This window comes from Cavia porcellus, unplaced genomic scaffold (assembly GCF_034190915.1).
Source record: "Cavia porcellus strain 051 isolate PalLab524CR breed Dunkin Hartley unplaced genomic scaffold, mCavPor4.1 scaffold_17, whole genome shotgun sequence".
Classification (NCBI taxonomy): Eukaryota; Metazoa; Chordata; class Mammalia; order Rodentia; family Caviidae; genus Cavia; species Cavia porcellus.
In genome coordinates, this window is record NW_026947500.1 from 59,463,566 (window position 1) to 59,607,744 (window position 144,179).

General features: G+C 33.8%; 1 protein-coding gene and 7 pseudogenes across 1 annotated transcript; 4 read left to right on the top strand and 4 right to left on the bottom strand.

Annotated features, from left to right (window-relative positions):
• The first annotated feature begins 16,867 nt into the window (after positions 1-16,867).
• LOC100722893 (olfactory receptor 4A15-like) lies at positions 16,868-17,797 on the top strand. The gene has a single exon (XM_003467890.3). It carries the CDS (start codon positions 16,868-16,870, stop codon positions 17,795-17,797), a length of 930 nt encoding a protein of 309 aa, XP_003467938.2.
• A 15,371-nt stretch (positions 17,798-33,168) lies between these two features.
• On the top strand, positions 33,169-41,291 carry LOC134471128 (olfactory receptor 4C5-like; annotated as a pseudogene).
• Positions 41,292-56,619: 15,328 nt separating this feature from the next.
• LOC106027259 (olfactory receptor 4P4-like) lies at positions 56,620-57,510 on the top strand (annotated as a pseudogene).
• Positions 57,511-72,031: 14,521 nt separating this feature from the next.
• Positions 72,032-73,000, bottom strand: LOC134471129 (olfactory receptor 4P4-like; annotated as a pseudogene).
• Positions 73,001-96,180: 23,180 nt separating this feature from the next.
• On the bottom strand, positions 96,181-97,122 carry LOC100719037 (olfactory receptor 5D13-like; annotated as a pseudogene).
• A 20,729-nt stretch (positions 97,123-117,851) lies between these two features.
• Positions 117,852-118,802, bottom strand: LOC100718764 (olfactory receptor 1165-like; annotated as a pseudogene).
• Positions 118,803-125,188: 6,386 nt separating this feature from the next.
• Positions 125,189-128,616, bottom strand: LOC100722623 (olfactory receptor 1165-like; annotated as a pseudogene).
• A 13,422-nt stretch (positions 128,617-142,038) lies between these two features.
• LOC134471130 (olfactory receptor 5D14-like) lies at positions 142,039-143,077 on the top strand (annotated as a pseudogene).
• The last annotated feature ends 1,102 nt before the right edge of the window (positions 143,078-144,179 follow it).

Sequence of the window (144,179 nt, forward strand, 5' to 3'; positions counted from 1 at the left end):
CATTCATCTGTGTGTCCTTGTATCACTGATCAGAATGAATTGATCCACAAGCAGAATTATTACAAGTGAGTCCATGTAATTCTATGATAATGTTTATTCCATAAAGAAGCAGTATTATTCAGTATTTTTCAAAACTCTTTAAGAGAAAATATAAGTTTGAAAAAACATTATGCCTAATTTAATATTTTTACAGAAAAAAAAAGTTAGGAATATGTCCAAAAAGGACCAGTTATGAGAAAAAAAAAAAAAAACTTTGCCATAACTAGTTTTCCATATGGAAAGTAATGAAGTTCTGTATATATTTAACACCAAAAACAACATTAAATATGGATTAAAATTTAATGTAACCCACCAAGAATGTATTTTATATTAGCTTCAAGTTAATAAAAGAGAGCTGACTTTCAATATTCTTGGAAGAGAAGAATCTTCTCAACTAGTAATAGAAATCTTAAATAAAAGCACTTGACAATTTCACAACATTTTAAGCATGTAGGAGAGGATACCGTAAGTAAATACAGAGAAGTTTGAACATGATTTTTAAAGGACATAAAATTTTTACAATATAAAATTGGTGAAGACTTTAAGAATTTTATTTACAAAAGACAAACCTGTTGTGTATGGTGATAAATGAAATAGCCCATGAAAGAAAATGACTAATAAATGTATGATGGGATTCTGAAATTCACCTGCAAACATAAAACATCTAAATACAAAAATAATATCTTGCATATACATGAATTTTAGTGTGATAAATCTTAGAGTTTAGCTGGCAAAAATGGAGAAATATTTCTTTACACATCTAATGAAATGTAAACTCTAATCATTTTGGGAACATAATTTGTCAACTTCTAATAGAAATAAATTATTCATAGCTTCTATCATAGCTGCATTCATTTGACTTCATTCCATGGCAATTAAGTTTCTCATACATAGGATGCATGCACATATGCTTTGGTGACATATCTAATAGCATTAAACAACAGCATATAACAAAGTAAGGGGATGACAATAATTAAGTGGCTAATCAGTAGAATATAAACTCTGTTATGTAGCAAGAAGCACTGTAAGAGAATCAATGACCACTATATCAGTTCTATTAGACAATTTTCCACAACTGATTTGAGAAAAAGAAGTATACACAAAAGTATGTATAAACTATATTATTATGAAACACACACACAAATTATATATATATATATATATATATATATATATATATATACACACACATACACACACTTGTAATCCTTGTATATAGTTACAGTGAGTATGAGGAACACAGAAAGATAGGTTTTTGTTGTAAAGATAGCGACATTTTTGCTCAGTACAAGGAGAAACAAATGGTAATATGAAAAAGATTAAAATGACTTGACAAGGAAAACAGAAAAAAGTAGGATCTTTAGGAAAAAAATAGAAGGAAGAATTGATAGAGACAGAGAGAGAGGCAGAACAGAGAGAGGGAAAGAGAAAGAGACAGATGCAAACACAAAGAGAATAAAGACTGAAAGTAGACAAGACTTCACACCCACAAAAAACAAATATACTATAAATTGAGCCAATAGTCACTAACCCAGTTATTTATTTAAATAATCTTCTTCAGTACAGTTACTCTCTGAATACACATTTAATTTTATAGGAACTTTAATCTAACTTCAAATTCTGCCATATGTTCCTCACAAACCCAAATGTTTTGTTTTCCAGGTGTGGCCTCATCTACTCCTGCAGGGTCCACTACCTTCGTCAATCTTAAAGATACCATTTCTCTTATTTCTGCATCCTCCATTCTCCTGCCTCCATTCTCCTCCATTCTCCTCCTATGCACTCTGTTTGCATAGTTACACAATGTGCCTGCATCTTAGCTTTAAAAGTTCTGTCCTTTAAGGCCAATCTGAACTACATAATGAGATCAAGCTTAGCCTGAACTACATAGAAAAACTCTGTCACAAAAAATAAAATAAAATAAAATAAAATAAAATAATAAAATAAAATAAAATAAAATAAAATCTGCCCTTTTCCTCATATACGCAGTCAAACTCAGTTCCCTACATTCATTTTGCAAACCTCTTCACTTTGTTAAGTTCAAGGTCAACCTGAATCCTCCTCTCACTCTAACTAGTATTCCTAGTAATTAAACTAAAAGCAGGTTTATTCACATAATAATTTATGCTTTCTGAAGTAACTCTTTAATATCTACATATGCTACATCATCCTTTATTTTTTAACATCCTAAAGAATATTTAGAAAACAACTCAGTCAATCCTGATAAGAGATTAAAAATACCTGAATATTAAAATACTTCCCAAACAATTATAATGGAAATTAGTTTAGGAACTCTGAGGTTTGAGGTGTTTATACTAAAATATCCAAAAAGATTAATAAAGTTTGGAAAAAGCATATACATATTTTAGCAATCACATAAGACTCCCAAATATAACTGATCATCAGAATCACATAGAATATTTTTTGTCTTATTGTAATAGGTTTTCTCTATGCAGTTCAGGAGGGCCCTGAACTCACTTTGTAGAACAGTCTGGCTTGAAACTCACAATTCTCCTGCCTTAACCTCCAGAGTGCTGGAATTATAGGTGTGCACCACCATGTCCAGTTTATGAAGAATTTTAAAATATTATGAGTTCCTATATCACTTTTGTACTGTATTCTCGACAATATAAAGCCTAGTAAAGAATCACACACGTAAATACCTCTTCTCAGTCACCTGCATGAGTACATATTTAGTCCAAATTGTAGGATTTGGTGCACTGAGCTGATCTCAGATCATAAAAGCTTCATGTGTACATGCCATCTCCAAAAATATGGGTAGGAAAAAATCGCATGCACCACCACACCTTGAAATGTTTCCACGTGATCATCCATGCTTGCAGGTTCAGGAAGTTTTATTCATCAAACTTTCAGGGAAAAACAGTTACTTTATAAATTGCTGCAATTTTTAAATTAATACCAAGAATATCCTGAAACCTCAAGAATCTGAATGTTGATGAAGAATAAACACACCCCAAAATTACATTATTGACAAAAATATCTCTTAAATCTAAATACTAACTGAGCATTTTGAAGTTAAAAAAGTAAAATATGAGGCAAAAAGCATCACATATTGCTAAGACACATACTTTCAGTTTGTATTTTACAGTAATAATAGTGAAAATTTGAGATAGACTTTAAATACTTTGATTCCCAGTCAGATGTATTGGCATGGCCTTATCGCACAAACTAGAAATTAAGACTCACTAAAAGATGAGCGAATTTTAATCTCTAATTTATCCTGCTTTAAGTTTATCATTTTAATTTCTATGAAAATGAATACTGATATTGACAAACATTCTCTGAGGTAAAAGCAAAAAATCTGTGGACATTTAATCTGCACTTAAATTATTGAACATATTCCTCAATCATTCATTTTATGCCTTTTCAAGGGTATTTTTTCACTTAATTAAATTCACTGGGACCTTAAGTAACATTCAGATGGTTGACAGTGCATCTCCAGAGATGCTGAGAGGATAATAACTATTTAGAAAAAGATTTGCATGGACTTATCCTTTGGGGAAAATAACATAAATGAAGGATTTGAATCCAAATCACCAAAAGAGAAAAATCAAATTCGGATAGAAATGAAAAAATTAAAAATGCTCATTTCATCATGACCTTTATCTGAAAGATATGGTCTGATCAAAATACGTTATATGTATCTATGAAAATATCATTGAAGCCAAAGTTCTGTAAAATTAATATGCATTATTAACAATACATTTTTAAAAATGACTTGTGTTGTACATAGATGTGGAGAAGGCATAGTTTAGCATATGCCTTTGCAATTGACCTCTTAACTCTAAACCAGAAGGACAAAAAATAGTTCTTGGCTTTTCTTACTTGTGAGGTTTTTTATTACCAACTCTAATATGTTATTAATCTGTCTAGGCATCCTATTTCATTTGGATTCAGACGTTTTTAGGTAGTATATCTCTAGTGCTAAGTCTATTTCTTTGATATAACAGATATATTTCTATTTAGGAACATAAAATTGTTCAGAACAATCCCTTATTGTCTTTACATTTCTCATTTTTATATTTTATTGTGTGTTCTTGGTACTTCATTTTTTATTTGAATTTTATTTTCTTTATTAAACTTACATAAATATCTATTGATTTTGTTTTGCCCTTTTAAAAGACCAAATTTGGATTTCTTGATTTTTTTCAGTTGTTTTTGTCTTAATTTCTTGATTTGTCACTGTACTGATCTGTATTTTCTTTTTTATACTACATTTGACATTATTTGTTGTTTTGCTAATTCCTTTTGTGTAAAATTTGGTTATTTATGTGAGATCTTTCCCCTTTTTTATAACGTTTGAATTGTATTACAATATGCTATTCTTTTTCTACACTTTCTCTAATGTTCCATGTGTCTAGCAAAAAGTTAAAGTAAAAAGAAATTCAGAAAATTTATTATAAAGAAAGGAGGAAAGACATGAAAAAGGAAAAAATGAAGAAAATATTCCAGTACACATTTTAAAATGAAAACATAAAAATAGACAAGTACAGCAGACAGTGTTCAAATTAAAAATCACTGCAAAAAATATAAAACAAAAGTACTGAAATGAATCACCTAACAGCTCTTAGAATGGCTACTATTGAACAGGCACAAGATAACAAATGATAGTGAGGACATAGAAAAAATACTACTTTGTGCACTCTTGTTGAAACTCTAAATTAGTACAATTATAGAAAACAGTATGGAGGCTGTTCAAAAGAATATGACTAGCGCTGTGATAAAATTCAACAATTCTATTTGTTTATATTTGAAAGATGAAAGAGCATTTTCTACAGATCTGAATTTTCAAGTTCATAACTATTATTCACAAAAACTAACATATGAAAGGAGCTAAGTGTCCATTATTCAGTGAATGGCTAATCAAAAAGTGACACATATGCAATGTATATTGTCATTAAATTATATTATATATTTTAGAATAAGTTGGCCAGTAATTATATATAATGTTCACCAACTCTTCTGTTAACACACTGTTCAGTTTACATTCAGAAGTATTTGGCAAAATTTTATTCCTTTCACAAACTCCATATCAGTCATGGAACACCATCTTCCCCAGATTGTAGAACCACTTAAGTGTACCAACTGAGATATCATTGACATAGCCTACCACATTAATTAAAAGAATCGTGTAACAGTCATATGATAAAATATTTTATTCTATTTAATTAGTAAAATGCATATAATGGAATATTGCTTAGGCTTGCATAAGAAGATATGCTGTTATTTATAATAATATATGTTAATTTAAAGATTTTTTTACTATAAATATGATTTATAATAAAATGCCTTCTCTGAGTTATATGTGGGAAGTAAAACAGTTTCACAGAGAAGGGCAGAAAATTACGTATAAAAACCTGCAAGTTTTGACAAGAAAGTAAAACAATTTCTACATTTTACATACAGCATAGTAGTTACAGTTAAGAATATTCTGTACACCTGAAATTTGCTAAAAAGACAATATTGCAATCCTAAATTGGCTAAAGTGTTGGACCTTAAATGTTCTGATCACAATAACAAATGAAAAAAATATTGATTCCCTGAGATGATCAATGTGCTTTACACATTACATTATCAATTACATAACTGCCATCACAGTCCAAAAAGATATTATAGGGTGAAAAGCATTGAATATATTAACTGTGAGAGTTCCACTGCAGAAGATACTTGGCAACACCCAGCGCAATCCCTCCTTGGCTTCTTTTGGTTTGTGAAACAAAATATCTAAACGTAATAAAGAACTTCAATCTGATTTCCTCATATACATATATATGTATATATACATATATCAAAACAGTGAATTATATATTAACAGGGTTAGGAAAAGAAATTAAACTGAAACTACTTCTCTAACACTTATTTGCCGTATGTTTTCCAGTACAATATATTCCTTCAGAGATAGATAGATCATTGTCTTTCAAATTAACTTGGCTTGTTTAATAGATATTCAGAGCGTATTTTACATTTATTTTTGTTGTCAACTTATAATTCAGTTTCTTATTGTCAGATACACATTCTGGATGATTTAAGTACTTTGAGATACTAAATGGGATGTTCGCTATGATGCCATTTTTAAATTTTTCATGGTTAATGTTCCATGAATACATATGTAAAGAAATCTCACATCTGTTTTGTACGCCCTTCTGTTCCATATATATTCATTCCAGTAATGGCCTCTTGAAAATCATGTGAAAAGTAGGGCTTAAGTTAGGAGCAAACAAGACCGTATCTGTCCTTAAATAAAGGTTTCCAATGACTTATTCTGAAAGTTAAGGACATCTAGGAAAATTATCAAAGATCTTTAAAACTACAAAACAATGATGAAAGAAGTCAAAGGATATCAAAACCCCAAGACGTTCACCACACAGCTATGAATAGGAAGTATCATCATTAAGATGTCATATCTTCTTTGAATTGTCCATGGGTTCAAAGAAATCTAACAACTCATGGATTCCTTTATAGAAATAGACAAGCTGTTTTGAGAACTTGTATGAAAATACAAAAGTACCATAACTGTCAAAAGGATTTTGGAAAAGAAAAAAAGTTGAATATAACTCATATCGCTGAAGTTCTTATATATAGCATAAAGTTCACTTTTGGAGAAAATTTGCATGTAAACATGTGAATAAAGAATCCATAAATAGATCTACACACAGAATCTGCGATTTTTTAACTGAAGTACAGAGAGATAGGGAAATAGTAATCTTTACAGAAACAGTGCTGAGGTAATTGGATGTCCATTTGCAAAACATATATATTGGTCGATATCATGCAGCATAAATACAAGTTAACTCAAAATGACTCATAAACCTAATGCTAAACCAAAAAAATGTAAACAGTCTAAAGGGGAGAATTACAGAAAATTTTTACGGGTTTGAGTTGCACAAAGATTTCCTAAACATGGCAAAATGATTGATAAAAGAATGAGGTTGTTAATTGTGCTCCATAAAAACTGACTCATTTAATTGTGAATATCCTTTTAAGAGAACAAAAAAAAAAGTCACTCATGGGAGCAAATTATTTCAAATCATAAAGCCAGTGGAGACCTTGTTTCCAACACTACTTCATTAGTAACATTTCAATATCGAATGAGGAAAAAACCATTAAATACAGAAGATATATACAAGAAATATTCATATCTGGAAAGATGACCAACATTATTAGACATTGAAAAATGAAACGATGTACTTATATTCCAATTAAGATTGATAAAGTTTAAAAATATCTTCAGCATCAAGTGCTGACAAGAAGGGAGACAATCTGAAAATATAATTTTTGTTAGCTGGGAAGCAAAAATGAGTACTTTAGAAGACTGTTTGAAAATTACATTCAGTGATTCAAATATACACTTACCATAAAACCCAGAACTTCTATTCCTAGAAATCTGCCTGTGTAATGAAAAATTAAAACTAAGTGAAAATTTATTCACGCATATATATTCTATATTATCATATTAAAATAGTTTCACTCATAGTTTTAAATCTAAGGGAAGACCGTGAATTTTGCTTTTTGAAAAATTGGTTAAAGATGCTAAAATATGATAGGTCTGTAAATAGGAACACTTTCTATCTGTAAAAATGAATGCTCTGTTGATATCTGCAGGAATATTCAATGACGTCAAATGCATGATAGGAAAGAAGACAGTTTCAAAGGAATAAATATTCTGTGGCCTCTTATTTATTAATGTAGCCTTCAAGTAAATGCAAAATTAGGACAGAAATGTATCACTGCTTGCCAGAACCCAATGGAAAGATACACAAGACTGCAAAAGTAAAGGAAGATATTATAGGGTGAAAAGCATTGAATATATTAACTGTGACGGTTCCACTGCAGAAGATACTTGGCAACACCCAGCGCAATCCCTCCTTGGCTTCTTTTGATTTGTGAAACAAGATATTTAAATGTAATAAAGAACTTCAACCTGATTTCCCCATCAACTGAATCTTGTTTTCTTAAAACAAAACTATTCATTAATGACCTATTTAGCTAACCACAAGGTTGTCTTCTGTCGAACAGCCGTAAAATGAAAATGCCTAGATTTGGACTTGAGGAATACAAGTGATTTTAAAGCAAATTTCTAAATCTAGCTAAACGATCTGATATACTGATCAAATAATGAGCATCACACATTCAAAACTTCTCTTTTATGGTTGGGAATTTAGCTCATCAGTGTAAGCATACTGCCTGCCAAATGCAAATTGTGGGTTTGACCCCCCCATTCAAAAAATATTCAAACAAAAAACCTTCTTTTTTAGGTTCCAGAAATTATCAGGGCATTAGACATATTCCATTCTTATGAATAGAGGTCATAGAAAGTTACTGAAAGAAATGTGTCTTTGTTCCTTTAAAAAGTACAATCACTACATTCAAGTTTTAGTTTAATCTAAACTGAGAAAAAGCAAATTAGAATATATGTGTAGCTTAGTTTTATCCTGTCTTTATTTAAAAGATAATAAAAACCGGTGCTTTTGACACATCTTCCATAAATTCTATTACACTTATCACAACATAAAGGATAATTTATTTTCCTTCTTCATGGGTTTTGTGTAAGTAAAGAAATACATCCCTAAATCACCTAGTGAGATGAAAGCAGTATATAGGGCTTACCTCATGTTTCTTACAGTAGAAGGAATAACAGGTTCAGAATGAAGACATTCACTGCATATTTAAATTCTGAAACCAGAATTTTTCCATAGAACCTTTCATCTCTGAATTTCTCAAAGTAAATATTAAAGCATACAGCACATGAGTAACAACCATATATAAATTAAAGACATTAATTTATCACTGGGAGAGTTACATACAGGTCTAACATACATGAAAATACAAGGAAAAAAAGAGCAAAATTACAGTGATGTGTGGGAGCTGCAGGTAGAAAAGGCTGTTGTTTTCCTATCCTCATTGTGAGCTTTAAGAGAGTTTAGGATGAAATCATAAGAGATGAACAGGAGAAAAACTGTCATGCAGATGGCTCCACCATTAGAGATCACAGTGAGGTCAATAAAGTAGGTGTCAGGGCACACCAGGCCCAGAAATGAGTACATGTTGCAAAGAAATAATCCATGACACTGGGGCCATAGAATGGGAGTCTAGACACAAACAAAGGTTGAACCACAGAGTAAAACCCAAGTGATCACCACAGGAGAATGAAAACTTGCCAATTCATGATGGTCAAGTACTGCAGAGGCTTACAGATGGCCACACTATGGTCAAGAGTCATCACCACCAGAAGGAGGACATTAGCTTCTCCAAATAGGTGCCCTAGAAAGAGCTGGACCACGCAGTCGGGAAAGGAGATTGTCTTTCAGTTATCGAGCAGGTCTATAAGCAACTTTGCTGAGAAGGCAGTGGAATAAACAGCACCCATGAGTGTCAGATATACAAATAAGATGTGCACTGGGGAGCCTAAGGAGGAGCTTGCAAGAACAGTCTCAAAGAGGAGCTCATCACTCACTGTTGTTGTAGTGTAAATGAGTAAAAACATGGCAAAGAGTGCTCTTTGTCCTATGGTATCCTGAGTGAGAACCAAGAGGACTAATTCTGTGACGTGGTTACTGTGTGTCAGTCAGTCTTCTAGAAGGCATACTTCACAGAAGAGTGATGAGGGAAACAGAATCTGACAGAAAATTTTGAACAGTAAAACTATCTCATCTATTACAGAGCATATATCCATTGATGTATCTTCCACAATGGTGAACACACAGTAACATTTAGTATACACCAATTGAGATCCTCTTTCACATAGTCCAATAGACCTGTTGATCATTCAAGTTCTTCCTGAATGATTTTGTTGGAGCTACAAATAAGAGGTATATCTGTGGAGAAGAAAGATGAAGCCATCACACTCATTCACACATATTATACTTTGTTTAAAATATGTTACTTCAAGACGCAGTAATCAGAAAGGGTATGAATAATGAAATCTATACTCACATCATGGAATTGAAGTATATCCGTGTTATTTTGGCAGATTGGTTATTAGTTTTCTTTTATCGTGCGTCTGTCTCTGGTTTTGTCATCAAGATAATACTTGCTTCCAGGAGTGACTTTGGGAGTATTGTTCACCTTTCAATCTCATTAAAGAGTTTGATGAGGGATTATATTAAATAGTCTCTAAATTTCTTGGAGAATACAGCAGTGAATTCATAAAGATGAGCTATTCTTTGTTAGCAAGTATTTAATTACATTGTTCATTTCCCTAATATTGTGTTATTTAAAATTTTATGTATTCCTGATTCCATTTTGACATTTCATATGCATCTAGGAATCCATCCATTTCTATGTGATTTTCATGTTATTGGAGGAAACATTCAGAAATAGTTATTGATGATCTTCTGAATCTTTAGGAACAATTGTGATTTCACCCACTTTTTACTAACTGCATGAATTTGAATATTTTCTTTTCTTTTTTTGATAATGTTGGCTAAGAATTGATCAGTTTTATTTAATCTTTTAAAGTACTAACTCTTCAGGTTTTTTGAATGTTTTATTATTTTCTTATTCTCCATTGCATTTATTTCTGCCCTGATCTTTATAATTTTATATCTCATGTGAGTTTTGGTTAACCTGTTCTTTTTCTTCAAGTGTGAGGTTAAATATTATTAGGTTGTTGATTTGTGGTCATTCTGTTTTCCTGATGTGAGAATTTACTTTTCTTCTAAGAACTGCTTTCATTGAGTCCAAAAGTCCTTATATTTTATTGGGATTATCCTTTATTTAAAGGATAATACTGGCACTGTTTAATCTTTGACACACTGTTTGGTCAGTATAGAATAATTTAATTTTCAGTGTTCATGGAGTTTTTGTTGTTTCTTTTGCCATTGATTTCCAATTTCCTTGCACTATGGTCAGATAATATTGATGATATAATTTAAATTTCTTTGCATTATTTAAACATATCGTATGGGTTAGTATGTGTGCTATTTGGGAGAACATCCAAAGTGTCACTGAGAAAAAGTTGAGTAGCTCAGCCATTCCTCATCTACTAAGTCCATTTATTCACACATTTGATTCAGTTTTGAGACTTCTTCACTGATGTTTTTGTCTAGTTAATCTATCTGCTTGTGACTAGGGTCTATTAAGTTCTCCCATTACACTTGTGTTAGTTGTACTGCAATTTTTCTTTCCATTAATATTTGTTTTATAATTTCCTTGCCCCAGTATTTGGTGCATATACATTTAAGATTGTTATCCCTTCTTCTTGGAATTTTCCCTTAACAAGTATAAGTTTTCATCTCTTTGTATAACTGTTAACTTGATGTTCATACTGTTTATAAATAGAATATCTACCCTTGCTTTTTTCTGAGTTCTGGTGACATTGTGTTCCATACATTCACTGTAAGTCTATGAATTCCTTTCTGAGTTACATGTGCTTCTTGAGTGCAGGATATTGTTAGATCTTGTTTCCCAATTCATTCTGGCAGTCTCTTGTTTTGATTGATTAATTAAGTTTTTTTATATTGAAATAAATATATTGTTGTCCTTATAGTACTATTCTCTTGTTGATGTTTCCCTGTCTTTTTCCTCTGTTTAACTTCTTGCCCTGCCCAGTGGCTTCTTTCTGTAGGTATTCCTGGATTTGTGATGTTTGTATGTTTTTATAGAATATTTTCCAGATCATTTTGTAGAGCTATTTGGTGGTCTTAAATTCCAAGGCTTCCCTAGGAAATGTCTATTCTATCAAGATGTCTTCAAAGCATACCTATTTGTCTTTGTATCTTTCCAAGATCCTGTCTTACTATTTTATGATAGATGAGGAGTTGCTCTCTGTTTAGTTCAGCACCCAGTCTTTTGGTACGAGATTATGGGAATTGTGATTATACGAGATTATTACAGTGTTGTTTTACATTGTTGAAAAATGATTACAAATATGACACTCTGTCTGAGGTGCCACAATTAATATGTCCTGCCCAAGGGAGTATAATAACAATATCATCAAAAAAACTCAGTCCTTTGAAATAATATGGTGATCCTGCTCATCTGCTACTGCTCCTCATCATACACATGTCCCCAGCATCACACCATTCATCAACCACTGCCTCTTTTATGCCATTATTTCTATTTTTTTTAGCTTGCTCATATTGGTGCAAACACTTGATATTTTCATTTCGAGTCACTCCTTTTTTATTAACATGAAAGTCTCCTGTTTCATCCATTTTCCTGCAAGGTATGTGAATTCATTCACTTTTGTCACTGTAGAGGATGCCATTACACATATATACATTTCTTGATCAATTCATCTTGACAGCTGTGGCAATAGCAGCCTAGGTTGTTCCATAGCTTACTTATTGTGAATTATGCTGTAAAAATGTGGATATTATGGAGAAACAAAATATGGAAATAAATTTCATTCAGTGAGTCAGGCCGAGTTTGAGTTCCTTTGAATATTATTGAATATTACTACTCTTACATCAAGAGTAAGCTCCTTTGTGCTTTTCAGAGAAATGCTAGCTGTTTTCAGAGGATACTTTCCTCAGCAGAACTCTAATTTAATTTGTTTTCCCTTATATGAAGCAAACATAGAATTTTCCTCTCAGATTTTCTTATTCATAGCTTTTAGAATTATTTTGTATTTTTAAAAATAACCAAACTATAAAACTTTATTGTATTTTCAGAGTTTTAGAGTAAGGACATTTTGACTGGGTTGTGACTTGTTGAGAAATTTATGAGTGTTTTATGCTGGTTTGCATATTCCTTCCCTTAACTAAATATTTCAACCAATTGTTTATTAATCTTATACTTTGGAATTTTTCACATTAAAGGTTTTCATATTGTTTGGAAGTCAATTACTCTTTCCTGGAAAAATGCAAGACTTTATCCTCTAGGGATTGTCATGAGAAGAAAACTAGCTAGGGGAGATTACATCACTTGAATCTGTTCCAAATAGTGATGATGTAGAAGTGCCATCGACTGGATCTGCATGTGTAAATGGAAGAATTATTCTCCTGTGAGAATGACCCAGGAGGTCTCTGAAAATTCAAATTCTACACCAGTTGGAGCATTCATTCAGTTGATAGCAGGTTCTGGACATGCTATGCATTCCTCTTATATCATCATTGTTTTTAAAAGTTGGTGAGCTAACAAAGTTTCTTAGGATGAATTTGGGGGTTATAGGGGGACGTTTTTATTGTGAAATAATACAGATCTTAGGAAAATGTCATGTGAATGACAGATAGATTGAATTATTCTGCTTCTACTTGTGGGAAAATTCCACTGTGAATTTTTATAAAGTTGAATCACAGTCTTTTACTTATTAGGTACAGAACTTGTCAATCAGGTACATGAATGTCACTGGAAACCCTGAAACAGGTTAATTTCCATTGGTTGTAGCATTGAAACTTACTATGTTTGTTTTTGTATAATGAAATGCTTCCAACAGGTGAGAATATTCCAGTACTTTATATACGGTGAATGTTATTATTTAAAAGTCTCTTTATCTTAGGCATCTGTTTTATACAGTTGAAGATTTCTCTGAAACACAGTTATTCAAAGTACTATTTTGAAGTATGGAAACTGTATTCACTTGGAAATGTTTCTAGATGTATTTATCAGCCTCACATTTTTGGGTCTTTTTTGATTACAAAGATCTACATAAAACATCTACAGTTATCTTTATGAAAGAGGCCTTGATTTTACTAGCTCTGGAAAACACACAAAATGCAAGTTAATAAAACAAATGCCAATAGTCATTGTACAAAAGAGAGGAAAAGAAAGTGCTCTAAATGATATAACTGCATGTATATTTAAGTGTATAAGGTAGAAAATGATATCACTGAGTTTTATTGGATCATTGAACAGAACTGTTTGCAGTATCATTGTTGGAATGCCCACTTTACAAGCTTTAATTTTGTGACTTGAACAATTATTTATAAGATGACAATATGTAATCCATTAACTAGTGATTTCCTATTGTTTTTTTTCCCTGTGGATCTGTATGGCTTGTACCCTTTCTCTGCTTTTTTTTTTTTTCTCCTTAAATAAAATTTAAAAAATGCCAAGCATCATAGCTGAAAATTCCTTTGGCATACTGAAATGGAGCAATGCCATTTATTCTCATTGTAGATATCTCAACTGGAAGAATATAGCCAAAAATCATAGACATTAATTAGAGAATGTAAAGTTTATTTGGTTTTACTAGTACACTTGATAGGTGTTTGTTTTGTATTTGGTCAAATAACAAGTGCTAAATATTGCATGCAGAACAAATTAATGAATTTTCCAAAGTTTATATGATATTACATGTTGTTTAATATGCTAACAATGAAGTATAATCTCTTTTAGGCATACATATGAACTGGAAAACATAAGATTACACATTAAATGAAGTATGCTAGAAAATAATGGAATAAGTATGCTCTGGATACTTTTGTACCTTTTTATGGATTAACTTAAAAATTGCTCCAGAAAATATGTCAGTACCTGTACATAGAGGCCTGGATACTGAAGGAGTAACTCACCCACTGTTATTTACAGTTTTATGAGTGTTACTATAAAGTACCCTATAGAGCATTTTTGTTGCTCTGATACTATGTTTTTACAAATACTAAATTTACCTTAACCTATGATAATTTTTTTTCTAGAAACAATTTAAAATTTCAATATGAAAGATGAATTATACAATATCTTTCAGTTTTGTTGATGTCATGTACTACAGAAAAGTGCATGCTTTACATACCTTACTTTTAACATAGATAATAAAACTACCAATAGATACAACTTTTTAAATTTATCCTGATAACTAAGGAGCACAAACATTTCTGAAGTAAGTTTGGAAAATTAGACCATTGGACATATTCTTTTATGCTTTAACAGGTATAGGTTTTTGTTCATAGCTTCAACAGTGGCATATTTACTGAATAGAGGGGAGAAGTTCTGTGAGTGACACATGTGAAAAAGGTTCCTCAAAACTGACTTCTAAAGGCAGCTCAGAATCTTCCGGCACACATCTCCTTCCACTACCTAGTCCATGTGCATGGAGTTCTCTTGCTTCAAGCCACAGTATGTCACAGGCAAATAGTGCTAGTTCTTATGTATAATAGAATATTAAAAATTTTAATATACAATTTTAATATATATTCAAAAAGGGTCTTCTTATGTATAAATATATAATTTATATCCTGGTGTATGTCTATAATCCTGATGAAATTTTCAGACATCAATGCATGCAGTGAAACACAGAAAAAATAATAAAGTTTTAGATTTTATCAGATGGCCACAGTGTTCTACACATGTAATTAAAACAACCTTAACAGATAGAAGGTGCTGCAGATATCAACATCTTCACACAATGGAATGGGAATATAGGGTCATTTACTAAGTTAGTCAATGGCACCTAGCGATTAAGGGAACAGAGCTAGGATAACTCTGGTTACCCTCACAAACACATCAGTCCAACAACCACTGTGTTCAGGACTGTGCTATGCTCTCTCTAGAATCACTTGGGTCCTGTTTAAGAAGATAGTGAATGCAAATCAGAGTCAAAGTTTGATTACTGTCAATGTTATATCTCATTTCTACAGGTTGGCATATTTCATATAATGGTAATAAACTGCAAAATATTATTTGCTGATAAAATATGAAAAGAATACAAATATATAGAGGAAAAATGATAGCCCTGCACTAAAAACTGTGTATAGCAGCAGTAGAAAGAATTCTGACTTCATCTAATTAAAAACATTTGTTTTTTAATTTGCTTAGAAATATTAGTGACTGTGTTTAGAAAACCACTCATGCATCTGCCTTTGCATGTTGAATATCAAGATTTTTTGTGGAATGTTTATGTGAAATATTCACATTAAAATTTTACTTTAAGCATTCTCAATACAGAGGAATTTTTCTGTGTTACACCATGTCACACAATTACCTGCCTCTATTTTCATTTTATATTTTTACATTTTTGTAGTATCTAACTTACTCTAATTGTCCTGAAAATCTAATACAGTGCCAGCAGTCAATACATTGGTTGTTCCTAGTCTTGGATTAGCACAATTAAATATAGTTGCTAAAAATCAGGACAGAGAATATGAATTTGCTAGGAACTAGATGTAGACAAAAATAAGATGGAAAAAGATGTCTTGAAAGTAAAAAAAGTCATATTTAAATAAAGGGATTACCAGAGACATTAATGTGCTAAATTTAAATTTGCAGTTATTTGACACATTACAAAATCTATTATGTTTGAGTTATCAGTACATAAAAAATGATTGAAAATTATTTCATGCATGAAAGACCAATCATCTAATGTGTGGTAGATATAATAGTATTCAGTTGAATATCCCAGCAGAGGGGTTACATTTGGCGTCGCAGACATCAGGTAGTAAAGTTATCCCACAAAATTGCTATATACTAATATGACTGAGTCTGTGTCAGCCTAAAATCTAGAATTTTTTTGTTATTACTAAAGAAAATATTTTTGGCACCAGGAACACTTTCCATGTTCATCACTGTTGACTTCTATGTCAAAGCATGACATAGTTAAAAGAAAGTGTTAATAAATATGTAAAATAGATTTGGTTTTTTACTACACTTCTCTATGTACTGTCATCTATGACAGTATTAATAACAAAGGGACTCATCTCAAAAATAATCATCAGAGGAAACCAGAATCACAAAGAAAGTGTTTATTTGTCTTCTTGAGAATTAGGAATTAGAAAACTATTAACTATTTTCTATGTATTCACTACTGTAAGACACATAGTGATGAACATATGTATCAAGATAGAATGGATTTGTGATTCTATCCCTGATTTCCTGGCAGGTTGTATTCTAATGAGCTCTCATTTCTGAAACAAGCCTTCTAGAAGACTGAATGACACATAGTAACAATGTCACAGAATTTGTTTTCCTGGGCCTCACTCAGGATCCCAATGGACAACGGGCATTATTTGTCATCTTTTTATTCATCTACATGGTGACCATGGTGGGCAACCTGCTAATCATGGTCACTGTCTTTGTCAGCCCTTCCTTGGGCTCCCCAATGTACTTCTTCCTTGCATATCTGTCACTCATGGATGCTGTTTATTCCACTGCAATCTCACCCAAGATGCTTGTAGACCTGCTCAGTGGCCGAAAGATCATTTCCTTCCCAGTCTGCATGGCGCAGCTCTTTGTAGAGCACCTATTTGCAGGTGCTGAAGTCTTTCTTTTGGTGGTGATGGCCCTTGACCGCTATGTGGCCATCTGTAAGCCTCTACACTATTTGACCATCATGAATTGGCGAGTTTGCATCCTCTCACTGGTGATGGCATGGGCTGGAGGTTTTGTACACTCTGCGGTTCAACTTGTTTTTGTGTCTAGTCTCCCCTTCTGTGGGCCCAATGTCATTGATCATTTCATGTGTGATTTGTACCCTCTGTTGGAACTTGCATGCACTGACACTTTCTTTATTGGCCTCACTGTGGTTGATAATGGTGGAGCCATCTGTATGGTGGTCTTTATCCTCCTGCTCATCTCCTATAGTTTCATCTTAAAGTCTCTTAAAACTCACAGTCAGGAAGGGAGGAAAAAAGCCCTTTCTACCTGCAGCTCCCATATCACTGTGGTTTTGCTCTTTTTTGTCCCCTGTATTTTTATGTATGTTAGACCTGTTTCCAACTTTCCCATTGATAAATTTATAAGTGTGGTTTGTACTGTAATTACTCCCATGCTGAATCCTTTAATATATACCCTAAGAAATTCAGAAATGAAAAGTGCTATGAGAAAACTTTGGTGTAGAATGTTAAATGGAGATAGAATATAAATATGAGTCTCATACCAATTCTGTTTGCTACTAACTCCACAAACAGAACATAAACTCTGAAACATGATGTTGCCAACACAGTGGACTCTTTGTGACAACACCTCTTTGTTGTGAAGCCATCAGAAAACACAATGAATTCTCTGAGATTAATATTTTACAGATTAGTCTTTTACAAAATAAGTGAACAGAAATAAAAGATAATACTTCTATTGTAAGAAAAAATAAAGGTCACTTAGAAAAATTATGGTTTTAAATTTTTATTGAAATTGAAATTTTTAAACAATGAAAATAAATCTTTTTGATGACAAAAATTATTCTATTGCTGCATTTATTCATATGATTTAGAGATACATATTGATAAAAGATGCATTATATTAATTAGTGTCATTTTATTATTTTTTTAAAATTCTGTATTTTTTGTATACTTCTTTCTGTTTTGTGTTTTTTAAATAAAAGTTGAACACTAGAAATGTAAAACACAATGTATGCTGATAGGAATTTCTTTTTCTAACTGAAATTCTTTCATGGAAGTAGCATATTCACATAATCTGTTTTACAGGTAATAACATGCTTTTACTATGGCTGTGCTATGAATTGTACTCTACCAATAGAGTGTAGCACATTCACTCTTCACCTATTGGTATAATATCTGATGAATTGCTTAGTACTTTACTCTGAAATGCTTAGTGAGTGTAATTGTGATTTTAATATACATTGTATTTCCTCTGAAGTCGAGCATATTTTTGTATGTTGATTGAAACCATTTTGTAATTTTCTATGAAATATGTATTTATGTTTTGGCTAGGTTTGTTTTCTTATTATCAAATTATTATCACTGTTTATTTATATTTCATACTAATTCATTATTGTGTATATGCCAAAAGAATCTTCTGAACTTATTTTTCACTTGTTACACCATTATTTCACTTAATAAACAGGAATTTATTCTATGATTTCATTTCTTAAATGTTTTATTTCTTAAACTGAGAAAACTAACATATTTATGATGCATAATATATTATTTTGAAATATATACATATTGTAGAATGTCTAATTCATGCTAACTACTATATTATTACTAAAACAGCAATTTCTTTTGTATTGAAAACACTTATAATCTGTATTTAGTCATTCTCAGGAACACATTATTTTCAAGAAAATTTTATATTGCTGTTAACTATATTCACAATGTTGTGCAATAAAGCTCTGAAATTCATTCCTATTAAATGAAGTTTTGCATACACTGACCATTTCTACATATCTTCATTGATTAGCTAATTGCTAGCAGCTGATATTGTATTGTTTAATATGAGCTTACTGTTTTATAATTCACACATAAGTGAAACATTACAGTATTTGTCTATGACGTCTGGTTTCATTTAACATACTCATTCATTTTAGTATAAATGGTAGAACTGAATTTTCTTCTGTTGCTGAACCATATCAAACTGTACTGCCAGAGGCAAAGTACTCTTGGTGGTAAGTTGATTTTCAACCAGGAGACCAAGGAAAATACCTAGAAAGAGTCTTTATAAGAGATAATACAAGTAACTGGCCCTCATAGAGAAACTGTTAATTGCAACTCGAGTAGGGAGGATCCAGAGGAAGTGAGAATGGTGTCCATCACCATTTCCTCGTACTACCTGGAAATACCACCTTGTCACAATTCCACAGGAGATGGATTGAGTTCAAAAGACTTTCCATTTACTACAGTAGAGGAGGACAAGTCAAGGGTCCCACAGGGTTAAATTCTCATGGGAGGAGCATACAGGTGAACACCTTGGCCTGGTCCAATCTATGAAAGTCACAGACCAGTCAGCAGCCTTTGTAGCACAGCAGGCAGAAGATTGGATGAAATGACCAGCAACTGCTCCCCTCTAGGTCACTGAAGGGAGAAGTTTTATGGATTACTCTGCATCACAGCAACATCATTAGCTCTCTGGCACAAATGAGTTCTGCAGCTATCATATGAAATGTTCTATTGTCTGTTAGATTGCTTTGGTGCATACTCTCATTTACCTCTAATATTTCTTTGCTGATTTTCTATTCTTTGGTGAAAGTGAGATATTAATGTCCTTACCCATGGTTATTTTGGAATCTGTATTTGTCCTTTATCCCTAACATTTTTTTTTCTATCCTAGTATTTTTTCACAAGAAGACAAACACTCTTGCATTTCTTCATCTTGGCTAGAATCTTGGCTAGTTTAATGATGATTGAATATTTAGAATTTTATTTATGCATAATATTAGTTGATCTTATACCATTTTAGCAAAATGCATTGCTTTATTAGAAAAAATAGACAAAATTTACAGACATAAGGGAAAATTAAAAATCTTAAGCTCAAAATCAATATCATACTTAATGGTGAATTCCAAAGACTTATTTTTATGTGTAGCTCTCATTTACACGCAGAATATTCCTACCAGAGTATTATCCAGGTTTTTATGCCAAAACTGAAAAACACGAGACATAACTAGAATCTCTATGTTTAGGATGCTTCCTACTATCTTGATGGCATTTGAAATAAAGGAAAGGCAAAGGCTTGTTTTGCTCTGTGAATTCAATGTCATTTTTGTTATCTTTAAACCTCCAGTCTTTCTTAATCCAACAAACTCTGCTGTCTGCTACTTCAGCATTCACAACACCTGCATTAGAACAAATCTTCATTTTTTGTTATTTCTTTTAAGAGAAGAGCATTTAGGGGCTGGTAATTTAGCTTACTTGCATAAGCACCTGCCTTGTAAGCAGCCAGTCATGAGTTCGATCTCCAGTACCAATAAAAAGATAAGAAAAAAAAAAGAGAGAGAGAGAGAGAAGAGCATTTAAAATGTTTGGAGTAAATATTCACTGAAATATAGAGAAACATAAAACCTGAACTATGTAAATACTGATAACATGTGGAACCTTAAAGGAAGTATGGTTCAGACTTTTTGAATACATTCGAATGTACTTATTGTTCTCTCTTTGATTCCTTAGAAAATATCCAAAACAAGAACAATCATCAACGAACCCAGAATAATTAAAAATGCCTAAGGCTTTGACAAACCTGGACATAATTTCTTCAATAACATAGCTCCAAAGTTGATTTTCAAGAAATGCCTCCAGAATCTACAGAAGGTGAGCCTTGAAACTTGCTTTTTAAGTACAGGAATACACAAAAGATGTTCTCCCTCCAAATGATGGTATTCCCCCCCACAAACTGAGAAGTCATTCAGATAGAACAATATAGCACCTTCTGCAAAAGAAAAGGTAACCCATGAGGAGGCATGATGATTGCTAACGGATGAACAAAATAATTTTAAATCTTCTTGGAAAATACTCAGAAAGAGAATAACGGAACCTCTAATCATACTTTTTTAGGAATCTTCACATCAATTACCATAGTGGTTATACCAGTCTATACTCAAAACAATAATGGAGAATGTTTTTTTCTCCCCACAGTTCCTCCAGCATTTGCTATTTGTTGATTTATTGATGTTAGGCATTTTGTCTGGAGTGAGATGCTATCTCATTGTTTCTTAATTTGCATTTCTCAAGTTACCAATCATATTGAACTTCTTTTATATGTTTATAGTTCTTTGTAATTCTTCATCTGAGAATTTTGTATTCATCTCCGATGCCCAGTTTTGCTTTGGATCTTTAAAAATTGTGGTCATATTTTTTCAGTTCTTTATACATTCTAGATAAAAGTTCTTTGCCTGAGGACATTTGTCAAATTTTTTTCCCCATCCATGAACTTTCTTTTCACTCTGTAATTTCTTTTGATGTGCAAATTTTTTTTATAAGATGAGACCCTAGCTGCTGATTCTTTGAAGTACTTTCCATGCAGTTTGGTATTTTATTCATGAATTTCTTGCTTACCTCTATGTCCTCAAGATTTTTACCTGCTATGTTTTCCAGTAAATTTAGTGTTTCTGTCTTTATATTAATTCATTTTGACTTTGTTTTATTGCATGATGATAGGCATGAGTCTAGTTTAAATATTCAGCATCTAGAACCAGTTTTTTAAGCACCACTGGCACAGCTATGCATGTGCAATCATGTTTATAGCAGTCAAAATTCATGTAATAAATAAAAAAAGGTGAAACTATTACAAATCTTGTGGAAATTCAGAAGGGCATCAATATGTACTTTGAAGATCTGTACTCTCATGGAAAGAAAACACAGAAAAATGACACATTCCTAGAAACATAAGAATCACTAAAACTGGATCAAGAAGATATAAAAATCCTGTATAATACAATATGAATTAATGAAATTGAAAATACAATTAAAAACTTACCAACAAACACAAACTCAATTCCTAATTGATTTATAGCTGAATTCTGCAGCAAATTTAGACAAAATTTAATACCAATGCTTCTCAAACGCTTTCATAAAATTGAAAGGATAAGAATTCTCCTTAACTTATTCCTGGGGCCAAGCATTACTCTGGTACCAAAACCAGAGAAAGACCTAAGCAAATAAATAAATAAATAAATAAATAAATAAATAAATATTAAAAAAATTAAAAAAAAAGAATTACACGTCAGTCTCTCAAAAAAACATAGATGTTGGAATCCTCAATAAAATACTAGCAAACATAATGCAACAAATTATAAAGATGAATAAATGCCATCACCAAGTGGGATTCTTCCCAGGAATGCCAATCAAGCAAGCCTTGCAGAAAAAGTATGATCACACATTATTTCGGAAGCTAGACAATGGGTTAGAAAATAATGAAGCAGTGTTTAAGGAAATATTTGAAATTGTTTTCTGGGTTTGAGGGATGAGATTAGTTTTTTTTGTCATAGGAGTTCTCCCCAGACATTTAGAAAGAGAGAAAAAAAAAAGGGAAAAAAAAGAAACAAGAAAGAAAAGTAAAAGAGGAAGAGGAAAAAGGAAATAAAATAGAAGAAAAAAAGTTGAGAGAAAAAGGGCTTGGATTCTTTCTGAATAGGTTGTAAATCCCCACAAAGGCTTCAGTCTCCTGTTGGCTTGTTTTGCTAATATTACTTTGCACTTTTCACACCATCAGACTCACCCGTCCATCCTGTGTGCCTTAGCTGGGAGCCTACTGTGTCACTTGTGTTCCTTCTGATCTCGAGATCTTCTGAAGGGGTGCACATCAGTAGTGGTAGTAGCAAAGGGAGGTGTTGCCCTCTTCTCCTGTGGCTGACCTATGTTCTTGCAGTGGGTCTATCTCCTTCTCGTGGCTCATTTGGGTTCCCAGCTGAGCTTTTTCCCCTCAGCTTTCTCTTTCCCCCCAGCTTTGCTTTATTTCCCCTCACCTTTGCTTTTTACAAGGTAAGACTTTTTCCGTACTTACCGAAGCAGGGTATAGTTCAGCAGTGAGGCACCTGCCTGACAAGCATGACATCCTAAGTTCAATTCCCAGTCCCTCCCCAACAAAGTATTAAATATTTTCACACTTTTATTTTCAACTTACTTGTGTCTTTCAATCTAAAGTATTTATCTTGCAGAAAGCATATTGGATCATATTTCTGCATTCATTCTCTATGTCTTTGCACTTTAATTGAAATGTAATTGACACGTAATAGGAACAAATTTGGGCTAATTCAAAATTTCATAATGTAAAAGGAAATTGTCCTTATTACTTTTCTTGTTTGTTTATTGCTATTCAAATTACACATTTGTACATTATAGTCTCATTAACATATTCATAATTACTGCCTTATGTAATTACTTTTTAAGTCAAATAAAAAGAAACCTGAGTTATAAAATAAAATATGCACAAATATTGTCCTTTACCTATGAAGTTACCTCTGCTAGAGCTTTTGATAGCTTGAATTTCCCAACTCTGACAGTGTGCCCTATGGTGTGTTGTTTTCTGTCCCCCTGGATCCATCTGCACCACAGCTAACATTCCTTGTTCAGCAAGGCAATCCTCACGTGCCACCTTCACTCCAAGCAGGGAGGCTCCCAGTGTGCCTGCACTAGATGGAGTTCCTTTATGCCAGCTTCTATCCAGCTACTACAACTTGGATCCAGCCCAAGAAAAATAATGGACTTTATCATTCAAAGGTCAACAACTGCAACTTTCCAAGTATTAGAATCTCAGGCTCAGGGACAAACCTATACTCAAAACACAGACCTCCATTAGGTACCCATTTTTCAATCCCAGTCAGTATCTACCCCATTGTCACTAATCCCCTGATATCATTAGTGTTTGTTAATAAAACTTCTCTGTTCAAATCAGGAAAGTTGTGTGCTTCTGCTTGAATCTTGACCCGTACAATATGAAATACAAGGTTACCTTTATATGCATTAGATTAATAATATCTCTTGTTGTATAACTCAGTACTTGATAAAAAAAATTCCTAAATTAAAGAATTTATGCGAAGGTCAGAGTACAAAATAAAAGCATGTCATTAATCATGGTAATATTAATCATAAGTAGTAACCAATTACTCAGCATTACATTATTTTAATACTAATGCAATACTTTAGATTCAAAATTTGAGTTTATGGGAATGTCTCAGACATTCAGTTCATTTATCAATATTTATTGATTCAAAAGCAGTAGCTGTCATAACCAGAGTATGAGATGGGAGACAGTGATCTTTATTACACTTCAGTACTTAGAGTTAACATGTATACAACCAGAAGGATCACAAACACTACTTTCTTCATTCTGAGATTCTCTGTGAGACCAATTAGAATGAATTCAGTAACATTCCTGTTATTCTTCATGCACTCATTGTGGGTGATAGGAATTCCTGAAACAAATGTTTAACCCTTAGGAAAAGAAAGAGAAAAAAATAATAAATAATCAATTACATCAAAGTTCTGCTTTTCCATTATCCTACCATTTCATGGGACATTGTTTTTGTTCCCAAATCTCTTCATAAATAGAAGTCTCAGATCTTCTCTTTATTGATTTAGTTTCCGAACTTTGCAAGGGGTGAGACAGGAAGAGAACCAGTTAGCATCTGCTGAGTCCAGTCATCTTTGAACTTAGGGCACTGAGCAAGAAACAACATGCCCTTCTTCCTGGTAAGCCCTGGAAAGTGCGAGCGAGCAGTGGGTGAGCCAGTAAGAGAACCAGTCAGCATCTCTTGTGAGCCTACCTGCGCACAGGCTGAGAATCAAACATTACATCCCCCACCCTCCTCCTGTTAGCAACTGTGGCCCAGAGGTCTGAGCATCTCTTGGGAGGATGATAGTATGCAATATAGCAAATATGAAGGATTTCCATCTATCTTCTCTTTGAAAGCAAATATTTTCACTGTTTTTGCTTTTTTTTTTTGATTAACTGTTTTGCTCTATTCAATATTCTGTTTTGATAGGTTTTATACTGTTTTGTTTTTGGTTTGATTTTGCTATACCTGATTGAATAGAAAACTATTATGAAGATAATGAGATATATTTTGGTACCTATTACTGTTATCCTGGTATTCTTCTGTGAAGTTCTGAACCAATTTCACTGTATTGCATCAATTGGCTTTGTTCTTTCTTGTTCTGTTATATTTTACCATCTTCAAAATAAAAACAAACAAATAAAACCCAAAGTATCAAGACCTAGGACACCCTGAACAAATTAATTCCTCCTAGGATCAGTAGGGTATTTTGGAAACTTCACTTGAAAATTTTATAAGTTGGTCATTACAAGTAATAACTTTGGAGAACAAAAATTTAAAATGTATATATGAAATAGCATCACTTAAAACCATGAAATGCATAACACAATCCTGATCTTGTAAGCACACCAGAGTTAAAGCACCAGTGATAGCAGGTACAGCATTAGTGTTTGAATATGATAGGTCTCATATGTATATTTTGAGAATAAAGATCAAATTTTTCCCATAAAATTTTCTGTATTTTTTTTACCTATGATAGGACCCATGTATGAAAGTTTGTTTTCCTCATCCTAAAAAAAAAACATAGAATAGATGCTCCAAAATGCAAAACAACGAACTGCAAAGGAGAGGGGGCTGCTCATTACTATGACTAGATAAGTACATCTTATAAGTATGTTTTAAAATATCACATTTTCCTGTATTCATAGGTACAATTATTACATGGTAATAAAAAACAAAATTAAAATATGTCCATACTATATACCCATTAAAAATGTGTATTTAAGAAATAATTCATTAGTAAATTAACAAATTTTGAACATTTATTTCAAGATGTGAGATTGGGGAGGATCTTTTTATTTATATATCTTTTTCTAATTTTTAGAGTTGGCATTAATAATTCTAATAAAAGATAAATATATAACTTTTGCTTTTTCCTGGAGGATTATATTGAAGTCATGAATGTTCAAATGCAGTGGAATATTTGAGATACAATTATGGACTAGCGTACATTGACACATTGTGGAAACTCAGAAAGAGTATCTTAATATAACTAAAGTAGTCCTGTAATCTGTTTAGGATGCTGTTGTTAATAATTTACCAAATGAGCATAGAATCACACTGCTATGACAGTTCCACAGATCATCCTACATCACATTTTTAGTCTGCCAGCTAAAGGTGATGGTTTTCTGGTTTCAATATGCTACTAGTCATTAATTTAAATGGGTAAATAATTAAATTTTCAATGAGAATCCACTTAATTCAAAACCTATTTTCATTTACTTGAACACATATAATTCAATGAAAACATAATAGCATTGAAAAACTAAAATTTGTCATTACCAATTCTTACATTGGCAAGGACATAAGTTCCCTTTTACTCTTGGTTTTAAAATACAAATGTTCTGAAAGATAGCATGAACTGTCTCTGTATGTGTGGACACGACACAATGAGCAACACAGAAAAGAAACCTATTCCAGATGATCCCACAAAGACTTCACTGTGTAGATTGTCTTAGTGCTTGCAGCCTAGAGTCAATATTCTCAATTGCCCAGTGCACTAGACAATCCTTCCAAGCACAAGAACCTCTGATAATAAAATGGAATGCACTGTTAATTCTCAATTCATTTCTAAATGAGATAGCTTTTTGGAGAACCAACATTGGACTGATATATTTCTTCAACTTTCTGAAGATATGAAGATCCTAAAGTCATGGTCATTTTAGTTTCAACTTACAGTTTCATTTCTTACAAGCCTTGACTTTATTTGTGTATATTTCAGGAACACTGCACTTTTGTAATTTTTATGTTAATCCTTTTTCTACACACCACATGAACAAAAGTACACAGACAATTCAATTTTATATCAAATTTAATGGAGTTGGTGTTAAATGGTTATGTAAGCACAAATTCAGCTTACCTTTATGTCCAGTCAAAAGACCAAGAATGCACCCATTAGAAAACAAATTCTCTAAAATTCATATTTTTGCAGTAAAAAGTACTCTGATATTCCTTAAAAGTGTTCTCATGTTTTAATTGGGAGACAAGAATTTAAACAAATTTATTTCCAGAGAAAACGTTTGTACTCCTTTAAGTTTCACATACTCAAGCACTTTCAAAGTAAGCCTTGCCTGTAACCTCTTTTGCCCATTCCTGATAATAAATACAAATTAATTTTTCCATCAATTCCTTCTTATGTGAGATTTATTATTTATTATGTGGTATAAGCTCAGTTTATAATAAATAATCCATATGTGTTATTCTATCTAATCCTCACAATAATGGTAGGCATTTGGTACAATTTTATTGTATTTTAAAGAAAAATGAATCGTGTTTAGGAAAAGAAAATAACTTGCCTAAGGTTCATGATGATAATAAAAAATAGATGACTTTGTATTCAAATCCAGGATGTCTCCACCTCCATTATACACTCAAAATATCCCCAGTATAGCTCTTGCTTTGTTTTGGAGGTCAGCAGTGCCACTGTTTAAACAAGTGGACTAGTGCTTAAACCCACTACCTGTGATCCCAAGAGACCCAAGGTAGATTTTTTGATAGGCTATGAAATATAGAGTCTGAGGCAAATGTAAACTTCTGTTGGATAAGTGTGTAGAAATGTAATACCTTAGCCATCTTCAGATATCTTGCATTTCATTAACTCATATGATATAAAGAGAAAGACACTGAAGACCAGACAAAATATCTGTCAAAACAACCTTACTGATTAATGGCAGAGAACAAGATAATCAAAGTCTTATAACACATACCACTATGAGGGTTATCCCACCACAGTACTAGTTTTCCATCATAAAATGGGAAGTCATCCCTTGTTAATGGACAGGAAGAACAAATATTGTGAAAATGGCCATTCTCCCAAAACTGTTATACAGATTTAATGTAATACCGATCAAAATACCACTAGCATAACTCACAGTTCTAGATAAATCATTCCTAAAATTCATCCTGAACTAGAAGCGATCTAGCATAGCAAAGGCAATTCTAAGCAACAAAGATAAGGCAGGAGATATCAAAAGCCCTGACATGAAATTATATTACAAAGCTACTGTAGTAAAATCAATAGTAAAACCACTGGAATAGAAACAGACCTGAAGATCAATGGAGCAGATAAGAAGAGACAACCACAAATACGAACAACTCAACCACCTTATCTTTGATAAAGGACCAAAAACCTCCAATGGAAGAAAGATAGACTGTTTACTACATGGTGCTACACAAACTGGCTCTCCATATGCAGAAAAGTAAAACTTGATCCATGCCTATCACCAGGAACTAAACTAAAGTATAAATGAATCAAAGATTTAAATATTAAAACAGAAAAAGTAAATAAATCTTCTGAGTGACAAAATAGGTAGAAATCATGAAGACATAGGTGTGCATAGAGAATTCATGAAAAAATCAAATTTCATGGGACATACTTTCCAGAATCAATAACTGATATCATGTCTTATTAAAATGTTTTTGCATGTAAAGAGAAATCTCCATCATAGTGAAAAGAAAACCCACAAATTGGGAAAAAATCTTAGTGAACTCTCCCTCAGATGAAGGACTTTGGTCTAAAACATATAAAGAATTTAAAAAAAAATCAAACCCCCAAAATGCAAAGATCCAATCCAAAAATGGGCAAGGGAGATGAATACACAATTATCAGATGAATAAATACAAATGGCAAATAAATACATTAAAACAATGTTCATCATCATTACTCATTAGAGAAAACTGAAACCACACTGAGATTGCATCGCACTCCTGAAAGAATGTCCAAGTTCAAGAAAAGTACCAAGAACAAACGCTGGAGAGGCTGTGGAGAAAATGAACCCTCCTACACTGTTGGTGGGAATGTAGATTGGTGTAATCATTGTGGAGATCAGTCTTGAGATTTCTCAAAAACCTGGAATTGGAAGTCCCATTTGTTCTAGCTATTTTATTTCTACACGTATTTCCAGAAAATCTGAAAACATCATACCACAGTGATATATGTGCACCTGTGTTTATAACAGCACAGTTAGATTCCATCTCACTCCAGAAAGAATAACCATGATAAAGAAAACTAAGGACAACAAATTCTATAGAGGCTGTGGAGATAAAGGAACCCTTCTGCACAGTTGTTGGGAGGGTACGCTGGTGCAACCACTATGGAGGTCAGCCTGGAGGTTCCTTAAAGAGCTGGCATTGGAAATCCCATTTGACCCAGCAACTCCTCTTCTGGGAATATTCTCAGAAGAATGAAAAACATCGTATCTCAGTGATATATGTGCACTCATGTTTATAGCAGCACAATTTGTAATAGCCAGATCTTGAGAACAACCTAAATTCTCATCAACCAAGGAATGGTTAAAAAGATGATTTATTTTTGGAGTATTACTCAGCTATAAAGAATGATCACATTGAGTATTTATAATTAATGGATTTAACTTGAGACCATTTTCATAAGTGAAATAAATCAAACTCACTTATGTAAATATTATATTGTCACTCTAGTGTAAAAAATGGTACGAAAACATAATATACAAAATCCCTAATTAATACAGTGAGGGGATATGAATCAATGCAAAGGAGGAAAAATGAAAAGGAGGAAAAAGAAAAAGGAAGGGAAAAGAAAAATGTCTATAATTGTATAAATACACTTAGGATAGGTAAGATTATTGTTCTACAAATTCTATAAGTTCTTCAAAGAAAACAGTTAACATTCATAGGATTGCAACAATTTTGCATGTTAATGTCTAGTAACCTGAGGAACTCTTGAAGATAAATATATAAAATAACAACCTTAGTCATGTTCCTACCACCTTCCTTTTAAGACCTATATTATCATTGTTTTGGGCTTTTTGCTATGGTTATTTGTCTGTTGTATTTTCTGTTTTTCTCATAATCTATTTTGTTATATTTTGTTTTTCCCTCTAATACATAAAGTATATATATATATATATATATATATATATAGAGAGAGAGAGAGAGAGAGAGAGAGGCTTATATATGTCTAGAACTTCTGCTAAATGGTTTATGAGAATAGATTATATTATACCTGATGAAATGAAATGCTATTTTAAAGAAAAAGAGGCATTGTGATATCCATTGCTGATTCCATATTGTCATCCTGTGAAATATAGCAATGCTTTTATTGTTTGTTCAGGATGGTTTTAATCTGTTTTGCATTGTTTAATTACATCATACACGAAGGTATTTTGAAGAGAACAAGAGACATTATGGTAGCTATTGTTTATTTTGCTATTGTCTGACTTTGAAGGCCTGTAATGCCTTCATTTCTCAGTTCTGATCAATTTTGTACTATTTCGTTTTGTATGAATTCATTTTGTGTAAAGATATGAACAGCTATTTGAAAGAAAATAATAGTATGGTAGCCATTGTAGATTTCCTGTTGTCTTGCTTTGAAATCCGTGTCACTTAAAGTTTCCTTGTGATCTGCTTTGTTCTGTTATGTATAGTTGTACATTATTTAAAATAAAATGAAAAAATTTTGTCTTCCATAGGAAGACTTAAAGTAAGTATATACAATGAAAAATAATCCCAAGAAAACAGAAAATTAATACTTATATTTATCATTGTCTGTCGTGATGTCCTGAAAAAGATGGCTGAAACTGAATGGAAATACGGAGTAACTGAGGCATCACTAGACCCAAATTCCTCATAGAAGAAACAAGTTATTGCTGGTTAAGAGCAATATCTGAGCAAATCTGATAAATGTAAAGGACATTGTCTTCATGATCCTGGACTTGAGTAAGACTCTCAATCATTACAGAATATGCTCTTTCCTTATAGATCTTATATTTTTAATAATTTTCCTCTTGGAGCTCAGCTTTAGAGTTGAAGGAGTTCTCTGTAAAACATAGTTAGACTTGTTCTTCTCCCTCCTGAGCTGACTGGTCTTGATTGCAGTGAATTTCAAGTACCTCACCTCAGCCCTTCTGCCAATTTGCCTTTTATTCTCAGTTGCATCTCATATTTCCTCCTACCAGTACAAGTTGATATTTTTGCCTCTTTTTCATCCCTGAAAATTATAAAAGTCAGAGGTTCACTTAAAGAACATGAATGGAAGACATCTGATCCTCTATGCCACCTTCCTTGAGAGCCTAGCCCTGTCTGACTGCCTGTAATATCTCTATATAACTCAGGTTCTTATAAAACCAGTACCAAAGGAAAAAAAAAGAAAATGGAGAAACCAGGAATGATTCTAAATAAACCAATTTCCAAACACCCAAACCACTGTATTATATGTTGCATTGTGGAGGACACTGTCAGCAATCAATCAAAGTATCACACTCTCTACAAGAAGAAAAGCCTGGAAATTAACTCTGAATTCCACAACCTGTACACCCTTTCCTCTGAAATTGTAAATATATTTATACTGAAACTTTGAGAACAAGTTTTTCTTCAAAATATCCTAAAACATCTAAATTTAATCACTGACAATGTATAGAAATTAAAGCTCAAATGCAATAATCCCCTGATGGAGACTTCAGCTTTCATCAGGAACCAATACAGTGGCCTAGACTCAAGTGAGAGACAGTAGGAGAGTGTCAAGATCTGACATATTTAGGTATTCCTCTAATGTTTGATTCTTTTTAAAATAGGAAGAAAAGGTAAACAGAATCTAAATACTACTTGAATTACATTCATCTTTATACCTGTGTACTCATAAAATATAGTTATCAATATTTTTCTGAAAAAAGGCCCCACAAAGTCAAAAGTACTAAGAGCCTCATACAGTTATACCACTATTTCTTTCCTGGGTATAAAAGAGGTTAACAACATATTCTAGACTACTTTTCCACTCTGTGCTATAGCCAGAATAAAGTTATGTTTTAAAAAATAAAATACAACTGTATATGAAAGAAATGTCCTATTATAGGAAATATCCTCAAGAAATATGTTCATTAAAATGTTTTAATTTTATCTTCCTTGTCTGACAGGTTTACAAATGTTCTTCTAATGTGCAATAGAAAATCTTTAGTCGTTCCAAAAGAATTGCTTCTCAACCCCAATAGCTATACAATTATTTACAAAAGGAACTGGAAAAAAATTTAATGGAGCAAAAGAAATACAATCAATATGCCTTATGGAGTTAATAGTGAAAATATCTGAACATTAAAGCTCCATGTGAGACATGGACAAAGGAACAGAAGGATCTGATGATAAATCAGTGACTGTAGGAAATTACCATCAATGGAAGCATAATTTAGATAGTCCCCACTTTTTATCTTATTTCCAGCAAATTTCCATTATAAATGTAAACCATTTGTATCACCTCTCTCCCTGATTTCTCATCACACAAGGACATGACATCACATACTTCCTTAAATAAAGGTGCATTACTTAAACCAAAACCACATATTATCTGAAAAGTTGGGAATAATGTTTCAACACTCACTAGTCCAGAGATGAGAGAGATGTGAGGGTCAATAGATTATAACAGAAAAATATAAAGGCACCTTTACTGTTTTTCACTAACTATGATAGAGGAGAATGAGACCTAAATTCCAAACTCTCTTCATTACAAAATATGTCTGAAATGACATCCACTGATTAATAGTGACCCCGTAATAGTTCCTTAGTATTTCAATAAAGGTGCTTAATCGGGGATTAACATGCATATCGGTATCTCTGTAGTAACAAATGGTGAGAATGACTGTGAAATCCATGAGAAGCACTAACTTCAAAGCTTCCAAAAATTATGAATCCTCTACCATCTGATGTGCTGGAAAAGGGGAAAGAACACAGCATTCCCCAGACTCAAAAGATTCCCTCTCTCATGACCCTATTTTTCTGTGGGTTAGGTCAGAACTATGCCCACCTCAGGGATCCCAGGAGCACCTGAGCCTGACATTTCCTGTCTTCCCTGACCTTACACAAAGCCAGGTCTCATGTACTGTGCTTACAATGGAAAAACAGATATTACCTATTATTATATAGAAATATCATCCTCAAATTATAGACAACAGTTTTTAAAAATTTAAAAACAACTTTCAAAGATCTAGTTCCCAAGTGAAACAGAATGAGAAAGAAAATCATGTAAAATTAAGAATGTGATATTGATGACAAATGAGGATGATGATGACAATGACAACGATGATGGTGGTGGTGATGATAACAGTAATGATGGTAATCGTGATAATAGTGAAAATTTACCAAGCCTTACCTACACATTCATTTGTGTTCTGGAGAGTGAATTTCTTTTCAAATTCTCTATTTTATTTTGTACAGATTCACAACTTTTTCTGTAAAGGGAAGGAAATCAAAATTCTTCAGGCTCCTATCACTAGTCAGCTACTATTTTCTTTTCATGTATAGTCTTTTGTTACTGGGACATAAATTAAGGAATAAAACATTCATTTTTAGAACAGGAAATTGAGGGTCAAAAAAGGCTTATTTGCTGTGAAAATGTGGTACTGTGAACAAATAAATAATATCTCCTCAGAGTTTAGTTTCTACCTTTTAAGTTGCAGATGCTTAACCACGGTTATAGAAGAAGTTAATTGTACAGTGCAGAAGGAATAAATGTGGTGCTCCGGGAGCCCAGGGATGATGTGATGGGAGAGGTTTATGGGAGTCCTGGAAAGAGGAGCCTGGAATTGAGGATGAGTCACTTTGAGCACCGCTGTCACAAGTATGCAGGGACACAGAGCTGGTGGGACCAAGAGAGAAGCAGCATCAGAATTCCTTTGTTTTAAAAGAAAGAAATCAGTAAGAAATTATTCTAAAATGTGATGTATCTGATCTTGTCTTCCATTTTTATAATAGAAATATATGTGAATTTAACATTCATTTTAAATGCAGATATTAAAAAATATTTCTCTGCTCTTCTATTTCTGCTCAACAAAAAACCTATTATAAATTTGATTGCATTATTTCAATGTCTTTTAAGAAATAGTAGTCACATGCACAAATATACATGTGTACATACATAGAAATAAAATAATATTGTCTTTTAGTGATTTTCCTACTATTGTCGTCATATTATAAAGATCATTCTTCAATTTACCTTTTCATACAACATTACTATTGTAGGCTATTCTCTATTGGTACATAGAATTTCAATTTAATTTAAACTACTGCACACAAAATCAATATAATTCACGCATATTTTTGAAGCATTCATGTCGTTGGCTATTTCTGTTTTATTACAAAGATTCTATGGTAAATATCATTGTACATTATTACGTGTGCACATACATCAGAATTTTTCTGAGTTAATACATATACATGAATATGTATAATGTACACATATAAATATATATGTGTATATATGCATATTTTGGGGAGTTACTATGTCAGGAGCTACATTAAATCAATAGAGATCACTTAATTTGCACTCACAATAATAATTTGAAACCCAGATAATCTTTATAACTTTTCTTTTAACTTTCTGGATTGTGTGCCTTAAAAATGGGGGGGGGGGACCCTGCCATCTGACATATAATAGATGGACCTGGAGGACATTAGGCTCAAACATCTAAGCCAGTCACATAAATACATTATCCCACTTATATGTGTAATCTAAAATATCTACCCCTTTAGCATCTGAGCATCAAAAGTTCATTGTGGTAGGTTCAATTATTCAAGGTCATCAGCACAGAATGAGAATCAGAAAATGAGAGTCACACTCAATTCACTTGTCCCCAAGCCTGGCTCCTCACTCGCCTGCTGTAGCTATTGCTCTGCTGATATCACAGAGGGAGAGAGAAATAAAAGCCAGGTCTGTATGCATGGGACCTATGATGCAGGCTGTGTGTGAAAGTGTGGAGCTGGGCTTCTTGGTGTTCTACAGCACAATGAATGGTCACACAGCCTCATGTGGTGTTGTGGTTTGCTATATTCAGATGATGGTAGTGGAGTGACTTTGAGCTTGGTTAATCAATTCACCATATTAGAAAATATATTTTCCACTTTTCTAAAATAGAAATAATAATTCAGGAGATACAGAAACATCCTAAACCTTTATTGTCTACAATATTTAGGCAAGTCAATTGAGTACTCTAAGAAAACTATTATAGCTGATTAACATTGAAAGATGAATTACATGATCTTTATATGGTAATTCCAAAAAGAGTTTTGGTTGTTTCAATCAGAGAAATAAAGTTTCTTTATGCCCCCCATCGTGGCACTTATTATTCACCTGCAATTTCTTATCATGTCGAGAACTCTCTAATGCCAATTTTTTACGTCTTCATTTCTCAAGGTATAAAGGAGTGAATTTAGCATAGTTGTCAGAATGCCAAACAACACCACTATGTTCTTGTTTATAAGTAAAATGTTGATGGGTACATATAACTTAATATGCAAGACGATCACTGTGAAGTGGGCCCCACGGGTAGAGAGAAAGTTGTGTCTTCTCTGCAAACCATGGAACATTAAAGAGTGAATAATGATAACATAAGATGCAGCAACACGACGAAGTTCATTGTTTTTGGCCACAGCCCAGTGACGTAAGTGCTGGTGCAGGCAGGCTCCAGCAAAGGGTACAAACCACAGACAAGTGATCAATTATATTGGACCCACAGAAGGGTAACTGAAGAACTAGGAAGAACTGAACCCGCAAATACAAGAAGCCCTCTCCCAACCAAAGCACCTCACCATCATGACACAGAAGTTCCTGGTCATTGTGATAAGGTAGTTCAGGGAGTTGTAGATAGTCACATAGCAGTCATTGGCCATCGTTGTGAACAAAATGATTTTGATTGTAACACCTTCCAAAAAATGGGCTCAAATTATCTGAGCTATAAATCCCTCATAATATATAGTTGTGCCCTTATACAGTGAGTAAGCAATGATAGAGAAAGAATAACAGTTGTCAATAAAGGGTAAGTTGTCCAGGAAAAAATACACAGTGGAATAATATCATTGCCCCAAGAGAGAAAAGAGGCTAAATTGATTTGTTTGCTATCTTGGCAAGAGCTGCTCATTTTAGTCCCCTGTGAACTGAGAATTTAGAGCATGCTCACCTCTTTGAATCTGCCTAACATCCACTAAAGACTTTCCAGAAACTACACATGTGAATGTCTATAATGACAGACTCAGGACTTCTGACCACCAGCATAAGCAGCCACAGGGTGTTGTTTCTACTGGGTGCTGAGTTTCCATATTATTTGGATCCAGACTTCTATGTATGAAAGTGTTACTTTTAGCTAAGCCTATTTAGCTGAAAAATGGTTTAAAATAGCTGAATTCAGGTTCCTGCCAAGCCAAAGCAATTTTCATTTGTTACAGATTTCATGGTTATATTTCTTCTGTATTCACATAGTTTGCCATTTTGGGGATTTTGAATATGATTATATCTCAGATGAGACTGTTTTTTACAATATACTTTACTGGTCATTCCTTCTGTCAAAAGTGTAATAAAATGCCTTAGAAAAAGATTTCACCCAATTATTCGTTTATTTTTTCTCTACAGATATGTTTTGATATCTAATGTTTTGATGTTGCTTTTTAAATTTTCATTTTCTGAGCTGGAATGTTAGAGCCTACAATGAAAGAATTATTTGACTTAGAGAGAAAAAGCCTATAAATTCATCTTTATTTAGGTGATCTCTTTTCATAACCACTTTCAAATCACTAAATGGAGCAAATAAATATTATACTTAAGCTGTACATAGATTCTCATGTAAAACAGCAGCTAGTGATGGTCAGGAAATGCTGGCTCCATTTCAACTCTTCAAAAATGTAGGTACAATGTAGTGCATATGAATTACAAAAAGCACAGGGTGTCTTTTGTCATATTGATGAAAATATATTATATACTTTATTACTTCCACCCTTCAGTTACCCTTATCTTTGTCTTTCTTCTTCCCTCATTTCTCGAGAACATAGAAGGTTTTTGGTTTACATATGTGTTACATTTATAATGTGTTGCTGCTTTCATGGATTTTTATGAATTATGAGCACAATACTTTGGCCTCAAGAAATTATGTATCCAGGTCCAATAACAATGAGTTGGATGGTCTTTCGTGGGCTTAGTTATTTCCTATAGTTCTATAGCATTTTGGACAATTTAGTTCATTATCTATAAGCGACTTTTTGTTTCATTGTTCCACTCATATTATATTGAAAATTCTTTTCACCTCGGTAGCTTTTTTTCCTCGATAACTTTGATCTCTACTTGACATTTCACATCTATATAAACCACTTAACAGTTTTGTTTAGTACATAGATATTGGGAATGTTCTTACTACTTCCTATCCTGAATATGTATGCTGTATTTATAATGTGCGTATTGTGACATAGACTAGATTTCTAAGAATAAGGAATAATGGACCAAAGAAAATGACTAGTTATAAAATCCTTTTTATATAACATTAGACTTCAGAATATTTTGTATTAACACACACTCAGAGCACTAAGTTACAAAACTATTATATTTCTTAGTAAAACAGTTAGTTAAAAGTATTTAACTGGTTGTAATTTGAATTTTTGCATGACTTATGAAATATAGACCTTTTAGATAGTTTGTGGAATTCATTTTATTAATTTCCCTAATTTTATAATAATGTGGAAGTAACCATTTTGATTTCAAAATTGCAATAGCTCTAATTGCTGAAATATTTTATAGACAGTCCCAGGTTTTTATATATTTGAATGTGTCATGTTTATCTCCTGTTTCCTACATCACTGTATTTTCACATAAAATGTCCATCACAACACAAAAAACCAGATATAATTTTTGAAAATTTCTATGTTTTATCTGGTCTTTATTATATGTTTTTTTTTTCTTTTGGTGATTAAAAGATAATCAATTTTGGAAAAATGCTTATCTAGTTCTTGAACTATTTTATGAGATATATACATTATTTTAAATATCTCTGAAAGCTAATATCCTTTTATGTATATTCATCAATTTTATTTGTATTTTTAAATGTCAAGAATCTGGGCTGGAAGTTTAGCTAAGCAGCTCAAGAGCTTACCTGGTAAGTGTGAGGTCATGAGTTAAATTTCTGGTATAAATAAATAGATATCAAAAATCTTTTGAGTTTATCAAGAATAATCTATTGTCTAATGCATTTAGATCTATATTTAAGTTTTTTTCTGAATATAATTTGGTTTTCACATTTCAGTTGAATTTTATTTCATTTTTCTCACTTAGTGTTAAAACAATTAAATGTTTCAAGGATAAAAGTGTTGATTTTTTATTCATTTGCCAGAATATGGAGCCTACAACAAAAGATTTATTGACAATAGGATTTCCACTTGATACATGTGATGATGATATTCCTCATTTCTGTTAATGTTATTTTTATCTATTTAGGAGCTGCAAGACCAACATCTGAATGAATACCATGTAGCTAAAAAGTGATAAAAGTACTCCATTAGACTCTAAAGAACACACTCTATTTAACATATTATAATGGCTTTATTTCTTCATTTAAAAATATTGTTCTGTAATGAATAGAGGGCATTATTCATCATCTTTCTAAATCTAGATTTTTTAAAAATTTTAAAAACAAACAAAAATGATACAGAATTTAAAAATTAGGAAATTAGCATGTGTTAATATGTTGCATACTTTTATCTTCAAAGTTGTTCAGATTACAAAATTTAGGCATTTAAATGAAACACAATGCAAACACAAGCAGGTTTTTTGATGAACTAACAAGAATTCATAATATAGTTAGTTATGTATCATATATATATATATATATATATATATATATATATATATATATAATGTTTTCCCTTCTTTAAAGCTCATGATAACTAAACATGGCTGAAATTGTCCAAATAGTGAATGAGAATGTTTCTAATAAATTTGGAGGCTACTACCTGGCATCACACAGTGTATGGCAACATCTCCAGGACTCGCTTCTTCCACTGGTCTCAGGGTATAATCTTGATCATGTCTACTTCGATGTTTTCCATGCAGCATGATCTCATTTTAAGCTGGATACTTTTTACTTCAGCCTCCAACATTCGGTTAACTTCATACTAGAATGTGGCTACATCACTCCTAACTTTAAATTAAACTCAGGTAGTGCTTATTATTCACCCTGAAACAAGAAAAAATAATGAGCAAAACAAATTCTGCAGTGTAGCCTCATCCAGACAAGGGCCTGGAGAAGAGAGATGAGGGTATATACCACCATGAATTCATACCTCTGCTTCTCTTGTGGTCCTCTGTTTATTCCTGATTTTTCCATAGGAAAATATATGCTGGGAATTTCTGGGAGATATCTATTCGCATACCATTCCAGGAAAGGTCTGAAATGAGGCAACATAAAATCATTCTTGGGGGTGTGAGAGAGAGAGAGAGAGAGAGAGAGAGAGAGAGAGAGAGAGAGAGAGAGAGAGAAAAGAGAGAGAGACAGACAGACAGACAGAGATTGAGAGAACTACAGAGACAGAGAGTTAGAGAGACAAAAAGAGACAGAGGGAAAAAGAGACAGTCAGAGACAGAAAAATAGAGACAGAGACAGAGTGACAGAGAGGGAAGAAGAGAGAGGGAGAGACAGACACAAATAAAAACAAACAGAGAAAGAGACAGACAGAGACAGAGAGAGACAGAGAGACAGAGAGAGATGGATAAACAGAGAGACAGAGAGAGAGAGACAGAGAGAGACAGACAGATGTCTATCTATCTTTATATGCCTAGTAAAGTGACTAAACATTTAAGTCAAGTTTTCTCCTTGGAGCGTCATCTGTCTTGTAGAAAATCTTGATAGAAGTTGTGTTTGTTCCAAGAGACATTGTTGATAACCATTGTTGATAACCTTGTACTCTGTTTTACATCATGTGCTATGTCTATCCTTGGTTTTGACTGACAGCTTTGTTTTGCCATATTTGACGTTATTCTCTTCCCCCAAAAAAGTAATAAGAACTAAGGAGTAATAAAACCCAAAATGTGTAAATTTTGTTGTAAAAAAGAGAGGGGAAAAAAGAGCTCTAAAGGATACAACAGCAAGTGTGTTTAGGGGTGTTAAATAGCTGACCATATTAATGTTTTTGGTTGGATCATTGAACAAAACTGTTTGCAGTCTCACTGTTTGAATGTCCACTTTGTATGTTTTGATACTGTGATTTGAGCAACTATCTCTAAGATGATAATATGTAATCTATTAACTGGTGATTTCTTACTGTTTTTTTTTTTATTTTTCTTTGTAGTTCTGTATTCCTTGTACCCTTACACAGCTTTGTTTTGTTTTGTTTTTTCTCTTTTTCCTTTTAAATAAAAATTAAAAAAAAGAAGTTGTGTTTATTTGTTTGTTCATAACTTATCTGGCACAATTTTAATGCCTTTGTTATTCCCAGCTCCATTATTTATCTACCAAACTAGAGTCATGGAACAATTGAACAACATGATATCCTGCTTGGCCGCACACAGAATCCAGAGTTGCACAAACTCTTTTGTTTGTCATATTTGCCATCATCTACTGACTCACCCTGGAAGGTAACTTACTCATTGTTGTGACTGTCACCAGTAGCCTGTCCCTGTGTTCCCCCAGGTACTTCTTTCTGTATTTCATTGTCTTTCACTGATGGCTGCTGCTTTTCTACCCTGGCCCCCAAAATGATATTTGACTTACAGGCTGAAGAGAAAACCATTTCCTTCAGTGGGTGCATGACTCAGTTCTTTGCAGAAAATGTCTTTGGAGAAGTGGATATCCTGTCCATGGAGATGAACTATCACTGCCACATGGCCACCTTAGGCCTCTGAATTACATGATCACAATGAACAGGCATGTGTGTGGTCTCCTAGTGTCCCTGGCATGGGCCAGGGCATTGCTTTATTCTCTCATACAAATTCTTTTCATGATCTGGTTGCCATTCTGTGACCCAAATGTCATCAACAATTTTATCTGTGACCTTTTCCCTCTCTTAAAATTCTCCTGTGCTGACAACCACTTTTTCAGGTTCTTTGTTGGATCAATGATGGGCTGATGTGTGTGCTTCTTTTGGCTATTCTCATCCCCTTTTATGTCCTCATCCTCTACTGCCTAAAGAAGACTCTGTCTACCTGTGGCACCCAAATCACCATGATCACCTTATACTTCATGCCCTGTACATGTGCCTTTGGCCCATGGTCACTTTTCCCATTTATAAGGCAATGTATGTGTTTTATACTGTGGTGACCCCGATGTTGAACCCTTTTATCTATACTCTCAGAAACATAGAGATGAAAAATGCCATGAAGAAACTTTGGAGCCAAAGAATAAACTCAACAATAATGTAACCAATAGAAAAAAAAATGCCACTGAAGTCAGAAAACGTTAGTTTGGGTATATTTTTTCCCTGTTTCCCAGAATTTATTCATTCTTTTTTCATGAAAGATGAAAATTTGAGTGAATGATAATTAATGTTTCTTCCAGTTTTAATATTCTGTTTTTAAATTTTTAAATTTTATTTAAAAGGCGAAAGAGAAAAAACAAAACAAAAGAAAGCAGTGTAAGGGTAGAAGTAATACAGAACTACATAAAAAAGTAAGAAATCACCAGTTAATAGATTACACATTATCATCTTAGAGATAGTTGCTCAAGTCACAGTATCAAAGCATACAAAGTGGACATTCAAACAGTAAGACTGCAAACAGTTGTGTTCAATGATCCAACCAAAAACATTAATATGGTCATCTATTTAACACTCTTAAACACACTTGCAGTTGTATCCGTTAGAGCACTTTTTTTCCTTTCTTTTCTACAACAAAATTTACGCATTTTGGGTTTTATTTCTCCTTAGTTCTTATTACTTTTTTTTGGAAGTTAATAAAGTCAAATATGGCAAAACAAAGCTGTCAGTCAAAACCAAGGATAGACATAGCACATGATGTAAAAACAGAGTACAAGGTTATCAACAATGGTTACCTTGCTTCCTTAAAAAGAATTGTCTATCTCATTAGGTATTATAAAGTTGAGCAAAACAGTAGAGAACAAAACTAATAAAACCTAAACCTTGTAAACATTACAGGACTTCCAAAGAAGATAATAGTCAAACCAGAATTGGCATCATAGTGAATCTTATTGCCTTCAAAGTTCGTTGCCTATACCCTCAAAATTGATACCATCATACAGAACGGAACAGAGTCTAATCAGTCAACACAAGACAGTGGGAGTAATACAGGACTTCAAATCAAGTTAATAGGAAATGAAAAAAGCTACTATAATATACCCTGCTAATTTTTTTTTTATTTTTTCGCCTTAATTAAAAAAATCATAAAAAATAACCAAATAATTGTTTTAATGAATAAGGGAGAGGTTGAGATAAAAGAAGACATAACAACATAACAATACAGGTCAAAGCATGACAGTTTCAGCAACCTAGTGCTTCACTACCAAGTAACCTGACTTAATAGCAGTTACCATAGTGATTTTTCCTTGAAATGTTTGAATATAACTTCATATAGTATAGCTTCAAACATATCAACTTAGTGTAAAATCATTCAAGTGGATGAAAGCATTGTAGGTTATTTAGAACCAGCTAACAGAAAATGAACAATGGTTTCTATATTATCTCTTTGCCTATAACAATTTTTGTTTATACTATCACATATAATAAAATCCAGCAAGATACATCATGATAAAACCAGTGGAGACAGAGAGCCATAATTTGGTGGGACTTCAAAACAAGATGATAGTAAATCAGCACTAGCTATTATGATGACTTATTTTCTTCAAAATAGCTGTTCATTTCATCGCAGGCAATAATATCAAGCAACCCACGATAAAGCCACTCCAATTAATAAGTGAAAACTTTATAAGGCTTCAAGGCCACATAATGGGGAACCATGATTACAACATACTTTTATGTATTTGGATCATTACTTACATTTGGGAAACTATTCGGTATCCACACATGCAAGATTGATTTATTTCACTTATGAGTATGGTCTCAAGTGTGCCCATTTATTGATAAATATCTCAATGTTAGCCTTCTTTATAGCTGAGTATACTCCATTGTATAGAAATACCACAACTTTTTTATCCATTCCTCAGTTGATGGACACTTGTATTGTTTCAAAGATCTGGCAATTACAAATTGTGCTGCTATAAACATAGATGCACATATATCACTGTGGTATGATGCTTTCAGTTCTTCTGGGAATATGCCTAGAAGTGCAATAGCTGGATCAAATGGGACTTCCAATCCCAGATTTTTGAGAAATCTCCAGACTGACCTTCACAAAGGTCGCACCAGTATCCACTCCCACCAAGAGTGTAGGAAAGTTCCTTATTCCCCACAGCTTCTCCAGCATTTGTTTTTTTTTTTTTGTTGTTGTTGTTTTTTTTTTTGTCTTTTTCATTTTTATCGGTACCGGGGATCGAACTCATGACCGCCTGCTTGCAAGGCAGGTGCTTATGCCACTGAGCTAAACCTCCAGCCCCTATTGTTGTTGGTTTTCTTGATCCTGGCCATTTTTACAGGAGTGAGATGGAATCTCATTGTGGTTTTAATTTGCATTTCTCTAATGACCAATGATGATGAACATTTTTTCATGTATTTATTTGCCATTTGTATTTCTTCATCGGACAAGTGCGTATTCATCTCAGATGTCCATTTTTCGATTGGCTCTTTGAATTTTGGTGGTCTTCATATGTTTTAGACAAAAGTCCCTCCTCTTAGGGTGAGTTCACTAAGATCTTTTCCCAGTTTAGGGTTTTTTTTTTTTTTTCAATGTGCTGGAGATTTCTTTTGACATGCAGAAACTTTTAATAAGAGGTGGTCCCAGTTATTGATTCTGGGAAGTATTTCCCATGCGGTTTGAGTCCTGTTCATGAATTCTCTACTTACCCCTATGTCTTCACGGTTTCTACCCAATTTGTCTTCCAATAGATTTCGTGTTTCTGTTTTAATATTCAGATCTTTGATCCATTTAGATTTTAATTTAGTACATGGTGATAGGCATGGGTTTAGCTTTAGTTTTTGGCAAATGGAGAGCCAGGTTTTCCAACACAACTTATTAAAGAGACTGTCATTCTTCCAGTGAACCTGCTTGGCTCCTTTATCAAAGATAATGAGGTTGAGTGTGTTTGTAGTTGTTGTTGTATCTTCTAATCTATTTCATTGATCTTCGGCTCTGTTCTGATTCCAATACCATGTTGATTTTACTGTTGTTGCTTTGTAGTATAATTTCAAGTCAGGGATTGTGATGCCTCCTGCCTTGCCTTTGCTGCTTAGAATTGCCTTTGCTATTCTAGGTCTCTTCTGGTTCTAGAAGAGATTTAGGAGTGATTTCTCTAGATTTATAACATATGTTGATGGTATTTTTATTGGGATTGCATTGAATCTCTATAACAGTTTTGGGAGAATGGCCATTTTCACAATGTTTGTTCTTCCTATGCACGGGATGTCTTTCCATTTTCTGAGATCATCTTCAATTTCTTTTTTCAGTGTATTATAATTTTCCCTGTATAGGTCTTTCACTTCTTTCATAAGAGTAATTCCTAAATATTTCTTTATTTTTTGGTTTACTAGTGTGAAGAATGTGATATCTCTTATTTCCCTTTCTGTGATTTTGTTGTTAGTGTATAGGAATACTATTGATTTCTGAGTATTGATTTTGTATCCAGCCAAATTACTGAATATATTTATTATATCTAAGAGTCTTTCAATGGAGTTTAGGGGGTCTTCTATGTAGAGTATCATGTCATCTGCAAACAATGCTAATTTAACTTCTTATTTTCCTATCTTTAACCCTTTTATTTCTCTCTCTTGTCTAATTGCTGTGGCTAGTACTCCCAGTACTATATTAAATAGGAGTGGTGATAAATGACATCCTTGTCTTGTGCCTGATTTTAAAGTAACGGCTTTCAATTTTTGGTCATTTAGTATGATGCTGGCTGTTGGTTTGTTATAAATGTCCTTTATTATATTGAGGTAAAGACCATCTATTCCAATTTTCTGTAAAGTTCATAACATGAATGAATGTTGGACCTTATTGAAGGATTTTTCTGCATCTATAGATATGATCATGCAATTCTTACTTTTGGCTTTATTGATACAGTGGATTACATTCATTGACTTACATATGTTGAACCATCCCTAAATTCCTGGGATGAATCACACTTGGTCATGGTGTATAATCTTCTTGATGATTTGCTGCATTTTATATGCCAATATTTTGAGGATTTTTGCCTCTGTGTTCATTAGGGAGATGGTCTATAATTCTCTTTTTTAGTTGGGGTTTCTCAGCTTTTGGTACTAGAGTAATATTTGCTTTCACAAATGACTTAGGAAGGATTACTTCCCTTTCAATTTCATTGAATAGTTTCAGGAATGTTAGCATTAGGTCTTTTTTGTATTTATTGTAGAATTGAGTCCATCTGAGCCTGGACTCTTCTTTTTAGGTAAGGATTAATTTCACTTTCAACTTCATTAATATGGGTTATTCAGCAGTTTTATACCCTCTTGATCTAGCTTTGGTACTTCATATGTTTCTCGGAATCTGTCTATTTCTTCTGTGTTATCAAACCTTTGAGAGAGAGGTTTTCGAAATAGGGGTTGATGATCTTCTGTATTTCTGTAGTCTGTAGTTATTTCACCTTTTTTATTTCTTATTGTATGAATTTGAGCTTTTTCTTCCCTTTTTAAAATAAGGTTGGCTAGGTGCTTATCGATTTTATTTATTCTTTCAAAGAACCAACTCTTTGATTTGTTGATTCTTTGGATTGTTTTCTTAGTCTCTATTGTGTTGATTTCTGCTCTGATTTTTATAATTTCCTCCCTTCTTTTTGCCTTTGGCTTGACTTGCTCTTCTTATTCTACCTGTTTGAGGTGTAGCATCAAGTTATTTATTTGTATTCGTTCTGTTTTTCTGATGTGGGAACTCAGTGCAATAAATTTTCCTTTGAGGACGGCTTTCATTGCATCCCACAATGCATCCGGGTAAGTTGCACCTGTATTTTCATTTTCTTGTAGGTATTGTTTAATTTCTTCTTTAATTTCCTCTGTGACCCACTGATTACTCAATAGTGTGTTATTCAGTTTTCATGTGTTTGTGGGATTTTTGCAGCATCTTTTATCATTAATTTCTAATTTCAAAGCACTATGATCTGATAACATGAAAGGGATGATTACAACTCTTTTGTATTTGTTTAAGTATGTTCTGTGAGCTAATATATGGTCTATTTTAGAGAATGATCCATGTACTGCTGAGAAGAATGTGTAGTCTGATGTTGTTGGGTGGAACTTTCTGTATGTGTCTATCAAGTCCATTTGTTCACAGGTGTGGTTCAATTTAGTTATTTCTTTGCTCATTTTCTGTCTGGTTGATCTGTCCCTTGGGGTCAATGGCGTGTTAAGGTCTCCTGTTACAGTTGTGTTACTGATAATTTGAGTTTTCATTTCTGTTAATAGTTGTTTTATATAACTGGGTGCTCTGGAGTTTGGTGCATATGTATTTAAGATAGTTATCTCTTCCTCTTGGAGTTTTCCCCTACCGAGTATTTAGTGACCTTTTTTGTCCTTTATAATCATTGTTGGTTAAAAGTTCACATTGTCTAGAAACAGAATGGCTACTCCTGCTTTTTTTTTTTTTTTTTTTTTTTTTTTTTTTTTTTTTTTTTTTTTTTGGATTCCTGTTGCATGAAGCATTGTTTTCCATCCTTTGACTTTCAGTCTGTGAGAATCCTTCTGTGTTAGATGGGTTTCCTGTAAACAGCATATGGTTGGATTTTGCTTCTTTATCCATTCTGCTAGTTTGTTTCTTTTGATTGGTGCATTGAGACCATTCACATTAATGGTTATAACTGTTATATGCTGGTTTATTGTTGACATGTTATCTCTCTGCTATTGTGTTTTTACCTTTCTGTTCTGTTTAATTATCTACTTTGCTCAGTGGTGTTTTCCTTTGTGTATCTAAATTGTCTATCAATATTTTTTTTCAGGTTTGGCTTGGTGTTCATGAAGTTATTCAGCTGTTCTGTGTCATGGATGTATCGTATTTCACCATCGATTTTGAATGATAGTTTTTCAGGGTACATCAGTCTAGGTTGGAAATCATTTTACTTTAGGATCTGGAATACTTCACTCCATGTTCTTCTTGACTTTATTGTTTGTGCTGAGAAGTCTGCTGTGATTCTGATAGGTTTTCCTTTATAAGTGATCTGTCTTTTCTCTCTGACAGCTTTTAATATTCTATTCTTATTTTGCATTTCTGTGATGGTGATTTTTATATGTCTTGTAGTTTTATTCTGGTTATGACTATTGGGAGTTCTATATTCTTTACTTATCTGGAGTCAGTTTCTGATCTCATGTTTGGGAAAAAATCAGCTATTACTTCTCTAAATAACCTCTTGACATTCTTTACATTGTCCCCTTCTTTTTTATTAATCCCTATCATTTTTATGTTGTTTTTTGCATCATATTGCAGGTGTTTGTTATTTCCTGATACGTTCTTATTTTGAAAAGATCTTTCCTTTCCTGTTCACAAGCTGCAATCTTGTGCTCGAGGTCTGAAATTCCGTCTTCACTTTCACTGTGGCAGTTTTTACAGTTTTAATGGAATTTTTGATTTCCTGTATATCTCTGTGCTCTTTTATGTATTCTGTTTGTTTCTTATATTGCTCATCCAGGAATTCTACTTTTTGTTTAGTTCCTCCAATTTTTTTAACTCTGTCTTCTTTAGATATGTTCAGCATCTCCTTCATTTCTTTTATCATTTCTTCTTTTACCTGGGAGATTATTTCTATTTTGAATTCTGCAAACTGCCCAGAGTTGCCTCTTTATTTCAGTTGCTGTTATGTCTGATATTTTAGATGTATGGCATATATTTTCTTTTATATACATCACTCCTAAAAATTCTTTGGATGGGCTGGGGGTTTGAGATTGTAATTTGGTCTTTTGCTTTGTCATTGTCCTATATTTCTGTGTTTCAAGTGTTTCAAGTGTTATTCAAAGGCTTCCCCAGGTTTTGGTGGAGATCTTCTATGCCTTCAGCTGCTGGGACTCTGGCCACCCAACTCCTGGATTGAGAGAGGGTCTCGGGGTTGGGCAGGCTTGCCTAAGCCCAGCCCCTGGAACTGATGGTTCCTGATCACCCAGAACTCCAGAGTCCTCCAAGCACAGCTGGGAGTGGGGAGGCCACCTTAGATCCACCCAGGATCTGCCATGCTTCTCCAGTCAACCAGGAAACCACAAAGTTCCCTCTCCGGGCTGAGTGATGGTCCCTAACTAGCTGGGGTTGGGGGAAAGTGCACAGGCACTTATACCAGGCCGCCCAGCCTCTGGAATCCCATTACACGTCTTTTTGGAAACATATATTTTCATTTCTTTTAAATACCTATGAATGGAATGTCTAAGTAAACACATATGTGTATTTGTCTTCCTGATAATTGTCCAATATATGTTTTCCAAAATATTTGCACTCTCCTAACTCTAACAAGAAGTACATTACACTTGCTAATTTGTACCTGCATCTTCTATCCTTTATTAGTTGTGGTCTTTCCTAAGGGTTTGAACTTTAATGTAGATTTTAATATGCATGTGTATAAATCACTGTGATAATTTTTCACGTTATTTATTTTTAATGTACTTTCTTGACACTCAGCTTCATTTTTAACGTGTGTTTTTTCAAAACTTTTTGTGATTTAAAACATTCATCAAAAAATTAAGTTGAATTTTTGCATAGCTTATAGTTTTGTCTTACTGGTATTTTCATAGCTACAGAATGTGTGGTGCCAGCTACTCTTATCCTTGACACTGGTAATTTCTCAGTTTTTCTTGTATTTTTTCTATAAATATGGCTGGCAGTACATCAATTTTTAGTACCTTTCTTAATTTTATTTTCACTTTTTTGATATTCTTTCCTTCCTTTATTATTTTCCTTTTTTAAAATTCTGGTTTAGCATATTTGTAACCTTAAAGTGGCAGTTGAACATCTTAGTTTGAGATCTGACTTTTTATTCAATATCAATGTTTATATTTATGAATTTCTAATAAATACTTCATTATTGGCAGCATTCAGTGAATGTATATTTTAAGTTTTTTACATGCAAAATAGAATTGCCTTTTATTTCTTCTTAATTCATGAACTTATTTAAAATTTGTTGTATAATTTCTATATATTTGCTGATTTCCTAGATTCCTTTCTAGTATTCTCAGTTCCAATATAGTCTGAGTATTTACTTTGAAACACTGCTGTTCATATAAATATATATCTTATTTCATGGATCAGAATATGTTCTTGGTAGTTGTTTTGAGGCCTCTTGGCAAGCATTCAGTGTTCTGCTAAATTGGATGAAGTGTTATACCAAGGCAGCTAAGCCAATTAGCTGGTAACACTGATCAAGTCAACTGCATTCTTGATAATTTTGGGTTGGTTTTTTCTACAAATTATTGACATTTAGGGACTGAAATCTCCAATTACTGTGAATTGTCTCTTTTCCTTATGGTTCTGCAGTTGATTTATGCATGTCAAGGCACCCTTAGTAAAGCTGTAATCTTTTCATTGTAGAGATTCGTATTTGTCATCACTGAAGTCCAGGAAAGTTAAATCTTTAATCTTAAAAATGTAACAAATTTTTACAAATCTTTACAAATTTAACAAATTAATCACAATCTATCCTTTCCTATGTAGACCATGGCAAAAGTAAAGACACTAACACATATTTATAATTTGGGGGGACCCAATTAGTACAGCACAGTGAAATTGCTGCAATCCAGACCCTAACTCAAACTTTATTAATTTATGAATAATGTGGTCACTTACAGATAAGTGACTATGAGAATGTTAGGAAAAATATGAATACTGTTAGCTGGACTAGATAGAAGACGTGAAAGCACCTCCACAAAATACAGAGAGAAGGCTGTGCAGAAAGACCAGTCTGCATAACACAAATGAGATAGTACGTAATGTTTGGGGGCCAGTCCATCAGTCATATGTAAACTTTTCTACTCTGGAAAGTCATAGCTTGTTATCTCAAGGCTGAAATTCACTTGACAGCCCTGAAGCCACAGCTCTTCTTCCTACCTAGATCAACCAAGTTTTGGGAATCAGGAGCATGGAAATCAAGCTTCCAAGATTACATTAGCACCTCAGCAAACCTTACTTGTATTATTTAGACCCAATTGAAAGGAAAGCCAGCTATGTACACATCAGTACATGGAGACAGGGCTAAGTTTAGTCAAAGTGGAGATAATTGCTCCTTATACAAGGACAGTTGACCAGGTGGTTAATTTTGAGTTGATTTGTTCTATTGACTATTTACATTCAGGTATTGAAATTTCCAAATGTGATGAACTCTCTCTTTTTCCTATGGTTCAGGAATTGATTTAGGTATTTTGAAGAACTATTACTAAGGCTGTAATCTATTCACCATGCTAACTCTCTTTGCTTCTTTGAGATGTTTATTATTATGAAACTAATTTTGCTTTCCTTGGTAGTATGTTTGGAACTGAAATGGCATAATCATTGTAGTTTCTCCATTTTTCTCTTCATTAGTCTTAGCATTGTATTTCTCTTTGCATCCTTTTATGTTATGTCATGTTTCTTATTTAACAATCTTTGCTTTTTAATTTAATGTTAACACCATTTTAATTATAATTATTGATAATAATGAGTTTACAATTTGAAATTCACCTTCATATTTATTTATCGTTTTAATTTCTTTTTTGTTGAATGTGCTTTTTTCCTTATGTTAGCTATCTCTTTTGGTTTTGTTATGAAAATGGTTGTTTGAGTGTTTATAGTAAACAACTTTCACTTATTTCACTACTTTCCTCTTGATATTATACTAATTTGTGAGTAATATATTATCATTTCCCTATCTTTCGTTTCTGCAGTCAAATGCTCTACCCCTGAGCTATCCCCCTGATCTTTCATTTCTGACTCCCCTTTTTACCTATAGTTTGATTCTACCACTTCCTAGTTCTACATACTGTTGCCAGTCGTTTCACACCTTCATGTGTAAAAAATATGAAATACATCAATTTTATTTTGAAATGAACTCTATCATCTTGAGCAAGTTGATCAATTTCTTGACATTTTCTTTTTATCTTATTATGAATAACAATAGAAGTAATTCCATAAAATTTTAAAACATTAGTTTAAATATTATTTTAAAAATTGATGGAGTTATTAAAATTATTAAAAATAAAATTATTAAAATATTGTAAAATTATTAAAAACAATTTATAATTTTGATGGAATGTTTTAAATGTATTTTAATATCATTAAAATACTTAAAACAGAAAATCCCCTTAAAATGTCTAAAATAATGCCTTATGTATATTAAAATTCTTATTTACTATACATACATTGAGGATTGTTTTAGTGACCTCAACTAATTTACATGAAATACTAGGAAATACTGTTGCCTGTGGTAAAATACTACATGATTACTTCTAGTTGGCTTTTTGCCACGGTAATAAAATATCAATCGTGGGATGTATTTGAACAAGATTTACTTAGCTCACACTTTGGAAGCTGAATTTCCAAACAGCTGAGAGCCAGCTCAGCCCTGTCTTCCCCTGCAGTGTATCACCTCCTGGCCTGGATAGCAAAGGTGGGACTGCAGCAGGAGAATGTGAGAGCATTGCAAACCAGCAGAGAGAACAAGAGTGGCCAGCCTTGCTCCTCCCATAATGAACCCTCGCTGGAGCTTGAGGAGTTACATGAGACCCATTGTCCAAGACCACACTACCACTATCTGGAGGCCCTCTCTTCAGTTTGCACCCTGGTACAAAGACTCCAGTATTTCAACTGCTGGGGTGATAAATTAAACTGTATCCAAGCCATAGCCACCTTGTGTGGTATACAGACATTTCATTCTATAGAAAGGAAATCAGCTGCACTTCAGTAAATATGATGCATTGCACATGAGTAATTTTCATTCTTGTCTTTGCTAAAAATCTTCAGCCACAAACTTGGGTCCTCTACCATTCTATAAGTAAGAGTGGAATATTTGTTCCAATTTTACTTTATTCTGGTTATCATTTAGTTTCCTTTATATCTTACACTTCAGACTCTGCAGCACAGAGATAATATTTTATTACTACTATATGTTCCTATACCAGGAAACTAATATGTTAGTAGATCACTGATTTATTAACTGAATCTCAAGCATGTGTGTTTATTTTAATCATGCTTTTCTTGGAATTCTGACTCTCTCTTTCTGTCTTTATCTCTGTCTCTATCTCTCTGTCTCTCTGTCTTTCTGTCTCTCTGTCTCTCTCTCTGTCTCTCTCTGTCTGTCTCTGTCTCTGTCTCTGTCTCTGTCTCTGTCTCTCTCTCTCTCTCTCTCTCTCTGTCTCTCTCTCTCTCTCTGCACTTCTTTTCCTTCTTATTTGTAGAAGTACAGACTTCCTTCAAAGGAAGCAGAAGTGCTCCTGTACATCTATCCAAGTGTTTCTCCTGCACTTCAAAGGAGTACTATGGTCAGAAGTAGAGAAATTTCTTCAATGTTCGGAGCTTCTCTGGGTTCTAAATCACTGTATTGGCCTCAAGAGACAAAGTGGTCAGAGAGCAATTGATACTAAAAATAGACATTATATTTATATTCTGGAAATTTCTTGGAGCTTGGAGCAATGTAAGTTTAGACAATTTAGTAATGTTACTTTAAGGAACACTTTATGAAATGCTTCTGGTAAAATAGTTTCGCTTTACTTTCAAAATAAAGAACAGTTATGATCCCTTCTTTGTGCTCATATGGTTGTTTCAGGGAAATATTTTTAGGTATAATAGAAAAGTGTTAAATACTAGAGCAAATGTAATATGCTGTTTTAACAGATATTTCCAAATATCTGTTTTTGTTTGCTTTAAGTACAAGCAGGTTCCCAGAAGTGGTATCAACAGTTGAAATTCTAGGTCTTTTTTTATATAATGAACAGATATTTTACTATGAATCAGCATAGTTTGAAGAAGCTTTTAAATTTCACCCTCTTTAGAAAATTGTGGAATAATCTTCTTGGAAATTAAAGGAACATGATTATGGAGATATTTGTGAGAAATGACACAGATTTTGACTCATTATGTACAATTTTTATTTTGTGTGTGAATGCTAGGACAAAATTGGCAGTTTTAAAACTGAACATCATAAATGAGGAAACAAGACATTTTCCTAAGTGACATAAAATTCACATGAAGATCCTGCACAGTTGATGTGCAGTCAATCATTCCAAAGAGCCTTGCTTAAGAAATGTTAGATCTTCTTGGTGTTTACTGTGTTGCTTAGTGGCGCACGTTCAGATTGTTATCATTAGAATTTGAACAAGAATAAAGATATTTTGGCAGTGATTGGTTTCATCATGTATTGCTGCAAGCAGCATTTGAGTTTTGGATAACATTGAAAACTGACAAAATATTCGGTGTCACTAGTATTCCAGGTTCCAATCTTTGGAGACATCCCTGTGTTTCAAATATCATTCTTGTAAAATGATTAGATTTACTGGAGTCAGAAAAAAAGAACTTTGTGATATAGCATCATGCTAATGTCACCAATAGAAGAGCATACTTATCAGGAAATTGCTTAACCCACAGGAGAAATGTTGTCAATACTTTGTAATGAGTGATTAGAACTATTCAGTGATATTAACAAGTTGAAAATTGATTTTAATGTAGTTTTGATAACACGGGGTTACTCATTTAAAATTAAATATTTAGAAATTTTGTAAGGTTGATTTTTATCTTTTGCTTCCTTTCTCTATCATTTTCTTTGTTTTCTGCTTTCCTTTTCTTCTTATTTTCTTTTTCTTTAGTTTCCCTTTTCCTTCTTCTCTTCTTTCATTAATTCATTCTTTGCTTCTCAGCACTAAAACTCATTTTACATCTAGCCTGTTTAGATTTTCCTTCTAAAACCTAGGTTATGTAAATTTGTGCTTGTTTTTGTTTATCACAAAATATTTTGTTTAAGGTGTGTTTTTATTTGACAGACAATAGGAAAATTATTAACGCATTTATTAAAAAAGAGAATAAGAAAAAGACAAATAATTCTTACTGATGTGCCTTTTCTTCTCCAAAGAGATTGCATATCATAATCTCATGCTTAAGCCAACATTTACAGCCATAGTTCAATTTAATTAACACTGAAATTCAATTTTAGAAAAGTTAAACTAACCTACATGAAGAAAATAGCTTTATGATTGAAGAAATTTACTACAGTTTGACTTATGTTTTCTAAAATATTTCATGAATTATAACATAAAATAAAATATGTGAAACAGTTGTTGACAATAATTATCTCACACAATTGTTGGGGGTGTAAGCTGTCTCTATCATAAAAATCTCTGCTAGATGATTATCCATATGATTATCCTGTTTATCCAGAAAGATTGTAAAGATTTGTAATCAATTACAATATAAAATTTAAATCAAATGTTAAAACAAGTATATGTATCTAAATTTTAACTTATATATTTCACCTAATGGCAAATATATAGACTTGTAGGCATCTACAAATCACTGATATTCTTTGTATAGCCTCAAAAGTTTGCTGATGCATAGACAATCCTTGCATAAATATCGCTGTTTATTACGGTTTATTATTTAATTTTAAATTTTTCTTCATTGATCTAATAACATTTTTCTACTTAAAAGTGTATTATTTTACCTCCTTATTTATGATGACATAAAAGTTTCAAAAATATCCCTTCATTTTCTAATTATGATTCCTATCATCTTAAGTTGTGCATAGTGCTACACTAATAATACTCCAAGGAGTGACAGGGGCTTAGCAGCATAAATACACAGGTTTAAATATTTAAAGTTATGGCTTGGGGATTTAGCTCAGCGGCATAAGCATTTGCCTTGCAAGCAGGCTGTAGTGAGTTCAATCCCCGGTACCGATAAAAAACAAAAAAGGAAAAAGACAATAAATAAATAAATAAATAAATAAATAAATAAATAAAATAAAGTTATATGACTGCAATTCCAAGTCTGAAATTATGTAAAGGCTTCAAACAGAACACTAATCCTTAGAATAATGGATGTGTATTCGTCAGGTATCTCACAATGTATCACCTTTAATGACATGATAATTTCAGTGGCAATATATTGAATTGTCCCCCAAAGTTTACAGCAAACACCTTAAGAAGCATTAGAGCATCTACTTTTTAAACTCAGTAAATCATTAAATTGCTTCTCTGAAAAATTCTTTCAGAGCTATAATTGGTTCCTTTTATACAGGAAAGAATATGTTTAAGATAGATGGACATTGTAATTCTTATGTCATTCTAATAACTAGATTTTCCTTATTATTTAAAATATTTTAAATTCACCTCTGTTTTATGTGCATCTACATAAAGGAATTCAAAACATCAAATTCATAAATGAGGAATCATCTGTAATCATAATTGTGTCCATAAATTTAAATGAATTAGAAAAGATTGTTAAGTTTTATGTAGTTCCTGTTGCTTATGCACAGTTTTGAAGTTGTAATATCTTCACAGAGAGCAGAAAGTATGAGGGATATAGTGGCATAAAATAACCAAGTTGAGATTATCCCCTCTTGGAAAAAGCTAAGCTTACAGGTCTATGCATATTGTTGCAGTAGAATTTCTATAATATTGTTAAATATAGGACCATATGTAGCTGTGGCATATAATCTGAGAGTAAAAAGAAAAGGTCATCCCCACACTGTTTAAATTGTCACCAATGAGGAGAAATACTATCAGAAGTGCACTCTTCCTTTATCTTTTTGTGGATTCTGCCATAATCTTACAAAGAATTTTTTATGCATGCCATTATTAATCATGCAACAGACAAGAACCAAAGGATTCCTGAGCATAGTTTACTTACAGAGCATAACATCATTCATTAAATTTTGATATACATAATGTATTTTGCCAAACATATTAATTGTGCAGGTTTTTAATTACCTGTTCATTTCAAATACTTTTAAGTTTCTATATTAATACAATAGATTCTAGAATTTTCCTGAAGATATATTTTTCATACTAAAATTTAAATAATAAATATATGCAGATTGTCTTGTTATTTTTCAAGATGTATTTTAAAAACTTCAAGTCTTTTTTCCTATATTTTTCTTTTTTGTTTCACAATGCAAACATCAATATTGTGTTCTTTGGGTTTTGAGGTAGATTATCCGTGAAACACACAGCTAATGATTATGGAAATTTAAAAATTGTAAGTACATTACTTGATTATACATTTTTAAGTAATCAGGTACCTACTCTCTCACTCCCTGAGAGAAAGTACCATCAACTAATATTAAAACCCTATGAACAAAGAATAAAATTTAAAATAGATAAATGTCCTGCACTATGTTAAGAATTCTTACTTGTAGATCAATGTTAAATATTAATACTGGAACTTCTTTAAACTTCAAATGACAATTTTCAGTCGTTATATATTCACAATTATATATATATATATATTCAAAATATTGCAAATATGATAGATGGCTTAGAAAAAATTTCATGCACTACTGGTAGAGAAATAGGAACAAAACCCAATATTATTAATGTGTTCATTCATATATTAGTTGCTGTGATTTGTCTGAGTAGCTTCTGTGAGTTTTTTGGTGATCTTCATGTGGTTGTAATCTTATTACAAGTGCTTTGATCTAAATTCATTTTTCCTAAGATAATTATGTTTGCATTCTGTACTATAGATGGAAATTCAGACAAACATATCAGAAATCATTTCCTAGGCCTTTTTTCTGACGAGAACACACAAATATTTTGCTTCATCTTCTTTTTGTTTTGTTATTTGGCCATCTTGGTGGGAAACCTTCTGATCCTTAACTCTGTCTGCTGCAGTTCCCTTTTTAATCAACCAGGGTACTATTTTCTCAGTCATTTATCCTCTATGAACATCTGCCATACTTACGGTGTAACACCCAAATTGATTGGTGATCTCTTACTACAAAAAAGACTATCTTGTATAGGAAGATTTACATACATTTCTTTGGAATGATTGAAACCTTTGTCCTCACAGTTATGGTCTTTGATCACTGCATTGCCTCCTGCAACCCTCTTCACTACATAGTCATCATGAACAGAACTAGGTTGAACATCCTTATTGTGGCTGCATGGGCTGGTGGGTCTGCCCAATCCTTTTCCCAGGTTTCTATAACCTCGCTGCTGTTCTGTGGCCCCAATGAAATTGCCAACTACTATTGTGATATTTTTCCTTTGCTGAAAGTTGCATGTCCTGATATCTACATCTCATGTGTACTCATATTTGCCAACTCAGGAATGGTTGCTTTAATAACCTCTTTCCTCTTGTTTGGAACTTACATCATCACACTGTCTACATTAACATACTACTCAACTGAGGGAAAACTCAAAGCCATATATATCTCCCTGCAGGTTTCACATCACTGCTGTTATCTTGTTTTTCAGACCTTCCATTTTTGCTTACCTGAGACCCTCTACCACTTACTCTGACGACAAAATTTTTTCTCACCTTTACACCATTATTCAATCCCCTAATCTATACACTGAGAAATTCAGAGATGAAAAGGACTATAAGAAAAGTTTGGTGTCAAAGTATGTTTTGAGAAGATAAACATTTGATTTTGCAAATAATATTATGTTTTTGCAAAACAACAGCTCAATCTTATTTGACAGTATCAAGAAACATAATTAGTTTTTAAAATTTTAATTCTAATTTTAATCATATTAGTATATATTTTCAGCATAATATTTGCATTGGTCTTGGCAAGTATATACATGTATATTTGGGTTTTTTTAATCCAAAATTTCATCCTCCACTCCCCCTCTATATCTAATTTGCTTTATTCTTGTCATTATTTTCCTCAGCTCATGTAATGACTAAGATGCTTATGTTCATTGTGGGTAATCAGTACTTGAAGATGGCATATTGTATCCAAATCACTGAATGCAAATCATTCTTTTATAAATGTCCAAGATCAGGAATTGAAAGATTATTAATGAAATGAAAATTTCAGTAGTAAGGCTGAGAATGAGTAGAAAAGCACATCTACACTAAAAAGATTATATACTAAGAATGATACCTTTGTTAAATATAATAATCAATTATGATGGTGATGCAGAATTTTAATACTACTTTTCTTTAAATTTGTATAGCAGGTTAACCAATATTTTAGCATTGTTTAGAAACAGTGCCAACAGGTCATTTACCAAACTGAAAATTATCTTTTATATTTAGTGATTTATTTTCTTTATTATATAAGATATTCAACTAAAATTATAACACTATAAAATTAATTAAGTAATGACAACATTTATGTGAATGGTTTTGTTTAAAATGTTGACAAAAGAAGGTGATCATACTTGTGCCATGAAGGTGATGCATTCCACAAACCTCCTTGGTAGATCCTATCACCAAACCAGATGTATACACAACAGATATTATTTCAGTCACAATTTTGTGGAAGAATTAGTACCAAGGAAAATGATCCAACATACAAATTTCTAGAGTACTTTTTTTTTTTTGCATGTGCTATTCTTTCCTTTATCTTTGGAAAAAGTTGGAGAAACAAACAACAACAACAACAAAACACAGAAATATGTAGACATTAAAAATCATACCAATACATGTATGATGTGAATATATTAATTGTAGGTACTATGAAGAGGAGAAGAATACTCCAAGACATTTTTCAAAAGGAAACCGTGCACCTGAAAAATGGATATTTTATATCAAATAAATAATATATCTGTGTAAGCATAGAGAACGCATATGAAAAATAACATCAACAAGAGCTCAACAGTAAAACATTCAAAACTTAAAATGACAAATCCTTAAAAGGTAATTTCAACAGTAACACATTATGACAGGTAAGCAGAACAAAATATTGATATGAAATTCAAGTTATACAGTTTTTTTCAGGTAAGTATTGAACACATTGTAGTATTGACAAGTTACTAATAAAAATGGTATGGTAGGATCTAGCTTTCACTTCTCACACTGCCCAAGCAACATCTGCTGGTGTATATATGGTTGATTACTTGATGAAAATGCTGAATCAAATCAAACAATATGAAGCTATATGAAGAAATAATGTATGATGCAAAAATCTGATGATAAATGAAGTTCTGATAGAAGAAATTGAAATCTTCAATTGAAATTGTATATTTTATACAATATGCATATATAGTCTATATATCCTCTCTATATAAATATATATGTATAAAATCTGGTGGAATTAAGGAATTAGTTATGTGGTAATAAATCAGTCTGTTAAAATTCATTATAAAGCGATCAACCCTTGGACTTTCTATGGAAAACACATTAACTCATGGAAAGGAAGAATGAATAATTCATAATACTGAAAATATTACTGCAGATTAAGCAAATCATTCTATATGTATAAGAAGAAGACATTTTAAAGCGTTTTCATAGAGCAATCAGAAGAAAATTTAATAAAAGATGTATTTGTTTACAAAAGAGTTCTCAGTAAATACGACTTTAGAAATGTTGTTCAGTGTTATTTCGGAGAGTAGATAAGAGGCCTGTACACTGAAAGAGTTTTGACCTAGAATACACTACACTATATTATGGCAATGGGAGGCAGAATCAGAGGATATTTGCCTTGAGATAACCTCCTCCTTCCTTATTACAACATCCTTTTTCCTTGCCTAGTGCATTCAAATAAAGTTCCAGTTCCTCATGCATCATCAATGCCCACCCCAAACACCACCTCCAGTCAGAGGTTATATGTATACCCCATACTCCACTTTCCGGTCAGAGGAAGCTAGACCACCAATGGTCATGGACTCCTCTCTATGTCCTTGGAATAAAAGCCACTTTTTACTTTCATACTTTGATCTTTTATTGCACTGAAAATTCTTTCATAATGGTGCAGGCATTGGATGGCAGAGTGCCTTAGCTCCTGGGAGCCACTCCCAGTTGGAGCTACTCTGCCTATGACTTACCTATATTTTTCTCCAGGACTGTTTACCTACTGCTGCTATTCTACATGCAACAGTGACCTTCCTCACTTATCACAGGTGAGCTGCCCTCCAAGGTTTTCTGTTTTCATTCCTAAAATTTGCAAGCTTGCTTCAGCGAACTTATCTTTCCTGTCCCTGGACAGAGATAGCAGTTTTTATACTTCTTAGGTCACACAGCCTGAGGCAAAACTGTTATTTTTGTTCCCTGGGACCTTGCCACATACCCTTAAGTGATAGCCAAGGAGAACAAGTGTTTGTACTTTCCGTGTCACACTTTCAAAATAGGTGATGAATATGATAGATGTGACTCAGGACAGCTTCCACTTTCCTTGGGGGAGAGCTAAAGCTCTTATGTCACAAGGGAAGTTGTTCTCTCAGGTCAGTTATAATTCAGTCATGGGGACCACTTCCTACCCCTCAAAAACACCTCTGGGGTTCCTGATTCATAAGGTGCTCTTGGCCTCAAGAAGGCTATGAAAACCAAAAAGCTGATGCTTTTGTCACAGGGGTGGCAAGTTGGCAGAAACCCCTCATTTTTAAGCCTTTTTCACTTTCAGGCCATATTCTTCTTTCACTCTGTCTTGTATGATCACACAAATACTTCTGGTTCACTCTACTCCACCAGTAAATGTCCCTCCCTCCCCATCAGACCTCTTAGAAGACAGTGTGCCACCATCTTGTAGTCCCTCATAATGGGACCATCAGCGGCCGTTTAGTTGTGGGTCTCCAAGTAATCAGTTACCATCTTGTTTTTCCCTGTCACATGGTGATGAGCAGCCATTTTATAGTCAATCAACCAGTAATTGCCCACAGACAGACATGCCTACTCAGCAATTGGCTGCTTGGTGGCCATCTATAACTCCCACTGCACAGCTTTCTAAACCTCAGTCCCTATTCCTGTTTCAGGAACAGGCTGGTCCCAAAAGATTAGTTCATATTCATGTTCTTTATTCTCTTTGCCAACCTATCTCAGAGTCATCATAAATTAGGTTCCTTTTCTGCCATTCTTATTTCATTAATTTTTTTTTTCATTTTCTATTTTATCAGTACCAGGGATTGAACTTACCACCACCTGCTTGCAAAGAAAGCAGGTGCTTATGCCACCGAGCTGAATCCGCAGATCCTCTTATTTCATTAATTATTTTAATCTACAAAAAGGTTCATACTAGTCTATTTATTATAGTTCAAATTGTACAAATATATTTGAGTGCACTCTGAGTTTGTAACATGTCTGTCACTCTACATATCAGTTGTCTGTCCAGTCTGTTTATACTGTACAGATTGTCCATTTGCCTGCTCTGTAAAGGCTGTTCTTTTTTTATTTGAGCTCAACAATCATTTTCCTTTTTCTTTTTCATTTTCAGACCATTTAATGAAGGCTTATTTGGGTTATAGATTTAAAACAGTATGCTTCCACCTAGGTTGCCAGCTGGTCAAAATGATGCTAGAATTGGTCAGACAAAATCCCTTGGCGTGAGGAGACATTGGACAAGACTTCAGTTGATGAATATCTGGTAACTTTAACCAGCTCTTTTCATCAATTGGAGGGAACAATAATCGGCATAGCCTTATGGGAGGCACCCCAACAAAAGTTCATATGACTAAGACAATTCATTGTTACTGATCTGGTGGTATATTCATGCCTTCCAATATAAAAATGGGATTGTTTATGACGATAAATATTTTCTTTCAGATCTAGACATCTGCCTTTTTCTCGTGCTGCAGCCAACAGATTCAAATCAAATCAACATGAAGTTATCAAATAAAACAAAAAATTATATAATGTCCATCAACAAAAAGACCTAAAAGCCAATGAATTACAGTTTCTATAACCTAACAGCTGTTTCTGAACTTAACTGTCAGCCCTACTGCTCATGCTTTGATTATAAATGTTTTATAGTTGATTATGCATGCTTTGTATGTGCCTGCTTTGATTAAACACTATTCTTGCCAAACAGTTGCCAAAACCCGAGGCATCATAACAAATAACTATTTTTTTTAAAATTCATTTTACTGGGATCCACCAGACATTTTCCAGAAAAAGGTTTTATGATGCATATTGGACAATACCTAACTATATTCAACTGGCCTCGAGTGACACCACAGCTGATGTCTCCTAAATAAAAAGGAAAAATTGATAAAACAGACCATTCTACAAAAATCAGATAACACTAGACATTCTAACATCACAGGTGGTACTTATAAAACTGTAAAACCTAAATGTGTTTATGACAAATGAAGTGAATGTCCTGTCAGTTTCTAAAATTTCCTGGACATTATCCTTATCTTTTTATCCTTATCTTCCTTCCAGTGTACTCAGAAATACACTGCTGATTCTATTATTTGAATCCTGCATACTTAATTGATTATTTGCCTTTGTCTCCTTTAGACTTAAAGCTGTACAGGTACCCAAGATGAAAATGCCTGCTGACTACTGAGGGCCACTAGTTAATAGCTCTGCAGAATATCCCTTCCTGACATTCCACAGCTTCAATATCCTGCAGCCTGAAGAAGTCAGATTGGTCTCTTGGATTACTTCTTCAGAGAAAAAGTACTACAGGTAGCTAAATGAGTTTAAAATATTATAGGCAGTTACTCAGGGCTAGGATCTCATTATAGCCAGCATAGAAACTCAGATGTCTTGTGACTGTGAAGAAGACAGACACTGCGGGCCTGATCCCAAGACAAAAGGCTAAACTTGGACTCAAACCCCACAAGGAGACTTTCTTATTATGTTTTTTTTTTCTTTTTTTCAATAATGGAGATAGAAATCAAAAGGAAAAATAATAATCTGATCTTTTAGCAATAACATTTGGAGCTCTGAGCTAGGTAAACTGAGACAAGGTGGAGCTGTCTGAGCCCCTCTCAGGCCATGCTTCAAGTACAACAACAACAACAACAACAAAAAGACATTGGGCAAGAGAGTGCCCCAACTCACGTTGGTCTTGGGCCTTGGCTCTATTGGAATCTCAGGGGTCATAGGAAGAGAAACTGGCCAGAGAATGGATAAGCTATCCTCTAACTCCTGGCCCTCACAGGAGATCTCATCAACACTGGATTCATTGCTGACTGATTTATTTGGACATGCTACTGAAGATTGACAGGGGTTGGGGCCCAGAGCCCCCATTAAGGTGTCTTTCTCACAGCCCCAATTCCCACTGGAGGTCTCAGGTACTCTTTGTACTTATGTACTCTCAGGTACTCTTTGTACTTATGAACATAGAGGCCATGTATAGTGTTTTTCTTGAGCTTTTAGGCATTATATTAAATCCTCAGTCTCTGTGGTGAGTGTTGATGGCCACCTTATGCAACCTTTGCAGACAGGGTCCATTACATGCAGGTTCTAGATTCTCTTCATTACTCTTAGTTTACTAGCAATTCCAACATGCCCCACACTCCTTTTAGGAAGAGATCTCCTTAGAAAGCTTAACTTCTCCTTTACCTTCTTCTCCCCACAGCTCTTATCCTCCACCCACACTCCCAGTGCACTGCAAAGGAATCCTCTCCCCTCCCTTCTTCTTTGGTCAATCCCATAGTTTGGGATACCTCCAATCCCATCTTCACTACCCACGCCATGCCTACCTATAATCAAGCACCTTTTAGACAACGGTTTTCTTAAACCTACCCATTCATCCTATAATACTCCCATTCTCCTGGTACTCAAGCCTGATATGTCTTATCGTTAAGGAGGCATAGAAGAGCTGATATATGGAATACCAGAGAATTCTGTAGCTATGGGTGCAGAACAAGGATTTCATAATTAATTTCTCTAAGAAACTAAACATACAAATCAGAACACATGTGAAAGGTTCTCAGTAAACATTTAGGAGGAAACCAATAGACGTCACCTTTGGTAGAAAAAGGACATAAGCATTTGGAGCACTATGTATTTTTAGGTTGATAGAAATGCTAAAATGAATTTATAGATATTAAAATGGGGCTGATTGTTAAATGGTCAGACGGGCTGTAACCAGTTATGTTTAGATGGATGTAAACAGGTTTTTCCAGTTATTCCTATAGCTTAGCTCTCCTGTCTACACAATTATAAATCATCTTTGATTAGGTAAGGAAAATGTGAGTAGCCTCAATGGAAAGCTCAAACTTGCACCATTTTTCCCTAGTTTTTAGTCTGACTTAGTGATCTAACTCAGAGAGGGAAACTGAGGAGAAAATGCCTCTGGAAGGTGAAAAGGAGTAAAGTGATGTAAAGTAGAAAACTTCTTGCTATGGATTGGTTTTTCCAATGATTTGGCTCTATCCATTTTAATCCAGATTTAAGACAGTTTTTATGAGTAAAATACAATGTTTTATTCATTATGAAATTTTATCTTCAGCAATATCAAAGATGCACCTTCTTACACTGAGGCCCAATCAATTGGAGGCTCTGCTGCCTTCTTCCCTCACACCCTCACCCTGTCTGAGTGACAGAAAGAGACGGAACAATTGTACAGTGGCGCTGTTCTCCCACATGTGTGCTACCAAAGCCCCAATCAGAAGTACCCGGATAATTGTCAAAAATTAGGTCAAGAATACCAGGAAATGCATTTGAAGACATTTAAAAACAATTTTTACATTGCAACATATTCAGTTTTAATTGTTGAGTAGTTTAAACAGATTTACAGCCCCATGCTACATCTTTTTGCAGGTTCCATCTACCATAACTTGGAACAAATACTTATTTAACAGTTGTTCATTGCTAGACTGAAAATAAATTATTTTATAGTACATTTCATGTTAATGGAGTTTCCTGAAAGCTTTGAGATCTTTCACAATCCAAAGCAACTACCCAGTGGGGTGATTTTGATCTCAGCCATTTCTTCTATTAGATGAATTTGTCAGCAAATTTTTCTTTTCAGTTTTATAATACTAAAAACAAAAACAAATCTCAATGTAATGTAACTGATATTTTTTTTGCTTACCCCCAGGAAAATAAAATTAACATGTCCTCTAGCAGGATCTTGACATTAACGTGAATGCTCCTTCATATTTTTTCCCTGCCATGAAAGCCATCATCTGAATGGTCTTTTTCTGATCCTAGCAAGACATGTGGCCACAGAATGCTTGTATGAATTCTTTTGTGCCCTAGGCAGCATATTAGGCCTTGATATGTAACTGTCGATAACTGTGCTGTTACTGTAACTTCATGGTACAAGAAATACAGGGAGAACAGTCCTACCTGACTGAGGAATTATTGAGCAATTCTGCGTCCAGAGGTCAGATTCTCAACCAACACCTTATAGGGTGCTGTGCTACCATTAGCTAGAGAGTTGTAATTGATGAATACATGAACAGAGCTGGAATCAAGGTGTTACAGAAAGAAGAGGGGGTTACTATGAGCTTGCAAAACAGAGTTGGACTTGGAGATGCAAGAAACTCAAGAATGCTACTGATTATTCTCTGAGCTTAAGGTGACAATGGAAAGGAGCATGACTGTGGTCCCTTAAGCACAGTTTTTATAAGAAATTCTGATGTAAGTACAGATTGGAGTGGTTTTGCAGTTATTCTGGGAGCCTGGGGCTGATGAACAGAACATGGGCACATACAATAGTGAGCCGCAGAGGTCCTCACTATTCACAACAACAGAACACTCTGTGTGGAGTGTGCTGATGAACAGAAAACTGAACTGCCTAGCCATCAGGTAGTGGGGCCCAGGAGATAGGAGCAGGAAAGTGGAAACAGAAGATAAGAGTGAAGAAGCTGGAAAGATACAACAGAAATGTATATCATATTCAGTCAGGGTCCTACACATACACTATTTTTTAAAAATTTTATTTAAAAGGAAAAAGAGAAAAAACAAAACAAAACAAGCGTAAGGGTACAAGTAATACAGAACTACAAAAAAAAAAAAAAAAAAAAAAAAAAACAAAACAGAAAGAAACACAGTAAGAAATCACCAGTTAATAGATTACATATTATCATCTTAGAGATAGTTGCTCAAATCACAGTATCAAAGCATACAAAGTGGACACTCAAACAGTGAGACTGCAAACAGTTGTGTTCAATGATCCAACCAAAAACATTAATATGGTCAGCTATTTAACACCCCTAAACACTCTTGCTGTTGTATCATTTAGAACTCTTTTTTCCCTCTTTTTTACAACAAAATTTACACATTTTGGGTTTTATTACTCCTTAGTTCTTATCACTTTTTTTTGGGGGGGGGATAAAGTCAAATATGGCAAAACAAAGCTGTCAGTCAAACCAAGGATAGACATAGCACATGATGTAAAACACAGTACAAGGTTATCAACAATGGTTATCAACAATGTCTCTTGTTTCCTTAAAAAGAATTGTCTATCTCATTATATATTATAAAGTTGAACAAAACAGTAGAGAACAAGACCAATAAAACTTAAGCATTGTAAGCATTAGAGGACTTCCAAAGGAGACAATAGTCAAACCAGAATGGGCAACTTAGTGAATCTTATTGCCTTCAAAGTAGTTGCCTATACCCTCAAACTTGATACTATCGAACAGAATGGAAGAGTCTAATAAGTCAAAACAAGATAGTGGGAATATTACAGGACTTCAAAACAAGTTAATAGGAAATCAAAAAAGTTACTATTATATACCCTGCTATTTTTTCTAATTTTTCCGCTTAATTAAAAAAACCATAAAAAATAACTAAATAATTTATTAATGAATAAGGCAGATATTGAGATAAAACAGGACATAACAATATAACAATACAGGTCAAAGCAGACTGTTTCAGCAACCTGTGCTTCACCACCAAATAACCCGACTTAATAGTAGTTACCATAGCGTCTGTCTTTTTCCTTGAAATATTTGCATAAAACTTCATATACTATAGCTTCAAGTATTTCCATATCAAGAATCCCAGAATAAATCCTTTCCAATTAATAAGTGAAAACTGTATAAGGCTTCAAGGCCACATAATGGGGAATCGTGATTACCACATATTTTTATATATTTGAATCATTACTTACATTAGAGAAACTATTTGGTATTCATACATGCGAGATTAATTTTTCTCACTTATGAGTATGGTCTCAAGCTGCGCCCATTTATTGATAAATATCTCAATATGATCCTTCTTTATAGCTGAATAATACTCCATTGTATAGAAATACCACAAAGTTTTTATCCATTCCTCAGTTGATGGACACTTGGGTTGTTTCCAAGATCTGGCGATTTCAAATTGTGCTGCTATAAACATAGGTGCACATATATCACTGTGGTATGATGCTTTCAGTTCTACTGGGAATATGCCTAGAAGTGGAATAGTTGGAATAAATGGGACTTCCAATCCCAGCTTTTTGAGAAATCTCCAGACTGACCTCCACAAACCCTGCACCAGTCTACACTCCCACCAACAGTGTAGGAGAGTTCCTTTTTCCCCACAGCCTTTCCAGCATGTGTTGTTGGTTTTCTTGATCCTGGCCATTCTTTCAGGAGTGAGATGGTATCTCAGTGTGGTTTTAATTTGCATTTCTCTAATGACTAATGATGATGAACATTTTTTCTTGTATTTATTTGCCATTTGCATTTCTTCATCTGAGAAGTGCGTATTCATCTCAGATGCACATGTTTGGATTGGATCTTAGAGTTTTAGGGGTCTGAGTTTTATTAATTCTTTATATGTTTTAGACAAGAGTCCCTTGTCTGAGAGAGAGTTCACTAAAATCTTTTCCCGGTTTGTGGGTTTTCTTTTCACTATGCTGGAGATTTGTTTTGACATGCAGAAACTTTTTAATAAGAAGTGGTCCCAGTTATTGATTCTGGGAAGTATTTCCCATGCAGTTTGAGTCCTGTTCATGAATTCTGTACCTACTCCTATGTCTTCAAGGTTTCTACCCAATTTGTCTTCCAATAGATTTAGTGTTTCTGTTTTAATATTCAGATCTTTGACCCATTTAGATTTTAATTTAGTACATGGTGATAGACATGGGTCTAGCTTTAGTTTTCGGCAAATGGAGAGCCAGTTTTTCCAGCACCATTTATTAAAGACTGTCGTTCTTCCAATGAACCTGCTTGGCTCCTTTATCAAAGATAAGGTGGTTGAGTGTGTTTGTAGTTGTGGTTGTATCTTCTAATCTATTCCATTGATCTTCGGCTCTGTTTTGATTCCAATACCATGTTGATTTTACTACTGTTGCTTTGTAGTATAACTGCAAGTCAGGGATTGTGATGCCTCCTGCTTTGTCTTTGCTGCTTAGAATTGCCTTTGCTATTCTAGGTCTCTTCTGGTTCCAGATGAAATTTAGGAGTGATTTCTCTAGATCTAAAAGGTATGTTGATGGTATTTTTACTGGGATTGCATTGAATCTGTATAACAGTTTTGGGAGAATGGCCATTTTCACAATGTTTATTCTTCCCACCCATGAGCAAGGGATGTCTTTCCATTTTCTGAGATCATCTTCAATTTCCTTTTTCAGTGTATTATAATTTTCACTGTATCAATCTTTCACTTCTTTTGTAAGAGTAATTCCTAAATATTTCTTTCTTTTTTTTTTTGCTTGCTAACATGAAGAGTGTAGTTTCTCTTATTTCCCTCTCTGTAATTTTGGTGTTCGTGTTTAGGAATGCTATTGATTTCTGAGTATTGATTTTGTATCCAGCCACATTGCTGAATTCATTTATTGTATCTAAGACTCTTTCAATGGCGTTTAGGGGGTCTTCTATGTAGAGTATCATGTCATCTGCAAACAATGATAATTTAACTTCTTCTTTTACTATCTTTACCCCTTTTATTTCTCTCTCTTGCCTAATTGCTCTGGCTAGTACTTCCAGTACAATAATAAATAGGAGTGGGGATAAAGGACATCCTTGTCTTGTGCCTGATTTTAAAGTAAATGCTTTCGATTTTTGGCCATTTAGTATGATGCTGGCTGTTGGTTTGTCATAAATGGCATTTATTATATTGAGGTAAAGACCATCTATTCCAATTTTCTGTAAAGTTCTTATCATGAATAAATGTTGGACCTTATTGAAGGCTTTTTCCACATCTATAGAAATGATCATGTGATTCTTAATTTTGGCTTTAATGATATGGTGGATTACATTTATTGATTTACGTATGTTGAACCATCCTTGCATTCCTGGGATGAATCCCACTTGGTCATGGTGTATAATCTTCTTGATGATTTGCTGCATCCTATTTGCCAATATTTTATTGAGGATTTTTTGCATCTGTATTCACTACGGAGATCGGTCTATAGTTTTCTTTTTTTAGTTGGGTCTTTCTCAGGTTTTGGTACTAGAGTAATATTTGCTTTCAGGAATGACTTAGGAAGGATTGCTTTCCTTTCAATTTCATTGAATAGTTTGAGGAGTGTCGGCATTAGGTCTTCTTTGTATCTCTTGTAGAATTCTGCACTGAATCCATCTAGGCCTGGGCTCTTCTTTGTAGGTAAGGACTTAATTACATTTTCAATTTCATTAACAGAGATTGGGTTATTCAACAGTTTTACATCCTCCTGATCTAGCTTTGGTACTTCATATGTTTCTAAGACTCTGTCTATTTCTTCTGTGTTATCAAACTTTTGAGAGTAGAGGTTTTCAAAATAGGTGTTGATGATCTTCTGTATTTCTATTGGGTCTGTAGTGATTTCAGTGTTTTCATTTCTTATTGAATGAGTTTGAGCTTTTTCTTCCCTTTTTAAAATAAGGTTGGCTAGGGGCTTATCGATTTTATTTATTCTTTCAAAGATCCAACTCTTTGATTCATTGATTCTTTGGATTGTTTTCTTAGTCTCTATTGCATTGATTTCTGCTCTGATTTTTATAATTTCATCCCTTCTTTTGGCTTTGGGCTTGACTTGCTCTTCTTTTTCTAGATGTTTGAGGTGTAGCATCAAGTTATTTATTTGTATTCGTTTTGTTTTCCTGATGTGGGAACTCAGTGCAATACATTTTCCTCTGAGGACGGCTTTCATTGCATCCCACAAATTCTGGTAAGTTGTATCTGCATTTTCATTTTCTTTTAGGTATTGCTTAATTTCTTCTTTAATTTCTTCTGTGTCCCACTGATTACTCAAGAGTGTGTTATTCAGTTTCCATGTGTTTGCGAGATTTTTGCTGTATCTTTTATCATTAATTTCTAATTTCAGAGCGCTATGATCCAATAACATGCAAGGGATGATTTCAACACTTTTGCATTTGTTTAAATATGTTTTGTGGGGGCTGGGGATTTAGCTCAGCGGCACAAGCACCTGCCTTGCAAGCAGGCAGTCATGAGTTCGATCCCCGGTACTGATAAAAAGGAAAATAAATATGTTCTGTGAGCTAATATATGGTCTATTTTAGAGAATGATCCATGTACTGCTGAGAAGAATGTGTATTCTGATGTTGTTGGGTGGAACAATCTGTATATGTCTATCAAATCCATTTGTTTGCAGGTGTGATTCAGTTCTGTTATTTCTTTGCTCATTTTCTGTCTGGTTGATCTGTCCCTTGGTGTCAATGGCATATTGAGGTCCCCTGTTACAATTGTGTTACTGATAATTTGAGTTTTCATTTCTGTTAATAGTTGTTTTATATAACTGGGTGCCCTGGAGTTTGGTGCATATATATTTAAGATAGTTATCTCTTTCTCTTGGAGTTTTCCCTTTACGAGGATGTAGTGACCTTCTTTGTCCTCTATGGTAATTGTTGGTTTAAAGTTCACATTATCTGCAAACAGAATGGCTACTCACGCCCTTTTTTGGATTCCTGTTGCATGAAGTATTGTTTTCATTCCTTTGACTTTCAGTCTGTGAGTATCCTTCTGGGTTAGATGGGTTTCCTGTAAACAGCAAATGGTTGGATTTTGTTTCTTGATCCATTCTGCTAGTCTGTTTCTTTTGATTGGTGCATTGAGACCATTTACATTAATGGTTTTTACTGTTAAATGCTGGTTTATTGTTGACATGTTATCTCTCTGCTGTTGCATCTTTATCTTTCTGTTCTGTTTAATTATCTGCTTTGCTTAGTGGTTTTTTCCTTTGTGTATCTAAACTGTCTTTCAATATTTTTTGCAGGGTTGGTTTGTTGTTCATGAAGTTCTTCAACTGTTCTTTGTTATGGAAGTATCGTATTTCCCCATGAATTTTGAATGATAGTTTTGCAGGATACATCAGTCTAGGTTGGAAATCATTTTGCTTTAGGATCTGGAATACTTCACTCCATGCTCTTCGTGAGTTTACTGTTTGTGCTGAGAAGTCTGCTGTGATTCTGATAGGTTTTCCTTTATAAGTGATCTGTCTTTTCTCTCTGACAGCTTTTAATAATCGATTCTTGTGCTGGATTTCTTGGATGGTGATTATTGTATGTCCGGGTGTAGTTTTATTTTGGTTATGACTATTTGGAGTTCTATGTGCTTCACTGATCCTGATGTCAGTTTCTGATCTCATGCTTGGGAAGTTTTCAGCTATTACTTCTCTAAATATCCTCTTGACATCCTTTATGTTGTCTCCTTCTTTTTCATTAATCCCTATCATTCTTATGTTATTTTTCTTTGCATCGTCTTGCAGTTGTTGAATTGTTGTTTCCTGATTCCTTGTTATTTTTAAAATATCTTTCCTTTCCATTTCACTAGCTGCAATCCTGTCTTCAAGGTCTGAAATTCTATCTTCACTTTCATTAAGGCGGCTTTTACAACTTTCAGTGGAGTTTTTTATTTCCTGTATATCTCTGTGCATCTGCATTATGTATTCTGTTTGTTTCTTACATTGCTCATCTAGGGATTCTATCTTTTTGTTTCATTCCTCCAAATTTTTATCTGTGTTTTCTTTAGATATATTCAAAATCTCTTTCATTTCTTTTATCATTTCATCTTTTACCTGGGAGATTATTTCGAGTTTGAATTTCTTTAAAGCTTCCTGGAGTTGCTTGTTAATTTCAGTAGCTATTATGCCCGATATGTGAGGTGAATGGCATATATTTTCTTCTATATGCATTGCTCCTAGGGTTTTTTGAGATGGGCTGGAGGTTTGAGGTTGTAATTTGGTCTTTCGTTTTGTCATTTTCCTATATTTCTGTGTTTGAAGTGTTATTTGAAAGCTTCCTCATGGTCTGTTTGAAATCCCCTTCTATGTTTGCAGCTCCTGTGACTCTGGCACCCCGTTACCCCAAGCCTCTGGGCCTGCAGAACCTACACATACACTTACTAGGTAGGAGTCACATGAGAAGTATTTACGAATTTTAAAGTTTTTGCAGTAGAAGTGATATCCTCAAGGAGCTGGGTGGTGAAAGGCAGGCAAATCTTTCAGTCTGTCTCTTAGTTCCTGCTATGGGACACCATAGCTTTGTGACATTCTTTGACTCCGTGTTCCTTAGTGTGTAAATCAGGGGGTAAGTATGGGGGCAATGATGATGTAAAAGAAAGTGAACACCTTATCCTCTGGAAAAGTAGTTGCTGGTCAAATGTAAATAAACAATATAGAAGTAAAACAGAGGATCACAATGGTGACATGTGAGCTGCATGTGGAAACGGCTTTGCGGTGAGTCTCTGCAGAGTAAGACTTGGCAGCGTATAAGATCACTGCATACGATATGAGCAAGACCACAACTGTCACTAGGCACATCAGCCCAGAATTTGCAATGATGAAAAATACAATTATGCTGTGCTCACACGAGCCTGTTTCAGCAGAGGATATACATCACAGAAGTAGTGATCGATTTAATTGGGCCCACAGTAGGGTAGGGAAAAGGCCAGGAAAAACAGACCAAAGCCATGCAGGAATCCACCCACACAAGAAGCCACCATCAGGAGCTCACACCGCTGCCTGTTCATGGTTATAGCATACTTCAGGGGCTTGCAGATGGCCACGTATAAGTCACAGGCCATCCCTGTGAGAACGAAGACCTCGATGCCCCAAAGAAATGCATGGTGAAGAACTGTGTCATGCAGCCACTGAAGGAGATGAACTTTTTAGTGGCCAGCAAATCAGTGATTAGCTTGAGGGTCACCATGAAAGTGTAGCAGAGATCCACCAGTGAAAGGAACCTTAGGAAAAAGTACATGGGGTATTCAGTAAGAGAAGTGCAAGAGATGGAAACCATGATGTCCAGGCTTCCAATTAAAATTGCAATGAAACAAAGTTCAAACAGAAAAAAAAAAAATCAAAGGGCTTCTATTTCTTTTTTTTTTTTCTGAGAAAGTCCTAAAAGAATAAATTTGTAATATTATTTCTATATTCTATGATCTGGAGCAGCTTAAAATCACTAGAAATGAGAAGAATTATTCTTTATTGTAAGATATATTTAAATATGGTGAAGACATAATCCAGTCACTTTAAACAAATTATACCAAGAGCCAGAAGAGAATAAAAATTTCCTTTCTACTTAGGAAAGCTGTAGGGCAGGGTTTGGGTCATTTTAAAAAAAAATATTAATTATTAGTAAATACCTTTGTTCCCAGAGGTGAAGATTCACATTCTGAGAATAATTGCGCATGTGCATAAAGTAAAGATTCACATTCTGAGAATAATTGCGCATGTGCATAAGTGTGGGTGTGAATGTAGACATTCTATCAGCTTTGATTAGGAAACATAACTCGATATGGGCAGTAGAACTATAGAATGAATACTTTCATCAGGAAAAAAATTAGATCTTTTGTTCTATTTATAATTTTATAACTACACAGAAAATATATATTAAGATGAAGATACTAAAAACACAAATACATGAAGCTTAATATGTGGGTAGCAGAAGAAAGGTTTTGTCATAAGTCTTATTTGTAAATGTTATATATAGAAATCTTCAATGCATTTGGAATCATGTGGTGTACATATATGGCCTCCCCTGTGCTTCTTTATTGTAAGTTTACTTGATTAGTAATCAGTGTGTTACATATCACAGTCAACCAAAGGAATAAGAATGTTAAATCCATTTTTCTAGCATTATCAGCTCAGATGTGAAAAATATTTATGTATTTGATATTTAGGAAACATTTCAGGATAATGATAATTGATTTATTTTAGATTGTATTCTCAGTCAATGCATTACCTACTTGTATAAATTGATTTATTTAAACTGGTGTAAGCAAATTGTTCAACGTTTCCTAATTAAACATTCTGAAAATGTACCATATTTCAGTTTCCACATGTTTTATTCTTTTGGGTGATTGTTCTCAAGTTCACGTCCATTATTTTTACACTCCCTCTTTTCTGTCACTGTGATAAATGATATAATATGATGCATGTTAACATTCCTGTAATAATAATTGTTAACCAACTGGAAAAACACAGATGTTTTATATAATTGCAAACTTCACCAGCAAACTTCAAACTTCCATGTACCAAATAATAGAACTTGAAAATATATTACTAAAATCAGAGCTATAAAAAAGTAGACAATTTTTCATCAGCATTGGGAAACTATAATGTCTCTCATGCAGTGATAACTCAAACTAACAATATAGTCTTAGGGCATCAGGATTTAAACAGCATAATTAACATATTTGTCCCAGTTAATTTTCGAGGAGTATGTCACTCAACATAAAGAGCACATGGATGTTTTCCTGTTGAAATAGAAAATTTTCCAGGTATGTTGGCATACATATGTGTTCCCAACCTGTGGGAAACTGAGACAGAAAGTTTGCATGCCTTCAAGGCCAGGAGGGACTACACAATGAATTCAAGTCCACCTTGGACCAAATAGCAAGACCATATTAAAAAAAAAAGAAAAAAAAAAAGAAAAAAAAAAAACGAATCAACAAATAAATAGATAAATAAATAAATAAATAAATACCCTTATCAATCATTTGAGTTATCTCACAAGAAGTCATAAACAGGTTTTGCACACACAAGTAATGAACCTGGTTAATTATTTTCAGGAATAGTAGTGAAATAAATTAGGAATCACTAACTTATTCTTTAGTTTTAACTCTACTTAATTTTTATTTATGAGTTCTTCATGAATAGAGCATACTATTTCATTTGACTCTCTATGAAATATAGACATAAATTTAGTATGTGATCTTTCAGTGCTGTATAATTTTATCCTACAGATGGTTATTTTATTTCATACACATGTGTAGGTATTATAACCCCGACACACAGCATATATGTCTAGTAAATGAATAAGATTACATCTATGTGTTTTTTTGTTTACCCCTTGCTTTTAGAAGATTTATATGCTCACATGGAATTTTAACTTCAACTAATATTTTTATATCTATTACACTTTTTGTCTATATTGTAAATATGCAAAATGGTATAGATTGTAATTATGTTCTTAGAAGTATTTGTAGTTATTTTTGACACGAAAATTTGTGTTTTCTTTTTTATTATTGGTGATAGTAGAAATACCTATGACCTAAGAGATTGCTAATAGTCAAAATTCATGTGTAAAGAAAACAAAAAAATAAAAATTAACACATAAGTATTCAAAACTGTTCATTTGACATCTTTGGATATTTGATCCATTATCCACAAAGCAAAATAGTATGGAATGTATAATCCTTTATGTAATTAATATAAGTGAGAGTTTCATTTTTGTTTGTAACTTTCTAAAATAGTAATTTTAATATTCTTCATTTAAATCATGGTATCACACTGTCATCTAGTGGATATTCTACTTTTACCATTTAGAAGCCAAAAAAATGTGTGCTCTCAGCTAGTAGTTTGAAGATTTCAAAATACTGATTATATGAAAACAAATTCTTCTAATCACCTTGTTATTTGGCTACAAAAATTGCAGTATACTTAGGAATATGTTTTGACCACAGAATCAACATTTGGTTTTCATTGTGTCAAGCAAAGATACGCTTTGAAAACAAACCACTTATGTTTTCATTTGAAACCAGACAAAAAAGTAGATTAAACAGATATGGGTTGTATTGGTTGATTTCTAATATAAAATATATTTACCAGGCAATTAATTAAAACATTAAAATTTTAATTTATTTATTTGCAATGTTTTTCAGGTCCTTAGTATATTTTAAATTCTTGAAGAATTAAAAATATGACACCTTATCAATGACTTGTAAATACACCATTTTGCAAAGTTTAATACATAAGATATATGCAGAGTGTGACATATATATCTGTGTAAATATGCATGTAGTTTTGGTGTACCTATATCTCTATATTTCTATAATTATCAGTCTGCTGATTTCATTTCTCTTTTGACAGCAGGTAAAAAGAAGCCACCAAGAGTCACTCCACATAATATAAGCACTGTAAAACTTCCATTAATTGCAGGGATACTGAGGTTATCACTCAGTTTTTAAAGTAAAAAAAAGATTCCAAAATTATGCATATATTTCTAGGACTTCAATGAGTTTGCCAATCATATATTGTGTAATTATTTCCCCTTTGTGCATAAGTTAAAATTATTTCATATTTTGTCAGCAATTCCTATTGTTAGATTTAAAATTTTTAATCATTTATGACTGTTAAGCAGTGGTATCTCATTGAACATTTTATTTTCATTTTCTTAGTGATCATAATTCAGAGAATATTTCATAATTTGGACCTACTATGCATCCCAAGTGTGTTAAAATTGTTTATTTTACATAACTTTCCTAAATATTGAAGTTAATGTTTTGATAAATTAAAAGTGCAATTTTAAAATGTTCATGAAATTCACCATTTCCACCCTTGAGTAGATACGAACAATAACCATATTCACATTCACATTGTTTTGCAGCCATAATTGCAATCTTAAGAACTTTTTCAACATCCCAAACTTGAAGCATTTCCAAGTGGCACGTTCCAAAATGTGAACGTGCCATTTGTCACCCCACCTTGATTCTAGTAAGCTGATCTACGTTTGGTGTCCACAAAGCTGATCTAAACATTACGTGCTATACAGTACCTGTGTTCCACTTGCTCCACTGAAGCTCATGTCGCAGTGATCTGGCCAAGCTGAAGTTCACCCATCTCTTGATGCACAATCGTGTTATTTCCTCTCTTTGTTCATTGCAAATTATACTGCTGGGAAATATGCAGTCTTCCATGAACATGATATGTCTTTGTACGATATGTCCATTTTAGTCTTTGTAAGGAGCAACTCGTAGTTTTTCATGTACCATTCCAGTACCTGTTTATTGCTAATATTTGTGCTGCTACTGTTTTCACATAGAACTTGAATCCTTGAATTCTACTTGAACTAGTTAATTAGTTGTGCGAGTTTGCATGTGTGTGTCTGTGTGTGTGTACTTGTGTGTGTGGGCACAGTCACATGTGTTTGAAATCTTCAGTGTCTTTTATATAAAGTTATACCATTTGTGAAAAAAATAAATTAACTTCTTTTTTTAATTCGAATAAATTCATTTTTTCTTGCCTAAATAATTGCTGAGGCTAAACCATCCACACTATCCTGAGTGGAAATCAAATGCAAGTATCCTTGTCTGGTTCATGATCTTTGGAGGAACACATCATTTTTGGTTATTGAATATGATGTTTGATGTAAGATTTTTAATAGATGACTTTTATTGTTTAAAGAAAATTTCATACACATTTAAATTTTGATTATCATGAAAGTATGCTAGCTTTTGTCAAATTTTCATTCTGCACCAATTGAGAAGGTCATGTAAGGTTTGCTTTATTCTGTTACATTGAATTTTATGCCTTTGATGTCAATTGTTCTTTATAGACAAACTGTCACTTTATAGTTGAAAGTGGGCTTGAATTAACTATGTAGCACACACTTAAAGGCACAGTTATTCTCCTGCCTCTTCCAATACTGAGTAATCGATTTATTTTTCATGGTGAATATACTTGCATTTCAGAAACAAATTCCACCTGCTATAGTATTTAGTATCATTTAAATTTCTGTTGATAATAGTCACTAATATATTTCAAGAAGTTTTTGAACATATGTTTATAATGAAGTCTTCTTAATGAGAGTCTTCTTAATGAGACTTGAGTCCACTGAAATACATAGCCTATCAAGGAAAATAATGGTACAATTCTTACTAAGAGAAAATTAAGCAGTTTGTTACAGATGTTAAATGACCATTTAATGGATAAGAAGATGCTTAAGTACAATGTTTAAAGAGAATAAATATGCAGTTATATTAATTTTGAATAAGCATTAAATTCACACTCATACTGATCTATACATGCCCTGATAGGAGTGGGAAAAACACAGAAGTGCAAAAAAGATTGAGTATTAATGTCTAAATTGTTGCTCAGTAGATTTATTTTATATCCTTTTTATCTCATAGATATTTAAAGTCAAAATGTATTAAATCTGATAAGCAGATTTAGAACCAGGTCATGGAATTAAAGTTGCCTATGAAAATTTCCCCAATTTTAGAAATTACAGTGAAATAAAAATATCACATGGGAGCTTTGTTTAATGTAACTGATCAATTTGTGGGTTCCCAGGCAGCCCAACAATGACATTCTCTAGGGTTAATATCCCTAAGGTCTTGGTAACACACATATGCGCCACTCTTTGGTGCTAGGAGACCACTTTTAATTATCCTTTTTCTCTGTGATCAGAGACCTGATTTTGAAAAGGTTAGGGGAAAGGGTAATCTTACTGTCTTACTCAAATATTCATTGAAAATGAAGTAGATTCCTGTCACTTTATTCTGATTTGCTCTTATAATTTAAGTTTGAATTCACTGCAGGAGATTTCCTGGAGTCCATTCATGATGTAAGGAAACATCAACAAATGGAGGAGTCAAAGCATTCTGCACTGAGGTGAGTTGTGGATTTTTAATGAGTGTAAAATTCTGTCCCATAATCTTTCCATAGGTTTTGCAAATCCATGTGCAAATCTCACTGCCATGATAAACAGGTAATTCTGCAAGGTAAAAGTTTTTGTTTCATTGTCTTTTAACAGATTTACTATTAACTGGCTGTATCACCAGAAAATATTTTCTTCCATCTTGATCACAGCCTTCTTCTTTTTGAGGCACATGCACTTGAATTTTAATATACTACAAGGGTTATATGTTTTACTGAGTCATTTGCAATATTAGGCACTGTGCCTTCAGTGAACTCTCAAGAGAGTAAACAGAACAAGGCTTATACCTTGCTGTGGCTTGCTTTCTAAAATGCATATTACATACGTAGAGGACACCTACTGAGGAAGGAAAGAAGGAAGGAAGGAAGGAAAGAAGGAAGGAAGAAAGAAAGACAGGAAGAAAGAAAAAGGAAGGAAGGAAGGAAAGAAAAAAGGAAGGCAGGCAAGGAAGATTATACAGTACTTTGGACCTTTGGTCAGGTGTCCAAGTGTGACCCTTCTGTGGACTAAGTGGTAGATTGAAAATTTTAGTTCAAATCCTATAAATATGAAAATAGAACAGAGGACGTACATGAAAAGCTGCACATATAGTAAAAAAGGCAAGGGTAAGAAATGGCTAAATATGTATCAGAAAACTTATTTGCCTTTGATATCAATGACTTCCTTTGCACCTCAGGCTTCTCAAAACATGCTAGGTAAATTTAAAAAAAAGTACAAAGTTCTAAAAAGTAAAATAGTATGTTATTCTGGGAATTTAGACTCAGTACATTTTGGGTTATATTTTTTTAAAAAAATATAATATAGAAATTAAAGGTATAGGAGGAGATCAAATTGCAGTTATCAAATCAAAGGAATCTAAAGTTGCAATTGAAGAAGAAAAGTTGCAGAAATATGTGAATAATACCGTCATCTGCAAGAAACAGAAGTGATGTATGTGGTCTTGAATATAAACTAATAAAAACCCAGTGAACACTATCATATATTCACTGTTCACAAGCATATATTTTTTTGAGTGCACTTGGTGGAACAGTACTCCCTCAATGCCCTGTGTCACTGGTGGTTTCATTTAGCCATCATGATGTGGTTCTGAGAATAACTGCATGAAATAATGAAAAGTTTCCATGGGACATGAAACTTTGGACATGCTAAGTCATAGAAAAATAGTGTACCATATCTTGTTTTTGTACCTGGTTTTCTTTACAGTAAATGAAGATGATCTTTTCCTTTTAAGTTTTCATGGCAGTTACATGTTTGTAAGACTCAAGATGTGTCTATGCATTTTAATTTTTCAGAGAAAATCTGATGGAATAGTGAGTTTTAACAATTTCTTTTTGTACTGGCTTTTATTCCATGAAAATTCAGTGTGGCCTAGAATACATTCATTTACATATGCACATGTTCCCTTACCCAATGTGTGCTACTGAATCCCTGTGTCCTAGTTGTATATATCTGTCCTTGTTGATTTTAGTTTACTGCTACACAGAAAATGACAAAATCATAAATGATAAAAAATAAGTACAGTGCATATTATGTTGCAGAAATTATATGAAAAGGGTATTTTTTAAGATTACCAGATATGTATAATGACATCATTTATGATAATGTCAGGGTAAAGAGAATAAGTTAAATGGAGATCTGAGGTCAAAGAGACAATCAGGAAATTAGTCAGGTCCAATTTACTATGTCAAATCTTACGAAGTCTGAAGGATTTGTTTGTATTTTCAAGAAAAATTGTGCAAACTTGCCACAGTTTTCAAGAACTTCATTGTATATATATGATGTAATTCTTCGTCAGTTGATTATTCAACAGTGATTCAATTTGAATTTTAGCACATCAGTTCTTACTCCAAAATAAAAGAAAATAACAGTTTCATCTCTGATCATTTAAATTTCTAAAACCAAAGTTTCTTATAATAGAATCAAACATTTAGCATATATTATCATTTGAATGCTAGCATAAAACTTTCTTCTTTTTGTCATAACAGATACATGGGCTTATAGTTGATTTTTGTTTGTTGGTTTGCTTGTTTCTCTTTCTTTTTGGTACTGGGGATTGAACTCATCATCTCACCTTTGCCAGCCAGGCACGTGTGCTGCTGAGCTAAATCTTTAGCCCTCTAATTTGTTCTTATACCACATCACAAAGATCATATGTCAAATGCATTACAGTAACCTGATAGCTGGTCAAAAGTCAGACAGAAGCCAGGAACTTAGCTCATCAGATCAAGGACTTGCCTGGTAAACGTCAGGTTGTGAATTACATGTCTAGTACCAAAACAAAATAAAACAAATCATAAAAACAAAAAATCAGACAGAATATTAAAAAAAAAAACATTCATTTTCTTTTGCGTAGGGAACTTGGTTTACTCTAAGTATTTAAAGTATATCTTTGTTCCGTGAAAGCTATGTTATTATTGTATTCAGTAATGTTTTGGCATAAATTGTATTTGGTCATTGTATATGAGGCATTAAAAATTAAAAAGTAAAAAAAAACAGATAAATTTAATTTTATACTTCTCATTTATTTCATTGGATTCTATCAAGTTATAAATTAATGTATAACAAAATGTTGTGAAATTTTAGCATTTCATAACCTTAGATAATATGTTTTTACTTTTGACTTATTGGATACATAGCCCCACTGATAATTAGTCGGAATGTCTTGAAAATTAAACTTATTTGGCCTTCTTTTACAAGTAAACTCATCTCTATTCTGTAGTTCAAAGTGGTTTGATAGCTTTTCTATCTGTGTCTATGTCCTTTTTCAATCAGTAAATCAGAAAAATATTTTTGATTAAAAGGGCTTAATCACAAGTAATGCAAAATCAAAAGCTAACTCAAGCCTATTTCTATGTCATGGTTAACATTCTATTGCCCAGTGCACCCCATGTATCTGACCCAAAATTCACTGATTCATGAATTCTATTGCAGAGAGCATAAAAGAGACAGAGAGACACAAGAAATTATAGTAGAAGTTTTTAATAAATCTAAGTGAATGTTCCCTTGTATGTGCATGGATACATGCATGTCTGTTGGTTCAATCAATAGTTTTAGGAGTATGTTTCACAGCACCATTGTTTGAAGATAACTTTTCATCGTATTTTTATATTCCTTGTAGAAAATTCTTTGGGTGCACTCATGTTGATACCCAATATTTAGAAAAGTAGTAGTATCAGTGCTACTCTTTCATCATGACACTGTTTTTATTACGTGCATTTTTAAAGATATAATGAGTTGAGTTACCACATTTAATAACCATGAAATTTGTTCCATACAATGATATTTTTCACAAGAATTTCAACACAAACATAATTCCATTTTCCTGTTGCTGTAATAAATACCAACATTTGAAGATCACTTAGCCATATTTGAAAGGCAAGTACAAATTGTTTTTCTGAAACAAATCCAGTACTTAAAATGGAAAACAAACTCTACAACACATCCCAAATTAACAAAAGGGAGTATAATGAAACTTATTGTTTAGTCAGGGAAACATTTTGAAATATAGTAAAATAAATGCACCTTCAAAAAGAGAAGAAAGAACAAAATAAGAATGAGCTAAGGTGGGGCTGGGGATTTAGCTCAGCGGCATAAGCGCCTGCTTTGGAAGTAGGCAGTCGTGAGTTCGATCCTCGGTACTGATAAAAAGGAAAAAGACCAAAAAAAAAAAAAAAAAAAAAAAAAAAAAAGAATGAGCTAAGGTATGAATACCTGCACTATTTTTAATATGTTATGTTTTCCTTCTTCATAGCTATGTTCTGCATATTTGAGATTAAAATGTGTTAATTGGGAAGATTGAGAAACGCTGATCACATAGATTCTCCAGGGCTTTAGAAAAATGATAAACAAGACACAGGTCACATGGGGACTTCTGTATATCTAACTGCTCAAATTGTATCCTCAAGGCAGCACCTTAAAGACAGTTTTGAGCTTCCAACTCCTCAGGCCTCCTTGTCATTATTTACGGCAAAGCTTGGTGCCAGGATTTAGGTTTTAGGTGTAATCTCATGCTTGTCCTTTGTCAATTTTCTCAGCAGGATTAAAAAAAATGTAACGACATAGTTGATGAAGTATACCATGGATGCTGGTAGACATATCTATTACTCTCAATAAAATATTAACCCAGAACCTTTCTTGATTTTATTAAATTTAGCAAAGAAATTCTTCCATAAATGTATCAGTCAAGTTCTTCTATATTTAGGTGAGTTTATTGAATTTTTTATTAAAATTTAGATGAAAAATTTTGAATTCTAGTGATGTTCATATGATCCAGGCATATGTGTAAAACTTAGTAGACAAAATTCTATTTATTTTGACTGCAAGAGAATTGTGGTTTTATCTCTTTATTTCATCCTAGTTTTTTCATTGAGATTTCTCTATCTTCTCTAAAGTCAAATCAATACTTTAGCAATCTAAAATAATTAACGTAACCCTGCCTATTATCTTTTAGGAGGTAAGTGATAAAAGCAATATTTTATAAATAATAGAAAACAGTTAGTGATTGTGACATATATATATATATATATATATATATATATATATATATACATTACTCTGTGAATATGTAGAGGAGAAAAATAATGAGTAATATTAATAATAGCAGGCAACAAAATAATTCATAAAGAATAAGAGTATGGTAGGAAATTAACAACAATTCACATAATAGTTTAATGAATAAATCATGACTGGAGAAGAATACATCATGGCCAATATAAATTGGATATCTAAGTCAGGCACGTATGGTGAAAGCCAAGCTGAAAAATGAAGATTGTATATATTAATTAATAAATAGCATTTGGAATCTATAGTGTCCCTAGTTTCCAACATAAACAACTATGGAAATTTATATTGCTGCAAGAAATATTTAAATTTGACAGGAGTGTGACTGAGAAATAGTAGCACATATTTGTATTGTACTGACCATAGTTTATACATAATTTCTGCAGAGAAGATACTATGGAATTGATCTTACTGGGAGATTCATTTCCTACAGGCATGAGGCTGGGGTAATTAGCAGCAGATGTAATGTATTAAAGAAAACTTGCAGAAGAATGGGAAAATATAGTTGCAGGCTTGAACTAGCAATGTAAAATGAAGTTCTACAGCATTATTATCATGCCAGCAAAAAAGATTCCCAAAATGCTTCTCTTTAGATAGATGTCTCTGCTAGGTCCTAATCTTCTCAGTTTCATGAACTTCTCAAATTAACAACACTTATTATAAGCATAAAGTTTTTTTCACTACCACTCATCATATCATTTATTTTAACCAAATTCATTAACAACTTTTCTATACCCATTCTTCTGATTTAAATATTATACCACCACCACTTTTATTTTCCCTTTTCAAACTATGTAATGTCATCAGGAAATAAGCAAGAAATGTTATGATATCCCTTTAATGTTACCCTCTAGTCTGTTACGCTTTCCACAACTTTAAACTATTCAAAACTATAAGTAACAGACATTTTACTATGGTCTTAGATTTATATTTACATTGTCTGTTATTTTTATCATTATTATCTTTGACACATCAACCTTCGAGAGTTTGTACTATGAAATGTGAGGAGCTTTTAGTACTTGAAATATTTTATAATTGCAGATGCCACATAATTTTCTGTGATAAGCATTTTCAGAATAATGAAATACCCCACTAACAATGCCATATCACCATTGCCAAAAAATTTTAATATGAGTAAAATTGCTCCGTGTATTGTTAAAGCATCACGGCAAAATGTATTGAACATTAAATTACTAGAAATAGAAAAACATAAAAAGGAAAAACAAAACAACCAATATAATATTGCAGTCACCATTTGGTAAAGGCTATAACATTATACAACTTTTGAATAGTTTAAATCAATTCTCACAGATTAAAAATGAATAAAAAGAAATGTAGAAATTAATGTATGTTATTAAGGCCTTTTGCTTCCATATTTACTGGGGAGGTTGATCTGCACTTTTCTTTTTCAGTTTCATTATTCTTTGATTTTGGAACCAGGGAAATACTTGATTCCAGGAATGATTTTGCTTTCCTTTCAATTAATTTAATGATTTTCATTATTAATAACATTACATCTTCACTAAATTTTGTGCAGCATTCAACAGTGAATTAATCTGGGCCTGGACCTTTCTTTGTTGTTAGTTTTTAAATTAATTGTCGATATCATCAGTTAGTATTCATTTACTAAGAATTTTTACATCTTCTTGACTTAGTTTTGGCCATTTGATTATGTCTAGGAATCTGCCATTTCTCCTGTGTTTTCCATCTTATTGTAATGTCAATACTCATAGTAAGTATAGATGATTTCCTGGATTTCGGTGAGTTCCATTGTGATTTCAATTTTCATTCTTGACTGGTTGAATTTATGTTTCTTCTTTCCTCTTTTTGATGAGGGTGGCTAATGGTTTGACAATTTAATTTATTTCAAAGACAATTTTTTGAATCAGTGGTTCTCTATTGATTGTTTTGTCTTTGTTGCATTAATTTATTGTGTTTTCTTTAAAATTTACTCCCTTATAGGTGCTGGAGCTTAATTTGTGCTCTTTTCTTAGAAGCTTGCAGTTCAACATTAGTCAGTTTATTTCAGTTCATTCTATTTTCCTGATGTGTGAGTTCATTGCTATAAATCTCTCTGCTAGGACTGCTTTCATTGCATCCCCTAAATTTCAGTATGTTGCACTGTTACTATCATTTAATTGTATGTACTGTTCAATTTCAACATTAATTTTTTCTGTAACTCATTGGATGTTCAGGATGATATTGTTTAATTTCCATGTGATAATGCAGATTTTGTGATATCCTTTGTCATTTATTTTAAGTTTTATTGCATCAGATTGTATGCATGGGATGATTTCAGTTCACCTACATTTGTATAATCATGTTTTGTCAGTTAATATATGGTGTATTTTGGAGACTGTCCCATGTGCAACTGAAATGAACATGTATTTTGACTTTTGGGGGTGGAACACTCTGCGGATATTTACCGAGTCCATTTGTTCATAGTTTTGTCTTTTGGTCTTATTGTTTTTTAAATTTTTATCGGGACCAGGGAATGAACTCATGATCGCCTGCTTGCAAGGCAGGTGCTTATGCCGCTGAGCTAAATCCCCAACCCAAATAGTTTTGTTTTTACTCTAATATTTCTATATTGATTTTTTTTTCTCTAACTTATCTATTTGTGACAGTGGGATTTAAGTGTACCAAAGTGTTCTGGAAACATTAGCCTAAACAATTAGACTGGAGGAAAAAAAAAATGAATAAAGACAGGAAAAGAGGTTAAATTATCATTGTTTGCCAATAACATGATACACTGTACAGATGACCTCAAAAACTCCACCAACAAAATTGTACATTTAATATACAAATTCAGTATTGTGGCAAAATACAAAGTCAACACTCAAAAATCAACAGCATTTCTGCCCATAGCCAGCAAACTCACAGACAGAAATATCAGGGAAAGCACACCCTGCACAATAGCTTCTAAAAAATGAAAGACTTTGGAATAAGTCTAATGGATATAAAACATCTGTAGAGCAAAAATTACAGGATATCAAAGAGGATATCAGCAACTGGAAAGATATTTCTCACTCTCGGGTATCAAAAACCAACATAGTGAAAATGGCCATCCTCCCAAAGTTCTGTACAGATTGAATGCAATCCAAATGAAAAGACCATTAGCATATCACATAGGTGAAGAGAATACATTCCTGAAATTAATTAGCAACCAGAATAAATCTAGAATAGCAAAAATAATTTTGGGCAATGAAGGCAAATTAGGGGCCATCACAATTCCTGAAGTACTACAAAGTCTCCCTGATAAAATCAAGAGGTTACTGGGAAAAGAATAAAACAGGTTGTGGATCAGTGGAACAGAAGTATAGATGCACCTTCAAACGTTCACTGTAAGAAAGATAACCTCCTTAATAAGTGCTGCTGGGAAAACTGGCTTTCAGAGTGTGCTGAAGACTGAAACTAGACTCATGTTTATCATCATGCACAAATATCAAAATGGGTCAAGGATATAAATATTAAAACTGAAACATTAAATGTACTGGAAGAAAAAAGAGGTAGATACGTTGTCAAAATAGGGGTAGGCAGAGATTTCATAAATAAAACCCAGACTGTAAGGGAAATTTTACAAAGAACCAACAAATTGTATCTTTTCTTACTAAAAATCCTTTGAACAATGAAATAAGTCACCAATGGAATGAAAAGACAATGAATAGAGTTGGAAAAAAATTATAACCAGATGTGCCTGTGATCAATAACTTGTATCTAGAACTCATAAACAATGCAAAAAATAAGTCCCGTCAAATTCAAAGACTGAATCCAAAAAGGAACATCTGACATGAATACACACTTCTCAAATGAACCAAAACAATAAATAAATAAATAAATAAATAAATAAGTAAATACATGAAAAATGTTCAGCTTCACTGATCACTGGTGAAATGCAAATTAAAACATTAGTGAAATTTCATTGCACTTCAGAAATAATGACCATCATTGAAAAAAAATCAACTAATTACAAATACTGAGGGAGCTTGGGGCAAAAACAACCCTGCTCCACTGCTGGGGAAATGTGTACAGGTGCATTTACTCTGGGAATAGCATGAAAATTCCTAAAAAAAAAAAAAAAAAAAAAAAAAAAAAAACAAAAAAACTAGAATTAGAGGTCTCATTCATTCAACTCAGCACTTTTGTTTCTGGCTATCTTCCCAAAAGAATTGAAAACATCAGTGATATGTGTGCATCCATGTTTACAGCAACACAATTTGTAATAACTAGATATTTGAACAACCCAAATGCCTATCACCTGAGACATGAATTAAAATGATGTAATCTATTTATAATGGAGTATTACTCAGTCATAATTAAGGATAAACTAGTGACTTTCAAAGGACGTGGATGCAACTCAACACTATGTTCAAAAGTTAAATAAACCAGACCCATATGTGTAAACACAGTATTGTCTCAATGGTGTGAGAAATTGATTGAATAAACAAATTCCAAAAGTACAAGATAAATTGCAACTTGAGAAGAAAGCATTCAAAAGATAAGACAAACTGTGATGGGAAAAGGGCAAAGGAAGAAAGGGAAAAAGAAAAATTATATTTATATGCAAGATGATTAGATAGTTACACAGTTAGTTTCTCTTTGCTCATTGCAAAGAAAGGTTTGTGCTAATACTTTTTTGATGAAATATTATGTCTATATTTTCTACTCTGAATAACTACTAAGAAGATAGCAATATGCAATATATTACTAATTATAACTCTCATACTAAACTGTTTTGAAGTTATATTTTATCTTAAAACCTCATTACATATATTTTCTCTAGTAAAAGTATTTTCACTGCCCTGGTACTTGCCCACCCATGAAGTCAGTTGAACATGATGATATAGAGTCCCATAATTTCAAATATGGCATGCTGCATAATGCTTATGCTTTTTTATTTTAAAGAGATTAAGACAAAAAAGGGCAGAACAAAGCAGACAGAACAGAAAAATGTAAGCAACCCAACACTTCCAACAAGTCAACCAGGTATTAACAGTAGCTAACATAATGTCTCTTTCTTTGAAATAGTTGAGCATGCCTTCATATACAATAGTATCAAACAAAACAAAATAGTATAAAACCATTCAAGAGAATGAAAGTATTATAGGGCATTTAGAAACCAAATAACAGAAAATGAACATTGACTACTATATTATCTCATTCTCAGGAAATTTGTTTCATAGGACATTTTATATAAAACTGTGTGACACATATTAAAATCCAATAAGACAAAAATGATACAGCAAATGGAAATAGGAGACCAAAGCATGGTAGGACTTCAAAGCAAGATGATATAAAATCGTCAATGGCTGCCATAATGTCTTGTTTTCTTCAAAATAGCTGTTCATATAATCACACATAAAAAAATCAAACAAAACAGAATAAAACCATTACAACAAATGAAAGAAAACATTATAAGGTTTCAAAGCAATATAATGGGGTATCATAATTACCATAAAATCTTATGTACTCTTACCACTTCTTACACTAGGGAAAATATATGGTATTTATGCATGTAAGTTTGATGTATTTTGCTTATGAGAATGGTTTCAAGTTGCATCCATTTGTTTACAAATTTCTCAGTGTGATCATTTTTTATAGCTAAGTAGTACTCCATTGTATAAACTATCAGAGCTTTTTTTTTTTTACATTTCTCAGTTGATGGATTCATAGCTTGTTTCCAACATCTGGCTATTACAAATTGTGCTGCTATAAACATGGGTGCACATATATCACTGTGGTATGATGCTTTCAGTTCTTCTGGGAATATGCCTAGAAGTGGAATAGCTGGAAAAATTGGACTTCCAATGCCAGTTTTTGAAGGAATCTTCAGACTGACCTCCACAAAGGTTGCAGTCTACACTCTGACTAGCAGTGCAGGATAGTTCCTTTATCCCCATAACTTTTCCAGCATTTCCTGTTGGTAGTTTTCTTGATCCTGACCAATCTTTCTAGAGTGAGATGGAATCACAGTGTTGTTTTAATTTGCATTTCACTAATGACAATTGGTGATGAACATTTTTTTGTATTTATTTGCCATATGTATTTCTTCATCTGTGAACTGTGTATTCATCTTGGATGACCATTTTTGGATTGGGTCTCTGAATTTCGGGTGTCTGATTTTTATAATTCTTTATATGTTTTAGACAGAAGTCCTTTGTCTGAGGGACAGTTCACTAAGATTTTTTCCCAGTTTGTGGGTTTTCTTTTCACTATGATGGAGATTTCTTTTGGCATGCAGAAACTCTTTAATAAGATGTGTTCCCGGGTATTAATTGTGGGAAATATTTCCGGTGCAGTTTGATTCCTGTTCTCTACCTACCCTTATATCTTCAAGAATTTTACCTACTTTGTCTTCTAGCAGATTTAGTGTATCTGTTTTAATATTTACATTTTTTATCCATTTAGATTTTAGTTTAATTCATGGTGATAGGCACGGGTCTAGTTTTAGTATTTGGCATATAGAGAGCCAGGTTTTCCAGTACCATTTATTAAAGAGACTATTGTTCTTCCAGTGAATATGTTCGGCTTTTTATCAAAGATAAGGTATTTGAGTGTGTTTGTGGTTGTGGTTGTATCTTCTAATCCATTCCATTGTTGTGCAGATCTGCTTTTCTTCCAGTACCATTTTGATTTTATTAAAGTTGCTTTGTAGTATAACTTCAGTTCAGGGATTGTGAAGCTTCTTGTCTTGATTTGCTGCTTAGAATTGTCTTTGCTATTCTAGGTCAATTCTGGTTCCAGATGAATTTTAGGAGTGATTTCTCTAGATCTGTGAGTTATATTGCTAGTATTTTCATTGGGATTGCATTGAATATGTATGACAGTTTTTGGAAAATGTCCATTTTCACAATATTTATTCTTCCTATCCGTGAACATGGGATGTCTTTCCATTTTCTAAGATTCTCTTCAATTACTTTTTCAGGGTTTTGTAATTTTCCATGTATAGATCTTTTATTAGCACAGAATAGTGAGATAATTATGGTTGTTGGCACACTTTGGGCTTTAATTGCTTGTATTTTAACTCACCAATTTTTTTTATATTCTAAGTAAATCTGAATACAACTTACTCTACTCCTTTAATGAAACTCTATATCTTACCTGAGAACATACCATTATTTAGGAATATACAATTTACTCAACCCTCATGACAAGCCCAAGAATAATAAAGATTTTCTTTACTTTGTATAGCTATAGATATTTTTTTAATTAAATGAACATATTGATCTAAATCATACTTGAAAACTTAGATATTATGAACATCAATGAAATATTAAGAGATGTTTCAATTCCCATATTCTTTGTATAGTTAAGTTAAACAAACACCTCATTTTCCACTTGTTTATAGTGACTGCATTCAAAATATTTTTTCTCAGTTTTGAGAAATTAGTACAGAAACACTATTTATTGTCATCCAATTGTGCAATATCACACTAGATATTTCTACTCATGTAGAAATGTAACAGCATCTGTATATCAAAATTTTCACAATCTTTCCTACGCTCTGACATCTAGCAGTTAGTAGCCACTGCTCCTCTCTGGATTACAGTGAGACACAGACTTTTGTATTTTACATATGACTGTGATAATGTGATACTTGCTTATTTGCGCCTGATTAATTTCTTTTAACTGAATGGCAAATGACAGAGTTCCCTAGGGTGAGATTGCTGGTTAATGTGGTAATTATAATTTGCATGCATTGAGGAATCTTTATACTGATGTCTATAATGCCTCTAAGAATTCAGATTAGTTCCAACCATGTTCGAAAGTTTTCATTTCTTTATATTCTTGGACCACATGATGTATGTTTTTATTATGCCATTGTGCTTGTGATTTCCATTTCTCTGGGGGTTAATAATTGAAATGTTTCATGTATCTCTTGTCCATTTTGATATTTCAGTGGAGAGAGTTGCTTGCCCAGACTTCTCTAATTTAGAGTTTTGGAGAATGGAAAAACAGGAGTTCCAGGGATCTGTTGCTTACTGACATTAAAAAACTCACTTCTTTACCTAAAGGTTCTTCTCTTCTTTTGGAAGAAAATCTCGTGGATAAGCTGCTTGATGTTCGAGATGGTGAAGCTTAACTGTCTCAGCTTGATTGGCTTGGGAGCTGCCAGGAGATTGGTTGCACTGACTTCCCAGTAAATCTGAGTGGGTCGTGGAAGCCTAACCTGTGTGTTAAATCTGCTCCCTGGACCTTTTCTCTTGGATACTGTTCCTGTGGTCTGCTTTCTGGGAACCACAACACTCATGCATCTGGACTAGTTAGTCAGTCATGGACTTAATTCCCGTAATCATGAGCTAACTTAAATTTCTTCCCCGTTAAATCATGGTGTCTATTATTGTGTCCCAGCAATGCAAGAGCTGACTCACACATTAAACTAAAAGTGATGTTTTAAATTTTGACACTAGAAGCTCAAGTAACAAAAGAAAAAATAAGCTGGTTGGATTAATTTGATCTAAAAATTTTTTGATTGCAAAGGAAACCATAAAAGTGGAAAGGCATTCTGTAGAATAGAAGAAAATAATTGTGATCTTATATGAGTAGTTAATAAGTTGATTATTAATACATGAATAACTGGACTTATACAACTGGAATCAAGAAAAAAATTAAATGAATGAAATACCTGAATAAACACTTTTCAAAGGAAGATACCCACATAGTTACCTGTTACATAAAATATGTACTTAATGTCCTTAATCATCAGAGAAATTGCAATTCAAATTTAGAGTGAGACAGCATGTTACCAATGCCAGTGTGCCATTATAAAAAATCAAAGAAGGTAGTGTTGGCAAAGTGGCGGGGAAATGGAAACCCTTGTATGCTTCTGATGGAAATGTAAATTTCTGCAATTACTATGGAAAACAATATGATGTTTTATAAAAAACTAAACACAGAACTATCTAAATTTCTACTTTCAGGTACACAAAGGTATTTAATAATCCAGAATATTTGCTCTCCCACATTCACTGCAGCATTATTCATAACCTCCTAAGTGTCCATGGCAGATAAATGGGTAAAGAAAATTGTGTACCTAAATACAAGGTGTACTGGAAAATACAATTAAATTTAAAATTTAAAACTACTTCATTACAGAAAACTTTAAATTTAAAATTACTTCTTTACAGAAAACTACATATTGCCATTAATTCTCTGAACTACCTGCCTTATTTCATCATTCTTTCCAGTCTCTCTAGCAGTTCTAGGAGTCTTTTATTTTGTGTCTTTAGTGCAACTGTGAGGGGAAACCTGATTTCCTGAATGTACTCAAAATCCTTCTCTTGAATGGTCATTCTGACTTTGTGGGAGACCCAAAAGTTGCATAGTAGCAGATCTGATGAATAAGGTGGGTAAGGACACAGTACAGTGTGTTTGTGAGGGTGCCTGCTTTTCCATTTAATGGCACTTGGCATCAGCATTCACCATATGGTTATTGTACTTTATAAAGACACTCATGAAAGAAGACTTTCAGAAGTCCTTCAGAAAGTCAGTAAAGAGTAGGAGAAGATATTGATAAAACAAAAAGAACTAATATTTGGCAGTAAGATGCGTAAGTTCCAGCCACCAGGTGTAAAAGTGGTGACTATAATTATTGTGATACACTGTGTTCTTGAAATTTGGTTCAAGTAGATCTCAGTGATTTTAGGAGGAAAAAAATAATATCTATGTGAGGTGATGGACATATAATTTATTCTGATAGTGATATTTATTTTGACCGGCATAGCCCCCCAATGAGACAGAGGACGCTCTTGTGGGTAACAGGTAACTGCCAACTTTATTGTTGCGGGTTCTGGCTTATATATCTGACTGTGGCCAATCAGGTTGCCACGAGGGCTGCCACGAGGAGGAAGGGCTGGAATGAGACGCAGGCTCTGGCTAATATACCCAGCTGTGGTCAATCAGGGGTTGCCACAGAGTCAGCACTGGGCGAATACGAAGTGAGCACGGGGTGGCTAATTTGGAGAGGGACGTAGCGCATTGCAGAAGCTGGCGTGGTCCTTAGTCCCAGGTGGGGTATGGTATGTTGAGCGCCTGCGCCCAACATATTTGATATCATACATATACAGTATATAAAAACTTAATGTTGTGGTTCTAAAAACATGCACATTTTGTCAGCCATACATCCCTAAATTGGAAAACATAATAGAAACACAAGACATGTGGCCATTTCCCTTAGAGGACATGTATGAATTCTGACATAATAAGAGGCTGGGATGCAGAGTAGGAGTGCAAACTGACTTCCTGCTCACAAGTCTTACAGCACCTAGAAGATCAAATCTAACTAGAGAATCTGGACTTTCTATGAAAGTGGATTACATTTCCTTACACTATTTGTCCTCTAAACTGCATTAGGTAAAAGATGAAGAGCTAAAGACAAGTACCAGAAGTGTAGAGCTCAACAGGCATCAGCTTTTCTGATCTACAGAAGACAAGTGCTTATGAGAGGTCAGTCAAAGCCTCAGGAGGACCACTCACTTCAATGTGCAAATAAGTTACACGTCAGTTGAATTTTATAGAATATGCTTGAGAAGTAATGACAATTTTACTAATGAATGGATGGAATAAATGTGCTCCAGGATGAGTCATTATTCTAAATACCTTCTGTTAAAAACTAAAAGGAGTGATTTTCTTTACCTGGCAGATATTGGATGAAGCAGAGAAAATTTACCTTAGCTGAATTATAGCAGTGTGAAAAACATTCCTTCATGAACAAGCTACACACCACTGTGATTTCCAAGAAGACAACCTTATGGGAGGAAAATTACACTTGGTCAGTTAATTTTCCAAGGCATAAAATTGTAGATATTATAGCTGGATTCTTCATAGCACCACCTGGGTGAATATCTATATCTATATCTATCTATCTATATCTATATCTATATCTATATCTATATCTATATCTATCTATCTATCTATCTATCTATCTATCTATCTATCTATATATATATATATATTAATAGGTATATGTGTATTGTTCCACTTAAAGATTATTTGACAGACTTTGTATAGATTACATACTTTATAATGTGATTACATATATGTGATTATGCTATGTATATTAGATATATACTTTCACCATATATTAAATTGTTTCTCATGTATGTAGATATAAAATGGTTTCTCTGTTAGAACAGCAGTGTTTTCTTTCTTTCTTTCTTTTTTTTTTTTTTTTTTGGTACTGGGGATCAAACTCAAGAACTTGCACTTGTCAAGCAGGCATTTATGGGAAAGGAGCTAGATTCCCAGCCTACTAGCTGTTTGCTTTCTTCCTTTATCTGTCTTTCACTGGTATTTCAAAACCTCTTCATGGAACAATATGCACCTTTTAGGAAATCTCTTAATTTTTTGAGACAGGGTGTTGGTATGTAGTTTAGAATGGCCTTTAACTTACTACGTAGCTCAAGCTCGAGTTAAAATCAGGGGAATCCTTCTGCCTCATTCTTGGAAAGGTGCAATTGCAAGTGTCCACTAAAGGCAAAAAATTACCTTTAAAAAAATAAAATCAAAAGCCCCCCAGTTTCTCCCCATACATTTTTCTCTATATTTTTTCCCCTTCCCTATATTTACCATGCATTCTATGGAGAAGAATTTACTTGTAAAATATTTGGTTTTCTTCCTCAAGAGTAAATATGTAAAAATAAGAATTGTTGTGTTCTATAGAAAATCTGAATCTTCATGAGATGTTTAACTGTTTTAAGAATTCTTATACTTTTTACCCTCTTTTGAAAATGATGAGCATTCAATGTGCTGTCACTAATACATTGTATTTCTTTTTGCATTTATTTTTATTATTAAACTAGTTGGTACTTAGCTATGCAAGTGCGATGACATGATAGTTTTGATATGAATTTTATTAATACTTAGCATTTTAATGCTCTTATCAATCATTTATATACATTCTCTTGTTGAGCATTTGCTTATATATTTCATCTATTCTTTAAATAACTCAATGGCTCAACTTCTTATTTTAAGTATAAAGATTCTTACATGTTCTGCCCACACACACACACATCCTTTTTCAAGACAATGGCTTTTCAAATATTTATTAATAAAGTATGGCTTAAATTTTCCTTTCAAACAGGTACCACCAATTTTTAATGTTCATTAAATTTATTTTGTAGATTTTTGGTGACCTATTATTCGGTGTTATATAGAGAATATGCTTATTCAACATCTGGAAAGATTCTTCCTATTATTTGCAGTACACATTTGTACCTTTAATATTCATGGCTATATATATATATATATATATATATATATATAATTAGATTTCATTTAATCCAAAATAAAAATGCACTTACTGTGCAATTATAGTGAATATTCTTTTTATTAAAAAAACAAAAAAATGTAGAAATTATACAGAATTTCAAAAAATAACATTAAGAAATCATCACTAGCTGATACATTATATACTGTTGTCTTAGAAGTTGTTCGTGTTACAAAACCAAAGCATATAAAAGATTCTTTTATTTATGCAGATATGAAGTTTTCCATTATTGCTAATTTATAAATCATCCTTGTCAAATGAAATATTTTGGAAAGTTTGCTAAAAATTATCTCATAAGTGACACTATTCCAGAAATCTATATTCTTTAATATTTCACTTCATTGTCTACCCATTTTTGAAGTAAAATATGGCATGCATTCATGAAAAATAAAACAATATTTTTTTGCTAGTTAACAGACTAAACTTTCATAACCAATCATAAACTGCGAGGTTCAGCACAAGAAAACTGAAGCATTAATAATTGTATAAACAGAATAAGCACTCAGAAGTATGGACTTACTGACTATAAAGATAGGAATCCACACATATTAGAAAATATTTAAATTAATCTGCAGAGATGACAACAATTCAAAATCTAAGTCTCAAAATTTCTGTTTTATATGTGTTTTAAAGTTCTTTTCCTAAAATAATGTATGCAAAACTCAACTAGCATAAAATGTGCTCCCATGTATGTCTTAACAAGATGCCTACTGATTAAATTATTTGAATCACAAGTTGTACTGTGACAGTTAATTAAGATGTATGTAGCAGAATAAATGATTTTTCTTCAGAGATAAGATAATAATACGATATCAGGTCACATGAAAGACTTTGTGAAAACTAATTTTATGAATATGTCCTTAATTTCCTTGTTACTCAGACTGTAGACCAATGTGTTCAGCACAGGAGTCACCACTGTGAAAAACACTGAAGCCACTTTAAACATGAGCCAAGAAGCCACAGCACCAGGAGGACACTAGAGGATCAGGATGGTGCCATGGAAGATGCTGACTGCACTCAGGAGAGAGGCACAGGTGGAGAAGGTTGTCTAATGCCCTTTTGCTGAAGCAATCTGCATAACAGTGATTAAAGTGAGTCCATAATTCATGAGAACAAACCCCAGGATGCTGGCCTCTTTAAATACAGCATTGATAAAACACAGCACCCGCTGATATAAGGGTCTGATCAGGAGACAGTAATGATTACTGAGTGCTCTCAGATGAAGTTATTTATGCTACTAGAATCACAATAGATAGTGAGAGAAGAAGAGAGGTCAGTGTCAGAGAGCATTCTGTGCCCCACATACAGGGCCCAGCCACCAGAAGATTGCACAGCTTCATAGACATTGTAACGGTGTAGGGCAGAGGATTGCAGATGGCCATGAAATAGTCATAAGCCATTGCAGTTAACATAAACATTTCTGTCACACCAAAAATACAAGCAAAAGAAAACTGCATAATACAAGCAGTGAAAGAAATGGATCTATCTTCCACAAGCAAGTTCTCCAACAGTTTTCGTGTTACTACACTGGAAATACAGAAATCTACAAAGGACAAGTGACCAAGGAAAAAGTACACAACAGTGCAGAATTTTGGATTTATCTTAATGATTATAATCATGCCCAAATTTTCTACTACTGTGGGAACTGTGTAAATGCACACACAAAAAAGAAAAAAATGGAACCCCGAGCTCTGGATATTCTGAAAAATCACAGGAGAATAAAAGTGGACATTGTGCTTTGATTTCTTACAGGTGACATGATGATTCCTTATGAATTAAAAAAAAAATTCTGAAGAGCAGACCACATTGAAAGGAAAACAGAAAGAAGTGTCATGCATTTGTGTAGAGAGTAATATAAAGTTATGTTTTCTCCAAGTGTCATCCTCATCCAATGGCGATTGCTTCCCTCTTGAATTTCTCAGCATTACAAGATCGCTAGCTGGGTCTTTAATATCTGAATGAAAATTTCTGGGATGACAACCACAATTTGTATTTTACCAAATCTCCACGGTGTTTTGCTAAAATATAAAAACTATCAATGTAAAAATAGATATTAATCATTCTTTTAATAGTCATCTTTTGTTAGAACAATTAACATAGGATTTAAGTGTAATTTTAAGTCAGAAAATATTTTTTTTTAAATGGCAGAGAAAATCAGAGGAGATGCACAGAATACTTTACTTTGATCTAACAAATTATACATGGATCATAGAGATGAATTCACATTGCATCTGGTGAAATGTAAATAATATTATTAATACTTTTGCATTTTTCAATTTTTTTAGGCATGATACAGAATTAAATGACCATAGAACTTGAGAGGTTAAAAAAAAAGTGTTAAAGTGCATCTAATATGTCTTTCAACTTACACTTTTAGCATTTGCTGCAGAATGTCATTTGAGATATTCATATAAGTTTATCTGTATCTGCATCAATTCCCACACTGCCTCTTGGGGTATTTTATAGGTCTTTATTAACATTTTCTTCAACTGTTATTAATTTGTTATATTCTTTCAATTAAGTTTTCATAACCAAGTGAAATAATCTCTCTTTTATGATGAAACTGTTTGAATTAGATATGGAAGTAAAATCAGTAAGGATATATAAGAAGGGGCCTTGAAATAAGAGAAGAATGAAAAAATATATAGACATTAGGCTACAGGAGAAATGTGTCTCTAAGTTTTTGGTTGTTCATCTTTACCAGAACAAGTATATTCAGTCCCATGAGTTCCTGCCTTTACATGAACCGCAGATAAATTCAGGCACATAGCATTCAATGGAGCACATCCTTTCTAAAGTGCCTTGGTGGAAAATTTGAAACATCTATTATTTATCACACTATTTTAATAAACATTTTGATGTACAAGAAAAGTGTAGTGCTGGTGTTGTGTCTATTTGGCACAATTACTAGGTCAATAGAAAAAGTGAATCTGAATAAAACTTGATAAGCTTTACCAACTTCCAAAGAATTTTATAAACACAAATGAGCTAGAAAGAAATCCTTACTCAGATAAACCTAGGTCTAAAAGAGTTTAGAAATCACCAAAACCCCATAGATTTACTCTGACTTTTGTCCCTTGCCTCTTGGTGGTGAAACACACAAAATCATGCACTTTTTCCTGTTACTGACAATTGAGGTTTTCCTGATCAGAAAAAGACCTATTTCATCTTCAGATTAGTTTCCAAATTAATGGAGAACAAAGATAATGAAAGATAAATGAACTGACCTGAAATCAGAAGCTATTGGTTAACTGATGGAGAAGGTGTTCTTAAGGTTGTCAAATTTCAGGTCTTATGATTCATGGAAACCTAACATTATTTATGACAGTGGTATGCTTAAGATTTACAGCCAAGTAGAAGTGAATTCAATGTATGTACCGCTAATTTGACATTTTAATTCCCGTACTGAAGAAATCTTAAGGATTATGAATAAAGTTCTAAAAGCTGAATCTACAGTGTTACAATCAAACTCTGGGCATGAATATATTCACCACAGCTATGGAGACAGAGACACCAGAGGATTATGCTTGCAGTTTTCTCAGAGGACTGAAAAATGTATAATTAGTTGTTATGCAGTCTCTTGTGTTATTGATAGGTGTTTTATCTCCTGAAGCAGTAAAAATAATGACATCATCATGCCCAGACAATGAATTACTTTTATGTATTGAATTATTGAAATAATACATTTAACCCACCAAAGAAAAAAGTAGACTTTAGCTGTTTGAAGAATGAGAAAAAATAAAGAATTGAGAGATAGTTTAAAATTTTACATTCAAATGTGCAGTGGAGAATACTGATAGATGCTACAATCGGCAAAGAGTGAATGTTGCTATCACTACTACAGAATTGGGCTGTCAAACACACTTTTATTTGATGCAGTAAGAAGATTATTTTCTTCTCTGATACTCTTTTCTCAACTCCCTTAATCCCAGAAGAGTGAGTTAATGGCACTTAGCACATCTCCATGGGGGAACCTTGTCAGGTACATAGCCTGAATTCCTTAGGGCTACCTCATACAGGGCCAGCAAGCAAAGGTTGAAAGACTGTCAGGTCAGGGCTGTTGGTGCAGAGTCAAAGGTGCTAGGAACGTGATATATTGATTGGGCCCCCGAAAGAAAACCCAAACAAATTTCCAATTTTGGTGAGAATACTCTACCAATGCTTCTTGTGTTTGCCTGTCTGCCTTTCTGCTGTCTTTTCTACTTTTTTATTTCTTTTTTTAGTTTCTTTTCTTGTTTTCTTTCAAAAAGAGAAAAGTCAGAAAAGAGAAACAAAAACCAAAAGACATAAAATAGCAAGCTCAAAACAATAATAATATAGATTTTGAAAACAGAATGAAAGAAATTTAACAATGGTTCTTTTCTTTCTTTCTGTGAGAGCATTTTTTAATTTTTAAACATTTTTATCAGTACGTATCTGCAGTACACAATGGTGACAGTGGTCTCGGAGAGTTGATGCATGTAAATAAACTTTACTTTTTCAGACTATTTTTATTTATTTAAAGAGAAAGAAACAAAAATACATGGAGAAAAAAAGAATAGAAATAACACAAAATTACAGAAAAATAAATGGTCAGAAATCACCAGCTGATAAGTCACATATTGTCATCTTAGAAATAGTTGTTCAGGTTACAAAATTAAAGTATGTAAAGTGACATTCAAATAGCGACACTGCCAATGGTTCTGCTCAGTGATCTAACAAAATCTTAGTAGTATGCTTATCAGTTCTGCACACTTCCTTTTTTTTATCTTAAATAGGGTAAGATTAAACATATCAAAACAGAACAAAACAGTTCATAAAAAAATTTAAAGAAATACAGATTTCAAGTTAAGTACACTGAAGATCTTCACTGTCTATCTTTTGTTTCTAGTTTTCTTCCAAATAGTTGTCCCCATCTTCACACATTAAATACATACTAAATATTATAGGTCTAATCAAATTATTACAGGATGATGAAGGCTTTTTCAGTCTTCAAGATCTGACATTGGGGAAGACAATAATGACTACCATAGTGTCTCTCATTCTCTTCATAGTAGCTGTCCTTATCTTTACATATGCTGAAATTGAACTTAACAGACTAGACTAATATCACTTTGAACAGTGAATAAAGTATTGCTAGATTTTATATCATAATGCTACAGAATTAACATTGGATTTCTTAGTGTTTCTTCTTCAGAATATCTGTTCATTTCATCTTGCATTATATAATCTGTTCCCATAAATATTTTATGAAATTCTTCCCATGTGTGAATTTCTACATGTATATCTATCCTCTCTGTATTATAGAGAAAAAGAAAACAAAACAAGACAGAAAAACAAATTCCTAGAAAAACATGCAATGAAAAAGATACATAAGATCACAATATTAGATTATCTACCATATTTACTATGCTTCCTCTTGTTATTTTCAATAGACCTGTCCACATCATCAGGCTTAATATAGTTAAGTATAGTATTACATAGCTATTTTTATAAAAACACAACTTTGAAAACATTGTAGGAATTGAGAGCTTTAATATTCAAAACCAGCATGGATATCTTTTATATCTTGTGATCTTCAGAGCAGTTGCCTCTACTTTTAGAGTTGATACTGTCAAGCTTACCAAATTCAAATAAAATCAGCCAAGGCAAAACCATGGTCTAACGAATCAGATTCAAATAAGATCAGTCATACTATGACAATGTAAGTAATACAGTGTTTCATTTTAAGTTAATAGAAAATTAAGGATAGTTACCATGGTATAACCTGCCATTTTTGGGTCAGATTTCTGTACCCTCAAATCTGATATGAGTGGACATACCAGAACAAAATAAATTCACACTAAATGGAGCGACAAGACTACTGTGACTTTTAAATCCTGATACACTATTAGCAATGACCTCTGCCTTTTTTATAGTGTATCAAAGCTATCTATTCTAAAGATTATAGCTTCCCATCTCTGCCTCATGTCTGCTACTCCACTTTACTGCTATAATTTGTCCACCTTACTCCCTAATTCCACTGTCTGCCCTGTTCATGGAGGTCTCTCTGCCACTGTAGCTGGAATCCTGATATCTCTCTCTCTCTCTCTCTCTCTCTCTCTCTCTCTCTCTCTCTCTCTCTCTCTGTCTCTCTCTCTCTCTCTCTGCAATGTCCTTCAGCAATCTCTGTAGGGTTGCTTTGGTGGCCATAAACTGCCACAGTTCCTCCTTGTCTTGGAAACATCCTATTTTTCCATTAATTTTGAGAGAGAGAGTTTTTCTGGGTATATCAGCCTTGGTTGCAAATTACTTTCTTTCAGGTCTTGGATTATTTCCCCCCAGGCCCTTCTCGATTTGAGAGTATGTGATGATAAGTCTGTTGTTATTTTGATAATTTTCCTGTCGTAGGTTATCTGCCTCCCTTCCTTGGCTGTTTTAGTATTCTGTTCTTTTGGTGGATTTCTGGAATCTTGATTATTATATGTCTGGATGTAGAACTGTTTTGGTTGTAGGTGGCTGGAGTTCTGTATGCCTCATTTATCTGGATATCATTTCTTTTTCCTATGCTTGGGAAGTTTTCTTTTAATATATCTGTGAACATTCCGTGTATTTCATTTTTGGTTACTTATGCTTCATTGCTCACATGCTTTATTCTTAAGCTGTGTATCCTTTTGTCGTCTTCTAGCCTTTAAATTGTTTCTTTCTGGTTCCATGTTATTTTTAAGAGGTCTTTTCTTTCACGAAGATATATCATAAATCTCTCTTCAAGTTTCAAAAGGCTAACTTTAGTTTCTGTCAAGGCATTTTGCCAGTTTTAAATGGAGTTTTTAGTTTCTTGGTAATCTCTTTGGATCCGTTTCATGTATCCTAGGTTATGTTTAAATTCTTCCTCAGAGATTTCTCTTTCTTTTCTGATTTCCTCTGTTCTTCCATCTGTGTCTCTTGGGTGGGGCTTATCATTTCTTTAATTAATCTGTTCATATCTTGCCTCACTTGGATCAGAAGTACAGTTTTAAATTTGTCTATGAGGTCATGAAGTTATTTCTTTCATTTGGCTGATGCTGTGTCTAGTATTGGATGGTTGTGCTGGTTCTCTTCTGTGTTTACTTCTCCTAGGCTGATTTCCCCAGGTTCAGCAACAGGAGATTTTTTTCATTTCTATCTCTTGTCATGTTTCTGGTTTCTTTCAGACTGGTGTGTCCTGGGGTCTCTGGCCCTCTCCGTATTGTTTAGGGTCTTTCTGAAGCGTTCTGAATGGGGTTTTGCCGCCCTCCTCAGTTTGATGTTATCTGAGGTATAGGCAGGGATCCAGGATGGTGCAGGCTAGCCTTCAGCCTCTGTGCCATTCAATCCTCAAGTTAGGCACCCTTGTGGGTGTCACAGAGTCACTACTATTTTGTATCTGCTTATAGGGTCCCAACTAGAGGTGTGGTTCAGGCCCAGCAGACTCTGCCAGTTGTCTCTGTACCAGAAGTGGCTGACTGATGTCATCGCAGTGTAGGGCTCTTCCCAAATCCCAGCTATCCTCTACCAGACCTCCTTGTGCCGGGGGTGACTGATGTCACTGTGGTGCTGGGGTCTACCCAATTCCAAGATGTGCTCCACCAGTCCTCTCTGTGTCACTGACATTGTCATGGTGCCAGATTCTGCCTAATTTCAAGATGTCCTCCACGAGACCTCTCTGCACCAGGGGTGACTATCTGCTGTCACTGCCGTGTTGGCTCTACCCAACTCCAAGATGTCCTCCACCAGTCATCTCTGTGTCACTGATACCACCATGATGCCAGGCTCTGCTCAATTCCAAGATGCCTTCAAGCCAGCAACAGCAACCACAGGACTCAGTCCCTAGTACTCACTGGGATTCAATGTAGATCTTCCTCTTGGGTCCACTACACACTGCACCATTTATCTTCACTGTGTTGCCAGCAGAGCACAGATCAGTCAGGAAACTGCACCGTGTCTGGCTTCAGAGCTCTGAAGCATCTTGCACTCTCCTCTGGTGCAGCCTGGTGGCTTTGGCTGCTTCATGGGGTCCCAAGTCTCAATTTCCAGCAGTCACCAAGAGCCAATATAGCTTTTCCCCTTGGATTCACTGCTCACTGTGCTGCATTAAGGGTCCAGGATTTGCAGAATCCCATTATTGGCCACGGGTTCAGCATGACCTTAGATCCTCCAGTCGTGCCTAGTACAGCATGGAACGGGGCTCAGTGAGTACATCAGGCTTCATCTCTCCATCCGTGCTTTTCTTTCCTCTTCCTAGTTTTATTTTTCCCTTCGGTTACTGCCTTGGTTAATAAGAATCATTGTCCATTCATCTGGCCCTCTCCATGCTGTCATATTCTAGCATCTAATCTCATTTCACTGCAGAAGCTCTGCACCCAGCCCCCTAGCAAGCCAGCATTTTTTACTCCCCTAAATAATACACTTTAATCCTTTGTAAGATTTTTTTTCCCTATTGGCTCTTTATCCTCTTTCTATCTGAAAGTTTTATTTGCTAAAGATCTATCTCTCTATTTCTTATTTTGGATCTTTAATGAGCTTTCTGTTTATACTTTGAGTATCTCATATTAGAAAAACCGTGAAACACTGAAGCTCATGTGTCTGATACGTTTTCCTAAAAGTTATTGTTTTAAGGTACATCAGTTTTTTTACAAATAAATTTATCCTTCTTTATAACTACGTGATAATCTATTGTTTATAGACCACATGTAGAATATTCTATTCTCTTGCAATCTCATAATCTGTTATTTTTGACATGATTTTCATTCTTTCTGGAGTAAAATAAAAAAGTCACTGTTATTTCAAATTTGTGTTTCTCTAATTGCCACAGAGTTTGAACTTTTAAAATGAATTTATTGACTATTTGTACTAGTTGTTCTCAGAAATATCTGTTCATTTCATTCAATTATTTGGGTTTTTTCTCCTTTTGTGGCTGATTATTTTAGTTTATGTGAGGAATCTGATTTTTTTGCATTTCTTATACATTCTGGTTGCCAATCCTCTGTTTGAGGCAAGACATGCTGAAAAGAACCTTAACTGCACAATGTATAACATATATGAAATTATCATGTTAAAACATTCTGCACAAGGGAATGGGCTATGTGGCTCAGTTGTAGCACTCTTGCTTTACATACACAAAGCCCTGGGTTTGATCTCCAGCACCATAAATAAATAAATAAATAAATAAATAAATAAATAAATAAAATGATTTTCTACACAGCAAAAGTGATAAACAACAGACTGAACAAAATGACTCACAGAACAGGAAAAAGATTACAACTACATCTTAGTTGGAAAGTAGTTCTTGAAAAGTTTTTCAATAACATTCTATTTTGGAGGAACAAGAAAAGATAAAATATAGATAAAATGAAAAGACCGCAAACTTTTTAAGAACTATGTATTATGGTTGTTTTTCAACATAATATAATTTATTATTCAAAATTTATTAACAGGCTGTCATGGTTTCTATTTGTAGCCCTTAGGCCTCATGTTTTGCATTGTGCATTTGTAATTGGTTCACAGTCTACGCTTGGATTGATGGTGTCAGTTCTACACACACTTAAGGGTGGCACCAGCATGCAATTTAATAGCAGGAAAAATGTGTGTGTGTGTGTGTGTGTGTGTGTGTGTGTGTGTGTGTCTCACTCTCTTGCCAGTTTCCAGTTTGCTGTTTGCAGTTGCTGTGAACTGCCACCAAGACACTCTGCTTTGGAACCAACTGAATATGGACTGAAACCTCTAAAAACTGTAAGAAATAAACCTTTCCTTTCCCAATTTTGGGCATCAGGTATTTTGTTTCAGTGACCAGTAAAAAATAACTAAGACAGGGGCGTTTAGAATCAATAATCTTTTGTTACAAGTACTACTTTAAAAGTATCTAATACATTTTGTTTACCATCTTTTAAAAAATAAACTAGAGTGGATTCTCATTGCTGATCTGAGTCATGAAGTACATTTTGTTAGGAGAAAGATAATCAAAGTGTTTTCTAAAGCAATTCAGCTACCAGTAAAGTGTGAGAGTGCATGAGGATACATATCAAGTTTATCCTTCAGGAAACCTTTGTTCTCCAACCTATCAATATGTTCAGGTTTGGCTTCAGCTACATAGAGTCACCACATCTACTTGATTGACCAGGCATGTATATAGAGATATGATTGGTGGGGATTGATTTAAACATGAAGCATAGGTACCAAACGTTCCCTTAGAGTGTGTCAGGTTCATGAGTCTGAACTGGAAGTCATCTCTGTTCTTTCCTTTCTTCTCTCAGCTGTTTATTGCTAAAAGCCTCTCTGGGTATTCCAATAGCTCAGACTGTGAATGGAGCTTTTTGTCCAGATCATCCAAGCATAGCAGTTAGGAAATAAAATGTAGATCAAATGCTATCAAAAAATCTAATATTTTCAAATTCTTTTTTATTGTTTTAATTCAAGTATAATTTAAATCCAATGTTGTGAATAATTAAGAGATCAATTCAACGAATAAACATGAACAAAACTGTAAAGGAGATACACACACAGAAGAGAGATTACATGAATATACATTTTGGGCAATTACATTCAGTGAGCAATCAGTTGTACACTAATTTTTCAGTGGTCTCTTTTTATGATGTCAGAACGACAATTGGACAGTTGCAAAAGAATATCTGTGAAAATTAAGATGAAAACTATATCTGCAGATAATTCAACTACCAGGAGAGCCCAAAAGTTATGAGACAGAGCAAATACGCAAAGCCAGGGGTTACAAACAGGCACAGAGCAGTCCTGAGTTCTACAACTCAGTTTGGAGACAGAAATTAAGAATAGCTAGGACACACTTTGCTTAAGAGAAACAGATGCTTTCTACAGCTCAAACTGTACATGACACACTTTATTTATTTCCTTATTTATCTATTCGTTGTGTCAGGGATTGAACCTAGGGCATTATTCATGCAAGGAAAGAGCACTACCAGTGAGCCATATCCCCTGTTCTTCACACACTTTAAAAGAGAGTGTTACAGATTGTTTTGCCATGCATTTTATTCAATCTTCATTAGCAATATTTCTACTATTCATTCCTTGAATTAAAGCTTTCATCTGCACATCCAATAATCTGTCAGTAAAGCTGCTGATAGAAGCCAAGAAAATGATCAGCATGGTGTGTTCTGTATTCCAACTTTATTTTAGAATGTACCCACTAAAATGTTTATTTAAAAAAACATTTATGTTCTAGTAGATATGTTTCTAGTTCAGCAATTTAAAGAAAAAAAAGCCTATTTATTTATTTATTTATTTATTTATTTATTTATTTATTGGTACCAGGGATCAAACTGATAATGTAGCACTTGTCAGGTAGGCTCTTATGCCACTGTGCTAAGTCCCTGGGAATAGAAGACTATTTACCCTCACAAACACTTTGAAATATTTCTAAAACTTTGATCCATTGCTTCTTTGTGGGTAAACATTTTAAGCAGTTTGTCCATTTCCTTTTTATTTACTTTTTAGTCTGGTTTAATGTTATGGTTTGATAACTAGTAGTCAACTTAACGCCAGCTGGATTACATCAGCATGCATTGAGAGAAGATGCTCCACCTGAGAAGGGTTGCTAGGATAAATAGGTGGAGAAGAAGAGAGGTGTGGAGAGGGATTGAGGCGTTATGGAGGCATTGTTGGTTCTCCTACAAGTTTCTGTCTGAGCTGTTGGTTCTCCTGGAGAAGATTTGGTCTTCACATCGAGCATTGCTTCCTGGCTCCGGAGGGGAAGACATGTGCTGCCTGGTCTCCAGGGTGAACTCGTCACGCTGCTTCCTGGCACATTCCTGACTGTGCTTGTCATTGGAGGAGCTCGGGGCCTCTGTGTCGCTGAGGACAGCTGTGGTTCCTTTCAGGACAGTCCCGCTCTTTGTTGTGAGTGTGACTTCTCAGCTCCAGTGTAGAACCCTCATCCCACTAGCACAGCTCCTTCATCTTGCTGGCATGGACTTTCTGGCTTCCACCACTGACCCTTGGGTCTTCCCGGCATGAATCCGTAAAAGAGACTGGCGTGAGTCCTTGTGGGCCCTGGACTTCCAGTTGGACTCGTGGAGGCATTGTCCTGAGCTCTGGGTTTTTATCTGGACTCATGTGGGACATTGCCGTGGGGTTTAGGCTCCTGACTTAAATAATCTATGTCGTTGGTGTTGTGGATAGATTTCCTGCATTTTCCTGTGTTAACTTCCAGTGACCATTATAAAAATATTATAAACCCCATGTCCTGACCTGAATTGTTCTCTGTGTACAACCCCAGACTACGACATTTAAATACCTCTCATGGTTTCTTCGCAAAATATTTCATATATTATCTAGCTCCCTGAGCAAGTGACAGCAGTAAGACCTAGAACTTCCATCCAAGTCTCTTCTAACACCAGTTAAGGATAACGCCTCAGAGACAGAAACATTTTAGACAGATAAGGTAGTTATGAATATTACAGCCACTTAGATCAAGCTGAGCTCGCAACACAAAACAAAACATAAGGCCAAGGACACATTTACTAAAATGAGGCTGCAAGAGAAAGAGCGTGTCTATCTCTTTAAAAATTGAATAAACAAAAAGGGGGAGTACAGTTGCGCCACATAAACATCATTACCCCTTAGTACTTTTACTTAAAATTTTGCAAATCAGTTTGCCAAAAGTAAAGATACACCATCAGAAATTTGTTGGCAAAAAGATATATTGACAAGAACATATAGGCCTCAAGTCCTGTCAAAGGACATCCAAACAGGAAAACAGGTGACCTGCCACAGGTAGTAATGTGGGAATAACGCTGTGCTTGTGCATTAACAGACCATGAAATGCCATTGTGAGGGCAAGGGAGAGAGATCTCCAGACCCAAGGTGAAAACTGTTTCCCCCAGACTCAGTAACACACTGGATTGATTATATTAACATGATTGTTTTCTTTATTTCTATTCCTAGTCTGCTATAGGGGCACTGAATCCAACAATGACTACACCTAGCAACTTCAAGTCATAATGTTTCAACTTCTGGGATTACAAAACAAAAAGGAGGCATTGTTGGGGACCAGGCTGTGCAAGGCTGGCTTTGAAAGGACCTCTGGATGTATGGAAAACACATGTTTACTGATGCTGCTTTATGCTGCTGAATCTCATTCAAAGGATTAAAATGAAATAAAACTTACAATTTTAGAAACCAAAAGTTCTAACTGGCAAGGTTTACTGCCTTTTTTTCAAAGCCTGTAACTTTTTCTAGGCTTTTGTCTCAGATGTGCACTCCACTTCCTATACCTGTTGAATTTTTGGAAACCCACTAAATAAAGGCATTTCATAAAAGTCTTTATCTTAGCTCTCAAAGAGTTTTGATCTTCCTGAGTCCCTCAAAAACCTACTACATTGCCTGTTTTATTTAAGTCTTCACTGTAACTTGTTTAAGAGACTAGGGAGTAGGCCATGTTCTCAACAGAGAATTTTCTCTTCCTTTTCACCTACAGGTAGTTATAAAAGAAGAGTGACATATAATCATAGAAGTACATATACAATTTAACAAATTTTGATTTAAGTTTGTAGCACTTTTGAATAAAAATCTTCCAGTTTTAAACCTATGCAGCATATATTTTAAAATAACCAAGAAGCTGTGTGTCAATATATTTGAGCACATTGTGTGTGAAAAACATCCTATGTAGATCAATTTCATGATGGTCTCCTTCAGATCTTTATTTCTGACAAAGTAAATGGGGAGTTTAGTAAAGAGATCACAATGAGGTAAAACGCAGTGATTATTTTAAAAAGAGAATTACTAATTTATATTTGAGCACACAATAGTGAAGACCGACATGGGTACTAGGAGAAAGCACTAGTGAAAATGCTTTTCCAAGACTGCCCTTTGAAGGAATCTTCAAGGTAGTGCCACCTGTCATGACTAGGGGGAAAGGGTGTTCAGGAGGCTATAAACCCATTGAATATAGAAATGACTGAAAATACCAACCTGCTCAAAAAAGTATTTGATTACAGCATGGAGAGGATGGCAGAACACTCACAGCAATAGTGATTTATGATCTTAGATCCACAATAGGAATTTTGCAGAAGAAAATAGGACAGTATAGAGAAAAGAGCTCATCCCACACAGAAGTTCCACCTACTTGAAATGCACAGAGCTGCACTCAACTGTGCACACAAAGTGTCACAGAGAGCCACAAGTTGGTTGTAACCATCACTGTTATCACAAACATCCGTGTAGTCTCGAAATCCCATTCATAAAAGTATTGTATCATTTATTCTTTCAAGGAGGTGTTTCCACCACACTTACCTGTAAGACTTTTGATGCAAATGCAGAGGAACTGTTTTAGGATTTCAGAGATAGAAGAGACCAACATAGAAAACAGTTTTAGATGTACCCTGGCTTAGCTGAAAAATCCAAAACAACTGAGCAAAGCAGAATGGACAGATTCCTACTTTCAGACATTTGGAGAAGGGGATTGGTCTTTGGCAGGAGACTAAGTATTGGGGTTGGCAGAAGGAGAACAAAGGCAGTGCTGAGGTACGTTTGCATGTTGGCTCTGCTTGGACATTACAGGATGTTATGGGAAGGGGTGGTTATAAAATTTCACTAAATAGGCACAAAAGTTACTACTTCAGAATAACAAAAATTGAGAAAAAATAAGTGACTGAAGAAAAGTCATATGGGAACATGGAGTTTGGATGTTAATCCTGATGATCAGATTCATCCCTAGGTTTCCCAAGGAAGAGAGACTGTGGGTGGACAGGAAACTCAGTAAGAGGGCTGCCGGAGGTGCGGGTATTCTGTGAAGCCCAAGAGGAGAAAAAAGACACCAGCGCTGTGATTTCTTTCATTATGTTGGAGAAAAAAGACCAAATATGGAAATAAATAGCCACAATAACTTTAAGAAGTAGTTTATTTTGCAGTGGATTTGACTGGGATCTGTCCCAAAGAGTTAGTACTGCCTGGAAGGGTTTTGTGTCTTTTATAGAGAGAGCAAGTGGAGAGGTTCAGAGGCAGATTTGTTGCATTACAATTGGAAGGTTGCATGAAATCTTGAATTGCTAAGGGAGTTTAAACATTTTAGGTTATATTCCAAGGCCATCAGTTATACAGAGTATCGATTATGAAAAGAAGAAATGTCCTGCGGCATTTTAAGTTACACTGAAAGACCATCAATGATACAAATGCAGTAAAGACAGGAGCTACATAAATGAAGCAATGCCCCATTATCAGGCCTGTCCAGATGTGTCCACCTGGCTTGGAAGGGCATTTCTGTCAGACTTCATTTATATTTTTAATTTTACTATCAGTTCCACACCAGGCTCCTGGTAGAACATATCAGATATCTCTTCTTCAGCTGCTGTATTTAGCAGAGGATATCAGGGCATGGAAATAAGCTCCCCATGACAAAATATTGAGGTTGAGAAAATAAAAGCACATTCATGTTTTCTGTTTTGGCTTTGACTGTGTAATCTGAATCATCTTCCGCTTCAGAAGTGATAGAATGTAGAATATTCTTTTGTCCATTAGTGACTCACTTAACTGATCTATGAAACAAACAAACAAATGAGAAACTGTAGTCGTTGTATCATTAATTTCTTCTACAAATCATACACATACACATGTATAGTGAAAGTGCACATGTGTTTGACTATTGATCAAAGTTCAACACTTATACATTAAAATGCACATTCAAATTTTAGCCAAATACGTGGGGAGGACAAATGAAAGAACAACAACAAAAAAAAGGAACACTCCTTAGTGCATGAGTTAGGGGGGAGTAACAAGGAAGCCTCAACACAACCCACCATTAATGAAATTAAGAATTGTGCATCTCCTTGAGTATTTTTTAAGTCAGAGTAACAGAAATGTATTTTCTCAGTAAATGGGGTACTGAGCAGTCATTGCTAATGATGTGCAAATATTTTAATGCTCTAACGGATATAACTGAGTGTATATTTAAGTGTATAAGCTAGATAACCATATTACTGAGCTTTGTTGTATCATTGAACAAAACTGTTTGCAGTCTCACTGTTTGAAAGTCCCCTCTATATGCTTTAATTTTGTAACTTGAACAACTATTTCTAAGATGACAATATGTAATTAATTAGTGATTTCCTACTGTTTATTTTTTCTGAAATTCTGTATAACTTGTACCCTTTTTCTGTTTTTTTTTCTTTTTTCTCCTTAAATAAAAAATAAAAATATTTTAATGTTATGTTTTCTAGAAATATTCTGTGTTTCATAGAATTCTCCATTTGAACAAGTCACATTTTAAACTGTCTTGTCAAATTATATTGATTCAGGACCGTTCTTACTATAGTAGTATGATTAAATGCTCTAAAACCCCAATGAGTTGCCTCTAGATATTTGGACTAAGAGCTGTCTTAATTTTTTAATTATTTTAATCTGATTTGAGATAGAGCATATATATTCTCTTTGTTTCTGTGTCTCTGTGTCTATATCTCTGTCTCCATCTCTCTGTCTATCTATATATCTCTATCTATCTATCTATCTATCTATCTATCTATCTATCTATCTATCTATCGGTTGGATTTTCCAGCAATTATACACCACAAAATGTGCAGTAACGTGAAACTATTCAAAAAAATTATACCATGAAAAATTAACTCCGTGTTTGTTTGGAGTCATAATTCATGAGATAAACTGGAAGATGCAACCATAGATTTAGGAAGAAGTAATGAACTTAAATGCAAGCTTATAAAACACTCAACTATGATCTTATGTTCACACATTGAAAACTCCAATTTTTGACCTGATCTGAAATTAAATAAAAGAGAAAGATTCTAGGAATCTGCTCAGAGCCCACCCTGGTCACACGCATACATTTACTGCATGCCACACTCCCAGGATCCCTCATTGCTCACCCGGCTAACAACCTCATCTTGTTAGATGCAGGAACATGAGCTACCTTATTTGACACAATCATGGTCACCGGGAACCTTGAAGTATAAGTCATTAATGGAACCATGAGATGAACTGCAATTTCATAAACCTTTCTGTGTTTCATAGAGTTTAATAACACAAGTCAAACAGTGAAAGTGTGTGAAGAAAAAATAAGAGAAACCTGAGCAAAGGTGAAAAGCACAGGGATACATGTGTTTCAATGAGACACTTCTAAGTTCAACAGTATTTCTCCTTCTTGTTTTCATCCATGTACTTAGAGGAAAGCTCAGTCTTTCAGAGTTCTACCTTGCCTTGTTCCTTTGCCTTAACTTTACATCAAAAGATGTCCATTGCTGCAAATGATAATTCAGCACATATTTCAATGTTTTATTATTAATCATTTCCAGTTTAAGTTTTGCTAGATTTCTTATAGTTTCCTCAATATCAAGCCCTCATCTTTACACAGCTTACTCTTTTGAACTGCCTTCTACTCTTAATATCTATCATGTAATCCAATCTGTTTGAACTAGAAAATGCTATTCAGACCTAAGTATATTCCTCATTAAAACATACTTGTAATCAATGTGACAGTTTAATCATATTTAGTTGACTGATATCCTGAACACTGATCCTCTATTACTGGTAAGAAAAACTTCAAGTAATATACATTCCATGTCTAACAAAATTCTATCTGAGATTTGTCTCAGATTTTAGAATTTTGTATTTATTTACACTGTGTTTGCATCCCTGTTTAAACTTTCTTTTCTGTTTTAATTATTGTCTTTCATTCTATATTAATGTGTCCCACAATTTTGTCATTCCAGTGTTGCATAATGAGACAAATCTTGTCCTATATATTGATATTGATTTGGTAAGCTAGATATACTTTGTCAGTAAGTTATTTTTTTCAAAATATTTATGACACTTTATAGACATTTTAGACTGGAATCTGTCAACCTTAGTGTAAATCATGTGTTATGTACCTATTCATATGTGAATCTGGTGAGTTTTTATATTTCTCTGAATCCCCTGTACACTTCTACAGAATTTCAGCAATCCTGCATGTATTAAGTCATCTTCTTTATGACTGTTTTGACTACCATTGTTACTACTAAAAGCTGAGTTTAAAAGACAGCACACATAATAATTTTCAAGCATCTAAGTCTGTATTTTTTTACTGTAGTAGATATTCAAAAATATCTTTTTTTCTCCTATTTTTGACACATATTTAATAAGTTTAAAAATGTTGAAAAGTATAAGTCACTCATAATTTTTGAAAGGTGCAGATAGAAAATAAGATGTCAAAACAAATTGGTAGAATCATACTAGAAGCTACACTTTTCTATATTCCATTCTAACTGTTCTGTGAGTCTTAAAAATTTCTTTCAATATGTCAACCTAAAGGATGTCATATTTATTTTCTTCTTCTTCTTTTAGAATTCTGATCCTTATCTGACTACCTTTGCCTCCATTTTCAAGTGTGTGAGATTCAGGCTGTGGAAAAGGTATTTTAAGACAAAACCAAAGCACTCTTCCAATTGTGCTTCCTCCTGGAATCCTACTGCACAAACCACTGCCAGCTGTACAAAACTGGGGGATATTCAACTGACTGTCTACTCCTACTTGCCTTATTAAGATTCTTTGAATTTTATTTTAGAGTTGTGCTCAAATTCCTACATATTTTTATGTGGCTTTCCTTACAAAGCACTAAAATTCAGGCCCTTCCTGCTGGATTTCCACAGCCTGTCACATGTCTGCACAGCAAGCTTTTATTGTTGTTCGCTCCATTGAGTCCCTCAATGTCTCCAATTCCTCAAGCAGAAAACGTTCCATTTTCTTGAGTATATTCATTCAGTCATCTTTTCCAAAAATGATTACTTATATTTTCTTCAAATTTTAAGTACAATCCCTGGCCACCAACCTTAAATCAATTTTGGTGATTATATAGACTTCAAATTTATGCTTTAACCTGCACAGCTTTAAAATAAAATTTATTATTAAGCTTCATTGCACTCACCTATGGTTATAAGTTTTAAAATAAACTTTTTCTGAAGTGATTTCTTAAAAATGAGAATTAATCACTCATGAAGTTGATATTTGCCAAAACCATTAAACACATTCACAGTACTCAAATGAATATCAAGGTTAAAATCTTGGCAAGACTCAATGATTTATTAAAGAGTCCAATATTTGTATATTTATTCTCAGGCAGTGAGATATCACTGCCTCCACGTTCCCAAAAGAGGTCCTCTATGAGTTGCTGCATTTCAGACTTTTCCATATGAAAATGATAATAAAATACCTAACCATACATCAGACATTATTCATATCCTTACTTATTGAACACTTCTTTGATTTAATAAAGATATTTTAATTATATCTAAAACTATGACATTGTTTGCAAATTATTTTAGTTTCTAATTAGGGAATGAAAATTTCATTCAAAATATATACTAAGTAAGCTCTAAGAAGATAAACATTTTCTGTTAAGAAGGACAAGTATGTGTAGTTTAGAGAGTCTCTCAAGACTGGATCAGACTCAGGGAATAAGATTATGTTGTGAATTTAACAAGTTAAATTGAGCTTAGAAAATCACACCTTAGAAAATTGTGAGTGGGTGTTTTCTGACAGCTGAACACCAGAGTAGTGAGAGAAAATTCCTTCTTGTTAATTCATAAAATAATTACCTTAAATCATTAAGCCATATGGGAAATTGGAGAGTGTTAATTTTCTGTTCCTTCAAAAGCATGATCAACTCATCATAATCAATCCATGTATTTCAATACATTTTGAACTCATTATTAAAAATATAAAATTTTTACACTTTAAAAAGTACTTATATTCTACATCAGGGGGTTTATTTTGTTTGTTTCTTAAATTGATTCACCAAATTGCGTACATATCTTATATTGTGTCTTTTCTGTTTTACTTTTATTTGAATGTTTCCACATTGATTAAAATTTATAATGCACATATATTTTCAGTGAGATAATTATAGTATTTTTGAGTATATGATGCATTTTTATTATAGAAGCTCTGTAGTAATATTGGAAGGAAATACCCTCTTCTATATGAAAACTTTGTTTATTGTCAAATGGCCTACTGTACTGTGTTTTTGTAATGGTTAGGGCTAATAACTGTCTCTTTGGTATACAAATATGATCATACAGGTCTCCATAGGAAACAGTTAAAATCAAATCTTGAAACAGTCACTGTGGAAATTTTTGGAAACAAGTGAAATAAGATCTGAGGATGTTACCCTTGTTAGCATGACCATTGTTCCAAGAGAAAAATAAGTGCTCAAGCTCTCTTCTTCCAGACAGATATCTAGATATTTCCAAGCATCTGTTAGTGATTATAATAGTGAGAGTCAAGCCCTCACTAGTAGATACCAGCTACACTGCTGTGCTGAATGCCATGACTCTAAAGGGCTATGAGATGTGGCTCACTATACAGTCATTCATTGTATTGCTTGGAGAAAGTTCAATGTCAACCTACAGGAAACAAGATACTGACAAGGACACATTAATTCCAAACAATAGCACACTATCATAGTCCCAGCTCTTGCATCTTCTGCAGAGATGAATTGAAATATATTACCAAAAAATGAAAAACTAATAAATTCTTGAATTTAACAGAGAAGAATGTCTTTCAGATTTCAGAGACATAAAAATGTGAATAATCAATTCTAAAATCATTAGAAAAGTAACGCAGTTGATTACAATAACATGCTTTTTCTTTATAACAAAGTAAAATTAAAGGAAAACATGAAAATATTTTCATTACATATAATGACTGATAATATCCGTAATCTCTAAGTAAGTATAAATAGCAAGTAAATTCAAATGTCATATCTAAAGTTTTGACAAAAGAAACAAATTTATCAACATATTAAAGACTTTATTAGAATAATAATCATAAATATCAAAATGAAATCTAAAATGAAGTATTCTAAATTTGAAAGTAAGTAAATATGATGTGTTATGATAACCCTAAGTGATGAAGTGGAGGAAGTACAATGTAACTGTATTTTCAAATTTTGTTATTAAACATGTAAATTAATATAATGACTTTGAAATAGTGAGAGCTAAACACATGCACAGTGCTCATACACATAAAGCTCATTTTAATGAATAATTATATACTGTCCAATAATATTTAGGTACACTATGCTACAATTTTAAAATTAAAAACTCAAAATAATCACACTAAACAAGGATATAAATAGAACCTGGAATACTTATATGGCAAAATATTAAACAGAAACAACACTAAATTCACTACAAATTATATGAAATTTCAATAGTAATATTGGTAATTTTAAAACATGATAGGTGAAAAAAACACCAAAATATTTCATTACCTTAGTTTGTCAAGAGGAAATAAGTGGCATTTAGCAATCACTGTTTAGGTAGAAAAATTTGTAGATAAACAAGTTTATTAATCTGATAAAAATCTTACTATAGCTATTGCTGAGAGTTGGAGGACAGTAATTTTAGGGGCTTGAAATTTTCTATCTATTGATTTACTTGGGAGTAAAATGGTCATGTAACAAATTCTTAAAATATATTTTAAAATTTAAGTGAAGACTAAAGAAATTAATCAAATTCATATTTTTAAAGATTTTTCATATATATATATATATATATATATATATATATATATATATATGTAAATATATAAAATAGAAACTACCAGTAATGATTTAAGGAGATAAACAGATATTAAATTTTTAAAACAATGAAGAAGTTGTGATTGCTTACATGATCTTAGGGGAAATAAGGAAGTAGGTTAATTATGGATTAATTACTGTGGATGAACTGTATTAAGAAGTTCACTGAATACAAACATGAAGAAACAGTCAATGTTATAGAAGTGAACAATATGACTTAATAATATGTTTGTGAGAAACAATGGATGTTATACAAAATTTCTCTATTGTTAAAGTAACTATGAGGATATAAATATCAGTTGCCGATAAAGAATAAATAAATTATAGGACAAAATAGGAAATTTAATGATTATGGTCTTGTGCCCATAAATAATTTGTATAAGCATTATGCCAAGTGAATTCAATTTTATCCTTGATTATCAGCAATATTTCAACAGTTAGTATTGAAATATAAGAAAAATCCAAGTGATGCATATAGATAGTAGCTAATATTTTCAAAATCAGTTTGTTGAAATTCTGGTCAGGTTTTCATAATTAAAGGCCAAGGTCCTCATTTTATTTGAAATCTATTATTACAATGAGAAAAGGACTGTTTTCTAGAATTTTTTGATTATGACATATGTGTTCCTCAGTATTAATCCAGTAAAGCCAACTATTATCTGTGTTCACTAAACTTTCATTAAGCAGAGTTTAAAGTCATAACATGAGGCACGATCTCCTATATCCATATTTCTTCATTGTTGCTTCTATAGTGTCTGGTGGGGAGATGCTGCAATATAATTAATTCAGAAACTCAGATGAAATGGATGATTGCATTATACTATGTCACCCAGAGAAAAAGTAAGTCCATCTAAACACTGAAAACTATGATGCTTTTAAAACTTTCACTGATGACATGATCATAAAAATTTACTGAAAGCTAAAATATCCAAAGTAAGGTACATGAAAATATGAGACATAAAAAACAAGCATTTGAGTTATCTGTATTGAGAATGCAGTTTGAATCTGACCAGCCTCTTGACAGTGTCTTTCACATCCCTATTCCTGAGGCTGTAGATGAGGGGATTCAGCATGGGGATCAAGACTGTAAAAAGCACTGTAGCCACTTTGACCAGGAGCCATGAGCTCTTGGAGCTGGGCACACAGTAGAGAAGGAGGACAGAGCCATGGAAGATGCTGATGGTAGTCAGGTGGGAGGTGCAAGTAGAGAGGGCTTTCTGGAGTCCACCTTTAGAGGACATCTTGATGATAGTCCCAACTATGACCACATAGGATTCAAGGATGATCAGGAGGCTGCAAGTTTCAGTGACTACAGAAATGATGAAACATACCATCTGACTAAAGAAGGGGTCCGAGCAGCACACAGACAAGACAGCAGACTACTCACAGCCAATGTGATTTATGACGTTAGGCTCACAGTAAGACAGCTGCACAAGCGAATATGTGATTGTCAAGGAACAGGTTCCAGCCCCCATGTAAGTTCCTGCTACCAGGAGAGCACAGAGCTTAGGTGACATAGTGACTGTGTAGAGCAAGGGGTTACAGACGGCCACAAACCGATCATAGGCCATCACTGCCAGCATAAACATCTCTGTAATCCCACATGCACAGCCAAAGAAAAACTGTGTCATGCATCCTCTGAAGGAGATGGTTCTGTCCTCCACAATCAAGATTTCTAGCATTTTGGGTGTAAACACACTGGAATAACAAATATCCAAAAAGGAAAGATGGCTGAGAAAAAAGTACATAGGCGTATCGAGTTTGGGGTTGATCTTTCTGACCACGATTATGCCCATGTTCCCCAGCAGAGTGACCATGTAGATGGTCAGGAACACCAGGAAGAGGGGTATCTGGAGGTGTGGGTATTCTGAGAAGCCCACCAGGGTGAATGAGGTCACCGAGCTTTGATTTCCTAAATTAAGTAGCATGATCCTTAATTAGGAAAAAGTAGATAAAGTGAAAGAAGTGGAAGGAAAGTATGCAGCAGAACTTGAGAACGTTGGTTGGCAGAAGCTGGGTAGAGGCTCCATATAAAGCACGGGAGATGAGTGTGGTCAGCTGACTTCCCCAAGCTCTCTGCTTCATTCTGGAATATTCTTTCAGCACATTTTGCTCTGAGCAATAAGTTTTATTCATTAACAACTTACAGTTTTTATCTGTAAAAATGCAATATTATAATTATATATAAACCAATAATAAATATAAATAGTATGTAAAGTAAGCAAAGAAAAATATGTTTTGAGGAAATCAAGTCATAGTAGTCTTATGATTGTAGATTCAGAGTTTTTTAAAAACATTAAATGTTTTAAAATATGAGAAAATATTACAAATAATTTTGAGGGAGGACAAATTTATATTGCCAAATGTATGGTACAGAAGGCAGTGTTAAAATAGAAATTCTACAAGAAAAATGCATCATATAATCAAAAACAGAATTAATCATATCACTTAAAATATGTCCATTATGAAATTTAATAAGTGAGAAAACCACTAGAATAAATGTTAAACTGGAAGGACACAATGTAAGATTTGTATGCAATGTGATCCTAAATTAATCTAAGAAACAACAAAACCAAAACCTCATGTGGGATGTAAGTACTTTATAGATTTTGGGCACTTTATATTTTTAATGAGATCAAAATTTATTGAAGTATGTTGGTAGATTATTATAAGTTGACTGAACATTTGAAGAAACAGAAAATTAACAAATTCCAATTTCCTACATGTGCTTCATGATTTAAAGTAATTATTTTATGAACTGGAAGGGAGAAATTTTCTCCTACTATTCTAGTGTTCTGCTATCAGCAAACACCCAGTCCCAATTCTCTAAGATATGAATTTTTACAATTTCCTAGTGTATACTATTGTTAAGAACTCTGAAAATGTTTCCCTAAGAGGTTATTTGGATGATTTGATCAATACTTTCAGGAATAATCATATGCTACCATTTTCTATTGTATGGTTACTGATAGGCTTTAAACAATATAAAAATCTAATAAACTACATTCTTGTAATCAAGGGTTGTGAGGAGAACTATTAGAACCAGGACACACAGTTTGTAATATTATTTTTTGATGGTTACCCAAACTTTAACACAAGGAAGTGCAGACAAACTGTCCACAGCACTAAAGACACAGAATATTCAGCCTAGGGCCTGGAATGCACATTAATGTCCTACATGAGTCCAAATGAAAACTAGAGCTGATGACAGTGCCTCCCAAGAGATCAACTGGAGGTCTAGAGCCCATGAGAAGGACTTGCACCAATCTATTTTATGGATCTGTGCAGGGGAGGACCAAAGGTCAGAAGTGGAAGCTAGAACATCTATGCCAGTGAGTGAAGGAGCTGTGCTGGTAAGTTGTGGTTCTACACTGGAGCTGAGAATTCATACTAATAATAAAGACCAGGGCTGTCCTGAAAAGCACTACAGACATCCTCAGCAACACAGAGGTCTCGAGCTCCGCTGACGACAAGCATAGTTGAGTACATGCCAGAAAGCCAGCGTGACTAGTTACTCCTGGAGACTAAATAGCACACATCTTCCCCTCAAGAATCAGGAAGTGTTGCTTGAAGTTAGGAACAGAGATCTCAAAGTGAAACACAGCCACTCTCACCAACAAGGTCCCCAGCTCCTTTGATGACATTGGTCAAATTCACACTGGGAAAGCTAGTCATGATAAGCTCCTCCAGGAGAACCCACAGCTTAAACAGCAACACTTAGAGAAACTCACAATGCCTAACTCTTTTTTTTCAATGTCTATATTTATACTGGCATCTTTCCTCAGATGGCCCATTTACACTTAACACTATGCTGATTTAATTCTGTTAAGGTGACCAACAGTTTTTAATCCATAACATATGTAAAAGATAACCTTAAAAGTTTAATATTGGTCACCTTCTATTGGTTGTGTGGTTGACTTGTAGCATACATTGTATTAAGCTGAAATAAGCAATTTATGAGAAATTGCAAACTATACAACCAGGGTAGCATAAGAACTACTAAGTCTTGTAAAACAACCATAATCCTTTCTTCATGTTGTACACTTGCATGTGGTGGTGAAATATGAGTGATAGACTACATGAGATTGAAATATGAATGAAATGTTTATCTGCTATTTCCAGGTATATAGCACCAGCACCCCCATCACTTCAGTCATGACTTAGGCAACTGAGTGAATATATGTGTTTTTCAGTTTGTCACAAGTATTTATAAAAGAAATGTTGTTTTGTATGCAGGTAATTAGCTCCTATGGTTCATATTCTGCAACATTTTTGGTTTTAAATGTATTAATTTTCATTGTTTATTTCAAAATTGCATTGGATTCACCATTCAGTAATATGCTGTCTTATTTTCCTAGAGATACAGTTCACCACCTTGTTCTTTGTAGCTATTATTATAATCTCAGTTTCAGGTCAGGAAAAGGAAAAAACAATAAAAAATTGAAAATTTCTCTTTTCTTTGATTTCCAAAGTCTCTAGCCACCAGATAGATGGGATGGTCCTTGGAAGCCCATGATGTCCTCATGTAACTTTTCTTTAACCTTGAATGCCATAACTCAAGTGCTTGTGGCAGAAGTCTAATACAAAGTGATTGAAACGGAAAAGTATTTTATATGGATTTCTATAGTATCACCCAGGTAGTGTATGAATATTTGGCTGCTAATATAGTGCCCATTTAATGTCATTATTTTAAAATTTGATTCTATGAAATATATCTTTTTCTCATGCACTGGAATTGTTCCATTTATCTTTTAGTGCTTTGTAGTGTATTCCATTTGACTGATACATTTCCTAAATGGGTCTTCCTAGAAAATATGAATGAATATTCCAAAATTATTATTTTCCTACTCTATTTTTCTTGCATATATAGTATCATCATATTTGTAAAGTGATTTGCATATTTTTCTATTTCATTTGTTATTTATGACTATGCTTTTTACCTTATTTTTCATGAACTGATTAAACTTCAGGACAAAACTTTGCATTCAACATTTCATTTAAAAATACTACATATATTATAGTGAACATAGCATTTAAATACTTAACTTCAAATTCAGTAAAATGATACAAAATAGTTTGTTACCTGAAACATGTACCATTAGCTAAACTAAGTTGATAATGCCCACCCACAACCTGATTATACTCATCCCTCCACAAATTTTTGCAGATTTCAGATATATCATATGAGAATGAAATATGCCCAACAATAAGATACTCACCCAAAGCGAGATTGCCAGTTGTACATTACAGGTTGATTACTTCCTTTCCATTACTGATAAACTATATTTATTATCTCCCTTAAAACTAAAATGTTGCTCTAAATGTTTCATTTTCTTTGAAGGCAGTAGGTAATCTTTTCCAAATCATTTAATAAAAGAAGCAATTAATAGTTTTCAAATCATCAAAAATTTTGGAGGAATTGTTCAATGCCCTTGGAACATTCACACTCAAACTATGTTCACAACCATGTTGTTTGTTTCATATTTAAATTTTTAACATTAGGGAACTACACCCAGGGGAAATGCCATTTGTTGTAACAAGCTCAAGCTACAAGGCAATTAGGGGAAATTTTGTTTGTTACTTAAAATTTCATTTCTTCTAAATCAAAGATATCCTGATATTCATGTCTTAAGGGGAAAAAAGCCAACTTGCACTCCATAGAGACTATACTTCTGAAAATCATAGAGAGGAAATACAGCAACAAAAACATATCCATATCCCTTCCTGTAAACTCAAAATAACAGAGTTGAATGATGGCAGACAATAGCTAAAGTCATCTTTTCTTTTTTCTTTTAGAGATGGCTTAGCATGGTATGTAAGCAAAACTGAAAGGAAAAAGATAGCTAAAACCCACAAGGGCACAGAAACATTTTTGCAATAGCATCTATATTTTAAACTACTGATTTTAATATTATGATGATGTAATTCTAAATTCCAGTTTCTCAATTTTTTCTATGATGGCACATTGGTTTTGATTAATGATTCTGAGTATATGGCACAAACTTATTTTCATCTCTCAATGGCTGGCTTCTATACAGTGAAAGATGTAATTTTAATACCTGAATGTGTTTTAGATTCATAGACCAATCCATGACTGCTTCAATAGGTAGATGGGGGCTTCATTACATAAAGAGTTTGAAACATAGTGGTGTTCCTAATTCTAGAGACCATGTCATCATCTTACATTTCAATATAGAATTATTTCAATGAAATTCTGCAAATTCAAAGTTAGAGACTTGTTTCAAAGCAAGCTTTCTAGTATTCTCGGTCATTTAATCAATGAGAAATTTATTTGGTTATTAATAGTCACTTACTACCACACTAAATGCCATGAGAAACAATAGAAGAAAATATTTAAAAAGTGTTGAAGAAATCAAAAAATACTTTTAAGAAGATATTTTATTTTTAATAGATTTGACAAGAAGTGTAGTTGTAAAAAGAATATATAGATCCAGTACATTATTTGAAATGATTAAATGGTTTCAAAATGAAAAAAAATGTTTTATTAATTTTAAAATACAAAAACTGAACTTATCCTCGAGGAGTCTGACAGAAGATAAAAGGAAACACAAACTTAGATTGCAACAACCAAACTCTAAGAAGTTAGACTAGGAAAATATTTCAATTTCTTTTTAAACATTAGTAATGTGCTAACTATTAGAGCAAAAATGTGACTTTAAACACTCAGAAACACTAATATGTTACAGAAATGAAAATATGTAAGAATGAAAATATTTTCAGAAGCCATTATCTTTAGAAGTGAATAACAAAATATATATAAAAAGTATAAGTACTTTAATATAATAGGGGTATTTCAAATAAATACTTCAAATACAGGTTCATAAATAATAAATTAAAAGAGTTTTGAAGTTGCTGAAAATGTTATTTTTAATTTTCATCATTTTGTCTTTCACATTTAACTTGTATCCACACATGTACTTTTGAGTACCTCAGATAGGGAGCTAAAAATATGACATTCTACAGATAGATATTTACAATGATGTACACTTTGTGTATGATAAATGTTTGAAAGTATGTAAATTTTAGTCTTCCCTCCAGAGCCAGGAAGCAATGCTCCACGTGAGGACTAGAGCTTCTCTAGGAGAACCAGTGGTTCAAACATTAACGTGTTGGAAAACCCACAATATCTCAATGCTTCAATGCATTAGCTTCTCCTCCACATCTCTATTTATGATGGCTACTTTCCACATGTGGAACATCTACACTCAGCACCATGCTGATATAGTCCAGCTGGTGTTAATTTGACCATCAATTCTTAATCCATAACCATATGATAGCTAATTATGCTACTAATGACTTGTTATTTCATCAAAAAGAATGGCTTGTGTTTTCATTGTTTGATTTTGACCAGTTTTTCATGCCTATATATTGTAATCTGAATAATTACTTTGAAGATAAGTATACATGATATATTAACCATTGTTGATCTTCTATTTTTTTCATTTTAAAATAAAAAAAAAAAAACAGTGAGTACTACTTTGCCATAAAGAAGAAAAATGTGAGTCATTTTAGGAAAATGGATGCACTTGTGAGACCATATTGTTATGTGAAATAAATCAGACACACAAGCATGGTTTCTCTTGTATGAGAAATGCAAAGTGTAAATAAAGATCAACAAAAAGGTAAATGATGGGAGGTAGGGAGTGAGACGGTTTTCAAAAGGAAAGGGAACTGTGTACACAGTGGGAGGCAGAGAGGGAGGAAAAGGGATGAAAAGGAATCAAAATGTGCTGTGTACACAGGACAGGAGAAAGAGAAACAGCCAGGGCTCCAGGACCAATGCCCTTAGGTTGATCAGGGCTGAACGTAGTCCAGCCCTTGCCCAACTGTGTAAGTCATCAGAGAGTGAGCTGGAGCAACAAAAGAGGCTGAGGACAATCACACTGAGACAGCAGGAACAGGCAGAAAGAGACGCTCACATTAAACGCGAATCTGAGAAAGCCATTGCCATTAAGACAGTGCTGCAGCACGGGTGCATCTGCAGGAAGGCCTGGAACCCATCACTCAGGAAGAAAGAGCCAGAACTAGAGGCTGCCCAGCAGCAACAACTAGCCCTGAGGAAGAGCCCTGAAGATGTGAGGCTGAGCGGAAAGTGCAAAAGAGCCTGGCAGCTGGGGAGAAAGCTGCAGGGCAGCACAAAGCTGCATGGAGAAAGTGCACTGACTCCGGGATGAATTAAAAGAGACTCGGTCCCTGCAGAGCCTGTCCAAACAGGAGTCTGCCCACCAGCTACAGAACGTCCAAGAGGCGGTTCCCAAGTGACTACAGGCAGAGGAAAGAGCACATGACCGAGCTAGATTGGCTGCATGGCATGACAGAGGCCGCTCAGCGTGTGACTGAGGAGGCCAAGGAGGTTGTGAAAGGAGCAGAGCAGGGCGTGGCAGTCTTGAAGCAGCTGGCGTGGGTACAGGCTCAGAGAAGGTACAGGTGGGGGTGGAAGCACAATAACTAGAATGGCACATGCAAGAGGAGGAGGTGGTACCGCGCAAAGAGGCAGCAGTGGACATGCAGCAACAGGACACAGGGTCCAGGAAGAACTGCTGCACCTAAGGGAGTTCAAAAGCTGAGATCTAAACCCAGAGCCAGCATGCAGAGGAGACTGAGCACGAGCAGCTGCATGCACACCGCTGCAGAGATCCACGTGACCCGCCCACAGCTGCAGGCGACCCTGCACCAAGGAGCAGGGCTGAGGGTTAGCTGTGGGCTCTGCACACACAGGAGGAGGAGGAGGTACAAACACAGAAGCTGCTGCGCACTTCTTGGAGGGGATGGCCTCATGCACAGAGCACCACTGAAGGTCAAACGCTTTGATGTCATTTTATCACTGGTTCTAGATTTTCCTGTAGCAAAATGCTAGTTTTATCACATCTGACAATATCATTCACAGCATAAGCTTATAAAGGTGTTTTCTATTTCATACAATAACTCATCTGTGGAATATTTGCAGGAACCTTATGAATAACAACTCTATCGACAACATAATTTTTCAAATTGCAATTATATATTGCATTAATTTCAAATTGCAAATATAACAAAAATATGTTTCAAATAAGAAACTTAAAAAACTAAAGATAGACAAATACTCCCCAATATGTTATTTTTAAACGTAAGCCATCCATGCTGTTACTTATCCTTTCACAGATAATTTATGGAAGTGCTCCTATAATATCTCATGCTATTTTCACTAAATTTTCAATAATACATTCTATTCTTATTATATCAGAGACATGAACATTGAAAAAGACCAATATTGAGAAGTCAGTGTATACAGTAAAGAGGAAACAAAAATAACTTAGAAATAATATCTCTGAAACAAATAATGTTAATTTTGGTGTTTATTTTGCCACTACTCTTTGTAGGTCTATCAAAAACTACACTACAAGGGGCTGGAGGTTTAGCTCAGCGGCATAAGCGCCTGCCTTGCAAGCAGGCAGTTGTGAGTTCAATCCCTGGTACCGATTAAAAAAAAAAAAAAAAAAAAAAAAAAAAAAAACTACACTACAGGTGATTTATTTATCCATCCTCATATTGATGATGTGACAAGTATGTATTTTCTTTCAATATTCCCAAACCCACATATAGGTTTTATTTTGTTTTCCTGTTTCTGAAAATGAACTTATAATACCCATGATAATGAGTAAAGAACTCAAATAGCAAAATCAAAGTCATAAATAAAAATCGGCTGATATGCTTTCCCCAAAATTTCAGAAAAATGTAAGGAAAATGCACAGATATACACAGAAGGAGCAGAAAGGAATAAACCACATGTCCCAATGCATTACCATGCAGAAAATGTGATTTATTTCCAGCACATGGCAGAATCAAGCTTCAGCATTCAAGGAAATGAACAAAATATGTCCCAAAAATTTTATTAAAATTTTGAAGCCATGGATCAACATGAGAAGAAACAGAAAAGAAGAGCATCATAATTTCTAATTGCTACCGTGACTTAGATAATAAAGCTAGTAATGAAGAACACATGTCAGTGACAATACTGGAGCATAAGACAACAGAGCTGTGAACCTGTGTGAACTATGTGGATCAGTGGGCTCCACTTCCTCCCTTAGTTGAAGAAAGGGAGTGGCAGTTCCCACGCTAGGTCTTGTAAGGTCTTAAAGATGTTCATTCACGAGGCCAGGGCTTTAGCTCAGCAGCATAAGTGCCTACTTGGCAAATGGAGGGTCAGTGTCATGAGTTCAATCCTCGGCATCAAAAAACAAACAAAACAAAACAAAAAATTTGCATTCACATTGTGACACTCCCACAGACCATGGGGCCAATGACTAGAAAGAAGATGAATATTTGAGGAGCTCCATAGTGGAAGAAGTGTTGTTGCTGAGCAAAACTTGTCCTGTCTCCTCAGCCTGGAGATGCACCTCCTTAGCTGAAGTGTGGTTGTTTACAGTAACACTGGTGAAATATCTATATGGAGATTGTCTTTACTATAAAGTTGGCAGGCAGTTCCTTGTGTACTGAGCTATGTCCACGGTTGTTGCATTACTTTAGTTGAACACAGTATAAACTCAAGTCTTAGTTCTAAATTTAGATTAGTTCCTCTTCATTCAGAACTTCATATTTGCCACTGGGAAATCTCTTTGGATACAGTGAATAGTCAAACAATGTATTTATATTAAACTAAAAATCATTGTAAGGCATTCTGAACATTAAACAGCTTTGATTTATTTCACTTAAAGCATAGTCATATATTACTTTGAAATTAAATTACATCAATTACTTTTAAAATGGATATGATCAAGATAGAAAAATGTATTTATTTGAATTGTATTGAGTGAGAAAAAAATCTTAGATATTATCAGCTTCCTGACTGTCTCTTACACATCTTTGTTCCTGAGGCTGTAGATGAGGGGAATCAGCATTGGGAACAGGACTACATAAAGGGCAGTGGGCACTTTGACCAAAAGCCAGGAGCTCTTAGAGCTGGACACACAGTAGAGAAGGAAGAGGATGTCATGGAAGATGCTGATGACAGTCAGGTGGGAGGTGCAAATAGAGAGGGCTTTCTAGAATCCACACTTGGAGGGAATCTTGATAACAGTGATGACTATGAAGGCATAAGAGGCAAGAATGATCAGGGGGCTGCAAGCCTCACTGAAGATGGAAATGATGAAACATACCATCTGGCTGAAGGAGGAGTCAGGGCAGGACACTGAGAGGAGAGCAGAGTACTCACAGCCAAAGTGATTTATGATGTTAGACTCACAGTAGGACAGCTGCACAAGGGAATATGTGATTGTCAAAGAACACCAACCTGCCCACATGTACGTCCCTGCCACAAGAAGAGCACAGAGTGTACGGAACACAATGACTGTGTAGAGCAGGAGTTATAGATGGCCACGAACCGCTTATGGAGCATCACTGCCAGCATAAACATCTCTGTAATCACAAATGTGCAAATGAAGAAAAATTGTGTCGTGCATTCTCTGAAGGAGATGGATCTGCCTTCGACAATCAAGATTTCTAGTAGTTTGGGTATAAATACACTGGAATAGCAAATATCCATAAAGAAAGATGGCTGAGGAAGAAGTACATGTGTGTTTGAAGTTTGGTGTTCATCTTTCTCATCACAATATTGCCCAGGTTCCCCAGAAGAGTAGATGGTTAGGGACACCATGAAGAGGGGTGTCTGGATGTGTGGGTATTCTGAGACCCCACCAGGATGAATGAGGTCACAGAGCTTTGATTTCTCCCTTTGTGTGCCATGCTTCTTCATTTAAAAATGAAGAATGAAAATAAAATTGCACAGCAGAAATGGATCTCTTTAAGTAGAAGAAATTCATGCGGGCTCCTTACCAATGACTGCAGTGGATACTTTCCCTTTCCTAGTATTCTGCTTTCCTCTGGAGTCCTACATGGCCACTTACCAACAAGTGATGACACACAATTAACTCAGTGCTTTTTGTCCTCTGCATTTTTGTTATCTGGAATAAAACAGTAGTATTTATCAATATTGATACCGTATGCAAATCAGATGTAAATCTACCTGAACTCAGAGTGCTTCTTAATAAAATATATGATATAAAAGAAGACAAAACAAAATCAGACAGGTGTTGCCCAGGTCATAGTAGTGAAAGGATCGATCATGTCAGAGGACACCATGGGAGTATTACATCTTTTTAAATTGCAACTATACATAAAAATGTAACAAATTGGAATAGGAGGCATATATTGTCAGACAGCTATGTTCTTTATTGATACACTGGAGTTTTACCTATTATAACATGTGGTCTAGTATCAAGTTTTCAAAATATACACAAGAGAATTTTTAACTGATCCCATCAAAAACTTGATTTAATATTATTTTGTTAAAGTTACATGCTCAAATATCAGAATGTTTAATGTTCATACACATGATTCATATGAGGTGACATACTGTGGAACATTTTGGAGACAACTTTTTTCAGTACTGAGCTACATCTTATTTTTTTATTATTTATTTTAAGATAGGATTTTCTTAAGTCCCCAGGTTTTCCAGGTTGGGCTTGACTTTACAATCTTCTCTTGGAATCTGTCCCTACAAATCCCAGTCACAGAGCATTGCATTGCATATTAAATAGAAAGTTGGGTGGGCCCTTTAAAATGATATTATGCAGTTACATGTGTTCTTTTAAAAAGATTTGTTTTTCTATTCAGGCATTTGGGGTATTTTTGTTGTGATATACCACTCTGGTTCAGAATTTTGAGGTAAAATCTGTGGCTCCGGAAAGGAGGCCTCATGAATTGTGTTAATAAATGTCCTGAAAGTTGACTTAGAGACAGAATTCCTGGAATAGTTAGAGTACGTCATTCATCCTAAGCATAACTAAGTTGGCTTTCTGGAAAGCTGGAAAATGAGGTCCCTATAGAAATGGTACAATTTAAAAACAGACAGTGCCTCAATGTTCTCACATGTCTTGTGCTTCATTTTCATCAGCAACAATTTTACAACCCATTTTTTTTCTCCTTAAACTTACTTTTGCCATATCTCAAGCTCCTCTTTTTAAACCTTATCACTGAAATTAACCACAACACCATCATAAGTCAATTATATATTTAAATGCGTGTTTTAAAATGTTTTTTATTATTGTTGGCTTTTATCATCTGGTTTTAAACTGAAGTATTTATTATTTTGTTTCAAAGAAAAATAAAAAAAAACTGGAGTACTCTTTCACAGTTTTATAAATTTTCAAGACTCACTATCTTAGCAAAATCTATCTAGGCCAAAATGTCATGATTGTAGGAATTTTGCAGTTTGTTGTAATATATATCCATTAGTTAAAATTTAAAATTAGTATTTCTAGCGCAATTCGCTCCCACATAAAAGTTCATCAGAGGATTACTGATAAATCATGGCCCTCACGCTTACAAATTCAAAACTTTTTGATACACTTGAGAATTGCATTTTTATTATTACATTTGTAGGCTACTTCATATTTTTTTTCTTCCCATTGCTGCCTGCATGACTTTGAACCCTCATTTGTCAATGCCTTGTCCAAACTCCGTACTTTAATTCAAGGCTCTCTGTTTGCCTAAAATTCTTCACTGTAATTTTAGTTTCCAATAATCTTACTGGTCTTCAGTAAATTTAACCCCACTTTTCTATGCTCCGTTACTGCTGGAATAACTGGCTTTTAAAGCATTGTTTCATCTCAATTTCAGCAGAGTAACCACAGTGTATTAAACATACTGTCCCATGCATCCAGATCAACTTGGAAGGTTTAGAAAAAATACAATTTCCTTTCTTTCTCATCTCACACTCGTTTGGAATACAAACACTCTCCATCACATTTAGTCCTTAAAAAGCAGAATAGGACCATAGAAATTTTAAAACAATACTATAGTGCTAATTTTGTTAAATTAGTCATAACATTTGTTTGCTTTGTTTGTTTGGCCCCTCCACAGTACTGGTGATGGGACACAGGGCTCTGAACCATCAAACTCCAACCTCATCTTTTTTAAAAAACAAATTGTGATTCTGAGTATACTTTGAACCTAATCCAGCTAAGAGGTAGGGAAAACTACTGGTTTTAGTAAGTAAACTACGCTAATTTTTACAATGCTAGAAAAAGGACAAAAAGGGGTTGATATTTGTATTATAACCCATCTAGTTTCAAGATTTACACTGTCTTAAACTCTCACCTATTCTCCTCCCTGTCTTCTTACACGTTGTTTTCTCACTGCGTTCCCTGCCATGCCTTATACTTTCAGTCCATTCCTCAGTCCAACCACAGATTGTGGTTGTTGTCAATTCAGTATAGACTACATATGAAGGTCTTTCCCTCTTATTCCTGCTGCTACCAGAAGAGTCAATCAAGAGTTCCCTATGGAGCTTATAAAACTGCAACAAAAATTCTCCTTAACACTGAATATTTTTTTTTAAATTTTATTTAGGAGGAAAAAGAGAAAAACACAAAACAAAACAAAGCGGTGGAAGGGTACACGTAATACAGAACTACATTAAAAAAAATAACAGTAAGAAATCACCTGTTAATAGATTACATATTATCATCTTGGAAATAGTTACTCAAATCACAGTATCAAAGGATACAAAGTGAACATTCAAACAGAGAGACTGCAAACAGCTGCGTTCAATGATCCAAAAACATTAATATAGTCAGCCATTTAACACCCCTAAACACACTTGCTGTTATATCTGTTAGAGCTCTTTTTTTTTCCCCTCTCTGGTTTACAACAAAATTTACACATTTTGGATTTTATTACTCCTTAGTTCTTATTATTTTTGGGGGGGAAAGAATAAAGTCAAATATGGCAAAACAAAGCTGTCAGTCAAAACCAAGGATAAACATAGCACATGATGTAAAACACAGTACAAGGTTATCAACAATGGTTATCAACATTGTCTCTTGTTTCCTTGAAAAGAATTGTCTATCTCATTAGATATTATAAAGTTGGACAAAACAGTAGAGAACAAGACCAATAAAACTTAGGCATTGTAAACATTACAGGACTTCCAAAGGAGACAATAGTCAAACCAGAATGGGCATCCTAGTGAATCTTATTGCCTTCAAAGTAGTTGCCTACACCCTCAAACTTGATACTATCACACAGAACGGAACAGAGTCTAGTTAGTCAAAACAAGATCATGGGAGTATTACAGGACTTCAAAACAAGTTAATAGGAAATAAAAAAGAGTTACTATTATATATCGTAATTTTTTAAATTTTTCCCCTTAATTAAAACAAACATAAGAAATGACTAAATAATTTTTAATGAATAAGGGAGAGATTGAGATAAAACAGGACATGACAATATAACAATACAGGTCAAAGCATGACTGTTTCAGCAACCTAGTGCTTCACCACCAAATAACCCGACTTAATAGTAGTTACCATAGTGTCTGTCTTTTTCCTTGAAATATTTGGATAAAACTTCATATACTATAGCTTCAAATATTTCCATATCAAAAAGCCCAGAATAAAGCCTTTCTAATTAATAAGTGAAAACTTTATAAGGCTTCAAGGCCACATAATGGGGAATCATGATTACCACATATTTTTATATAATTGAATCATTACTTACATTAGGGAAACTATTCAGTATTCACACATACGAGATTGATTTATTTCACTTATGAGTATGGTCTCAAGCTGCGCCAATTTATTGATAAATATCTCAATGTGATCCTTCTTTATAGCTGAATAATACTCCATTGTATAGAAATATCACAACTTTTTTATCCATTCCTCAGTTGATGGACACGGATTATTTTCAAGATCTGGCGATTACAAATTGTGCTGCTATAAACATAGGTGCACATATATCACTGTGGTATGATGCTTTCAGTTCTTCTGGGAATATGCCTAGAAATGGAATAGCTGGAATAAATGGGATTTCCAATCCCAACTTTTTGAGAAATCTCCAGACAGACCTCCACAAAGGCTGTACCAGTCTACACTCCCACCAACAGTGCAGGAGAGTTCCTTATTCCCCACAGCCTCTCCAGCATTTGTTGTTGTTGGTTTTCTTGATCCTGGCCATTCTTTCAGGAGTGAGATGGTATCTCAGTGTGGTTTTAATTTGCATTTCTTTAATGACCAATGATGATGAGCATTTTTTCATGTATTTATTTGCCATTTGCATTTCTTCATCTGACAATTGCGTATTCATCTCAGATGCCCATTTTTGGATTGGATCTTTGAATTTTGGAGGTCTGAGTTTTTTTAATTCTTTATATGTTTTAGACAAGAGTCCCTTGTCTGAGAGAGAGTTCACTAAAATCTTTTCCCAGTTTGTGGGTTTTCTTTTCACTATGCTGGAGATTTCTTTTGACATGCAGAAACTTTTTAATAAGAAGTGGTCCCAGTTATTGATTCTGGGAAGTATTTCCCGTGCGGTTTGAGTCCTGTTCATGAATTCTCTACCTACTCCTATGTCTCCAAGGTTTCTACCCAATTTGTCTTCCAATAGATTTAGTGTTTCTGTTTTAATATTCAGATCTTTGACCCATTTAGATTACTTTAAAATTGGGCACAAGACAAGGATGTCCTTTATCACCAATCCTATTTAATATAGTACTGGAAGTACTAGCCAGAGCAATTAGGCAAGAAAGAGAAATAAAAGGGGTAAAGATAGGAAAAGAAGAAGTTAAATTATCATTGTTTGCAGATGACATGATACTCTAAATAGAAGAGCCCCTAAACTCCATTGAAATACTCTTAGATACAATAAATAAATTCAGTAATGTGGCTGGATACAAAATCAATACTCACAAATCAATAGAATTCCTATATACAAACAACAAAATCACAGAGAGGGAAATAAGAGAAACTGGACTATTCACATTAGCAAGCAAAAAAATGAAATATTTAGGAATTACTCTTACGAAAGAAGTGAAAGACTTATACAGTGAAAATTATAATACACTGAAAAAGGAAATTGAAGATGATCTCAGAAAATGGAAAGACATCCCTTGCTCATGGATAGGAAGAACAAACATTGTGAAGATGGCCATTCTCCCAAAACTGTTATACAGATTCAATGTATTCCCAATAGAAATACCATCAACATACCTTATAGATCTAGAGAAATCACTCCTAAATTTCATCTGGAACCAGAAGAGACCTAGAATCGCAAAGGCAATTCTTAGCAGCAAAGACAAAAGCAGGAGGCATAACAATCCCTGACTTGAAGTTATACTGCAAAGCAACAGTAGTAAAATCAACATGGGATTGGAATCAAAACAGAGCTGAAGATCAATGGAATAGATTAGAAGATACAACCACAACTACAAACACACTCAACCACCTTATCTTTGATAAAGGAGCCAAGCAGGTTCACTGGAAGAACGACAGTCTCTTTAATAAATGGTGCTGGAAAAACTGGCTCTCCATTTGCCGAAAACTAAAGCTAGACCCATGTCTATCACCATGTACTAAATTAAAACCCTGAATAATTAAAGTGTGTTTGAGAGCAGCCATTACTAAATCCATCAAATTGAAACAATTCTTTAAGAATTCTAAGGCATCTCCCAAAATGAATGTAGGTTATTTTGTCAGTTCCTATTCATATTTCAGAATGGTGCTTTATGAAATAACAATTTACTTTGCTTTTCTAATACACTGAAATGGTCTCATTTCTTCTTTAGTACTTTATACAATATCTCATTTCCATTGAAAGTTCCCTGAAAACTTCTCAAAGAAAATTTTTCTGAAAATATAAATGACAGGTCAAAGCATGACTGTTTCAGCAACCTAGTACTTCACCACCATATAACCCGACTTAATTCTCTTCCCCCCAAAAAAGTAATAAGAACTAAGGAGTAATAAAATCCAAAATGTGTAAATTTTGTTGTAAAAAAGAGAGGGGAAAAAAAGAGCTCTAATGGATATAAGCAGCAAGTGTGTTTAGGGGTGTTAAATAGCTGACTATATTAATGTTTTTGGATCATTGAACACAGCTGTTTGCAGTCTCCCTGTTTGAATGTCCACCTTGTATTCTTTGATACTGTGATTTGAGCAACTATTTTCAAGATGATAATATGTAATCTACTAACAGGTGATTTCTTACTGTTATATTTTTTTTTTTTGTTTTGTTTTGTTTTGTTTTGTTTTGTAGTTCTGTATTACGTGTACCCTTACATCGCTTTGGTTTGTTTTGTGTTTTTCTCTTTTTCCTCTTAAATAAAAAAAAAAGAAAAGAAAATATAAATGACATATTTTTACTTGTTTTTCTGTATATTTATATTTTTTAAAGTATGTCATATGCTATCTTTTTTACAAATATTGATGTTCATTTCATTTTATATTTCATCACTTTGTTAAATTTAATGAGGTTCCAACTTCTATGTAGCATTTCATTTAAAATACCTAGTGTCTCAAAATAACTCAAGGTCAGAAAAAACAATACGAGGAGCAAGGAGAGTTCATTTAATACCTGGAATATGACCCATCAGTTGAATTTAGTGGACATTTCTCTGTTTCTGCTTATACATGTTTTTTTTTTTTTTCTGTCCAAAAGTTTTATTGATTTCAATCTATCTCTTATAAGAATGAAAAGATATCTAACATTGAAGCAACTCAACAAAAGCCAGCTTTTCTTAATGCCAGTATTTTATTTGATGATATCCTTGTCTTTTTAGTAAACCTCGTGAGGAGTCTCCCTCAGTGCTAAAATGGTGTTGAGGATTTTCTTCTTTATTTAAAAGCACTGAGTGACTTTTACACACTTGAAATTAATAAAGGAGTCAACTAATGACATTTTCCAACTGCCAAGATATGTGGAAGGGGCTTAGAATTTCTCTTGAGGAAGAGAACACCCATGTGGCTAGGCTCCGTGTCCTTGTTGGTTTCTCCCCTGAATGTTTGCCTGTGGGGACACAGCCCCCCTGAGACTTTGTTGACATGATCTGTAAACAAGGAAGTTAATGGAAAATAACCTTGTTTTCTATTAACTACAGTATAATTTTTTACATTTCATTACAATAATATAGTCTTTTAAACAAACTAACAAATAAAAAAAATACCTTCCCTCTGTAACAAATATGAAAGTTTTGAAAAGAGAAAAAATGACAATAATAATAAGAGCAACTCCATTTATTCTGTTATTTTCAGCATTGTTATGCCTGATGGGCATTTAATACATTTCCTTTGCATGTTTGCATATTTCTTTAGACAGAAACATTCTTTATGTTGTTTTAAACAATCCCTTGATGGTCAAACAAATAAAATTAATATTATGTATTAAATATAATTTCAGTTGTGGAGATTAGAAAATTTGGAAATTCTAAGTATCAGGGTTTTGCTATCCATCTAGCAATGCTTACCAATGAGCACACTGAGACTTTAAATCCACCAACTATAGCCCTCTCACATACTTTTGTAAGGCTCTAAATTAGGGAAGAAAGTCAGCGGTGTTAGATGTGACCCATAAAACTGTAACCACACTGATTGAAAAATATTAAAATTTTACAAAAACACAATTAGAGTGACATTTAAAAACCAAAATATACCGTGATTATTCCAATGCAATAGAGCTAGAAATGGAAAGGTTTTAGAAATTTGGAGATGAAATTCAGCAGCTATTTAGGGTTATTTTTAAAAGTGTGAGCTATTTTTAGTGTGTGGCTAACAAAAGTAAATGTTTGCTTGGAAATTTCTGCAGCTTACAGGCATCAAAATTTTGGTTTAATTTTTCAATCAAAGTAAAGTACTGTTAAATTACAAAACTGTAAAATCAAGTAAAGGCATTTTATAACAGATCACTGTAATATAAAAGATTTTTCCTTTTCTTTATGTTTTCCAATTTTAAACATATCTCAGAATGATATATAAGCCAAAAGTAAAAGTATAAATATAGCGAAAGGCATGTGTTAACATAAGCAATCCTAGGATTCATATTTTATTTATAGTATCATGTATCTGTATTACTAATTTTCAAATTCTAAATGCAGTGATCTGCATTGGTTTTCCAAAATGGAATGAAAGTTTTGATTATGAAATTTGTGTATAGAATATTACTTTCTTAACATCCTCTAGCTGTGTGATTTCCTTACAGCTTTATGTAAATATTTTCATAAAATGTATAAATACATTTAGATTCAGAGAAACAAACTGTGTGTATATTGTGGATTGCTCACATAAACAATGATGAAACCATTAAGTTCTATAACATGTCATTTTTTATTACTTCAGCAGCTATAGAAAAAAAAGAAAGAATCTTTATGTAACTTAATTCTGCTTGTTTACAAAAGATAAAGTTTCTTGTTTATGGTACAAAAGTGAAATTACCTGAAAGAATTGTGAAAGGAGATAGGATAGAAACATCAAAGTAAACTGCAATAAGTTTTGGACAATTCAGTCAATAAACCTCTTAAATATTTTTGTTCTAAAAGCATATTTATTAAACTATGCACACATGTAATCCATAGAGACATTTTTACGAAGCTGAGTTGGAGCATTTAACTACAATCCCTCCCTGGACAATCAACACTAACAGAAGATAGCACGTTGACAGGATTATTCAGTGTGATAAAGTGGGATTCATCCCAGAAATGCGAGTGTTTCAGCACATATCACAAAATAAAGTGATCCATTCCATAAACTGGATGGGAAACACATGAATTGCTACGTACAATGCTTTGTTTCCTAAGATTTGGAATTAAAAAGGATGCCATATTACAGCACTTTGTTTTCAACATAGCAGTGGAACATTTAACCACAGAAATCAGGCAGATTTCTTAATAACATCCAAAAAGTAAGTGAAAAAATTGAATTATTGTTATTCTCAGTTGATGTGATAATATATAGAGCAGTCATCAGAAGTTAAAACTAACAAATTCATTAAAGCTGTGGCATACAAATCTAATGGAGAAAATTTGTATTATTTCTAAATACCAGTAATGAATTATCTGCAGTGGAATTCAAAACAGCATTACATTTAAAAGATCTACCAAAACAGTAGAAATAGATCAAAGAGGTGTAAGAGCTCCACGATCCAAGCTTTAAAACATGGTGAAAATAAATCAAGAAATAAAACATAGAATAAAAGATATCCAAAATGTACACTAGAAATTATAAAAGTAAGTGCTTGTCTGGCAAGTGTAGTCCCGTTTTTGATTCCCAGGACCAATAAAAGTGAAAGGAAAAGAAATGACTAAAATAAGAAGGAAAAATTGGGATGGGGAAAGAAGAAAAGAAAGAAAAAATACATAATTACACTACTAATCTCTGCTGGCCCAATAAAAAGAGTGGATGGTGCTTTTTTATTTTAAAAAAAGGATGAAACAAAACAGGAAAAATAACATATCAGAAGAAAAACAATGTAAATGGCACAGATTTCAAACAAGACAGTAGAAGGTCAACAGTGACCATCAGAATGTCTCTTGTTTTCTTCTAAATGGCTGTCTATATCTTCACAGATAATGAATTCATACAAAACAAAATAGTATAAAACTGATTAGAACAGAGTAATAAATGCATTACAGGCATGCAAAACCAGGAAATAGAAAAATTAACCATGGCTGACATGATGTCTCCTATTCTCTTCAAAATAACTTTCCGTACCTTTGTGTATGTTGAAGTTAAACAATACAAAACAGGTAGAAACCACTCTGAACAAAAAATAGAAGCACTACTGGGTTTCACAGCATGATGATACAGAATCAGCAATGGATACCAAAATGTCTATTTTTCTTCAAAGTAGCTGTTCATTTCATCAAGTATAATATAATCGATTCTCATAAACTGTTTAGGAGAAATTCTAGGCATGTATAAGCCTCTACATGTACACCTATCCTTTCTGCATTAAAGGAAAAACAAAACAAAACAAACAGATTAGTAGAAATATAAGAAATAAAAAAGACAAATAAATAACAATAGCAAAGTTGCCAAACTATGACGATATAAGCCTTCAAAGCATGGTGGTAGTACCCTAAGTAAGGTTGATATTTTACAGTGATCTGCAAAGGTTCCTCAGGTCACCTGACAGAGACTTGCAAAATTGTTCGAATCCTATGAATATTAACTGATTTGTTTTATGAACTCATAAAATTTGTAGCACAATCATCGCAACTATCTTAATAAGTGTGTTTATACAAATATCGATGTATTATCTTTGCCCTTTTACTTGTTCCTCCTATTCCCTGAGATATTGCTTTCCCCTTTGAGCATATTTTTACCCTTCCACTGCAATTATTGAGAATTTTGTATCTTATGTACTGTTACCATTTCTTATCCTATAGAGACAATACTGTATTTACTAATGTGAATTTGATTTATTTTACTTATGAGTATGGTCTCAATTTGCATCCACTTATGTATAAAAATCTCAGTGTGATCATTTTTATAGCTGAGTAGTACTCCATTGTATAAAAATACCACATCTTTATTTTATCCATTACTCAGTTGATCAGCATTTAGGTTGTTTCCAGATTTGGCTATTACAAATTGTTCTGATATGAACATGGGTGCACATATACCACCGTGATATGATGCTTTCAATTCTTCTGTGAATGTGCCCAGAATAGGATTAGCTGGGCTAAATGATACTCCGAATCCCAGTTTTTAAGAATGATTTCTTTAGGTTTGTGTGGTATGCTAGTGATATTTTTATGGGGATTACATTAAATCTGCATAAAAATTTTGAGAGGTGGACATTTTCACAATATTTGTTCTTCCTATTCTTTAACAGGGAATGTCTTTGAATTTTCTGTGATCCTCTTTAATTTATTTTCTTCCAGTTATTATAATTTTCCTGGAATGGTTCTTTTACTTGTTTTGTCAGATTGATTCCTAAGTATTTCATTTTTTTTTTGATGCTATGGTGAAGGCTGTCACTTTCTCTTATTTCTCTCTCAGTGATTTTGTTCTTAGTGTATAGGAATGCTGTTTAATGTTTGAATGTTTACTTTGTATCCAGCTACATTGCTGAATTTATTTATTATACCTAGCAGCCTTTCCATGGAGGTTTTGAGGTCTTCTATGTAGAGTATCATGTTGCCTGTAATAATGGTAATTTAACTTCTTTTTTTTTTCCCGTCACTACTCCTTTTATTGTCTCTATTGTCTAATCTCTCTGGCTAGTGTTTCCATTACTACATTGAATTGGAGTGTTAATAATGGACATCCTTGTTTTGTTCATGATTTTAGTGTAAAGGCTTTAAGTTTCTGGTTGTTTAATATGTTTCTGGTTCTTGGATTGTAATAGATGTCTTTTATCATACTGAGACCATATAAAGACCATCCATTCCAGTATTCTGTAAGGGTCTTACCATGTATGAGTGTTGGAACATATCAAAATCTTTTTCTGCAACTATAGAAATGATCATGTGATTGTTATTTTTGACTCTATTGGTATGGTGGACTACCTTTATTTGCATATGTTGAACCATACCTCATACCTACACTTTGAGATGAACCCCCTTTATTATGGTGTATAATCTTTTAGATGATTTGCTGCATTTTTTTTGCCAATATATTATTGAGAATTTTTGCATGTATGTTTACTAGGGAAATTTGCCTGTAGGTCTCTCTCTCTCTCTCTCTCTCTCTCTCTCTCTCTCTCTCTGTCTGTCTCTCTCTCTCTCTCTCTTTCATTTCTCAGGGTCACTCTGGAGCAGCACTGAAGTTTGGTAACTGTGCCATTATGTGTACCGGCACATCCACGGGAAACCATCGGTAAGAGTGCCCCAGTTCTTCCTTCCATATTCAAGTTGTGGCGGGGCATGCTCCATGAGGCCATGTGGTCAGCCTTGGAGAAGACAAAAGGAAGCAAAAGTCTGAGCCATGGACAATTTGCTACATTCTCATTTGGCTGACTTGTGTCTTCATGAACAGGAATGCAGCTGATTGTTTTGCAGGCCTAGTTTCACAGACTGATAGAGAGATGATACCCATTCAAGACAGAAAGTGGAGGCTGCATAGTAAATAAATGCGATGGGACAGCCACTCAGTCATTGGTAGTGTCTGTTAAAATACCAGAATCTCTTTCTCAAAAGCCAAATAGTTAACTTCAGTTGGATTTACTGTATAACTTTAAAATGCAGAAGTGCTGATCAGTAATTGATTAGGTGTGCTAACCAAAATTCTGAACAAATCCTGTCAATCAAATAACCCTCAAAAACTATGACATATTTTTAATTTTATGGCCCAACAGATGCTTCTACTACAAACTGTACTAGGGATAAATTTCCTTTTTGATTTGAGGTTTGCCCAAAATGGGCATGTTTCTGGTTAATTTTTGCAGAAAGACTGAAGTAGACTGCCTATCAATGCCAACTTCTGCATTCAAAATCCCCAGGATTACTCAATTTTGGAAGCTATACTTAAATTTTGGGTATTCAATTACAAAGGGCATTTTAATCATGTGCAAACAAAGCCCAAAGTTGATTTCATTATATAATTTCCTGTGAAATTTGGAGGAAATTCTATTCATTAAAGATGACGTAAGAGAGCCACATTTGATTTAATTGCCTTATGATGCTTACAAGGCATAATCTGGAGGTGATTCTCTAGAGCTAGAGGCCCTGAGGAAATAAACTTAGATATAATAAGCTCGGTGCTCCAGTTTTATGTGACATAAAGAGAAACAGGAAAGCATACCCTGTTTCGCTGTAGTACATAGCTTCATTCAAACTTCCTGTGAAATAATGAAAATGTTATTTTCCTAATTGTATAACCAGGCAAAATTTTATTTTCATATTTAGCTCAATTTCTGTAACATTATTCTTTTGAGCCTCATAGTATTCAAGGAAGAACTTATAACTTGTGGAAATACTTTGTCTCAGATCCACTGAAAAAGACTTCAAAAGTAAAGTGTGAATAAATATGCAATATTCTGTGTATATGCATGATGGAGAAATAGTCTTCTGGGAAAATTTGCTCAGTATTTATGGTGACTTTCGGTAAGATATTCAACACAGGAAGTAGCATTTATGAAAAAGAGTTTCGGAACTACAAATGGTAAAGCAATAAATTTCTTTAATATTTTACAGAATTCTTAGGCAAGAAACACTTTTTTCTTAATGAATTGTATTGATTTGTTTAAATAAGTGAAATGCACATTCATTGTTCTTTGGAGCAAGTATTTCACATTTTTTCCAGAATCTTCACTCTTTGATGTATTTATGTTAAAAAAAAAAAAAAAAAAAAAAAAAAAAAAAAAAACATTTTTGTCTGTTCTGTGACTGGGATGCTTACAGAATTTCATGATGGAACAGTCATTTACTTCCACATACCTTGTGTTTTACAGGAACAAGTCTCCTCAAGAACACATTCAGTGCAAGAAAGCTTGGTGATGGCTGTAAGAAATCTGAGTGTGGAGACAACTTTTGCCCTCTTAGGTTTTACTGATTCCCCAGAACTTCAGATTCCTCTCTTCCTTGTATTCCTGATCATGTACATTGTCACGGTGGTAGGAAACCTCGGGATGATAATAATCATCTGGGTTAACCCCAAACTTCACATCCCCGTGTACTTTTCCCTTAGTCACCTGTCATTTGTTGACTTCTGCTACTCTTCCATTGTTACTCCCAAATTGCTTGAGAACCTGGTCATGTAAGACAAAACCATCTTTTACTGGAGCTGCATGTGGCAGTTCTACCTTTCTTGCTTTGCTGTGGTAGCTGAGTCCTTCTTGCTGGCAGTAATGGCCTATGACCGCTTTGTGGCCATCCGGAACCCCCTGCTGTACACGGTTGTTATGTCCCAGAGACTCTGTGCTCTGCTCGTGGTTGGATCCTACTTCTGGGCTCTGTTTTGCCCATTTGTGCTCTTCTGCTATGCTCTTCAGCTAAGCTTTACTGGATTTAATGTCATCAACCACTTTTTCTGTGAATATACATCCCTCATTGCAGTCTCTGTCTCTGACGTGCACATCCCTCAACTACTGCTTTTTGGCTTTACCACCTTCAGTGTGGTGAGTACCCTTTTGATCATCCTCCTACATATTTATTTTTGTGACAGTCATAAATCTCCCAACTGCCAGTGGGCGTCAAAAAGCCTTTTCCACCTGTACCTCTCACCTGACAGCCATCACCATCTTCCATGGGACCATCCTGTCCCTCTATTGTGTGCCCAACTCCAAGAACTCAAGACAGACAGTCAAAGTGGCCTCTGTGTTTTACACAGTTGTCAATCCCATGCTAAATCCTCTGATCTACAGTCTGAGGAACAAGGATGTAAAGGATGCCTTCTGGAAAGTAGTAGAGATGAAAGTCCCTTTCCATTGAATCAATCCCAGAAGACGTTTTCAACCTTAATAAGTACTGGGGAGAGGTTCCAGGTTTTTAAGTGCTATAATAGAGGTTTGTAAGTTTTTATAGTAGATGAATATGATATTTGAATTGATAAATTCAAATCACATAAAAAAACAAAGCAATTAAATTCTAGGATGAGTTTTAAAATGTTTCATTCTATTTCTTCGAAGTACACACACATACACACAAAGAGAAGTAGAAAGCACTATAGTTTTCAGGATATTGAGGTATTGAAAGAATGATGGTAACAAAAAATACTGCCCTGATTTGTTAATATGAGTAACAATAAGTGCCTGGTTTTTCAAGCTTTTCATGCAGTACCACTGTAATATTGTGGCATTCTAGGAGATAGAAGTTGTTATGCTGTGCAATAAAGAAGTCCCTATAATCAGATACCTCCATCTTATGGGTTCTGTGACCTGAATGAATGGAGATTGTGGCAAATGAATCAGTCATTGCATGTGCAGAAATATGCACGGTAAGGATGATTCCTTCTAGGTGTGAATGATGCTACAGACCACAAGGAACTAGTAGAAAAATAAGTGGCACACTCTAAAAGAAGACATTTATCACCTAATGCCTATTTAATTTTTAAAATTTTGAGTCACATTTTCTATGTGAGTGAATTTTAATATATTATCTTGTCCACAATGGTCTTACATTTGTGAGTCTCCTTTTTCAGGCTCCCAAATACTGGGTTTACACAGACATGTACACATCTGGCTGTTGGCCCTTTTGCTATAATACTTCTGACACTTTTAGTATGAAGGAAATCATAGAAATGAATTTTCTCTTTCAGAAAGGACAGTGACTAAGGTCATTTCAATATTTCCACACAGAACTTGCATATTATTATTTGAAAGTTTGCACTTCCAGAATTATCAGGTCTGTATATTTCTATAGGCTTTACCTGATTTAAATTACACAAAATGTATATAATAAAATGTTTTATCTGAGAATATTGATGAATCATACATCATTTTTGTGAATAATGAAACACAAATATCTGATATTGAACAAACTAAAATCAAAGCAAATTTAGATAAGAAGGCTAACTATATATATATATATATAT

What these genes read in the sequence shown, in the direction of transcription:
- LOC100722893 (XM_003467890.3), top strand. Translation starts at nt 16,868, where the DNA reads ATGACACATAGTAACAATGTCACAGAATTTGTTTTCCTGGGCCTCACT.